Raw genomic sequence first — 144,179 nt, forward strand, 5'->3', positions numbered from 1 at the left:
TTAATAAGTGCCATTGGAAAAAAAAAGAGCCAGGCACTATCCCAACTACCACAAAAACCAATTCCTGTGGGCAGGATCTATACTCACTCCTTTGGTGAACTCATTTGCTCCCACGGCTTTAACTATCATCCCTATGCAGATGACACCCAAATCTATATCTCCTCCCCTGTTCTCTCTCCCTCCCTCCCAGGCTCGCATCTCCTCCGGCCTTCAGGTCATCTCTACTTGGATGTCCTCCCGCCACCTAAAACTCAACATGTCCAAGACAGAGAGCCTTATCTTCCCTTCCAAACCCTGTCCTCTCCTTGACTTTCCCATCACTGTGGATGTCACTACCTTCCTTCTCATCTCACAAGCCCGCAACCTTGGTGTCATCCTTTATTCCACTCTCTCATTTACCCCACATATCCAATCTGTCACCAAAACCTGCTGGTCTCACCTTCACAACATCACCAAGATCCGCCCCTTCTTCTCCATCCAAACCTCTACCATGTTAGTACAATCATTCATCCTAACCCAACTGGATTACTGCATCAGTATCCTTTCTGACCTCCCAACCTCCTGTCTCTTCCCATTTCAGTCTATACTTCACTCTGCTGCCCAGATTATTTTTCTACAGAAACGTTCTGGGCGTGTCACCCCCACCTCCTCAAAAATCTCCAGTGGTTGTTTATCAACCTCTGTATCAAGCAAAAATTCCTCACTATTGGCTTCAAAGCTCTCCATCACCTTGCCCCCTCCTTCACCTCCCTTCTCTCTTCCATCCCAGCCCACAAACTCTGCTCCTCTGGGGCTAACCTTATTGATTCTCTTGAAGCCTGTTCACTTGTTTTGTTGTCTGTCTCCCCACTTCTAGACTGTAAGCCAACTGTGGGCAGGGATTTATTTATTTATTTATTGCTGAACTGTACTTTCCAAGTGTTTAGTACAGTGCTCTGCACACAGTAAGCTCTCAATAAATACGATCAAATGAATGAATAAATGAATGATCCTGAGGTCTCAGTACTATGATGCGGCTGACATTCTTGGGAGAATCCTTCAGCTTTTGCTCCAGAGTTAGGTCCAACTTTGGGAATCTGTTAACCATAGAGAATTGTCGTCCTGTTTGAAGACATTGATGCTGATAGAGTTGAATGACACATGGGGAATCTCTTGCATACCTGGTCAGTGAAAATCCAATTAGGGAGATTTCCTAGCTCCTTACCATTGGCATGGGCCCCGGTCAAACCCCATTGCTTTATTTTTGGGTTGGTTTTGCAATAGTCGTGACTGTTTGCACTGAGTCATCCATACTTTCTTGCCCAGTCTACCCTGTGCCCAGTGACACACAATATAAGATACCTGGTAGGGAGGGTGGGTTCAGTCTGTAATGATAACTGTGGTACTGTTAAGCATATGCTATGTGCCAAGCACTGTACCGTGTTGCGGTACTAACAAGTTAGTCAAGTCAGATCATTTCTCTGCCCCATGTATTATTTGCAGTACAACTCTGAGGAAGATCAGGTAATGAAACCTCATTTTACAGATGCTGAAACCGAGGCACAGAGAAGTTAAGTGGTTTGCCCAAAGTCACCCAGCACAAGTGGCAGAGCTGGGATTAGAACCCATGTCCTCAGACTCCCAGACCCATGCTCTTTCCGCTAGACCACGCTGCTTCTTACTGGCTGTGGGCAGGGAATGTGTCTGTTTACTGTTACATTGTACTCTCCAAAGTGCTTAGTACAGTGCTCTACACACAGTAAGTGCTCAATAAGTACGATTATTGGGTGTGTGTGTTCTTAATTTTCTTAATGTTCTTAAATTGAATGAGTGTGGAAAGAAGCAACCCTGGCCCGGCTTCTAAGTCATCAGTGAGTGAGATAAGAAGGGTGGGGGGTTCCAGCTGACACTAGCTGTGCAACAGGCAATAGAGTTTTGAAACTAAAAACAATTCCTGGTTACCACAATTCCATCTTTCTGGAGCAGGGCCAACCACCCTGGCCTTTCCATCAATGAAGGCTCAAAGATTTGACTTTCGATTTGCCAAGGCCCTTTGCAGCCGAGCTAGTTAACTGCTTTATAATTAATCAATGATACTTACTGAGCAGCATGGTCTAGTAGATAGAGCATGGGCCTGGAAGTCAGAAGGACTTGGGCTCGAACCTCGGCTCCACTACTTGGCTGTGTGACCATGGGCAAGTCACTTCGCTTCTCTGTTCCTCAGTTACCTCATCTGTAAAATGGGGATTAAGACTGTGAGCCCTATGTGGGACATGGATTGTGTCCAACCTGATTACTTCACATCTACCCCAGTGCTTAGTACAGTGCCTGGAATAGAGTAAGCCCTTCACAAATACCATTAAAAATATGCCATAAAAAACTGGGTGCAGAGCACTGTACTAAGCACTTGGGAGAGTACAACAGAGCTGGAAGACATGTTTCTTTCCCACAAGGAGCTTACAGTCCAGAGGAGAACAGTTCTGGACTCTGGGGTAATAGACCTCTATTCATTACTCTGACTTTTCCTGACTGTAAGCTCGTCCTATATTCATTCATTTATTCATTCATTCAATCGTATTTATTGAGCACTTACAGTGTGCAGAACACTGTACTAAGTGCTTGAAAAGTACAATTTGGCAACAGATAGAGACAATCCCTACCCAACAACGTGCTCACAGTCTAGAACGGGGAAGACAGACAACAAAACAAAACAAGTAGACAGGCATCAATAGCATCAAAATAGATAAATAGAATTATAGATATATGCACATCATTAATACAATAAATAGAATAATAAATATGTACAAACATACACAAGTGCTGTGGGGAGGGAAGGGGGGTAGAGCAGAGGGAGAGAATAGGGGCGATGGGGAGGGGAGGGGGAGCAGAGGAAAAGGGGGGCTCAGTCTGGGAAAGCCTCCTGGAGGTGGTTAGCTTTCAGTAGGTCAGACTGTAAGCTCATTATGGGCAGACAATGTGCCTGCTAAATCTGTTGCACTGTACTCTACCAAGCACTTAGTAAAGTGCTCTGCCCACAGTAAGCACTCAATAACGCCACTGTGATTAATTCTCATAAAGTAAAGGACCAGAGAGCTGGCGATTATTGGTGCATGGTGAACAATCTCACATGATGGTAGCAGCGTCACAGTATAAGGACACTGATTACTCTTAGGGACTCAATTGTTCTCCCAATTCATCAACCAATAATAATATCTGAGGACAGCATGGTAGCCAAGAGGTAAAAACACAGGACTGGGAGTCAGGAGACCATTTTCTAGTCCGGGCTCTAATGCTTTCTAGCTGTGTGACTTAGAGCAAGTTGCTGAATCTCTCTGGGCCTGTTTCCTCATCTGTAATATGGCCATATAATAGTTGTTTTCCCTCCCACTTAGACTGCAAGCCCCATGTGGGACAGGTACGGTGTCCTACCTGACTGTCTTGCATCTACCCCAGTATTCAGCACAGTGCTTGGCACATACAAACCACGTAATAAAAATCATCATTATTAATATTTACTGAGCGCCTACTGTGTGCAAAGCACTGCACCTAAGCCTTTGGGAATTTCTGTCAAGAAATTTGCTATCTAATGAGGAGATACTCAATTATTTGCAGGTAGTAAAAAAAGAGAATGGAGAGATGGTTAGATTCAGTCATTCAATCATTCAGTCATATTTACTGAGTGCTTACTGTGTGCAAAATACTGTACTAAATGCTTTGAAGACTATAATATAACAATAAACAGACTCATTCCCTACCTGCAGTGAGTTTACAGTCTAGAGGGGGAGACATACTATTAATCATTAATATGAATAAATAAATTACAGATGCACTATAGATAAATTATGTATGAATAAATATGTTCTTAAATAGTAGACTATATTCTCTACTGGAAAGACTGCTTCAATAATCCTTCTTTGTTGAAAAAAAATCTCATTTGCTTTGTGCAGAAAAAGACATTTGTCCAGAAAAGACACCCAAATTAGGACCTCATTAATAAGAATCCTGGGGTAAGGTGCTCACTGGCGCGATCTGGAGACTTAATAGTTTGGGGTGAAATTTATTTCTAGTTTTCTAATGCTGGGAATAAGCTTGAAAGAATTAGATGAAGTTTCTGGGCAAAGATAATCCCTACAGCAATATCCAGGAGTTGAACAGAAATATGGTTTTCATACTTAAAGTATTTTTAAATCAGAGGCTTTGAAACAATCCCAAGACTGATTATTGTTCTAGGAGAAGAGTCACTTGCTACATTTCCTGGCCCAGAAAATGAGATTTAAAACCTCTCCCTGTTCTCACTTGACCTTAGCCAGTGTAATCTTCTCAAAGCCCAGTGGTTTTTAAGTAAGCATGGGGTACTCTTCTTCGTGCTTCACAGAATACAACAGTAGCAAAATACATGCTTTCTGCCTTCAAGATGCTAGCAGTTTAATGGGGGGGACTGACTAAGCAGTGTGACTCAATGGAAAGAGCACAGGCTTGGGAGTCAGAGGTCATGGGTTCAAATTCCAGCTCTGCCAATTGTCAGTTGTGTGACCTTGGGCAAGTCACTTAACTTCTCTGTGCCTCAGTTACCTCATCTGCAAAATGGGAATTAGGACTGTGAGCCCCACGTGGGACAACCTAATCACCTTGTATTCTCCCCAGCACTTAGAACAGTGCTTTGCACATAGTAAGCGCTTAACAAATGCCATCATTAATGAATTATTTAATAAAGGATTTGCAGATGACCTTTGGAGCAGCTGGCCTAGTGGAAAGAGCACAGGCCTGGGAATCAGAGGATCTGGTTTCTAAACCCAGGTCCTCTGCTGAGTGACCTTGGACAAGTCACTTGATTTCTCTTGGGTTCCATTTCCCCAACTGTACAGTGAAGATTCATTGCCTGTTTTCCCTTCCACTTAAACTGTGAGACTCATGTTGGGACATGGACAGTGCCTGACCTGATCAACTTATATCTACCCCAGAGCTTAGAACAGTGCTTGGAACACAGTAAGCATTTAACAAATACAATAATAATAATACTAATAATGATAATAATCCATGCTGCATGAAGTTTGAGGAAGCAGCTTGGCCTTGTAGATACAGCACGAACCTGGGAGTCAGAAGGACCTGGGTTCTAATCCCGGCTCTGCAACTTGTCCACTCTGTGCCCTTGGGCAAATCATTTAACTTCTCTGTGCCTCAGTTACCTCATCTGTAAAATAGAGATTAAGACTGTGAGCCTCATTTGAAACTTGGATTGGGTCCAACCTACCTAGCTTGTATTTACTCCTGCCCTTAGTACATTACCTGGAACATTGTAAGTTCTTAATAAGTACCATTAAAAACAATATAGGTTGAAGAAGTGTGAAGCTGAAGGCAGGGAGAAGAGAAAGGAGGCTGACACAGGAGTCTAACTGTAATGTACAAGAGCTTCAGGGACCCAGGGAACCAATGCCAAGGGGACTCTCTCCTGGGGCCTGGATGAAATGTCAGGCAATCAATTAATCAATCAATGGTATTTATTAAGCACTTAATGTGTGCAGAACACTGCACTAAGCGTTAGGGGAAATACAACAGAGTTGGCAGGCATGCTCTCTGCCCACAAGTACTTATGTCCATATCTGTAATTGGTTTATTTATATTAATGTGTCACCCCCCACCCCGCCCCAGACTGTAAGCTTGTTGTGGGCAGGGAATGTATCTGTTTATTGTTATATTATATTCTCCCAAGTGCTTAGTACAGTACTCTGCACACAGTAAGTGCTCAATAAATACAACTGACTGAATGAATGAAGGAGCTTAGATGGGGAAGACACATCTGTGATAAGTCACAGCAGGCAGGGCCGCTCTGTTCTCACCCTGTAGAAGTTCCATGATAATCCTGTCAGACACTGCAGAATGGAAAGTTGCAAGGGAGGAAAGGAGAATCGGTGTTTTCTGCTCTGGATTGATTTTATCGTTTTCATTATTTTTATTACGGATGAGGGCATTTGTTTTAACTTCACTGGTCACAAACTATGGATAATGGACTCTGCTTTAAGAGCTCAATTTACTCCTTTAGGGCATTAATCACTCTATAAAAATGCATTTATCTCAGTTACTTAGACTGTGCCATACTAGTCCATGTTACTCTAAGAAGACAGCTGAAAACAGAGGCATTCCCAAAGTTTCCCCATCACTCCTCATAGTCTACTAATCCGTCTTCATCTTTCTCTCCCTCTCCCTCTCAGAATGGATTTTGCCTGTCTCTCCCATTATATGGAAAGCTCCTTGAGGGCAAGGATCAGGTTTACCGACATCATCACTTGTATCTCCCGCTGACATCTCAAACTAAAAAAATCCAAAACAGAAGTCCTTATCTTCCTACCCAAACAATGCCCCCCACAACTTTCTCATCACTGTAGACATCACTACCATCCTCTCTATCTCACAAGCCCATACACTCGGCATTATCATTGCCTCATCTTTCTCACTCAACCCATATATTCAATGTCACCAAATCCTGTCAATTCAACCTTCATAACATCATTAAAATCCATCCTTTCCTCTCCAACCAAACTGCTACCACATTAATCCAAGCACTTATCCTATCCCACCTTGAGCCTCCTTGATGACCTCCCTACCTCCTGTCTTTACCCACTCCAGTCCATACTTCACTTTGCTTCCCAGATCATTTTTCTACAGAAATGTTCAGGCCATGTTTCCCCACTCTTCAAGAAACACCAATGGCTGCTCATCCATCGCCACATCAAACAGAAATTCCTTACCGTTGGCTTTTAAACCCATAATCACTTTGCCCTCTCCTTCCTTACCTTGCTGCTTTCCTTTTTTATTTTTGAATGGTATTAGTTAAGTGCTTACTATGTGCCAGGCACTGTACTAAAGCACCGGGATAGAGACAAGATAATCAGGTTGGACATAGTCCCTGTCCCACATGGTGCTCACAGTCTTAATCCCATTTTATAGATGAGGTAACTGAGGCTCAGAGAAGTGAAGTGACTTATCCAAGGTCACACAGGAGGCAAGTGGTGCAGCCCGTATTAGAACCCCCATCCTTCTGACACCCAGGCCCATGTTTCTTACTACAACCCAGCACAGAAACTTCACTCTTCTATTGCCAGCCTACTGTCCCTTGATCTTGTCTATCTTGCCGCAAATCTCTTGCCCATGTCCTGCCTTCTAGAGAAGAACGCCCTCCTTCCTCATATCTGACAGACGATCACTCTCCCCAACTTCAAAGCCTTACTGAAAGCACATCTCCGCCAAGAGGCCTTCCCTAAGCCTTCATTCTTTCTCCCACTCAGTTCTGTGTCACCTTTGCATTTGGAATTCCACCCTTTATTCATACCTCCCTCAGCACTTTTGGATATATCCAACATCTACTTATTTGTATTAATGACTGTAACCCCCTCTAGACTGAAAGCTCTTTGTGGGCAAGGAACGTGTCTACCAACTTTGTCATACTGTACTTTCCCAAGTGTTTAGCAATCAATCAAATATGATTGATTTTGTAAGTATAGCCCTCCTCAGAATTTGTGTATGTATATTTATTCAGTCGCACATTTGCTTATTTCGATTACTGTTAAATATACTTATTACCATCTCCACCTCTTGACTATAAGCTCTTTGGGAGCAGAGAATGTGGCACACGTGTTTTGTACTTTACCAAGCTTGCGTTCAGGGCACTGCATCAGGTGGGTGTGAATAAAGGCTACTTCTATTACAACGTGGCTAGGACTTCCACAAACTTTTCTCTCGTGGTTTCCCTGTATTCGCACTTTTTATTTCTTTCTGCTTAGGCTTGATCATTCGGTACTGAGTTTACGGTGAGAAGAAGGTTCTCTCTCAAAAACTTAGTCAGGGATGCAGTCTCCACCCCAAGAGCAGATGGACAGGCTGTAGTCCCGCGCTCTATAAACTATACTTCTACTTCCCCCTGCTGGACAACTGGAGGAAGTCCCCATCACTGGACAACCAGAGAAGGCACTGAGGCAGGGAAGGGGGAGGCCTGAAATCAAACAATTAGATACAGTGATTGTGGCATTTGCTAGGCGCTTACTTTGACTAAAAGCCAATCACTGTGCTAAGCACTGGGGTCCAAATAAGAGAACCAGGCCGGGCTATTAATAACTAATAATGATAATGGCATTTGTTAAGCGCTTACTATGTGCCAGGCACTGTACTAAACGCTGGGGAGGCTACAAGCAAATAAGGTTGGACACAGTCCCTGTTCCACATAGGGCTCACAGTCTCAATCTCCTTTTGATAACCTCAGATGAGGTAACTGAGGCAAAGAGAAGTGAAGTGACTTGCCCAAGGTCACACAGCAGACAAATGGCCAAGTCTGGATTAGAACCCATGACCTCCTGACTCCCAGGCCCACACTGTGTCCACTACACCATGCTGCTTCTATCAACCCACTTAGATCACAGGGCAAAAAGCATGAATTTGTCTGCACGTAAAGGGACTTGTTTTTTTTAATCGAGGGGCTGGAGCCTAGTGGAAGCCCATCTCAAGGTCGAAGGAAACTCCAGATCCATCTATTCCATCCCCCTACCTTTAAGCAGTATCAGTCAGCAAGAGTAAATCAATTTGGCCTGTTGGGCTTGTCCCAACTTTAAACACTGCCAGATGCCAAACCTCGCAAAAACCTGTCATCAATTCTTCCTATTTCACTATAGCTTTCTTCTCACCATTGCTTTGCTGTGCTTGCACTTTAGCATTCCCTGTGAAACTTTGTCCTTCTAATCTCTCATTCATTTTTTCCCATAGATCTGTTTTTGTTCTTCTTCCCTATAAATATTCATCAGCACTTTGATTCCGGTATATGTTGTCGCAAACATGTTGCTGAGACTTGATGGCTTATTAGGAGAAGGGGGCAGAGTAGTGATAGCACTTACTGGGTACCCCCTGGGTCCAGGGCAATGTACTAGGTGCTTGGGATGAACAGAATAAGGAAGTGATCCATCCCCAGCCCATGGGGAGCTTATGTTCTAATGAGGGAGACAAGATGCCAGATTGACAACAGACCATTAGTAGGTAGAATCCTTGTGCCTTAGACAATAATTATGGTATTTGTTAATAATAATAATAATAATCGTGGCATTTGTTAAGTACTTACTATGTGCCAATCAATCAATCGTATTTATTGAGCGCTTACTGTGTGCAGAGCACTGTACTAAGCGCTTGGGAAGTACAAGTTGGCAACATATAGAGACAGTCCCTACCCAACAGTGGGTTCACAGTCTAAAAGGGGGAGACAGAGAACAAAACCAAACATATTAACAAAATAAAATGAATAGAATAGATATGTACAAGTAAAATAAGTAAATAAATAAAGAGTAATAAATAAGCACAAACATATATACAGGTGCTGTTGGGAAGGGAAGGAGGTAAGACGGGGCGATGGGGGGGCAAGGGGGAGAGGAAGGAAGGGGCTCAGTCTGGGAAGGCCTCCTGGAGGAGGTGAGCTCTCAGGAGGGCCTTGAAGGAAGGAAGAGAGCTAGCTTGGCGGATGGGCAGAGGGAGGGCATTCCAGGCCAGGGGGATGACGTGGGCCGGGGGTCGATGGCGGGACAGACGAGAACAAGGCACGGTGAGGAGATTAACGGCAGAGGAGCAGAGGGTGTGGGCTGGGCTGTAGAAGGAGAGAAGGGAGGTGAGGTAGGAGGGGGCGAAGTGATGGAGAGCCTTGAAGCCGAGAGTGAGGAGTTTCTGCCTGATGCGCAGATTGATTGGTAGCCACTGGAGATTTTTGAGGAGGAGAGTAGCATGCCCAGAGCGTTTCTGGACAAAGACAATCCGGGCAGCAGCATGAAGTATGGATTGAAGTGGGGAGAGACACGAGGATGGGAGATCAGAAAGAAGGCTGATGCAGTAGTCCAGACGGGATAGGATGAGAGCTTGAACGAGCAGGGTAGCAGTTTGGATGGAGAGGAAAGGGCGGATCTTGGCAATGTTGCGGAGCTGAGACTGGCAGGTTTTGGTGACGGCTTGGATGTGAGGGGTGAATGAGAGAGTGGAGTCGAGGATGACACGAAGTTTGCGGGCTTGTGAGACGGGAAGAATGGTAGTGCCGTCAACAGAGATGGGAAAGTCAGGGAGAGGGCAGGGTTTGGGAGTGAAAACAAGGAGTTCAGTCTTGGACATGTTGAGTTTTAGGTGGCAGGCAGACATCCAGATGGAGATGTCCTGAAGACAGGTGGAGATGCGAGCCTGGAGGGAGGGGGAGAAAGCAGGGGCAGAGATGTAGATTTGGGTGTCATCAGCATAGAGATGATACCAAGCACTGATCTAAGCACTGGAGTGGATACAAGCAAATAGAGTTGGACTGAGTCCTTTTCTAATGTGGGGCTCACAGTCTCATTCCCCATTTTAAAAATGAGGTAACTGAGGCCCAGAGAAGTGAAGTGACTTGCCCAAGATCACACAGCAGAGAGGTGGTGGAGCCAAAATTAGAACTCATGACCTTCTGACTCCCAGGCCCGTGCTCTATCCACTATACAATACTGCTTCTTGTAATTATCATAATGTTTTTGTGTATTGAGAAGTAGCGTGGCTCAGTGGAAAGATCCCGGGCTTTGGAGTCAGAGGTCAAGGGTTCAAGTCACAGCTCCGCCAATTGTCAGCTGTGTGACTTTGGGCAAGTCACTTCACTTCTCTGGGCCTCAGTTACCTCATCTCTAAAATGGAGATGAAGACTGCGAGCCCCCCGTGGGACAACCTGATCACCTTGTAACCTCCCCAGCGCTTAGAACAGTGCTTTGCACATAGTAAGCACTTAATAAATGCCATCATTATTATTATATATATATTTATGTTATTATTATTTCTTCTTAACCCTAATTTATTTTACAGTCTGTCTCCCCTACTAGCTTGTTAGTTCCATGAAGGCAGGGATCATGCCTACTAATTCTATTGTACTCCCCGCAAATGCTTAGTGAGGTGCTTAGCAAAATAGATGCTCAATAAATACTATTGATCCACTGATTGATTGATTCACCTCTTTCCCTATACCCAGTTTCTGTGCATCAATCATGAGTCAACTCCTTTTTGGAAGTATCTGTTTAACCAAAAGAATCTCAAAACATACAAATCTTCCCCCAAACCCCATAGTAACATAAACATCATCATTCAAGACACCAATCCAAATGATGATGCAGATGAAAATAACTTTGAGAACCCAATAAAAACACTCCGCTTCTGAAAAGGTATTGAAGGCCACAGTTGCAGGAATAATCCTCTACTGGCTTTGTTGTGGCTCAGCCTTGATCTTCAGTTGCCTCTCCATCCTACTGCTAACAATAAAGGTGAGCCTGGCTTTGTTTCTCTCATTTCCACTAATCTATTCAAGGTCATCCTTGTTTCAACAGAGCCAGAAACAAATGTAAACCACAATAAAGGTTGATTTGTAGAGATAACAAATTTCAAACAAATCCTAGCCTGCCTTCTCAATATTCCCTAGGAAGCTTGAATTGCTAAACCAAATGGTTTCCAATAAGCTCCCATTACTGATTTCCAGCTTTGTTTACTGCATTGTAGGGGAATTTGCAGAGGACATCCATTTTAATTCAATCCACAATAGATAAAATCAGGAGTGCACTATCGTGACCTTGCTATTTTCTTATTAATCGTGACAAGAACTAAAGACATATAATTTTCGGCATTAATAGAGAAGCTGCTTGGCTTAATGGGAAGAGCACGGGTCTAGGAGTCAGAGGACTTGAGTTCTACTCCTGACTCTGTTGCTTGACTGCTGTTGACTTTGGACAAGTCACAACTTCTCTGACCTCCATTTCCTCATCTGTAAAATGGAGATTCAGTCAATATCTGCTCTCCCATCTTCTAAGACTGTGAGCCCCAGGTGGAATACGGACTTTGTTTAACCTGATTATAGTATATCTACCCAAGTCTTGAACAGTGCTTGGCATAATGACATTACTTAAAAGCCACAATTATCATTAAAATAATAATTTAACAAAGCATTACTACATGAACTTGATGACTCAATGGGTGGTGCACATAAAGGATGACACCTAAATTTATCCAGAACTGTGGAGAGGGAAGATTCCAAAATCAATCATCCAACCCATACAGAAAGCCCTGAATGGTTATATTTAGAAAGAGAAGAATTATCCCAATCATGGCTTGACTGAAGATTTCAGGCATCTTTTGCCCACCGTCTGCTCATTTCACCTGTGCCACATTCCATGAGACTTTTCCTATTGAGTTTTATTATTTTAGTCAATCAGTGGAATTTACTGAGTGCTTACATCTGGTGCAGAGCACTGTACTAAGTACTTGGGAAAGTAAACAGAGAAAGTAAATGCATCTGTGCCCACGAGGAGCTAACAATCTAGGGAAGGGAGACAGACATTAAAATCAAATATATGTGGGGGAAAGAACCAAGTATAAAGAAAGCTCGCTGTGGGCAGGGAAAGGGTCTACCAATTCTCTTACATGGTACTTTCCCAAGTGCTTAGTAAGCACTCAATACACACCACTGATTGATAGGTACATGTTTTGTGAGGGCTGAGAGTGAGGTATCTGCTATAATGCCAGCATTGTGATCTTGAAGAACCTCGAGTTACAAGAAAATCATGTTATAGTAATCACTGATCCATTGGGAATCAGAGGGTTAGGGAATGGATGGTTTGAAGATACCAGATACTCCCATGTTCAACATTCTCTGATACAAATTTCTACATTATTATTAGGTTCGGCATTAGCAGAAAGCTCCACCCTCTTGCCGCTCATTGCTATTTTGCAGTATTTAAATACTCTAAAGTTGCAAAAACAAAAGTATAAATGAAGTACTGTAAGGGACATAGAGTAAGATTGAGGCAAAAGCCAGGAAACAGCAGCATCATGCTTTGATCAACCCCACAAACATTACAACTGCTTCCTCCTACACTGAATCTACTTGCAGCAATTTGTGGATTATGTTATGATAGTCCCCATGGAAGAACACCATTCTCCAATTCCTCTGTGTTCTTTCCAAACTGTGTAAGAAAAACAAATGTGACAACCGAAATGACTGTACTATTTTTTAAATAACCCAGACATACAGAAATGTAAAAAATGACCCACTCTCTGGATCCCAAACAAAGTGGACAGAAGAGTGGAGAACACTAGAGGGTGATGCCCAAAGAGGCCAGGGCACCAGATAGCAGGGCCCCAAAGATTGCCGGGAAAAATCAACAGGAAGCTGGAACAAGCCCCTTCAATCTACGTGTCCATGCCAAGATAATGGACCTCAGGACATTCTAAAAGTGGAAGGTCTTCAACAATGGAAGACCTTGGCAGCAGTTACTGGCAGTTTCTGAATAATAGTGACACTAATGTTCTTCATATATAGAGCAACTAAATGCCAAAGCACTTCCATCTGTGTTGTTCAATTTCCTTGATCTTGGAGGGTACCAGAGTGCTACTCTTCAGAAACTCATAGGACTCAGGGTCAAAAGGGCATGCAGTATTGTAATTTATGGGCCATTTGAGGTCCATAGCTCCACAAGTTTGAATTGACATGCCTTCCCAATTCAGAAGCGCCCACTTTATTTCATTTCATCTTTCCAACATCTCTAAAAGATGGCATGGGGAAGCACTCTCCCCATTTCCAGGTCTCAGCTTGATCAAATGAAACAATAGTATTTACTGAGCATCTACTTAATGTAACACACTGTGCTAAGTACTTGAGAAAGTTCAATAAAGTTCAATAAAAGATTCATAGTCCCTGTCCACAAGAAGTTTACAATCATGTTTATTGACTATCTACTATGTGCAGAGGACTGTACTAGGCGTCTGGGAGAGTACAATGTCACAGAGTTGGCAAACATGTTCCCTGCCTACAAGGAAATTACAGTAGGGGGGAAGGCAAGTATAAATATAAATAAATCAATTATGGATATGTACTTAGGTACTGTGCTGGGCAGCAGAGGCATGGGAAAGAGTCAAAGGTGGATAATCAAGTGATTGAAACGCTGATTAAAGACAATGGCAGAGACTCAAGTTTTAACTGCACGGAAGAAAGCAATGGTTATCCACTTCCGTATCTTTACTAAGAAAACTCTTTGGATACACATAACAGAAAGACTTTATGACAGAAGATGGGATGTTCTGAAGAGGGTGTGTTCATGGAGTTCCTATGGGTAGGAAACAACTTGACAGCATTTGAAGAACCGTGGGGCTGAGAGTAAGGTGAATAAAGGATACAAATCCAAGGGCAAGGGTGACATAGAAGGGAGAGAGAGTAGAGAAAATGAGGACTTGGAGAGTCTTTTGCAGGAGATATGATTATAATAAGGCTTGCAAGGTGGGGAGAATGATGTTCTGTCAGATGTGTGAAGGGGAAGAGAGTTTCAGGCCAGAGGCAGGACATGGGTAGAGAAACAAATAAGATGTAGGTACAGTGATTAGGTTGGCATTAGAGGAGTGGAGTGAGTGTTGTCAGGTAGTAGTATGGTGTAGTGGATAAAGCATGGGCCTGAGAGTCAGAAGGTCATGGGTTCTTAGCCCGGTTCTGTCACTCATCTGCTGTGTGCCCTTGGATAAGTCACTTCTCTGGGCCTCAGTTTTCTCATCTGTAAAATGGGGATTAAGACTTTGAGCCCCATGTGGGACAGGGACTGTGTCCAATCTGATTATCTTGTCTCTACCGCAGTGTTTAGTACAGTGCCTGGCACATAGTAAGTGCTTAACAAAAGCCCTAATTTTTAGTAGATCAGCAAAATAAGATGAGGCAAGGTGATTGAGTTCTTTAAAGGCAATGATAAGGAGTTTCTATTCGATGTGGAGATGGATGGGAAACCCCTGAGGGTTCTTGAGTGGGGAAACCTGGACTGAACAGTTTTTTAAGGAAAACGACAATTATAATGCAATAGAAGCTTATGTCAGCTAGGGTTATACCAACAGTAGTGAAACTGTCTGACCAAAGTATACTGCAGTCTTCATAACCAGACCAAGGCTCATGAGTCGTTTAGGGCAGGTGTCTCCGACACCATCATCCCAATCAAACGGCGTAGCAAGGGCATACTCGGTGGCAATACTGAAACTCATATCTGTAGCTCACCCCGCCAGGGCTTTCTCTGCACAAGCCACACTGCCTCTGAAGGGTAAAATCTGCCTTCAAGGCTAACACTGTTTATCTGGAAAAGACTATGGAATGGTTTAGAGCAGCAGAGAAGAGTTTAGAGAATACTTTATAGTGTTCAGCTCTTTGAAATGTGTTGAATAACATCATTATGAGTTTAAATTGAATTGTCTCCACAAAGAATAATCAAATACATGAAAAAGGAAATCTTCTATGAGAGTACTCATTCAGTTCTATTCAAGCCCAAATTATCCACGGGTTGCAGAGAGAGGGTTACGTGAACTGGGCCTGAGGAACTTTCTGGATCAGGGTAACTGAAACTCAGGAAACCAGAGTCATTACCGCCAACACTCTGACAGCAGAAGTCATAGGTCAAAGAAGGTCAGCACCTAGTGCAGCATCTAGCACATAGTAAGTGCTTAACAAATACCATAAAAAACTGACATTTCCTCCCAATGTTTAGCACAGTTCCCAGCTCACAAGAAGCACTTAATAATTACCATTTCTACCAATCCTGCTACTACATTTTCAGCCAAAGAGCTCTATCAAAATGTATGCTCCATTAGATTGTTGACTCCACAAGAGCAGGGGACTCTGTTTTGCACTATTGTAGCACTTCAAGTGTCTAGTGCAGTGCTCTGCACACAGCTCATGCACAATAAATATTCATTTATTCAATCATTTATTGAGCGCTTACTGTGTGCAGAGCACTGTATTAAGCACTTGGAAAGTACAAGTCAGCAATAAAGAGAAATAATCCCTGCCCACAACTGGCTTACAGTCTAGAGAGGGGGAGACAGACATCAAAACAAGTAAACAGGTATCAATATAAATGAATAGAATTATAGACATATACATATTTACATAAGTGCTGTGGGGCAGGGAGGTGGGGTTGAGCACTGCATTGGTGGTTCAATGGGAGGATTCTCGCCTGCCACGCGAGAGGCCCGGGTTCGATTCCCAGCCAATACAACAGTTGTTTCCCTTCTAGACTGTAAACTCATTGTTGGGTAGGGATTGTCTCTATTTGTTTGGAATTGTACTTTCCAAGTGCTTAGCACAGTGCTCTGCACACAGTAAGCGCTCAATAAATACAATTGAATGAACGAATGAATGAATGAATGAATAGAGCAAAGAGAGTGAGTTGAGGCGATGAGGAGGGGAAAGGGAGCTGAGGAAAATGGGGGCTAGTCTGGGAAGGAAGGCCTCTTGGAAGAGATGAGCCTACAGTAGGGCTTTGAAGGGGGGAAGAATTATTGTTTGACGGATTTGAGGAGGGTGTTCCAGGCCAAAAGTAGGACATGGGCCAGGGGTAAATATGGTGAGGAGGAGGTTGAACTGGGGCACCCATTATAAATACTAACTGAAGAGCTTCATTTTTTTATGGCATTCGTTAAGCACTACCTATATGCCAATCACTGTAATAAGCGCTGGGGTAGAGAAGAGTTAATCAGGTTGGGTACAGTCCCTGGCTCAGATTGGGGCTCAGTCTAAGTAGGAGGGAGGACAGGAATTGAATCCCCATTTTACAGATGAGATAACTGAGCCACTGAGAAGTCACTTGCCCAAGGTCAGATAGTAGGCAAGTGGGGGCCCCCAGATTAGAACCGTGCTCCTCTCTGGATTAAAACTCTGCTCCCGGCCCCCAACTTGCCTGCTGTCTGACCTTGGCCTAGGTCCCCAGGCCTGGGGTCTTTCCACTAGGCAACACTGCTCTTCATTCTCCTTAGGATGAAAGCCAAAAAGCTGGCATCAGGCAATACACCTGAGAAGCCACAAGGCCAAGTAGAAAGAGTAACTGGGCCTCAGTTGCCTCATCTGAAACTGGGGATTAAGACTGTGAAGCCCATATGGGTCAAGAACTGTTATCAATCTGATTATCTTGCATCTACCCCGGCACTTAGTACAATGCATAGTAAGCACTTAACGAATATCAGGAAAAAATAATGAAACATCAAAATGCGTTCCAGAAATATGTTGCGTCATCAACCAGCTAACAAAATGAAACTAAAATTTCAGGTGAAAATCCCCGCCTTTTTTTTTTTTTAAGGAACAGTGACTATTTTAAATGCAGCTTTAACTGTTCAGTCCTATGTATTAACAGGTTTGCAAAGAAGCCTTCACAATTACCTACTTTGTTTATCCAGGAAATACTTTGATTAGAAAAGCAAAAGAGTGAATTAGAATGAATGAATTAGACTGTTCCAACACTAGCAAAGTGAACCAGATTATATAAAATCTGGCCCATAATTTTCCACCATGCATTTTTGCCAACAACCCCCAACATGTGTATAGCATCCAGATTTTGTCAAAAGTTCACTTCACTTTGCCTATTATGAGATAGCCTGGGAGTCCTGTTTGAAATCCAGCTGAAAAGAGATGGTTCTGAGGAATCAATAGCTCATATTTACTGAACATGTACTGTGTGCAGAGCACTGTACTAGGCACTAACAGGAAGTGAGTTGGACACTTGGGTCCGTAAGACAGTGCACCCCACAATACAGCTGTTCACAATGCTTCCTCACTTTTGTGAAACACATCACGGCTCTATCACGGGGTAGTCCTGTACTCTCTGACACCCATAAGAGGGTGGTTGGTCAATTTTAGGAGCTTGATAAATACAATTGACATAAGTACTTATATTTAGGGATGGGGATAGTTTCCAATGTGATTAACTTGTATCTACCCCAGTGCTTAGGACAGTGCTTGTCACACAGTAAGTGCTTAACAATGCACTTATTAAATATGATTGAATGGTACTCGGTAAGCACTTACTGTGTCAAGCACTGTCCTAAGTGCTGGGGTAGATACAAGTTAACTGCATTGGAAACAATTCCTGTCACTAAACCTAAGTACTTCAATTAACTGTATTTACTGAGCCCCTAAAAGGTGCCAACCACACTCTTATGGGTGTCAGAGAGAACAGTATTACCCTAAGATAGAGCCATGATGTGGTACCAATACCATTATTATTATTAGAGAAGCAGTGTGGCCAAGTGGAAAGAGCACAGGCCTAGGAGTTAGAGGGTCTGGGTTCCAATCCCAGTCCTGCCATTTACCTGCTGCGTGACCTTGGGCAAGTCACTTAACGTCTCTGTGTCTCAATTAACTCATCTGTAACATGGGGATTCAATTCCTCTTCTGTTGATCAGTCAACTGTAGCTATTGAGTGCTTACTGTGTGCAGAGCACTGTACTAAGTGCTTCGGAGAATAAAATACAACAACAAACAGACATTTCCTGCCCACTATGAGCTCAACAGTTTATAGGGGGAGACAGACATTAATGTAAATTACAGATATGTAAATAAATGCTGTGGGGCAGGGAGGGGTGATTTGGCAACAAGAAGATCACTGATGACCTTTGAGAGGACACAGTTTCTGTGGAGTGAAAAGGATGGAAACCAGATTGGAGGGGGCTAAGGAGAGAATTAGAGAAGAGGAACTTGAGACATTGGGTGTAAGCAATTTGATCAAGGAGTTTGGAGAGTAATGGTAACAGCGAGATGGGGCAATAACTGGAGGAAGTCATGGGGGTCAAGGGAAGGTTTTTTTTTAGGATGGGGAGACATGGGCATGTTTGAAAACAGTGGGGAGGAAGCCATCGGAGAGCGAACAGTCAAAAGATGGCAGTTAGGGAGGGAAGAAGGGACATGGCAAGTGTTTTGATAAGGTGTGAAGGAACAGGGTCAGATGTGCACATGAAGGGGGTGGATTGAGAAAAAGCAGGAGATCTCTTGAAATAGAGGGAAAAATGGGAGAGTTGAAAAAAGGGCAGGAGGAAGGGAGGGATTGGGGAGGGATTGGGAAGGGGCAAGGGAGATTTTAGGGAGAGTTTCAATTTTCTCAATAAAGTAGGTAGCCAGGTCATTAGGGGCATTGGGATGGGGGAGGTGGGGGGACAGGGGGTTAGAGGAAGGAGTTAAATGTCTGAAACAACTGGTAAGGGTGACGGGCATGAATGTCAATAAGGATGGAGAAATAATTTTGCTGGGCAGAGTTAAAGCACGCAAGGACAAACTTAAAGTTGGATGAAGCCGGCCTGATGTCTAGGTTTATGCCAGCAATGCTCTGCGGGTCGTGCACGAGAGCGAAGGAGGTGGACTCTGGAGGTGATCCAGGGCTGTGGGTTAGTGGTACAAGATCAAGAAAGGCATAGGGGAGAGAGTGAGTTGAGTTCAGTAGAGAGGGTGGTGTTGAAGGTGTCAATTTAGTCATTAAGGGAAGGTAGGTTGGATATGGAGGCTAAATGTGGCATGATGACTTGAGAGAACTGGATGAGGGTCAAAAGATCAGCAGTCTCTGTTGGGGAACAAGACAGATTTGCAGGGAGGAAGTATGTGGGAGAGAAGGTAGGTGAGGAGGTTGGGGTCAGAGAAAGGGATTTCAGAGTTGGTGAGGATAGAAGTTGTGCGGTGTCTAGACATGATGAAATTGAGTGTATGCCCAAGTTAGTAAGTGGGAGTTCTCCCTCCTACTTAGCCTGAGGCCCATGTGGAACACAGACTAAGGCCAACCTGATTAACTTGCATCTAGCTCAGTGCTCAGAACAGTGTTTGACACATAGTAAGTACTACTTAAATATTATAATTATATTATTGATCCTTCATATTTTTCTGAAAAAATTCCCCATCAACTTCAAGAAAGGACTCTTTTCTTTTGCAACCTTAGTCAAAATGTATTTGCTTGCTTCAGGCCCAAACAAATCACACTAATCTAACACAAACTACCAGGAAATTAACTACCAAATATCTTAGAATATTTGATTTCCTAAATTAGCACGATTGAAATATCTCATTTAAACTTTCCTCACTTGCACTTCACAAAAATCAAGCTCCTCATAAACTAAATATAGCTTGTTTCCTTCTTGAGAAATTATGTCAGAATACCACCTCAGAATGTTGTAATCCACACAGCGTTTCTGTACATATCCATAATTTATTCATTTATATTAATGTCTCCTCCTCTAGACTGTAAACTCATTGTGGGCATGGAACAGGTCTACCCATGCTGCTATACTGTAATCTCTCAAAGGCTTAGTACAGCTTTCTGAACATAGCAAGTGCTTAACAAATACAACTGATTGATAACAATCCAGTGATATTTAGTCTTAATGTGCACAATGCTTCAACAAGGGATTGATTCCCTGAAGTTTTTTCCAGTTAGCTTTCCACATTTTCCTTTCACTGGCCCTCAGAGATTCCCTACACACCTGCCTCTACCCAGAGAAAGGTGCCTGTCTCTCCTGCTCTAACAGAAGGCATTCTATTCTCCCTTTGGAACTGGCATTCTGTAGATATAATGTACTATATCTTTCCCACTTCCTTGGTATCTCAATAATGATGGCATTTATTAAGTGCTTACTATGTGCAAAGTACTGTTCGAAGCGCTGGGGGGCGGGGGTTACAAGGTGATCAGGTTGTCCCAAAGGGGGCTCAGAGTCTTAATCCCCATTTTACAGATGAGTTAACTGAGGCACAGAGAAGTTAAGTGACTTTCCCAAAGTCACATAGCTGAAAACTGGTGGAGCCGGGATTTGAACCCATGATCTCAAGATGTGCTATATTTAGAATCATATCAATAAAGAAAGCCAGGCTCTCCGACTCTCATCCTGTAGCCAAGTCAGACTCCTAAAAGACGATCCTGCCAGAAGAAACAGAAGAGAGCAGGTAAATTGATTCAAATTACAATGCAGAACTCCCCCAAACAGTTATGGCAAGGATTCAGTACATACTATGGGTGAAGCACTGTTCTAATCACAAGGTCATCAGATCAGAGCCAGTTCCACTTGGGTTCACAATCAAAAAGGGAGGGAAAGCAGGTATCTTATTCCCATTTTACAGACGTGGAAACTGAAGCTTCAAAAGTTTAAGGGACCTGCCTTAGACACCCAGCTAGCCAGTGGGCAGAGGGGCTGCAGGTCAGTTCTCCTGACTTTCAGTCTCATGTTCTTTCAAAAGGCTAAAGCAAATGTTATTTTGGAACCTTGGGGCAAATCCCTTAGCTCCAGAAGCCGACTTGTAGCATTTGAAAATCTGGCTACTGTCTGAAGTCCTGAAAATTCTAAAATGCAAGGACATGAGCAACTTCAATGTCTCTTCTCAATTGGCCAAAACTTGCCCACAGGGCAAAGTGTAGAGCTCACTCACTCAATGGAATTTATTTAGTGCTTATTTCATATTGAGCATTATACTTTGGGAGAGCAGACATAATCGGTTGGTAGCCATAATCCCTGCCCACAAGGAACTTACTATCTAGTGAGGGAGGTTGATATTAAAATAACTTACAGATGCGGGAAGGAGCAGAGTATAAGGATACACATATAAGTATTGTGGTGATGGAATATCAAAGTGCTTAAGCGGTAAAGACCCATGTGTACAGGTGAAGCAGAAGGGAGGAAAATAGGGTGGGGAAATGAAAAGTTAATTATGGAAGTCTTCTTGGAAGATATATGCCTTACATAGCTTATGTACATCTTTAAATTATATATTATAAATTATTTACTCATGTTAATGTCTGCCTCCCCAACAAGACTGTAGGCTTATTATGGGCAGGGAACGTGTCTGCTAATTCTGTTGTACTTTCCTTTCCCAAGTGCTTAGTACAGTGCTATGCACCTATTAATCACTCAGTAAAGACAATTGATTAAATAGGGCTTTGAAGATGGGAAGAGGGGTGGTCTGTTGGGTATGAAGCGAAGTGGGGGTTCCAGACAGCATAGAGGCAAGAGCAAAGGGATCTGCTGCAAGACAGATAAGATCAAAGCACAGTAAGTAGATTGGTGTTAGAGGAGAGAATTGTATAGGCTGGATTGTAGTTGGTGGGGGACAAAGATAGGTAGGAGGGGGAAGAGCTGACAGAATGTCTTTAAAGCCAAAAGTGAGGAGTTCCTGTTTCATGCAGAGGTGGATGGGCAACCACTGGAGAGTTTTGAGAAGTGAGAAGATATGCATAAAATGACTTTTTAGAAATAGGATTTTTCACTTCCTGCATGTTTTTGTGTTCTGATTTAGCAATCACTTCAGCTTATGCTGGGCTGGAATGAAACCAAAGCAGTGCACGAGAACTGTTCTTTCAAGGAGGCTCCCCCAGATAAGCCACTCTAATCTTGGCCACTGCAAATTGCCGGTGCCAAGCCTGCTCTTCGGCTCTTTTCTCCCAGTTCTTGGGCCTCTTTCCCCCTGTCTCCCCGCCCCAAGTTGCTCAGGAACCCCAGGCACTGCTGAGAAACCAGGTCCCTGGAGAGTGGGGCCCCAGCAGGGAGGGTGCAGTCCCTTGAGAGAGGTGCACAGTCTAACGATCAAATCCCCATGCTTGAAGGTCTGCACTTGTGCTGCTAACAATATCAGCAGGCTCAAAAGCAGTTTGGATAAATTCCAGGATGAAATGTTGCTTGAGGGAATGTCAGCAATGTAGAAAGGACAGTTAAGGCATGAGAGTACACTCCTAAAACATCAGGATGGAGGTCAATCAATTGATCAATCAATGGGACTTATTGGACACTACATCAAAAGGGGCAATTACCACATTAAAGAATCTTGTACCTACCCCGGCGATTAGTTCAGTGCTTGGCACATAGTGAATGCTTAATACAACAATTATTGTTATGAGTATTCCAAAACCATCACAGGACATGAGACCAGCAAATAAAATGATTGCGGACTGCATTTTTCCACCTCCTATAAAGTCATGTGTGGGAAATTGAGCAGAAGAGCAAAAGGCACATTGCCAAGTGCAAAGAGCAAAGCAGGAAATACCCTGAACAGCTCTGACCAATTCCATTAGTGTGGTTTGCCCAGTGAGGACTTTAGCTTACTCTGGAATGTTACAAATCAAACTGAAATTATTGTTGGCAAGTCACACGTTGACATTTTTACCGTTTATTTTTAAAAACCTTATTCAAAATATTAGATGATACAAGTTCAAACATGATAAAAGAAAATTTCTGAGAGGAAACAGTCTGCTGTTTTACATTTGTGCTTCCCTTGCCTGTGGTTGTGGTGTGGAGAAGTATTTGACAGAATCGAGACATTGACTGATTTGTCGATCTCCAAGCTCAGAAAACGAGCAGCAGATGTCCGCCCACCATACCCCATGAAAGTTCCTTTTGGTTAGAGGACCTGGGTTCTAATCCTGGCTCTGCAACTTGACTGCTGTGTGACCTTAAGTCGCTTAACTTCTCTGTACCTCAGTTACCTCAACTCGAAAATGAGGATTAAGACTGTGAGCCCCATGTGGAACAAGAATTGTGTCCAACCTGCTCAGCTGACCACCCCAGTGCTTAGTACAGTGCCTGGCATATAGTAAGTGCCTAAATAACATTAAAAAAATCTTAAAGTGGCACCATACTTCAGGGCTTAGTCAAAGCAAATGGAGAATGACCCCTTTTGCCTCTCTGGTAACGATTCTGATGATCACCTCAAGATGTGCTGGAAAGAAAATTCTTCAATTACTGAAAACAGAGAGCTGACCCAACTCAAACAAAATAGGCCAGTATACCCCCAAAAGTGTAAGTACATAAACTACTTCAGTCAGGTACCATTTTAATTTGACAGAACAGGGAAGATGCAGAATTGCTTAAATGGTGATGGTCCTCAAGTTTTAACATCCCACTTCCCCATGTCAACTTGTCTTGGAAAGTAACAAAATGTTCTTATATTTCCAAATACTTACTACAGTCAAGCTACACCAAAATTAAAAGTCTGGAGGAATCAGTATATTAAAATGATTTGCTATCTCAAACCTTGCATACCTATGTGTGGATGCACATGTTTTGAGATAGCAGATAACCTACATATATAAAAAATGAAATTCTACCTTAACATTTGTCATTCAAAAATAAATGATGTATCTACAACATCAACAGTATTAAGTCCACCAATTGCAATGGAAATGTTACAGTACCTCAAAGATTACAAGAAACATGCCTTGTTAACTTAAAACAGAGGTCTACTTGAACTTCTTTAAAAATAGTGGCAGAAAAGCAAAATTTGACACTCTGAGAAATCAGACCCAAAACTATCCAGAAGTTAATCAAGAAGTGGGTAGAATTGTTTCCCTGAAGAGAAGCACTACTTAATGGCATGTTTTTATCTGTTATTTCCAACATTTGGTAACCCAAAGAAATCTGTGGTAGTAAAGCGAGCCATGAGACTCTACCGGCAAAAATGGCTGCCAGCAGATTTAATTTGACTCAGTGATGTTGGATTTGTTGAGACTTAGGCCTAACGAGGTCTATAAAATACCAGCTCCACTGACACTTCCAGAAAAAATAGCCAGACCAGCACACCTGAAACAATTAATGATTTACAGGGTAATAAGCAGCTGTATCTTTCGGCATTGCCCAAAATCAATCATAAAAATATAGATGACAAAGAATTATATATACCCCTATGTCATAACACTTCACCTCCCAACTATCAAGGCAAAAGAGATCAACCTTTCATTGAAGAACAAATGGCTTAATGGCAAACTTTTGCACAACAGCATATAAAAAGTCAGGCAAAGAAAATAACTGAGCTCGCAAACTTGGATCACAGTGCTTTCAAAAAATATAATCATTGGTAATCTTCAGGGAAGGCATTGCCTCATTAACATTTTGATCTAGCCGATGATATTCCACTGTTTTAGAGCAAAGACCATCACGCCATTTTCTACTTTGAACAAGGAGGAAGATCTGGAAAAGAAACAAAAGACAATTTGTAGAAGCAGAAATTAAAATAGGGTGGAAATATAGCTTTGAACAAAGTCCTGTTTTGTTCAAAAAGTAATTAAATCCCACAAACCTTGCTGGTAGTTACAAACTGGTTCCAGTTTGATTTTACTGAAAATGTCTATAGTGCAGCCTATGAAAAGGTGTGGTCTAGTGGAAAGGATCACAGGCCTGGGAGTCAGAAAGACCTGGGTTCTAATCCCAGCTCCTCCACGTCCCTACTGTGTGACTTAAGACAAGTCTCAACTTCTCTGTGCCTCAGTTCCCTCCTCTGTAAAATGGGGACTAAGATTGTGAGCCCATGTGGGACACAGACTCTGTCCAACTTGATTAGCTTTTATCTACCCCAGCGCTCAGTACATGGCATGACACATAATAAGTGCTTAAATAAAAAAAAAAAACGGGATTCCTATATCCTTATAGAGTCCTTATTCCTGTGGCATGCCTGTATCTGCACACAAAGGATTTGTAAAGCAAAGTCCTCCTTGCTGGCTGCTGCTCAATACCCAAGAGTAAAGAGCTGATCCTCCCCATCCCCTGGCCACAAGTGCGAATCTAAGAGAAAATCAAGATGGGGTAGGGGAGAGGGGGACGAGAAGAAAAGGGAAGCACATATAGCCAAGTATCACTCCAATTGGATACTTCATAAATGGAAAGAGGCCAAGATCTTCAAAAGCTTTTTTTTAAACTTGGAAAATGGTGTTTCCCTCCAGGGAAGCTGAGTTCAGCTAAGGAAGAATACACAAATAACAATTTAAACCTCGCTTATTTAGAAGTACATACTCAGGGTCTGGCAGGCTCTATTTTAAAACCTATATAAGAAATCGATTTTTTAAATTGCTTCCCCAAATTTTAAAGAATCCTCAATTATCCAAAGAACATCTGTACCATCCTGAGGCAGAAGCAGTTTTTTTATATTTAGGGCATACACTCCTAAGTGAACTCAAAATGATGACATTATCCTCTATAAATGAACCCCAGCATCATTTTCCCAAATGTCACAATGTGTATGACAATATCCGTGTGGATTTCCAATACTGGTCACTTGGCTGAGTTTCACACTAGAATTATTATAAGTTTGTCTTCTATAAGAAGAAATGAACAGAGATACAGATGATCTATCACACCAAGACATGTGATTGGGAAAGTGTGCCCCCGAATCAAAACCAACTTTATCTTGCGATGAGAATGGGCCACAGAAGCCAACCTAATCTGGATCAATCAATAGAACAGTGCTTGGCACAAAGTAAGCACTTAACAAATGCCATCATCATCATCATCATCATCAATGTTACTTACCGAGCACTTAATTTGTGCAGAGCACCGTACTAAGCACCTGGGAGAGGACAATACAGTGGAGTTGGTAGACAAGCTCTCTGCCCGCAAAGAGAGAAAAAACCGACCCAAATCCTAGGAGTTAAATGCTTGGAAATCACACCCAGTTGACCTGAGAGTCAGACGGACCTGGGTTTTGCCATATGCCTGCTGTGTGACCTTGGGCAAATCACTTCACTTCTCTGGGCCTCAGTTACCTCATCTGTAAAATGCGGATTAAGAGCGTGAGCCCGCTGGGGTACAGGGACTGTGTCCAATCTGATTAACTTGTATCTACCCCAGAGGTTAGAACAGTGCTTGGCACAGAGTAAGCAGTTATCAAGTACCACCATTATTATTATTAGGGAGAAGAGGGAAATTCTGAACTCACCTTTCTTTTATTGTGGTATGTGATGTACACCACCGCAACCAAGAAAGCAATGATGATCAGGTGGAAAAAAAAATGACTGTCTTCCTCTTCTAAGCTTGACTGTGGAGCCTTAAACAATTTCCCGTCGGGGTAACTGTCCCTGGAATTAACAGCTTCGTCCAACTCAGCGAAGCCTGTGTTGCCTTGCTCATGACCGTTGGGGCCATCTCTAGTGTTGGGCGTCCAGTCGTAGTCCGACTCTCCATATTCCCCATTGTCCAGAGAGTCTTTGGAGGTGGAAGGAGAACTGTTCAACGTGAGCAGACCCTCCTCCTCAATTCGGGCCTCCTCAGTAGCCTCAGCTTCCCTTACCAGCGCGGGACTAGTTGTAACTGAAGGAGGTGCAGCAGATGTGGCCTTGTCATCTTCCGTTGGATGGGGCTTGAGGGGAGCGGGGAGACTGGTATTATTAGGAGGGGAGAGGTCCATGGTGTTTTCATTTGCACTGGGGTCCATGGTCTTTTCATTTGCATTATTACCGATCTTAGAAGAAAGCTTAACTAGACTAGCTACATCATCTGAAGTTTGGTTTCTTTCTTCCTTAGCCCCAGCTGAAAAAGAAAAAAAAAACAATTTTAATCTCTAGGTTAAGTGCCAGAATTACTGCCTCTGGAGTCCATGAGGCAAGATTTCACAGAGCTACTATTTTGTTAATGAAGACCCAGCTCCTAAATTGAGGGTAGCTGGTTAAGGGGATAGGTAGCCCATCCGCAGATTCCTATTCACTCCCCCAAGTATCTTTTTTTAAGGTATTTGCTAAGCACTTACTATGTGCCAGGCACTGTACTAAGCGCTAGGGCAGAGACATGCCAAACAGATTGGACTCACTCCTTGTCCCCCATGGGGCTCACAGTATTAATCGAAGAAGTGTGGCCTAGTGGAAAGGGCATGGGCCAGGGAGTCGGAGGACCTGAGTTCTAATTCCGGCTCCAACACTTGCCTGCTATGTGACCTTGGGAAAGTCACAACTTCTCTGTGCCTCAGTTACCTCATCTGTAAAACAGGGATTAAGGCTGTGAGTACCATATGGGACACAGACTATGTAGAACCTCACCTGGCACATAGTAAGTGCTTAATAAATATCATTTTAGAGAAGCAGCATGGCCTAGTGGACAGAGCAGGGGCCTGGGAGTCAGAAGGTCTGGATTCTAATTCTGACTCTGTCACTTGTCTGCTGTGTGACCTTGGGCAAGTCACTTCACTTCTCTGGGCCTCAGTTACCTCATCTGTAAAATGGGAATTGAGAGACTGTGAGCCCCACATGGGACAGGGACTCTGTTCAACCCGATTTGCTTGTGTGCTACCCAGCGCTTAGCACAGTGCCTGGCACATAGTAAATGCTTAACAAATACCACTTTACAGATGAGGTAACAGGCACGGACTTGCCCAGGTCTCACAGCAGACAAGTGGCGGGGCAGGGATTAGAACCCAGGTCCTTCTGACTCCAAGGCCCATGCTCTACCCACTAGACCATGCTGCTTTGCAGTTGCAGGAGAAGGAAGAGAATCCTAAACTTGGGTCATTCATTCAATCGTATTTACTGAGAGCTTACTGTGTGCACAGCACTGTACTAAGCACTTGGGAAGTACAAATCGGCAACATATAGAGACAGTCCCTACCCAACAATGGGCTCACAGTCTAGAAACAGACTTCTTGAGAAGCACACAGTGCTCTTCTCGGGGTGCTCTTCTCGGAACAGTGCCTGGCCCACTGGCAATTCCGACTGCTCTGCCATTGGCACCAACATTCTCTGGATGAGTTTTCCTTTTCCAATTTAACCAGAACAGGTGTCCACTTCATTGCCAGCTGAGAGAGGCCAAGCACCCACACCTGCCCTTTAACCCAGGCATGTTGTTCCCATCCCAAGGGGGCCACAGTCACACAGGGCCGCCAGCGATTCTCAACCCCCAGTCACGGGCCTGACGTGGAAAACTAGAGCAATGGACAAAGAAATCTAAACTGCAAAAAGTCTTCGGGCTTTACTGGCTGGGCCAACCTGTTGCATGAAGTAGCATACCTTGGTGAGGTTGGCTACTATTCTGCATTTTCCCAAAGGTTGGCTAGTACGACAATACGGAACCTAGTGCCAGAGGAGTTGGGGGGTTTGGGGGGAGGTGTCAGAGAGGGGCGCCATGCTCTGAACAATGATGGTTTTCCCTCCTGGCATCTTTTCCTACCTAGGAGATTGATATCCTGTTGAGATCACTGGTTTCTGCCTGTGACTGAACATTTGATCCTGATGCATGTGTTTCAACTCCTCTAATAATGGCCGCTCCCTTGGATTCCTATGAAACAAACATTCCAGGAACACTCATTTTATGTATATGTGTGTGAATCTATGAATATGTGTGTGGGTGGGGGGGTGCAAAACCCCACAAATTCCCAGATCCCCCACCCCACCCCGAAAACTAGCAGCTTCATCAAAATTTCCATCTTGAAATTCTGCTTCTTTAAAGGTCCACGTGACCCTTTCTAGGCATACCAATAAAATGGGTACAGGGAGCTTCCAGCTGCTTCTTCAGAACCAGCAGGCCCCACCTTACCCATCCACGCTCTTCACACACTATTCTCCAGTTCTCCTCCATGCCAATACAGATCCTTGGGAACTTCAATAGCCACTCTGGATAACACAATTCACAACTGAACACCTCATCTTCCCTCCCAAAGCTTCTACCCACAACTTTCCCATCATTATTGATAACATCACCATCCTCCAATCACTCATTTATTCAACTGTATTTATTGAGCACTTCCTGTGTGCAAAGCATTGTACTGTGCACTTTGAAGACTATAATAGAACAATGAACAGTCACATTCCCTGCCCACAACGAGCTTACAGTCCAGTGGGGGAGACAGACATTAATATAAATTACAGATATGAGAAGCAGTATGGCATGGTGGTTAGAGCACTGGCCTGGGAGTCAGGTGGTCATCGGTTCTAATCCCAGCTCTGCCACTTGTCTGCTGTGTGACCTTGGGCAAGTCACTTCACTTCTCTGGGCCTTAGTTACCTCATCTATAAAATGGGAATTGAAACAGAGTCCCATACGGGACAGGGACTGCATCCAACCCAATCTGCTTGTATATACCCCAGCACTTGGTATAGTGCTTAACAAATTATTATTATTATATTAATATAATTAATATATTAATTATTAATAACAATAATTATTATTATTATATGTAAATAAGTGCAATGGGGCTGGGAGGGGGGAATGAATACAGGAAGCAAGTCAGGGAGATGCAGAACGGAGTGGGAGAGGGGGAAAGGAGGACTTAGTCAAGGACGGCCTCTAGGAGCCCTTCAGTAACTTTTTGAAAGGGGGAAAGAGCAATTGTGTGTTGGACTTTTCACAAGCCTAGGCTCTTGACTCCTCAACTCATCGCTGTCCTTCAACCCTCATATTCAGTCACCAAATCCTATCAGTTCTACCTTCACTACATCTCTAGAATCTGTCCTTTCCTCTCCAACAAAATGGCTACCACTCTGGTCCAAGCACTTGTCATATCTCATTTCAGCTATTACACGAGCCTTCTCAATGACTTCTCAACCTCCTGCTTCTCCCCTCTCCAGTCTATGTTTTACTCTGCTGCCTGCATTTTTCTGAAAACTTTTCTGAGTCTGCCCAATCCTTGAAAATTCCAATGGTTAACCCATCCATCTCTGCAACATGCAGAAACTCCTCACCACTGGCCTTAAGAAAATATGCTCAGCAGCTAAGACACTTACCTTCCCTAGCACCAACCTACCCATTGTTCTGAGATCTCACCTCTCTCACTGTGGGCTCTCTGAAAGACCAGCACACTCAGGATTTCCAAAACCCTATTCAAATCACATTTCCTCCAGGAAGCCTTCCCCAACTAATCCCTCACTTCCCACCCTATTCTTCCTTCTGTATCACCTACGTAATTGGGTCCATACCCCAAACCCTTCGATACTCATCTTTACAGCATTTATGTCCATATCCTTATACTCTGCTTCCCTGGTTAGATTTTAAATTCTGTCTGTCTCTCCCCAGTTAGATTATAAACTCCTTGAGGACAGGAACCATTTCTACTTACTCTACTGTACTCCTCCAAGCTCTTAGTACAGGGTTCTCGGAACACAGTAAACACTCAGCATGGCTTAGTGGAAAGAGCAGAGGCTTGGGGGTCGGAGGATGTGGACTGTAATCCTGGCTCCGTCACTTGCGTGCTGTGTGACCTTGAGCAAGCCCCTCAACTTCTCTGCGCCTGTTACCTCATCTGTAAAATGGGAATTAAGACTGTGAGACCCACATGGGACAACCTGATTACCTTCTATCTACCCCAGTGCTCAGAACAGTGCTTGGAACATAGTAAGCACATAGTAAGCACTTATTATTATTATTGATCTGTTCCTCCTAAGCCTATCTTCTAGCCATACCTCACTTTCTACTCTCCTTCATCTTCCCCTTGCTCACACTCTTCCAGCATGAAAAATCTCTCCCCTCCACATCAGACCACAGCTCTTGTCACATTCAAATCCCTCCCCAAGTGAACCCCCCAATTAATTTCCCAGCATCTGAATGTCCCTACTCATACTTCCCAGAGCCTAATACAATGCAGTACGTAAAATGTCACTGCTGCAACTACTACACTACTGCTTTCATCACCTATAATCAATTTTGGGTGACTCCCCCCACCAGCCCACCCTACTTAGTCTGTAAAGCTCCGTGAAGACAGGGATCACATCTACTAATTCTATCACACTCTCCCAAGTGCTGATTACACAGTAGGTGACTGACCGATTAGAGTCCAGAGAGGGGTCACTGGGAGCTGACAATGGAACACCGGCAAGATCCTCTGGGAGATACTGTGGTGGCTAAGAGCCCCTGCCCTGGGGCCCTAGGACATTAGCACTTAATGGTGTAAATGGTGTGAATGTCTAGGTTCTTGTGTGATTATCACAATACTGACTTTAAAAAAGCGTACACTGGGGAAAAATGCAGGTGAGAGAAATAATAATAGCACGAAGGATACTTGTTAAGTTCTTACTATGTGCCAAACAATGTACTACATGTTGGGGCATATTAGGCACAAGTCCCTGTCCCACAAGGAAAATATATATTATGATATATAAAATACAATGTATTACTTTTGTATTATAATATAAAAATATTTATTTATATTAATGCCTGTCTCCCCCTCTAGACTGTAAACTCGCTGTGCGCAGGGATTGTGTGTTACATTGTACGCCCCCAAGCCCTTAGTACAGAGCTCTGCACACAGTAAGCACTAAGTAAAGATGACTGATTGACTGACTGATGGGGGTCCAGTCTTGGGAGGGAGAACAGGCAATGAATCCCCATGGTACAGATGAGGAAACCAAGGCACAGAAAAATGAAGTGACTTGCCCAACATCACACAGCAGGCAAATTCATTCATTCAATCGTATTTATTGAGCACTTACTGTGTGCAGAGCACTGTACAAGTTGGCAACATATAGAGACGGTCCCTACCCAACAATGGGCAAATGGTGGAGCTGGATTTAGAACCCAGGTCCTCTGACTCCCAAGCCTGTGCCACCTTTCCACTAGGCCACTAGTGGTGGGTTATCCTTAGCAGGGTGGGTTTGGGGGGATGTTCAGTCTGTGAGGCCCGTGGCTCCCTGAAGCGTGCGTCCCTAATGGATGGCTAACATTGTGAGCTCCCTGTGGGACAGGGACTGTGTCCAACCTGATTATCTTGTATCCACCCCAGTGCTAAGGTCAGTGTCTGGTACACAGTGTTTAATTCTATCTGAAAAAACAAAACGAAAAAAAAAACAACCCTCTGTCTACAGCAACTGGCTGCTGAGTCTGTACTCTCCCAAGCGTTTTGTACAGTACTTTGCACACAGTAAGCGCTCAATACAACGGAATGAATGAATGAGCATGGCAGGTCGGGGAGTGTTTCAGCAGTGATCCCCAGTTTGACTACAGGAGGGCACCAGGAAGCAGCCTTCAGTTGGAGCCTCCCCTGGCCTTGCTTTCCTAGCTGTGTCCTAGGTCTCCCTACCCCGCCAAGCAAATCAAATCAGAAACACGGATCGCCTTAGGGAGAAACAGCTTTGCAAAAAGAACATTCTCCCAACCCAAGAGGCAATGAAGACCAGCTAACTTCGAAAACCAGCATTCAGTTTTTGAGGACAGCTAAGCTATCAAAAGCCTAAAGCCACTTGTTATTGTCGCACTAAAAAAAAGAAATATGATTGAGCAGCCTCTCAGAGATCAGGGCTATACCCTGGGCACAAACTATTTCATAGACCGTTTTGAAGTTCAAAAATCCACAGGGATCAATGGTGAAATTTTCAACAGCAGCCCTATTTATGGTAATTTAATGCAGCAATGTATGAAGGACTCCCAAGGAGATCTATAGCATTTTCACGAATGATGAACCCCCAAAATAGCTGGAGATGAAACCCGCAAAACCAAATATTTGGACCAAATTACTTTCAAGTAAAATATTATTCAGATGTTTGCTTGAAACAGCCCATTCACAGGCTTTCACAAAGGATGTTAAGAGCTTAACAGACTAGTCCTTGTTAATATGCAGACACACTCTGCTTTCCATGTCAAAGGCCGTTGAAATCTGGTTCCTGTCAGAAAAACAGCTGAGTTCAATAGTTACCAGTCTCCCAGAGTCAGATAGCTACACACTGTAAAACTGCCTTATATTTTTCACAAAACTGGCCCCTAAAAATTCCTTACTAGAACAGAAATGGGCATAGACTAAGCCTCCCAACTTGGACATAGCTTTTTAAGTGAGGGTCTCTAAAAATATGTCACTATCACCCAGTCTTGGCTGTAATGGAAACATTTACAAAGCACAAACTATTTAACATTCTACTGCTTTCTCTGTTATACTATTTTCCCCCTGGAAAACAACATGGCTGGGACTTCCAAAATGAGAACCAAATCGATGCTCTAAAACCTTAAAACTGCTTTCAAATAGATAGATTACAAAGGCAGACATCTTAACTGATTCTATTAGAAACAAAAGTACTCTCCCAGATTCATGGAACACGAAGTCAATAAGAAGCTGACAAAGATAGAACGTGTTGTCTTTTCGATTCTTTTCCTGACAACTAAAGCACCACATCACATTGATTTAAGCGAGCAGAGTAAAATGAAAAAAACTAAACATCTTGAAACAAAACATTGAAAACTAGAAATTACTCCAAGCCTAGATAACAAAAAAAAAAAATACAATTCAAATCTACCCAATTAAAAGTTCTTCATTCAAAATTGACTGCAAGCAGGATTCCAGTGAGCTTCTGTCCCACCAGGGCTCTAAAACAACCCCCGGGTGCTAAATGTATCTTTATTGGATTTCACTAAAAGCCTACTATGAAGTTGAACCATTCCAGGCTTTAAAAAATGTATTTTCCCATCGTCTCCTTTCGACTGTCAATTTGTTTGCTGGTAAATATTATGTAATTCAAGACACTTTTGAAACCACTTTTCCTTTTCACCCAGCCTTGAAACAATTACTGAATGTAAAACATTTTTTTCCACCTTATGGAGGTACACCTGCCAACTCTCTACTTATCCGCAATCTAGAAATCTTGTTTTCCATATCTGTGCTCTTAATATAATTAACTGTTTATTCTGAAATGAGGACTATTTACAGATCATAATTCTGCCAGCAACAAGCAGTAGCTTGCCCTGGCCCCACAGCTAATTAAAATAATAGTATACTTATCCACTTTTACTTTTTCAGCCTTCAGCAAGTGCCAAAGTTTTAACACTATGAAATCACCCGCACAGGACATATATTAGTGCTTTTACTCAGTTGCTTCCCCTACCTGTAATTCATCTTAATGTCTACCTCCCTTGCTATGTTGTTAACTCTCTGAGGACAGGCATGGTGTTTGAATATACTAAATACTCCCAGACATTTGGTTCAGGGCCTTACACAGCATAAGTACTTAATAAGTATTCACTGATTGAATCTGGTCATCATCAGAGTTCCTGGACCACACAAACACAGCATGAGAAACACTGGCACCAAGCAAATCTTTTTCCTAAGTACCTTTCGCAAAACTATAGCAATAATAATTTGATTCTCCCCTACCTGTCCACTCAACTAATTCTTCTTCATTGCATATATCGACAGAAAAGCCAGTGTTTAAAATTAATTCAGAACGAGGGCAGATGGTTTCCTATCCTAAAACAAAAATTACAGTACTTCTTGGAAATGAAGCTTCAACTGGAGGAAGCACCATTACAACAACAGTACTGCCCAAGAGTGCTTGAAAAATCTGCTCTCCCACACCACTGACAAGCTAAAATTTCAGCAGGCTGTACTAGGCTCTAGGACTCTCTGGCAAATTTGTTTCTCATCCCTACTGCAGGTGGACTCATGAGCTATGATCCAAGGAATGCATTGAGCTGGGAAGCTCTTCCTTCTGGGAAAAAGCATTACACTTCAAAAGGTTTCTGGCGATCTCATTTAATATTCTAAAAGATCCCTGGAGAGCAGCAGGGTCAGACTGTGGCCTTTCCTGAAAGATAATAGGGTCTAATAATCATAATGATAGTAATAATAATAATAATTACTGGGGTATTTATGTGCTTACTATGTGCCAAGCAGTGAAATAAGCATCGGGAGACAAATCAGACACAGTTCCTATCCCACCATGGGGGTAACAGACTAAGGGGGAGGGTAAACAGGTACTGAATCCTCATTTTGGAGATGAGTCTCTCTAGATTGTAAACTTGCTGTGGGCAGGGAATATGCCAGGGTGGCCTAGTGGATAGAGCATGGGCCTCGGAGTCAGAAGGTCCTGGGTTATAATCCCAGTTTTGCCACTTGTCTTCTAGGAGCTTCGGTTCCCTCCTCTGTAAAATGGGTATTAAGACTGTAAGCCCCATGTGGGACACATGAACTGTGTCCAACCTGATGATCTTCTATCTACCCCAGCACTTGGTACAGTGCCTGGAATATAGTAAGCGCTTAACAAATACCATAAAAAAACATTATAGTGTACTTTCCCAAGAGCTTAGTACAGTGTTCTGCACGTAGTAAGTGTTCAGTAAATAGCACTGATTGAGGAAACTGAGGCACAGATAAGTGACTTGCCCAAGGTCACTCAGCACTCAAATTGGGGTGCTGGGATTAGAACACAGATCTGATTCCCAGGCCACTGCCTACCTCAGAGCACCTAACATCTGTGATCTCCTACTACAACCATAGTAGGAACCATACCTCCAATCCTCTAATACCAAACTACTCTCTGCACCTCGACTGTTGTCTGTCTCCCCCCTTCTAGACTGTGAGCCTGTTGTTGGGTAGGGACCAACTCTATAAGTTGCCGACTAGTACTTTCCAAGCGCTTAGTACAGTGTTCTGCACACAGTAAGCACTCAATAAATACAATTGAATGAATGAATCTCATTGATCCCACCACCCACCCCTTGACCATGCTCTCCCTCAGGCCTGGAACTCCCCTCCCCTCCATGTCTGTCAGACCATCACTTTCTCCACCTTCAAAGCCCTCCTAAAAAGCACTTCTTCTCTAACAGGTCTTCCCTGACTAAGCCCTCTCTCTGCCCTACTCTCCCCATCAACTATGCCCTTGGCTGTGTATCCCTTGAGCACTTTGCTTATTCACTCTAGCCCCACGGGATTTACTGAAATGCACTCATTCATTCAATCATATTTAGCATGGCGCAGTGTATAGAGCACAGGCCTGGGAATCAGAAGGTCATGGGTTTTAATCCCTGCTCCACCACTTGTCTGCTGGTGACCTTGTGCAAATCACTTTATCTCTCTGGGCCTCAGTGATCTCATCTGTAAAGTGGGGTTTGAGACTGTGAGCCCCACTAGGGAAGGGGACTGTGTTTAACTCGATTTCCTTGTGCCAACCCCAGCGCTTGGAATAGCGCCTGGCACATAATAGGTGCTTAAATATTAAAACTGTCTCTGCTGCTGAATTATACTTCCCAAGCCCTGCATGCAGTAAGCACTCAATAAATACAACTGAATGACTGATGGAATGAAATATCATTATTGAGCATTCGCTATGTGCAGAACACTGCTCTAAGTGCTTGGGGAAGTACGATGCAACAAGAATTGGTGACATTCGTTGCCCACAAGCTCACAGTCTAGAGGGGAGGAGTATTCCCATATATTCCTATACTTTATTTCCCATATCTATGGTGTATCTTAGAACAGTGCTCAGCACTTAGAACAGTGCTTTGCACATAGTAAGCACTTAATAAATGCTATTATTATTATTATCCACCTCCCCCTGTATCCTGCAAGCTCCTTGCGGGCAGAGATTGCACTGACCACCTCAGTTGGATTGTACTTATGCAAGCTTGTGGTACAGTGCTCTGCATGCATTGAGTGCTCGGTAAGTACCACCGAGTGATGGGTGGATTGCTCCTTCCACCGGGCCACGATGGTTCCCAAGCAGGGCTGGCTGTGGGCCTGCACAGACTTATTTGGGGCCAGGTGGTCGACATCCACCCGGTAATGCGGACTCTCGCTCTACTCATACAGGGGGAAGAGGTGGGTCTTTCAAGCCTCGCTCCCGCAGCCCTCCCCTTCTCTTGCCTCAGGCCCTAATGAGGTTGTCCGTCCCCGCCCCCCGGAGCCCCTCGATCTCCCCACCTCCGGGACCGCCGAGACCCCTGAGACCCCCGGGGCAGCGCTCCGGGAAGAAGGGCAATGCCGGGAGACGAGGAGGAGGTGGTGGGGAGAAGGAGAGGGAAAGGGGGGAAGGGAGAAGGGGGAGGGAGGGGTGGGGGAGAGGAAGGAGGGGAGGGGAAGGGGGAGAAGGAAAGAAGGGGAGAAGGGAGGGAAAAGAGAAGGGGCGGGAGAAGAAGGGGAGGGGAAGGAAAGAAGGAGAAGAGGAGGGAAAGAAGGGGAGGGGGAGAAGGAAAGAAGGGAAGAGGGGAGAGAAAGGAGAGGAGAAGAAAGGGAAGGGGGGAAGAAGGGGAAGGAGGAGAAGAAGGGGAGGGAGAGAAGAGGAGGAGAAGAAGGGGAGGGAGAGAAGAGGAGGAGAAGAAGGGGAGGGAGAGAAGAGGGGGAGAAGAAGGGGAGGGAGAGAAGAGGGGGAGAAGAAGGGGAGGAAAAGGGGAGGGAAGAGGGAAAGAAGGGGAGGAGGAGAAGGAGAGGAGGGAAAGAAAGGGAAGAAGAAGAAGGGGAGGGGAAAGCAAAGAAGGAGGAGAGGAGGGAAAGAAGGGGGGAAGAGTGCTTCGCACATAGTAAGTGCTTAACAAATGCCATTAAAAAAAGAGGGGAAGAAGGGGAGGGGGAGGAGAAGAAAGAGGAGAGGACGGAACGAAGGGGAGGGGGAAGGAAAGAAGGAGAAGAGGAGGTTAAGAAGGGGAGGGGAAAGTAAAGGAAGAAAGGAAGGAAAGAAGGGGAGGGGAGAAGGGAAGAAGGGGCGGGGGGAGGAAAAGGGGAAGGGGGGGGAGGAGAAGGGAAAGGAGAAGAAGGGGAGGGAAAGAAGGTGAGGGGAGAGGATTAGAAGAGGAGGGGGAAGGAGAAGAAGAGGAGGAAAAGGAGGGGAGGGAAGGGGGGAGGGAAAGAAGGGCAGGCGGGGAAAGGCGACGAGGGAGGGGCAGAGGCTCCGGGGTCCCTAGGGCCCGTCCCGGCGCGCGGCCCCGCCCTCTTACTGCCGGCGGCCGGGGAGCCGAGGAGGAGGAGGAGGCCGAAGAGCAGCCCCAGGAGGAGCGGCAGCGGGGCGGGCCCCCAGCCGGGCGGCGACGGCGGCGGCGGCGTTGGCTTCCCCGGCGCGGACGCCCTCGGCCTCCTGCGGGCGGTGGCAGCAACGGCCATGGCGGAGTCGGGCCGCGGGAAGGGGCTGGGCGGGGCGGAGGCGGAGGCGGCGGCGGCGGCGGCGGCCCGGCGCGCCTGTTGCTAGGCCGTGACGTCAACGCCGTCATGGCGCACGACGCTCCCACCGCCCTGCGCCGCGTTCGGGCTGTGGCCTACCGGGCGGGGGAGGTGGCTGAAGGGAGCCCTACTCATTATTATTATTATTGTTATTACTGTATGGTATTTGTGAAGCGCTTACTTGCGTCAAGCACTGTTCTAAGCGCTGGGGTCGATACGAGGTAATCAGGTTGTCTCACGTGGGGCTCACAGCCTTCAGCCCCGTTTTACCGTTGAGGTAACAGGCACAGAGAAGTTAAGTTCATCATCATCATCATCATCATCAATCGTATTTATTGAGCGCTTCTATGTGCAGAGCACTGTACTAAGCGCTTGGGAAGTACAAATTGGCAACATATAGAGACAGTCCCTACCCAACAGTGGGCTCACAGTCTAAAAGGGGGAGACAGAGAACAAAACCAAACATAATAACAAAATAAAATAAATAGGATAGATATGTACAAGTAAAATAAATAAATAAATAGAGTAATAAATATGTACAACCATATATACATATATACAGGTGCTGTGGGGAAGGGAGGGAGAGATAAGACGGGGGGATGGAGAGAGGGAAGAGGGGGAGAGGAAGGAAGGGGTTCAGTCTGGGAAGGCCTCCTGGAGGAGGTGAGCTCTCAGCAGGGCCTTGAATGGAGGAAGAGGAAGGGAGGAAGTTAAGTGGCTTGCCCAAGGTCGCACAGCAGACAAGCAGCGGAGACGGAATTAGAACCCACGTCCTCTGACTCCCAAACCCGGGCTCTTTCCACTAAGTCATGCTGTTTCTCCTACTCATACGCAGGGACCCTTAGCACCGTTGCACCCTGTTTGTTAGTCAATGGTACTTAATAATAATAATGATGGCTTTTGTTAAGCGTTTACTATGTGCCAAGCACTGTTCTAAACGCTGGGGGGATACAAGGTAATCAGGTTGTCCCACGTGGGGCTCACAGTCTTAATCTCCATTTTATAGATGAGGTAACTGAGGCCCAGAGAAGTGCCGTGACTTGCCCAAGCACACAAGTGGCAGAGCCAGGATTAGAACCCATGACCTCTGGCCAAGCCCGGATTCTTTCCACTGAGCCATGCTGCTTCTCTACTGAACACTTACTGTGTGCAGGACACTGTACAAAGCACTCGAGCACTCTTGCTTACTCAGCTTCCCATTCACTTGCGGTTACCAATCATACCTTCTTTTTCCTCCTGTTTCCATTTTTTTATGGTGTTTACGCACTTACTATGTTCCAGACACTGTTCTAAGAGCCTGGGTAGATACAAGATCATCAGGTTGGACAAAGTCCGTGTACCAAATGGGGTTCACAGTCTTAATCCCCGTTTTGCAGATGAGGAAACTGAGGCACAGAAAAGCAAAGGACCTTGCCCACCATCACACAGCAGACAGGCATGGGGCGGGGATTAGAACCCTGGTCCTTCTGTCTTCCAGACCCGTGCTCTCTCCACTAGCCCAAGCTGCTTCCCGGTTGCACTGGAGTTCACGACCTTGCCCCCGACTCACGCCTTCACCTCCATGCCTTTATTACCTTTAGACTTAGGTCTGTACTCCCTAAGCACTTTGAAACTCACCCAACCCCTACAACACAATTTTCATATCCTGATACTCTGATCTTTCCCTAATTATAATTTATTTTTTAATGTCTAAAAGCAAGTTCTTTGAGGGGCCAGAAATAGTGTCTACCAACTCTTTTGTCCTCTCCCAAACGTTTAGTATGGTGCTGTGCTCTGCACACTGTAACGAACTCAATAAATACCAGTGATAATTTGTACTGTATTCTCTCAAGTGTTTAGTACAGAGCTGTGCACATAATTAGCACTCAATAGCTATGATTGATCGACTGATTGACGGTGGCTAATGCCGCAAGCAGGCACTCAACTATTTCTTCTGACACCTCGTCATGTAGTATCCAGGCATGCTATGTCACTAGAACCTTCCCTATTTCTGGCCGTCGATTTTGGTCCAACACAGAGTGAAGACATTGGTTCTGGCAGAAGTGAGGGGTTGCATCAGGGTGGCTTTATCCCTTAAATGGCCCAAAGTGGGAAAGTCTGAATCATGGCATGTTTCAGAAAACTGCAACATATCTGAAAATGCATTGAACACATGCAAGGCCAATACAACAAAGTGAGCCCCAGGGCTAATACAGGGCACCTTCACAGTCAACTTGAAATGCTAGTTTCATCAATTCAGATGCAAATACTCATTTTGGACCAATAGTCTGAACTTGAGACTCCAATGAAAAGGTTTTTTGGGGAGGAGGAGGGAGGTTTTTGTGGCTGGAAATATAAGTTCTCTATGGTGACATCTAGTTTTAGTTTTCTTTAGCAGCAAACCAGTTTCTTTTTTTAATAGTGTTTACTATACAATTCTTCTGTCCACCAGAATATACTTCTTCAAAAATATCACATTTATTCCCCATAAAAATTCACTTGTCTTTATTGCTATAGCTAAAAACCCTAATAAATTCCTGGGAGGGAGGGAAAGGGAGTTTAAAAGCTCAAGATCTGTCCCTATCACTAGATTCCTTGGCTCTCCAGGATTACCCCACATTCATTGATAAAGATTGTTTTAGTGTCCTTTCTCCTGATTTTAAACAGTGGCGATGCTCTGGTTTCCAGCTGTCTACACCCTGCCTGGTACTGCTGTAGCATGGGATGCCCTTACATCCAATATTTTTTTTTTCAAGAATCCAGCCTCCCCTGCCTTGGCTCCCACCTCCCCAGCCTCCCCAGCCTCAGCTTCCGCTTCCCCAGCCTCTTCTCCAGCCTCGACTCCAACCTCTGGTCCCTGCAGCTCAGCAATGACACCTGTGTTCCTAAGGACCCACGAGGGGAACACAGAGGCTCTTAAATATGGGGTGTGGGGTGTGGGTGAAGGGTCTCCCCATGGAAACACTCAATGTTTGGGTAAGCTCACCTTATTCCTGAAAAATGGCACGTGTGAATCCACTGCGATTCAGTCATGCCAACCTAGCACAGAAGTCGTCACAAGCATGTCAGTGTCCAGTCCCCGCGCCAGGAAAGGGCTGCCCATGAGAGCATTCATCCATTCAATCGTTTTTATTGAGTGCTTACTGTGTGCAAAGCACTGAACTGAGCACTTGGGAGAGTACAATGTAACAACAGAAACATTCCCTACCCACAACGAGCTCACAGTTTAGACATAGGGCAAGCGCTCTCTTGGACAGGACATTGCACAGCCATTTAAGCGCTTAGTACAGTGCTCTGCACACAGTAAGCACTCAATAAATACGATTGATTGATTTAACGACAGGCTCATAGCTATCGAGGCTTGCAATCCCTGGGGAGGTGATTCTTTGGGCCCTTTTCATTCAATCATATTTATTGAGCGCTTACTGTGTGCAGGGCACTGTATGATCTCGTGTGTCAGGTCTTTCAAGGGGCACCGCTTAGATCATGGCCTAGTGGATAGAGCACAGGCCCGGGAGTCAGAAGGTCATGGGTTCTAATCCTGGCCCCACCACTTGTCTGCTGTGTGATCTTGCACAAGCCACTTCGCTTCTCTGTGCCTCAGTTCCCTCAACTGTAAAAAGGGGATTAAGACTGTGTGCCCTATGTGGGATGGGGACTGTGTCCAATCCTATTACCTTGTACCTACCCCAGCGCTTGGAACAGTGGCTGGCACATAGTAAGCACTTAAATACCACAATTATTATTATTATCTAGGTTTCTCTGGTTCTTTATGGCTCCCTCAGGGGACACCAACTTCAGGGGGAAGCAGGAGTCATCTCCCACAAAGATTTGGGGTTTGAGGCAAAGCCATTAGCGTCACCTCCACCCTAATGCCTCCAAGACCACTTGCCACACATTCTTCGTACCTTAGTATCTCACCAAGACCCAACTGCTTTCTGGGTGCTTCACCTGGAGTGGGCCTGTCCTGCGCATAAGTATCCACTCCCCTGTCCCTAGGTGTCTGCATTTGTATCTTTCTGGCCCTGTATGTGTACATGTGTGTGCACTTGGATCGATGACCTTAGAGCATTTGATACTGGTCCTGCTCTCAGCCCCTTAGCACTTATGTACATCACTACAAATTAGATATTAGAAATTATTTATTTGCATTAATGTCTGTCTCCCTCTCTAGACTGAAAGCTCACTGTGGGCAGGGAATGTTTCCACTGACTGTTGTATTGTAGTCACCCAAGTGCTTAGTACAGTGCCCTGCCCATAGTTGAGCATTAAAATACCATCAGTGATAATGATGTGCCTGCCTCTATGTGTGTGCATCTACATGTCCACCTGTCTGGCCCTATGTATGTACTTGTCTGCATGTGCATCTACCAGACCACCTCCCTGACTCTGTGTCTGCATGTCCACCTCTGGCCCTCTGTGTGTATGTGTCTCCGAGTCCACCTCTCTGCTTCTGTATGTGCCCATGGATGCAAATAATAATAATAATGGCATTCGTTAAGTGCTTACTATGGGCAAATCACTGTTCGAAGCGCTGGGGAGGATACAAGGTGATGAGGTTGTCCCACGGGGGCTCACAGTCTTCATCCCCATTTTACAGATGAGGGAACTGAGGCCCAGAGAAGTGAAGTGACTTGCCCAAAGTCACACAACTCAGTAAATCCCACCGATTGACATCACCGGACACAGTCCCTTCCCACAAGAAGCTGACTCTCTGATGAGGGATAAGAACATAAAAACATGTGTATGTAATGGAATCAGGATATAAATAATGTATAGCTGAGCATCTACAGGGGCTCAGGATTTGTGTTCATTCATTCGCTTGTGTTTACTGAGCGCTTACTGCGTGCCGAGCACTGTATTACAAGAAGCAGCGTGGCTCAGTGGAAAGAGCCCGGGCTTGGGAGTCACAGGGCATGGGTTCGAATCCCGGCTCCGCCACATGTCTACTTTGTGATAAATTAATGATGGTTTGTTTTGTTGTGTCTCCCCGATCTAGACTGTGAGCCCATTGTTGGGTAGGGACCATCTCCGTATGTTGCTGATTTGTATTTCCCAAGCGCTTAGTACAGTGCTGTGCACACTGTAAGCACTCAATAAATACGATTGAATGAATGAATGAACCCATGACCTCTGACTCCCAAGCCTGGGCTCTTTCCACTGAGCCATGCTGCTTCTCCCTGACCCTCTGTGTCTGTGTCTTCACCTGTCTGGCCCAAGTATGAGTGGTGCTCACATTTCTCCCCTAACCCAGACTCCTGGCAGTCAGTCCCACCCCAAGTTTATCCCTGGCTTGAAATGCAAAGCTGGAACCCTAGTTCCACGAAAGTTGCCTTTTTTTCCTTGTCACATTTATGCTGTCCTCAGCAGCATCCCAGTGATTTGCCCAAACTAACCAGAAAACCTTCATTTAAGCACAATGGAGAGGAGGTTCTTTTGGACCTGGATAAAGCTTTTCATAACCCAGATAAGGCAGCAATGAATATTCTATTTCAGTGACATTCCCAAGACCGGCAGCTCCCAAAAGCACATTCTGCAAGTCTACACTTAGTTCGCATTGGCTCTTCCAGAGGTTGGACGGCCTACCCTCAAAATTCATAAAAAATAAAAAGCTTTTCCCCAATTTACTTTTCGGATTGTGCACTAACATCTGCTGTGGGTGATAAGATCAATTAAAATGCTAAATCTGTGTTCATCTGACACATTTTTAGCATTCGATCAAAGATGACAACTGGAGAATGAATGGTGAATTCGATAGTTTATTCAAGTTTTATTTTTTTAAGTGATGTTAAGTACAGCATCTCGGGGGCTAATTCCACACAAAATGGAAGACTCTAAAATGTACCAAATTCATTTGCTAAAAAAAAAAAAAGAGAGATCGTGTGGGAGCACAACAGAAAACCCAACCGAAACTCTATGTGATCTGCCACTATGAGATTCCAGTGACACAGACTTCTCCCAGCTTCTGACCCTGCCTCAGAAGCTTCTCGGAATTTGGCGTCAGAGAAAGGGACCACGGCACGATACGGGAATTCGGTGCTGTAACACTGGTTCAGTCGCAATGAACCTCCACACCCACATCAGAACGGGGAACCCCAGACCTTGCCGGCTGTGAATGGCGGCAGGTGTCACAGAGGTAACAACACAGTGGAAACGGGTCATGAGGGTTTCACCACAAAGTTAACAGACACAAGAGTTCACCCTCTTCCACAGATCGGGACTTGGCTCTTGTTAGGATTAGACAGTGCGACTGTGTCCGGGGTGAGTATCCTTTAGGGACACTTTGGTGAGGGCCTGGATCAAAGCCCGGCTATTAGGTTTCTTCCGAAAGGGCAGTGATTCTCAGGAAGTTGTGATTTCTGTGCCACATTTATCAAAAAAATACAAAAAAACCCAAAAACAAAACACCCCATGACCCACACCTCCTTCCTCTCTACATAATTCTGGCAACTATCGCCTGTGAGGGGCAGCGGCATTCTCTTCCCTCTCTACCTCTTGAAGGGTGGTAACACTTTAAAGCCAAGCCATCTTTAACCTGGAAGTTGAACATGATCGATACATAGCAATACTCGCATCCCAGACATAAGACATTGAAAGGTACACTAGATTCTGAAGGTAGCTATGCTGCAAAATAGTTTAAAATTGGGGGATCGTACAATGCTGCTTAGGCTTGAAATTCCAGTCCTAGACCGAGCTTGTGGCCCCCGGCATTCACATTCTTGCCGTCCAGCAGAGCGGACAACGTCAGCTTGATGCCTGCCGAGTGGACAGTTTGGGATGGAGAAAGAGAGAGTAAAAAAAGACAAAAGTCAACTACTGACAAACAGAAGCATCTTTGCCAGTCACTCGGAATTCGGAAGCACAATGGAAGTGGCAGGATGACTCGAAATGGCCACTGGAGTCATAGAATTGGGGGAGAGGGGAGATTTTTCCAGAGGAAAAGTTCACTTTCTAACTCTGAAGCCTAAGTTACAGGCCACCAAATTGAATCACACGGGCCATCCGTCCCAGACAAATCTATGGAGGGATTAAAACCCTTCTCGACATTTACCTCTGACCCAGCCTGCTAGCATCCCTGAGAGCCAAGAGTGGAACTTTAAACAAGCCAGCCTGGAAAAACTGAAAGGCTGAGGTCATACAGCCAAGGAAATTGTGAGATTATGACTTCACTCTGTTCTAGCAAATTTTGTGCCTGACTGATAGCATTATCTTTATCATTATCACTACTAGCTAGGCTGAGGGATACCAGGGCTGCTGAGCCCCACACTTCTCACTCTGCCAGGTAGCCAGTAGCCTGCTACCCTCCCTGAGAAAACAATCGATTCTGAGCGCTTACTGTGTGCAGAGCATGGTATTAAGGACTTAGAAAAGTACAATGCTGGTAAAAGGCAGAGTTCCAATGCTTGAGGAGCTTCTGGAGGACTGGGGCTAGGGTGTAGAAAAGACCCCAATGCTGTCTTTCAATCAGGCACATGTGCAGATGTCCTGTGGCACACTATGACTCTCCCCACCTTCAAAGCCTTATTCAAGGCACATCTCCTCCAAGAGGCCTTCCCTGACTATGCCCTCCTTTCCTCTTCTTCAACTCCCTTCTGTGTCGTCCTGAGTTGCTCTCTTTATTCATCCTCCCTTCCAGCTCCACAGCACTTATGTACATATCTGTAATTTATTTATTTATATTAATGCCTATCTCCCCCTCTAGACTGTAAACTCATTGTGGGCAGCGAATGTGTCTGTTTATTCATTCAATTGTATTTATTGAGCGCTTACTGTGTGCAGAGCCCTGTACTAAGTGCTTGGGAAGTACAAGTTATTGTTGTGTTATACTCTCCCAAGCACTTAGTACAGTGCTCTGTACACAAATAAGCGCTCAATAAATAGGACTGACTGAGTGAGGCGAGCTTGGACACGGAACTAACTAGCGGGCGGCTCCCCAAAGATCGGTTCTTGCCTATAAGGTGCCATCCCCTCTTGGCCCCCCACACAGACAGAGCCTCCTCCACTGCCTAATTCTCCACAAAAGACCTTCAAGTCATCCACTAATCAATCAAATCAACTCAGTCAGTGGTATTCACTGAGAGAAGTGGCAGGGCTTAGTGGGTAGGGCATGGGCCTGGGAATTAGAAGGACTTGAGTTCTAATCCCTACTCAGCTACCTGTCTGCTGTGTGACCCTGGGCAAGTCACAACTTCTCTGTTCCTCAGTTTCCTTATCTGCAAAATGGGAATTCTATTCCAGTTCTCCCTTCTACTTAGACTGTAAATGCCATGTGGGACCTGATTGTCTTTTATTTACCCCAGTGCTCAGTACCGTGCTTGGCACATAGTAAGTGCTAAAACAAATTCTATAAAAAAGAAAGTGCTTGCTTTGTGGAAAGCACTGACATAAGTGCTTGGAAGAGTGCACTACAATAGTTGGGACACAAGGTCTTTGCCCAAAAGGAGCTTACAGTGTTCACTGTAGAAAATTACAGTCAATACATCTCTTTCAAACTCCATTTCCTCACCTACTATTAAGGGGGTTGTCATTAATCAGTCAATCTATGGTATTCATTGAGGACTTACTTGTGTGCAGTAGCAATGTACTAAGTGTTTGGAAGAGTACAATTCAACAGAGTTGGCAGCCACGTTCCGCTGCCCGCCTACAAGCTTACAGTCAAGATTTCATTAGACTGTGAGCTCCTTAAGGGCAGAGAATGCAAGCACTCTTCTCCAAGCGCTTAGTACAGTGCTTTGCACTCCCCAGTAGTTGCTCAACACAACCGTCTGGCTGATCAGCAACTTAGCCAATCCAGAACTGCAGAAATTATGCCCACAAAAGAGATCCCAAAGGACAAATCCTCTTCTCGAGGAAGGCCTTACCTGGCTTTAGAGTCTGAGTGTATCCCCTAAACCAATCAGGCCTGGAGTTGTTCACCTTTTGCCTATGGCAAACAAAAAACACAGAAACAACAGCAAATCAACACACATGAAATACTCAGGTTGCGCACTGACGATGGCCAAAGCCAGCCGGGGGTCTTCTCTTACCATCCACCAATTCCAAAACTTGCTCCCGAGATGTTGCCTCAGTGTCCTAATGGATTCACTAAAGAACTAAATAATAATAATAATAATAATAATAATGGTATTTATTAAGTGCTTACTATGTGCAAAGCACTGTCCTAAGTGTTGGGGAGGTTACAAGGTGATCAGGTTGTCCCATGGGGGGCTCACACCATTTTACAGATGAGGTAACTGAGGCACCGAAAAGTTAAGTGACTTGCCCAAAGTCACACAGCTGACAATTGGGCGGGGCCAGGATTTGAACCCATGCCCTCTGACTCCCAAAGCCCATGCTCGTCCACTGAGCCCGCACTGCTTCTCTAAAGACACCCAGATCCAAATCACTGAGGAAGAGGGGTAGGGAGGGGAGGTAGAGGGGGGAAGCATGTTCGCCAAAAGCACACTTTCAAATGGCTTCTTCTTTTTTTAAAAAAAAAGGTATTTGTTAAGAGCTTACTATGCATCAGGCACTATACTATCAATCAGTCACATCAATCGTATTCTATTGAGCACTTTACTGTACGCAGAGCACTGTACTAAGTGCTTGGGAAGTCCAAGTTGGCAACATATAGAGACAGTCCCTACCCAACAGTGGGCTCACAGTCTAAAAGGCAGCTATACTAGGCAGCTAATCAGTCCTCTAGACTGTAAGCTCGTTGTGGGCGGAAATGCATCCGTTTATTGTTATATTGTACTCTCCCAAGCACTTAGTACAGTACCTGGCACACAGTAAGTGCTCAATAAATACCGATCGGACAGATTGATTAACTAATCAGGTTGGACACAGTCCATGTCCCACATGGGACTCACAGTCTTAATCCTCACAAAGAGGAAACAGAGAAGTGAAAGTAACTTCCCGAGGTCACACAGCAGACAAGTAGCAGAGCCAGGATTAGAACCCAGGTTCTTCTGTCTCCCAGGCCCATGTTCTACCCGCTAGGCCATGCTACTTCTCTTTCATGTTTCTAAACTCTGCATTTAACTCGTAAAGAAACCATAGGACAAAACAAGCATTCCTCGTGTACTTTCATTCCTGAAAATAAATTAATGGTATCTATTGAGCACTTACTGTGTGCAGAGGAGCACCGCATAATACAACAGAGTTGGTAGACATGTTCCCTGCCCACAACGAGCTTGCAGTATAGAGGATGGCTATGTATAGGCCTATAATTTATTTCTTTATTCATTTATTTATTTATGCATATGTATATTAATATCTGTCACCCCCTCTAGACTGTGAGCTCATTGTGGGCAGGGAATGTGTGTTTTTGTTGTAGTCTACTCTCCCAGCACTTAGTACAGTGCTTTGCACATGGTAAGCACTCAATAAATACAACTGAATTAATGAATGATGGGAGCCAGAACCAGCTATCTGGCTAGAGATGTGCCTCTGAGCCCCAGGATGGAACTGTTGTTTAAACTGGCACAGAGAGAGCCTTCTAACAGGCTGCCTGGCAAAGGGAAATGAATTCATAATAATAATTATGGTATTTGTTAAGGGCTTACTATGTGCCAGACACTGTACTAAGCGCTGGATGGCACCCAAGCCCCACTGAGGCACGGCGTCGAGCTGGAATCCAACCGGGGGCGGGATGGAGAGGAGACCGAGATGCCAGGAGCTCAACTGGAATAGGAAGTCTTGGGCTGTAGAAGATGACGACCTTCCCCACTCACTTCATGTCACAAAAGGGTTGTGGCTTGCAGGGAGCTCAGCTGGCCCCAATGGAAAAGGAAAGTTTGCCCAAGCACCTATGTTGCAGTCCAAGAACTACCACATCAAGGAAAAGGAGGGCTTCAGCTCCTCTGCAGGACATGCACCCTGGTGGAAAAACCGCAGGACTCGGCCACTGACTTTGATGGGTGATCTTGGGCAAATCGCTTACCCTCCCTGGGCCTCTGTCTCCTCATCTGGAAAATATAATGCCTGCTCCTCCACTTAATAATCAATCAGTCCATCAACGGTATTTATTGAGCGCTTACGGTATGCAGAGCACTGTATTAAGTGCTTGGGAGAGTACAATACACAGAGTTGGGAGACACACTCCATGCCCACAATGAGCTCTCAGTCTACAGGGAATAATAATAATACTCATAATTGAGGTACTTGTTAGACTGTGTGCCAAGCACTGTGCTAAGGGTGACATAATACAATCAGTCCCACATGAGACTCAAAGTCTAAGGGACAGAGAAAACCAGCATTTCAACCTCATTCTACACATGAGGAAACTGAAGCCCAGAGACGTTAAGTGACTTGCCCAATGTCACACAGCAGGCCAATGGGGGAGCCGAGATTAGAACCCAGGTCCCCTGGCTCTTAGTCCAGGGCTCTGGTCACAAGGCCATTCTACTCAACAGCTCAACACTTCTTAGACTGTGAGCCTCGTGAGGGATAGGGGTCCTGCACCTGAGTGGTGTGTTTGCTGGCAGTGCTCAGAGCTCCCAAGTGCTGACTTCTGCCTCCCAAATTCAATTCCCAGCGTATCTGGGAGCCCAAGAGGAGGACGGCGAAGGATGAGGGACAGGAACCCAGGGGACGCACGGACTTTTCTACAGCCACCATCTTGTCGTTGCCGCAAGGGGTTTCCAAAAGGACACCCCCGGTTGGATCCCCCGCCTGCAGACACCATGATGGGCCCAGATCCACTCACCGAGAAGGAAGCATCGGGGTCCAGCTGATATTTGGCCGCGATCCCGAAGCGGGTGTTGCTGTTCCCGGCAGTCCACGCCAGGTTGACAGCCGTCTCCAGGTTCTTATTCACCTTCTGATAGATGGAGCCTCCGAACTCTGTGCCGTCATTCCTGTAACCAAGGATCATGTGGGATGAAGTTCCAACCATTACAGGGCTGACCAACCACTGCTGGGAAAAGCCCTGCAAGAGGGCCTCAGCGGGCAGGGAAGATCCTGGGAGTTCTGAATATTCATATTTATGCTGAGCTTCTGCAAGTGGGCCATTCAGAAATTCGACAGGATAATAATAATAATTATGGCATTTGTTAAGCACTTATTATGTGCTAGGCATTGTACTAAGCACTGGGGTGGATACCGAACACAAATCTCTGTCCCATGTGGAGCTCACAGTCTCAATCCCCATATTACAGCTGAGGTTACTGAGGCCCAGAGAAGTCACTTGCCCAAGGTCATACAGAAGACAAGGGGCGGAGCCGGGATTAGAACCCATAACCTTTGGACTCCCAGGCCTGTGTTCTATCCACTGCGCCATGCAGGATCCCTTCTTTCTCCTGGCTCCTTCCCCAACTAAAGTTTTTTCAACTAATTGATGTGATTTTCCTTTGCAAAATACACAAGGGGGTAAGCAAGGGCTGGAAGCAGAGCTGGCCAGAATGGAATTCCCAGATGAGGAACTGGAAGTTCTAGGCAGGCCGAGGCCCATTTCTTCTTTTTCTTTGTAATGGTATTTGTTAAGTGCGTACTATGGGCCAGGCTTTGTTCTAAGAACTGGGACAGATCCAAGATAATAATAATAATAATGGCATTTATTAAGTGCTTACTTTGTGCAAAGCACTGTTCTAAGTGCTGGGGAGGTTACAGGGTGATCAGGTTGTCCCATGAGAGGCTCAAAGTCTTAATCCCCATTTTACAGATGAGGTAACTGAAGCACAGAGAAGTTAAGTAACTTGCCCAAAGTCACACAGCTGACAATTGGTGGAGCCAGAATTCGAACCCATGACCTCTGACTCCAAAGCCCGTGCTCTTTCCACTGAGCCACCTGCTTCTTTAATCAGGTTGGACATAGTTCATATCCCACATGGGGCTCACAATTTAATCCCCATTTGACAGATGAGGTAAATGAGGCACAGAAAAATGAAGTGACTTGCCCAAGGTCACACAGCAGACAAGTGGAAGAACTGAGATTAGAATCCAGGTCCTTCTGACTCCCAGGCCCATGCTCTATTCACTACGCTAAACACTGCATCCTCTATGATTCGAGGGTAAAAGATTCTCTGTTCTACTGAAAAGATTTTAAAAAACCAGGACTTTGCCTGGATGTGGGGGGCAATGGGATGGCGAAGGGAGGGGGGCTATGTCTTCCCAAATCTGGAGCAATTGATGGAAACTCTCTTAAAATGAAATTTCCAACATATCCTTATTCCCTAGGTCCAACCTATTAATCTCATGTCACTGCCAGAAAAATTCAGACCTCCCCACACAATGATAATTTCTTCAGAATTTCAAGAATTTGCAAATATATCTGTGAAAATTCATTCCTTCATTCATTCAATCGTATTTATTGAGCGCTTACTGTGTGCAGAGCACTGTACTAAGCACTTGGGAAGTACAAGTTGGCAACATATAGGGATGGTCCCTACCCAACAGCGGGCTCACAGTCTAGAAGGGGGAGACAGACAACAAAACAAAACATATTAACAAAATAAAATAGAATAGTAAATGAATGTGCAGAACACAGTGTGGCTCAGTGGAAAGACCATGGGTTTGGGGGCCAGAGGTCATGGGTTCTAATCCCGACTCCCCCTCCTCCCCCCTCCATCCCCCTGCCTTACCTCCTTCCTTCCCCACAGCACCTGTATATATGTTTGTACATACTTCTTACTCTATTTATTTATTTATTTTACTTGTACATATCTATTCTATTTATTTTATTTTGTTAATATGTTTGGTTTTGTCCTCTGTCTCCCCCTTCTAGACTGTGAGCCCACTGTTGGGTAGGGACCGTCTCTATATGTTGCCAACTTGTACTTCCCAAGTGCTTAGTACAGTGCTCTGCACACAGTAAGCGCTCAATAAATACGATTGATTGATTGATTGATTCTGCCACTTGTCAGCTGTGTGACTTTGGGCAAGTAACTTCACTTTTCTAAGCCTCAGTTCACGCATCTGTAAAATGGGGAATACGACTGTGAGCCCCACGTGGGACAGCCTGATCACCTTGTATCCCCCCAGCGCTTAGAACAGTGCTTCGCACATAGTAAGTGCTTAACAAATGCTATTATTATTATTTAAAAACCCCCAAAATAGGTTTTGGGCGCCCTCTAGTGGGAGAAATCCTTAATGTGCGGTCTGGAAGAAAATAAAGAATCCTAGTTTGTTCATTCATTCATTCATTAAATCGTATTTATTGAGCGCTTACTCTGTGTGCCGAGCATTGTACTAGGCGCTTGGAAAGTACAATTCAGCAATAAGGAGAGACAATCCCTGCTCGCACTGGGATTACAGTCTAGAAGGGGGGAGAATAATGATGGTATTTATTAAGCGCTTACTATGTGCCAAGCACTGTTCTAAGCACTGGGGTAGATACAAAGTAATCAGGCTGTACCACACAGGGCTTATAGTCTTAATCCCCATTTTACAGATGAGGTAACTGAGGCACAGAGAAGTTAAGTGACTAGTCCAAAGTCACACAGCTGACAAGTGGCAGAGCCGGGATTAGAGCCCATGACCTCTGACTCCCAAGGCTGTGCTCTATCCACTAAGCCACTACTGAGTTCAGCTCAACACTCTGGTAACTGTTCTTAGCCCAGAGACTACCACAGTGAGAAAGGAGGGTTGGGGGGAGTGCCCGGATGGTGGGGAAGAGAGGCTGGGAGAGGAACAGCTACATATACAATTATCTTCCACACCCGAAGACTACACCACCAAAAGGGAAGTTCACCTGTGTGCATGTGTAGTGCAGTGTGTGTGTGTCTGTGTATTTAGTTAAAAGGCTAGCGAGAGATCCAAAGTCCCATCCACCAGAGCCTGTCCTTTGTTGTGCTGTTGTGCTTGTCTACAGTGCCTGGCACTTCTGCAATAGTAGCTCTCCCTAGTGCTTTGCACATAATAAGCGCATAACAAATGCCATCATTATTATAATAACGATAATAATAATAATAATAATAATTCTGGTACTTGTTAAGCACTTACTATGTGCCAAGCACTGTTCTGAGTGCTGGGGTAGATACAAGGTAGTCAGGTTGTTCCACATGGGGCTCACAGGCTCAATCCCCATTTTACAGATTAGGCAACTGAGGCCCAGAGAAGTGAAGTGATTTGCCCAAGGTCACACAGCAGACAAGTGGCAGAGCTGGGATTCGAATCCATAATCTTCTGACTCCTAGTCCCGTGCTCTATCCACTACACTATGCTGCTTCTCATGCTTAAGCACTTACTATGTTCCACAGGCACTGTTTCTAACGAGCCTGGGATAGATACGAGGCCTGCTGTTGGGTAGGGATCATCTCTGTATGTTGCCAACTTGTATTTCCCAAGTGCCTTAGTACAATGGTCCTGCCACACAGTAAGCCACTCAATAAATATGACTGACTGACTGACTGAATGAATGAATGAATGAATGAAAGAACGACACAGTGCACGTCCCACATGGGCTCACACTCTTAATCCTTCTTTTTTCAGAGGAGATAAACTGACAAATGGGGGAGGCAGAATTTGACCCTAAGTCTCTGACTCCTAAGCCCATTCTCCTTGCCACTAGGCACGCTGAAGCCAATAGGACTCTTCGGGGACACAGATCAGTCAGGTTCCATCATTCACGGATCAGAACCACAAGCTCCCTCAACGGTTCACAGTAAACACAGCTTCTTCGTTCATACTTACACATTAGTGTGGAGTTGGAACTCATCAGTCTTATAGCCAACAGCAAAATTGCTCCTGGGTAAACTCCGGGACTTGGTGGTCCTCAAAAATTCATTTGGTAGCCAGCCAACCAACGTCATAGCCAAACACCAGGGCGCCACGTATTGATGGGCCGGCAATGTCAAAATCCATGTCGCAGGCCCAGGTTGATGTGTTTCCCGTTTATATCCGGACTTAACCTTGGCATTCTTTTTCCTAGAGAAGAAACAGGAATGAGGGTTTTGATTCTTAACCATCTGAAATATATCATAGGACACTTAAACCCTGGGTGCAATGACTCTGAAAGAGTGATATTTTCTGCAAAGAGCACAGCTGAGAATCCCAAGAATAGCTGGATTGAATGACTAGTGAAAGAGAGTACCTTGGTGGATCATTCGTTTTGCAGTGACAAAGTCCAAAAATATGTAGTTAAAAATAATACACAATGAAATGCAAACCAACACAAAGATAAATACAACACACACCAAAGCATTTTTTTGCTCAAATCTGCATCATTTCCATCAGTGCGGAATTTCCTCTGGCTTTAGAAAATAAATCACTTCTGGGTTCGGCTGAAGTGATGATTTAAGTCATAATTCTAGTATCATTTGTTCAATAGTATTTATTGAGTGTTTATACTGTGTGCAGGGCCCTGTACCTAAGCACTTGGGAGGAGTACAACTACAACAATACAGAAGGACACATTCCCTGTCCACAAGGAGGTTACAGTTCTAGAGGGGGAGACAGACATTAATATAAAGTATAATAAACCAAGGGTAAAGCACAGGATGGAGTTTATCATACGGACGATGCCATTTTACAACCAATACTCCTTGATCATAATGGTCATTCTTCTGCCTATGATGTCTATTCCAGAACACAGAGCTGGCTCTTAGTCTTACTGAAAAGGCATATTTCCATATAAGCTCTTTCACCGGGAAATCCCCAGGCTTATTACTACTCCTTTTTGAAACTATGTGGGAGAGATCATAATTCGGATTTTACAACGTCCAGGTGTCCAACAGCATATTGCTCTGGCCATTTAGCATGTTCCCAACACAGCACTGCAGATTGCAATACACAGGCCTGAGCTGTGCCCTCAGGAAGATGAGGAGCAAGTGAAGGAGGAGGGAGAGGAGGCGGAGGGAGAGGAGGGGGAGGAAGAGGAGCATAATGGGGGGAAGGGGAGGAAGAAAATGGTGGAAGCGGATGATATCAATAGCAGTAGCCGCACCTTGAATTCGTCTGACGCTTTTTTATTTTTCTGAAGTGTTTTAACATCAATGATTTCCCTTCTAGACTGTAAGCTTGATGTGGGCAAGGAACGTGTCTACCAACTCTGTTGTACTGTACTCTCCGAAGTACTTAGTTCAGTGCTCTGCACACAGGAAGTGCTCAATAAATACCTCTGATTGATTCTTTTATCCCCCATCATCCCAGTATGGTAGGGAGAAACATATTACTTCCATTTTACAACCAATCAAAGGTATTTATTGAGTGCTTACTATGTGCAGAGCACTGAACTAAGCACTTGAGCGAGCACAATACAAGAGAATTGGCGGGCCTATTCCCTGCCCATAACTGGCTTACAAATGGAGAAACTGAGGTGCAGAGAAGTTAAGTGACTTGTCCTAGGTCATTCAACAGGCCCCAGGACTCAAACCCAGGTCCTCTGGAGTCCCCGGCCATGCTCTTTCCACTCGACACTACCCCGCTTTTGTTCCTCCATAAGCAACCCACCTCGCTACCCCCCCGACCTAGCCCCCAGTTGGTCTCATCTCCGACTAAGGGTGCCACAGCCCAGGCCTCTGTTTCTCCGGGCTGCTGCACACACCCACCCTGATCTTACTTATTGAGCGCTTACTATGTGCCATAGCACTGTACCTAAGCACTTGGAGAGTACAACACAAAAATAAACAGACATATTCCCTGCCCACAATGAGCCTTCACCCATCTTATTCCAGCCCCCGGCTCAGACCCACTTCTGCCTAGACACCACTGCCCCACTGTGGGAGAGGGAGAGGGAGGGATCGGGAGAGAGGGGGAGAGACCTGGAATTTCCTCCTCCTCACTCCCCCCGCCCCCCGGAATGCCAAATGACTAAGATTCCAAGAGGTAGCCAGGGCCACAGGGAGCATTCCAGCAACACTTTGCTCCTAATTAGTTGTTCACTTCCTCTTGTCCTCTCTTCCTCCTCCTCCTCTCTCCTCCCTAAAGAAGCCCCCGCACCACTGCTTCCCCTACTAGAGAAGCAGCATGACGTAGTGGATAGAGCCTGGGCCTGGGAATCAGAAGGTCATAGGTTCTAATCCCAGCTCCTCCACTTGTGTGCTATGTGATCTTGGGCAAGTCACTTAACTTCTCTTTTCCTCAGTTCCCCTCATCTGTAAAATGGGACTGAGACTGTGAGCCCCACATGGGACAGGGACTGTGTCCAATTCGGTTTGCTTATATCCACCCCAGCACGTTAGTAAGCACTTTACTAATACCATAAAAATAATTATTATTTTTAGGTTGTAATCTCTAGAGGGGCAGGCATTAAATCTACTAATTCCCTATTGTATTCTCTCCAAGACCACGCTATCAATCACTGACACTTTTTTTTGAGCACTTGGTGTGCAGAGTATGTGCTTGGGAGAATACAATATAATAGGGTCTGGTGAACAAGCGTTTACAGTTAGTAAGGGAGACAGATATTAAAAAACTTAAAGTTAGGGGGAAGCAGCAGATAAGTACAACATGAGTACGTGGGGCATGGGGGTGTGGTGAATAATAAGAATTGTGGCATTTGTTAAGCACTCTACTATGTGTGAGGTACTGTAATAATAATAATAATGATGGCATTTATTAAGTGCTTACTATGTGCAAAGCACTGTTCTAAGTGCTAAGCACTGTTCTAAGCACTGTACTAAGTGCTGGGGTGGATACAGGCAAATCGGGTTGGACTCTAGTCCCTTTCCCGACATGGGGTCACAGTCTCAATCCCCATTTTACAGATGAGGGAGCTTGAGGTACAGAGAAGTGAACTGAGTTGTCCAAGATTAGCCAGCAGACAAGTGCCGGAGCCCAGCATTAGAACCCATGAGTATAAACTGCTTAAGGAATATAGGCCCAGGGGCTTAGGTGACCCCGAAGAAGGGCAAATAGGGTGGGGAGATGAGAGATCAGTCAGGGAAGGCTTTTTGGAGAAGGTAGGATTTCAGCATGGTTTTAGAGATTGTCTTGTACTCTCCCAATGCTTTGTACAGTGCTCTGAACACAGCAAGCACTCAATAAATATGACTGATTGGGAGAGTGGTGGTCTACAGATATGAAAGGAGAGGGCATTCCAGGCAGGAGGAGGACAAGAGCAAGGAGTTAACTGCAAGAGAGATGAAATTGAGGTACAGTGAATAGATTGGTGTGAGAGGAGCTAAGTGTGCAGGTAGACATGGTCCTTATCCACAAGGAGCTTATGGTTTTAGCAGGGGAGACAGGGCAGTGCACTGCACAGCAATTGGGCAATCAGTAAAGACTACTAATGGCTTGTTCACTACTGGACCAGAGAAGCAATGTGGCCTAGGTGAAATAACACAGGTCCCTGGAAGTCAGAGGACATGGGCTCTATCCCGGCTCCGCCACTTGCCTGCTGTGTGACCTTGGGAAAGTCATTTGTCTTTCATTCATTCATTCATTCAAATCATATTTATGAGTGCTTACTGTGTGCAGAGCACTGTACTAAAGTGCTTGGGAAGTACAAGTTGGCAACATACAGAGACGGGTCCCCCCTACCCAACAACGGGCTCACAGTCTAGAAGGGGGGAGACAGCCAACAAAACAAAACGTGGACAGGTGTAAAGTCCATCAGAATAATAGAAGTAAGCTAAAGCACATCATTAACAAAATAAATAGAATAGTAAATATGTACAAGTAAAATAAATAGAGTAATAAATCTGTACAAACATATATACAGGTGCTGTGGGGAGGGGAAGGAGGGTAAGGTGGGGGGATGGGGAGGGGGAAGAGGAAAAGGGGGCGTCAGTCTGGGAAGACCTCCTGGAGGAGGTGAGCTCTCAGTAGGGCTTTGAAGGAGAGGAAAAAAGCTAGCTTGGCCGATGTGTGGAGGGAAGGCATTCAGGCCAGGGAAGGATGTGGGCCAGGGGTCGAACGGCGGGCAGGCGGAGAACGAGGCACGGTGAGGAGGTTAGCGGCAGAGGAGCGGAGGGTGCGGGCTGGGCTGTAGAAGGAGAGAAGGGAGGTGAGGTAGGAGGGGGCAAGGTGATGGAGAGCCTTGAAGCTGAGAGTGAGGAGTTTCCTCTGTACACCTCAGTCCCTTCATCTGCAAAATGGGAATCCACATCCTCTTCTCCCTCCTAGAATGAGCATCCCATGTGGGACCTGATTATCTTGTATCACTTGTAACAGAGCCTGGCATGCTGTGGAGAAGCAGCATAGTGTAGTGGATACAACGGGCCTGGGAGTCAGAAGGTCATGGGTTCTAATTCCAGCTCCACCACTTCTCTACTGTGTGACCCTGAGCAAGTCACTTCATTTTTCTGTGCTTCAGTTACCTCATCTAGAAAATGGGGATTGATACTGTGAGCCCCATGTAGGATAGGGACCTGTGTCCCAACCGATTTGCTTGTATCTACCCCAGTGCTTAGAACAGTGCCTGGCACAATAGGGAAGCACTTAACAAATACCATAATTATTATTATTATTATTGTATAGTAAGCACTTGAATGACACATTTATAGGTAAGCTTAAGAACAAAGATTGTGAACGTAAGCTTGTTGTGGGCAAGGAGTGTGTCTGTTTAGTACAGTGCTCTGCACATAGTGAGCACTTAATAAGTACCACTGATTGATAAATAATTATGGCATGTCAAGCACTTACTATTCACCAAAGCCCTGTTCTAAGTACTGGGTATAATCAGGTTGGACACTGTCCCAGTCCCATATGGGGCTCACTCTCCATGGATGAGGATGAGGAAACAGAGGCACAGAGAAGTTAAGTGACTTGCCCAACCTCACGGAGCAGACAAGTGGCAGACAAGATAAGTGAGCAGCGGGGAGCTGATGGAGTTCCTGAAAGACAGTGGTCAGAAGTTTTTTACCTGATGCGACGTGTGGCTTGAAGAAAGCATTTCAATCAATGGTACTGATTCAGTGTTTACCATGGGCAGGGCACTGTCCTAAGTTCTAGGGAGACAAATGCTCCCAACTAGGTCAAGTTGAAATGATTTCCTTAAAGCACTCAGTCAGTTCGCTCCTACCTTAAATCTTCTCCAAGAGACCTTCCCTGACCAAGCCCTGGTTTCCTCTTCTCCCATCCCCTCCACATCGCCCTTGCACTGGCTCTGCACCCTTTATTCACCCCTCTCTCAGCCAAAGATAACAGAGCCCTCCAGGTGAAGGAACACAGCACAAGAGCTGTTCTCACTATAGGCAGAGATCTTCTAAATTATCTTTAGGAGATCCCGTTAATTAAAGGGTAGAAGGTTAGAAATCTTCCGGTTCTATAACTTACCTTCCAGAGACCTATAATAAGGATTTAAAGCTATGCCCTTTATGAGTGGGGAAAAAAAAAACTATGACACTTTCATTGCTATGGAAGATGTAGCTTATGTTTCGGGAAAGAACTTTCTGGGAACAGGTCAGGAGAACTGAATGCTTTCCTTGGATATGCATATTTGAAAGCATGTTTGGAAATGCACGCAGTGTTGAACAGTGCAGGCTAAATCCAAGAGTCTGGGGGTGACTGTCATTAACTCAACCTGCAGGCTAATATTACTAAGATAGAAAGTGATGCTAATTCATTCCCTGGAAGGACTTCATTGTCTGTAGTGCACTAGGTATGCTTTAATTCTCAGTTAAGTGCTTAAGAAAAAAAGCACTCAATTTCTGCTCAGGCAGAAGAGTGATTCAGCTAGTCACAGTCTGTTGGTTCCTTGAGTTTACCAGGGCCTCTTTGAAATCAGCCTCCCTGTTTTGCTCATATGATTTATCCAACTTAACTTGAGTCTTCAGCTTTCCGATTTACCATGGAGACTGACGGAACAGTTGCTTACTACCTCAGATGGTGGCGAAAACATGTCAGTAACCTGCCACCCGGCACGCAAGTTAGTGCTGAGGCAATTTCGAGCAGGGATTCATTCACCGCTTGAATTTTTCTTCGAGAATTATCTGAACCATGTGGCTCTGTCACTCTTTTCTATCTTGGCTGCGGTCATTCGAATCTCTTCCCTTCATCTGGGACTGGAATGCTTGTCCAGACTTGCACGTCTGATCTGCTCTATTGCCTATCCTGGCTTCCTTCTGGCCTAGAATACCCCTGCTAGAGTATTCCCTTGAACACAAAGTCTAGTACCAGGGGTACCAGGCAAAGTCCCTTCTGAGACTCGGATTTCACTGAAGTTGCGGCACTCCCCCTCAGTCCGCTTTTGCAATAGCAGAAGGGAAATGGAAAGTAGCATTAGCAAAGCACTTTCATTTTTAGTGGTGGGAAGGGGACAGAAGGTGCTTATCATGGCCAGTCCATCTTATCTCACTGCGCCAACTGGAGACACATGCTGAAGGGTGAAATAGTGAGGGAACAGAGTGGCCCAGAAAATTCACAGAAAAGAAAACGATATTAAAGGATGCTAAAGTACAAAGTTCTGATATCCTCCACCCACTAGATGAAAAATGAATCTATAATCTACCATCATTACTGCCTTTTAGAAATGCCAAATAAATGCCATAACTGTTCAATTTGGCACCAACTTATCATCCTGAGTGGAGATGGAATTTTACTGAGGGGCAGACAGAGTAGGAGGGGCAGGCTTTAAAAAGCTATAGGGCTGGAAAAGCCTCCATTTTCAGTCTTGTCATCGCTGCCTGGAAACACCTGGGTTCTGTGGGATTTCTGGGATAAGTGAGGCTGGGGGCCGGCTCTAAAAGCTGTGGGGGCGATGACCCCCAACATTCTCATGGAATTAGCCCCTAGGTACAAGTCCACTCTTCTGAGTAGTCCAAGATTTTCCTTTTAAGTTCTAGTGGGCAATGGGGCTAGGTGAAAGGCTCGGTCACATGTTAGGAAAGGGGAAGGTGAAAGGCCTCTAAGGTTTCTTGTTAACCAATCAACTGCCATTCATTCAGCTAACAGAGGCAGCTCAGCTACAGTCCTTTAGGCCTGCAGAAGAGGCAGTTGCAGTAGCAACAACACTCCTCTGAAGAATGGCAGTGAAGTCCCCCACAGCTATTAGGTTCTTAACAACATGCCACTTGTTTGCTGTGTGACCCTGGGGAAGTCACTTCACTTCTCTGTGCCTCAGTTCCCTCATCTGTAAAATTGGGATTGAAACTGTGAGCCCCATGTGTGGACTGTGTCCCCCCGATTAGCTTGTATCTACACCTGCACTTAGTACAATGCCTGGCACATAGTAAGCACTTAACAAATACCACGTTAAAAAAAACCCCAAAAAAACCAAAACCCACTCTGCTCATCTGTTCTAAGAAAGTGTGGCCGGTGTCCCAACTTCCCGATTAGATCTTACATCCAGAAGTCAATCAATCAATCAATGGTATTTACCGAACACTTACTGTGTGCTGAACACTGTACTAAGTGCTTGGAAGAGTATAATGCAACAGAACTAGCAGACACATTCCCTGCCCAGAAGCTACCTTCTCCCTCTCTCTCAGAAATCTACCCTGGATTTTCAAGAACGCATTTCTCTGATGTTTTTTTAAACCCTCTCTCAAGTTTCAATTTTAATCTTTAGGCAACTTGGCACTAGCTATGCAACCTGAGTAATAAGTAGACCCAGGAGTATTCCACAGTTCAACGGATTTCTCAAATCTCAGTCCAAACACTTCCATACAAATAACCAATTTGGAAACTTGCTCTCTCACACCAATATCTCATACTCCTTTTGCAAATTCCAGCACCTCCCCTTTTATTATTATTATCTATTATCTATTCATTATTATTAGACCCAGTGAAGCACCTTAATACTGCTGCCTGGCCACTGTACTAAGAGCTGGAGTAGATATAAAATAATCAGATTGGATACAGTCCCTGTCCCACACAGGACTCACAATCTAAGTAGGGGGGAGTAGGATTTAATCCCAATTATACAGATGAGGGAACCGGGGCACAGAAGTTAGGTAACTTGCCCAAGGCCACAAACAGCAGACAAGTGGCAGAGCCAGGATTAAAACCCAAGTCGTTTGACTCCTAGGCCATGCTGTTTCCCTAATACTCGTGCAATACCCTTCTTTTCATCAGTGTGTGAGGTGGAAAGTGGCACAAAAGATGGCAATAATTCAATCTGTGGGGCTGGCAGAAGATGCAAGTTTACAAGAGGTGTTCCTCCAAAATCTGTGCCTGAGTTATAAAGGAAAAAAACACCTAACAGTAGAGAGAGGAATTAGCTCACATCCACCAATCTTATTTTTTCTGCTTGATTCCAACCACACTGGCAATATTTTAGGTGGCTGCTGGTGACCTTGGGGAATAAGGGTCACTGAGGCGTGAAGACATTCCACGCATTACTCAGGGCACTCAGTCAAATGGCATGATGTCATATGTGCCTGTTTCTGAGTTTGTTGGAACCTCAAGAAGACCCCTGAATTTTCCCCCACTCGCTCCAGAGCCTTTGCTTTCCCTTCCCAGGTCCCCATGAACCTGGGTGTCACTTCCACTGTGTGATTTTGGGCAAGTCACTTGACTTCTCTGTGCCTCAGTTACCTCATCTGTAAAATGGGGATGAAGACTGAGCCCCCCGTGGGACCACCTGATCACCTTGTATCCTCCCCAGCGCTTAGAACAGTGCTTTGCACATAGTAAGCGCTTAACAAATGTCATCATCATTATTTATTGTTATTTAAAGCACTCAATCAGCTCACCCCCTCCTACCTCACCTCACTGATATCCTAGTACAGCCCAACTCGCACCCGCACACTCCACTCCCCGAGTGCTAGTTTACTCACTTTGCCTCAGTCTTGTCTATTTCAAGGCCAACCTCTTTCCCACATCCTCCTCCCTAGCCTGGAACTCCCTCCCTCTCCATATATGTCAAACTCCTCCTCTCCCCACCTTTAAAGCATCATTAAGGTCACATCTACTCGAAGAGACCTTCCCCGAATAAGCCCTCTTTTCTTCAGCTTGCTCTCTCTTCTATACCCTTGGATCTGTGATCTTTGGACATTTGATATTCACCCCACCCCAACCCCATGGTAATTATGTACAGATTTTTAAATTACATTATAAATTAATTACTTATGCATATGAATGTCCATCTCCTCCTCTTGACTGGAAGCTCATATGGGAAGGGGACATTTTCGCTAATTCTGTTGTACTGTACCGTTCCAAGAGCTTAGTACAGTGCTCATTAAATATCACTGATTGAGCAAGTGATTGATTCTGAGATGTGGAATTTGGAGTTGGGAGCTGAAAGCCAAAGCAGACCTAATAATCTCTGCCAAGCAGGGAACAAGTCTGGGGCAATCCAGATGACCCGGTAACAAGCCACCCTACGGATACACCAACATGCAAAGGAAGCCAAGAATAAAACCACTGAGCCCAGAAGAGCTAAAATTCAGAGTGGAAAAATCCCCTCGGGACTGCCTACCCGGCAAATAAATGTAAACTACGGTAGAGCAAAAGCTTTTTTTAAAGAGAGGGGAGGAAAGGGAAAGATGAGATGCTATTGTTTTATCTTGTTTGCCAAGGCAGAAAGATCGGTGTCAAATCAGAGCCACGGAAATATCCAGCCAATCCCGGCTCTGCTTACAGAAGTAAAGAATTCAGGCTGAAGATTCGCTCTACTGGAACAATCCTATGATCAAACGATCAGTGCAGTTCCAGAGCAGTGCACCAGCTGGCTTACCTTTCACGGCTTTACCTTTTGGTCTAACAACAACACAGGCCGGGAGGAGAGCGGGGCAGGGATAAATCACAAGTTTGCAGATGACCTCCCAGGTTACCCCAAGGGTAGGTCTCGGGGGTGATCGTGCCCGTTCTGAGCTCTTGGATTCCACAGACCTTAAACCCTGCAGTTATTACACGGCCCAGAGAACATATACAATAAAACTTCATGAATTGGGACAACAGGGAGCAAAGTCCGGTCTGAATTAGAGCCAAAATCAATGCGTTAAAGGGTGAGGGGGTGGGGGAGGAAGGCTTCTCTAATGTAGTAGTAGTAATAGCATTTATTAAGCACTTACTATGTGCAGAGTACTGTCCTAAGTGCTGGGAGGGAATACACGGGAGGGGATTAGACACAATGCCTGATGTGGGCTGAGTTTATCCAATCAATCAATCAATCAATCATATTTATTGAGCGCTTACTGTGTGCAGAGTGCCTAGTGGAGAGAGCACGGGCCTGGAAGTCAGAAGGACCTGAGGTCTCATCTATACCGCCACTTGTCTGCAGTATGACCTTGGGCAAGTCACTTACCTTCTCTGTGCCTCAGTTACCTCACCTGGAAAATGGGGATTAAAACTGTGAGCCCCATGTGGGACAGGGACTGTGTCCGAGCTGATTACCTTGTATCTACCCCAGCGCTCCCTGTCCGAGCTGATTAGCTTGTATCTAACGCAGCGCTTAGAAAAGTGCTCTACACATAGCTAGAGCTTAATAACATAATCATTATTATTATTATTATTGTGGACCTCTCAGAATCTCTTCTGGCCTCTATTATTCTACTTCTCTAATTAAATCTGTTTGACTGACCCCTGGGTTAACAGGAAGAGCTCTAGGTCTCTTCTTCATCGTTCCCACCCCCAATTCCTGCTACCTCTGGACATTCTCCTCTTGCAAACCAGAGCGGAGACCAAACAACTCCTTTCTGTGGCAGCGGTAGAAAAGAAAAAAGGATGAAGCCAGGGACACATTCCACATCTAAAATGATCTCAAAGTCCAGACTGGTGTAGTTCAAATTAATGAGATTTTTTTTGTTGTATATTAAAAAGTTAAACACCATCCTTTCAGCCAATTTAGATTTCTTAATTCTTACCCAGTGTTAGGAGAGAAGGATGAATCAAAGGTCAGCTTCAGTCCGTGGGCAAGCTGAACAAGGAAAAAAAAAATTAACCGGCTGCATTTCAAGTCAAAATGAAGATCGGATCACTGATCAATACTGACTTTTAAACAAATCAGTTACCTGGTCTTCAACGGTGATCTCAGTCCCGAGGGTGTTATCTGTGTTCCATTTTTCTGTAAATGTCAAACCGTACTCGGCCCATTTATATTTTGTTTCCAAACTGCCCGAAACTTTGCTCGTCTCCGAATTTGCAGAACCTGAGCTTGTGAATTCCTAAAAGGGGAAATTCAAAGGGAGGTGCTTGCTAGAGGTGCTGTCCTAGGTGGCTGGAGAAAACTCTAATTGCACTGCTTCCTCTGATTTTTTATTACTATTATTATTTTTAGTTAGTATTAGCTAGCAGTAAATCCAAGTGTGTTTCCTACCTCTGAATTTTGGCAGATATTTGCTGCTAAAAGGAGTCCATGCCTTTAAGGGCTAGGGGCTCTTATTCCCACTTGTTCTAATCCCAGTTCCACCACTTGTCTGCTGTGTGACCTTGGGCAAGTCACTTCTCTTCTCTGTACCTCAGTTACCTCATCTAGAAAATGGGGATTCAGACTGTGAGCCCCTTGGAGGGACAGGGAATATGTCCAACCTCATGGGTTTGTATCTACTCCACCACTTAGAACAGTGGTCAACACATAGTAAGTGCTTAACAAAGACCATCACCATCATCATCAACATCACTTAGAACAGTGCTCTGCAAAAAGTAAGCACATAATACTATTACTACTACTACCCTTGATCAAATATGCGAAAGGGTTAACCATTCCAAACCTATTAACAACACTAATGATGATGGTATTTACTGAGCACTTACTAAGTGCCAAAGCACTTAGCATTGGGATAGATACAAGATCATCAGATCAGACATGGTCCCTGTCGCACACAGGGATCATTGTTTAAGCACAGAAAGAGCAGGTATTTTATACCTATTTTATAGATGATGAAACAGAAGCACAGAGCTCATTCAGCAGGCAAGTCTCTGGTCTCCCTGTCCCCAGGGCCTCTCCACTCGACCACACTGCCCCCTGGAAAGGGGGTATAGCCTGTACACAATGGGTCTCTACGGATGCTCAATTCATTCTCATTAAATAAAGCATCACACTGCCAAAATAATCCAAAAAAAAGTATCTCTAACTAGAAATGCCCAAACCCATGACTGTCACCAACATGTGAACAGCTTTAAAAGAGAACCAGAGCCTGTTAAGGAATCCTAAATCTAAGCTTAGATGTCAGCTCATTCCTTGAAACCCACGTAGTGCATGGGAAAATGTACATGCCCACCCACCCACAATCCTTCAGCTGTGTGTGGCTCAGAATCGGATCTCAGAATCTCAGTTTTTCACCCAGCCCTTACAGATGCGGACATTGAGGCCCTGAAAGGTTAAGTGACTTGCTAGAGATCACCCAGACACTGCCAGAGCTAATAATAATAATAATTGTTAAGTGTTTACTATGTGCCCAGTACTGTTCTAAACACTAAGGAAGATACAAGTTTATCAAGTGAGATGAAGTCCCTGTCCCACAGGGCTCACAGTCTTAATCCCCACTTTACAAATGAGGTAACTGGGGCACAGAGAAGTGAAGTAACTTGCCCACAGTCACACAACAGGCTAGTGGCAGTAATTAGACTCCAGGCCCTCCATTTCACAGTATTTCCACAAACTCTGCATCCTCCCTACCTAAAACACAACCTTATCTGCAGGTTCAACAACTTACCAGTCCATTCTCTGATTTTGTTTTTAAATCCAGTTTTATTAAGCCGAACCCTAGAAAGAGAAAGAAGATTGAATTAACATTGGAGAAAGACTTATAACTAACATTTCTGTTCTCTGCTGGTCTCCTACCTCTTCTTTAAAATCAGATTTATCTTTGGACAATGCTTAACTCCTCGTTTCTAAAAACTGTATGCACAGTGACCATTATGTAATTATTTAACAGTTGCTATGGAGTGTAAGCCCTGAAAAAAAAACACTTTAATGTTGCTATTTCTGCCTTAAAAATCCTAGTCAAAGGAAATTCTTATGGTTTGGTAATTGGACCCTCTCTATCAATCAGTGGCATTTTTTGAACACTTAGTGTGTGTACAGCACTGAACTAAGTGTGGCTCAGTGGAAAGAGCACAGGTTTAGGAGTCAGAGGTCGTGGGTTCTAATCCCGGCTCCACCACTTGTCAGCTGTGTGACTTCGGGCAAGTCGCGTAATGGCTCTGTGCCTCAGTTACCTCAACTGTAAAATGGGGTTTAAAGACTGTGAGCCCCACATGGGACAAACTGATTACCTTGTATCTCCCTCTGCGCTTAGAACAGTGCTTGATGCATAGTAATCACTTAACAAATACCATCATTATTATTATAATACAACACAGTTGGTAGACACAATCACTGTCATGTGCCTAAGGAAGGCCTAGACTTAAGAAGGCACATTTTCTTATGCGGGGAAACAACTGCTAAATATTAAAAAACACACCAACTTGCCTTCCCAGAGAAGTCGTTATTGCTCTCACTGAAAAAGAGGCCTTCCCCAATTAAGCCCTCCTTTCCTCGACTCCCTCTCCCTTCTGTGTCATCAATGCACTTTGATCTGTCCCCTTTGGGCATCTGGAATTCACCTGACACTCAGCCCACAGCACATATGTATTTATCTATAATTTATTTATATTAATGTCCATCTCACCCTCTCGTCTTTAAGCTCACTGTAGTTAGGGAAGGTGTCTGCCAAATCTGTTGTACTGTACTCCCCCCAGAGCTTAGTACAGTGCTCTGCACATGGTAAGAGCTCAAAAAATATCATCAAGGATGATAAATGCCATTCACTTACTGATTGCAGCTTTACACATTTTCAATAGCATGTCTTTTCGGTTGTGCTGTTGAAAGGTTTAGGGAGCAAGAGGAACTGTCTTTCACGATGACATTTCTAATGGTGTGACTCTACCTATGAATACTTCACCCTGATACTCTCTGGTACGTTTGCACCCTATGACCATGAAGATCCAATCAAGTATATTTTCTCTGCACTTGAATGTGTACCCTTTGGGTACCTGACATTCATCCATCCCACCCTCAGTCCCAGAGTACTTAGGAACATATCCATTATTTCTATTCATATCTGTCTCCTCCTTTAGGCTGTAAGCTCAAGGTGGACAAGGAATATGTCTGTTTATTGTTATATTGTACTCTCCCAAGCGCTTAGTACAGTGCTCTGACTGAGCTGATGAATGAATGAATGGGTCAGGGGTACTTCTCCGAGAGGGAAAACACACTGGGAAAAGTTTGCTCAAGGTCTAGATTTTACTCTAGGTGTGGCTGCCAGTTTGCTGACACAGAAGGGTAAAATTTTAACATTCCACCCACAGGTTAAGGGTTCATTTTCCGAGCACAGTACCTATCTCATTCGGGGCTTGGACACCAACCAGTTGCAGGAGATGTGGAATGCTTGGCTTCCATTAACAGTATCAACTAGGGGACTGGGGATAAAGAAAGTGCTAAGCGGTTGGGGTGTCCACTAGCAGCAAGGCCCTCAATCAGTCAGTCATCAACTGTACTTATTGAGCTCTTACTGTGTGCAGAGCACTGTACTAAGAGCTTTGAAGAGTACAATATAACAAACACATTCGCCGACCACAGTGAGCTTACAGTCTAGAGGGGGGGACAGACATTAATACAAATCAATCAATCAATAGTATTTACTGAGTGCTTACTGTGTGCACAGCACTGTACTAAGCGCTTGGGAAGTACAAGTTGGCAACATATAGAGACAGTCCCTACCCAACAGTGGGCTCACAGTCCAGAAGACTACAGTCTACAGACCACAGTCTACAAATAAATAAATTACAGAGATGTACATAGTACTGTGGGGCTGGGAGGGGGGATGAATAAAGTGAGCAAGTCAGGGTGACACAGAATCAAGTGGGAGAAGAGAAAAGGAAGGCTTAGTCAGGGAAGGCCTCTTGGAGGAGGTCTGACTTCAATAAGGCTTTGAAGTGGGGCAGAGAGTGATTGCCTGCCAGATTTGAGGAGGGAGGGTGTTTCAGGCCAGAGGCAGGTCGTGGGGAAAAAGGTTGGTGACAAGATTGTTCCCTGTCCTCAAGGAGCTTATAATCTAACAGGGGAGACCGAAAGACAAAAAGTTCCCAGGCTAGTTTCCAGGTAATCAGATGACTTGCATCTGTGCATCTGGAATAAAAGTATTAAAGAACAAGGACTCTGGCCTCAGGCAGCGAGTTCCAGGAGACGCTCACCATAACCCTTGGTAAACACATCTCTGGCAGCTTTTCCTAGGTCAGCATAAGCAGGGGGCACAGCCATTTTCTGTGGAAAAACAGATAGGACATTTTTACTGTTACAGAGGAACTCAAATGAGACGTTTTTTACTGCCACTATTACCAAGTAAGCTTCTTACAAAAGTGTTCTTTCACTACCACTTTGAAGTGATGTTTTCTTAGAAAGCAATTCAGCTTTCATATTCCTTGCAGTTCAGAATCCGAAGAAAAAATACCAAAAGTCCATGAAGCTCCTTACTCTCCCAAATACTTAATACAATGTTTGGTGTATAGTAAGTGCTCAATAAATGCCACTGGCTGATTAAGGGAGAAAGACTTGACTTTCCATCACATACACCCAAATTCAGTGTCTGTCACATGCCACTGACCTTATCAATCAATTTCTTTAAGTGTTTAGTGTATTTAAGTGTATTTTTTAAGTGTTTACTCAGTGCAGAACAGAGTATTAAGTGCTTGGGAGAACACACTTCGCTCCTCTAATGTTAACCTTCTTACTGTACCTCGATCTCATCTACCTTGCCGCCGACTCCTCGCCCACATCCTGCCTCTGGCCTGGAACGCCCTCCTTCCCAAAATTACTCTCCCCCACTTCAAAACCTTATTCAAGGCACATCTCCTCCAAGAAGCCTTCCCTGACTAAGCCCTCCTTTCCTCTTCTCCCATTCCCTTCTGCATTGCCCTGACTTGCTCCCTTTATTCATCCTCCCCTCCCAGCCCCACAGCACTTATGTTCATATCTGCAATTTATTTATTTACACTAATGTCTGTCTCCCTCTCTAGCCTGAAAGCTCCTGTGTGCAGGGAATGTTTATTGTTATATTGTACTCTCAGCAGGAAATGTGTCTGTTTATTGTTATATTGTACTCTCCCATGGGCTTAGTACAGTTCTCGGCACACAGATTGAATGAGTGAATGCAGTAGCTAGCAGACATGATCCCTGACCTCAAGGAGCACACAATCAACATTTCAGTGAGAGAGGGAAAATAGGGTGGGGAGATAAGGGATTAATTAGGTAAGGCCTCCTTGAGGAGATGAATTTACAACTCAGTCTACTCACTTTGCTTCTCTAACACCAACCTACATTCTAGACTTCGATCTCTTCACTATCACCCTCAAACCCCTTGCTCACACCCTCCCTCCTGCTTGGAATTCAATCCCTTGGCAAATCCAACAGACTGCCATCCTCCCTATCTTCAACGCCCTACTAGGAAGTCTTCCCTGACTAATTTCCCATCTTCCCACCCTAGAATCCTTCCCTTATCCACTACCTTTGCACTTGAGTGTGTACTCCTTAAGCACTTAGATTCACTCATTCAATCATATTTACTGAGCGCTTACTGTGTGCAGAACACTTTACTCAGTGCTTGGGAGAGTACAATACAACAATAAACAGACATATTCCCTGCCCACAACAAGCATACAATCAACCCAACTCCACAGCACTTAGGCATCTACCTTATATTCTGTTCCTTCCGCTACCTGTACTTTTAATATAATGTCTACTGGCTTTGAAGATGGAGAGAGTAGTGGACTGTGTGATATGAAGTAGCAGGAAGTTGCAGGGCAAGAGATGTGAGCCAGGAGTCAATGGTGAAAGAGATAAGACAGAGGCCCAGTGAGTTGTTGGTGGAGCCAAGTATGAGGGCTGGGGTGTAATGGGAAAGTAAAAAGGTCAGGGTAAGAGGGAGAGAACCGATGGAGTGCCTAAAGACGATGATGAGTTTATCAAAGGACTTAGTACTAATGATGACAATATGGGTGGTATTTGTTAAGTGTTTACTCTGTGCTAAGCACTGTTACAAGCACAATGGTAGATACAAGTGCTTGGCACATAGTAAGCGCTTAACAAATGCCATCATTATTAAACAAGATAATCAGGTTGTACCTTGACTGGAGTGGGACTTAGATAATTAGTGTCTACAACAGTGCAGTTAAAGTTGAGCCATGGGAGAGGATCCACACAGATAAGGGTCACCGACACCTCCTGAGTCAGTGTACTTTGTGCCAGGTAGATCTGTCCAAAATCAAAGCCTCACCCCTGCTTGTTTTCTCTGTGTTCTCCTCTACAGTTCTCTCAAGTCGCAGATTGCAATCAGATACGTTTATAAACGGCCTCTGACAGAATCTGGAAGCATCGCTTTGGGCCCAATTACAGAACGGATAAATCCAGCCGGGTACACTCCTGAGCGATCAAAATACAGTTTGTGGATCAGGCCCGTCCATGGGTCTCCTTTCACTGTGTTCAATGAATCAGTGTTATTTATTGAGCGCTTACTACATGCACAACACTGTACTACGCACTTGGGAGAGTGCACTACAAAGTTGACGGATATGTTCCCTGCCCACAGAGAGCTTATAGTCTAGTTCAAGGTTACATTCTTGAAGGCAGTGTTACTCCATATCAAGCCAATCTCTTATTGACCTGTGCTTGGACTAAGTAGGCGTGTTTCAACTCAAACAATCAATGTCATTTATTGAGCACTTATCATGTGCAGACCACTGTACTAAGTGGTTGGAAGGGTATAATGCAATAGGATTAATAATTGTAGCATTTATTAAGCATTTAATATGTGCCTTGCACTGGGGTAAATACAAGATTTGAGCCCACATGGGGCTCACAGTCTAAGTATGACGGAAAACAGACAACAAATCCTCATTTTGCAGATGAGGGAACTGAGGCTCAGAGAAGTTAAATGACACACCCTCAGTCACACAGCAGGTAAGTGGTGGAGCCAAGATTAAAAATCAGGTTCTCTGACTCTCAGGCTAATGCTCTTTCCACTAGGCCACACTACTTCTCTAGAGAGCAAATCGATCCATAGTCAGCAGGTTACGAAACGACATGGGAACATCCCAGTGAATTTCAAAGTCAGCGCCTTCACCATTCCGCCATAACTACATGTTCCCTGCCCACAAGAAGCTTACAGTCTAGATGCGGGGGACAGACATTAATATAAGTAAATTACAAATATGTACATAAGTGCTATGGGGTTGAGGGTGGGGTGAATATCAAATGCTTAGAGGATACAGATCCAAGTGCATAGGTGACATAGGAGGGAGAGGGAGTTGAGGATGTAGTAAGCACATATGCATTATTATTATTGTTAATACTATTTATTAATTATTAATAACAAAGGCTGGTCACTAAGATGAGCTCAGGCCAGAAGCATAGAGGAGAGAAGAGGAAGATAAGATTTAGGAAGCCTCAAGGGAAAGCACCACCACCAAGTTGGACTACAGAGATGGGGTGGTTGACGACCTAAAATCCCTAGAGAGTACGATAAATTACCACTGAAATAACTACTGAGGGTCAAAGGTGAAGGGTGAAGAGTCAGGACAAAAGTCCTCTCCAAAAATCAGGCTGGTCCCATTGGTTAGGATTTGTGCTTGTAATCTTTCCCCCAAGGAAAGGATGGACAGTCGTAACATGGGGTTTCCCAAAACGCCCCCTTTCTTCCCCATACGCACACTCCATAACTAAAATGAGTCAGAGGATACCGCTGAACCTTCAAACAAAGCAAAACCTGTCCAAAGAATGCTTCTACATAAGATTATCACTCAGCTTTCTGGAGGGAGCGATAATAAGTAAGGACCCCACCTTTGATTTTTTATAACCCCAAAATTACTTTCACTCTTCTGGGATTATCTCAATTTACTTTCAGCTGCCTTAAGAGAAAGACAGGGGTCTTGGAAGGAGAAGAATTATTCAGATTTCACAGAAGCAGGATGGATAGTTGGGTGGAATGCCTGCTAGGTTGGCCTCCATTGTGCTGAGTGACCTTAGGCAATTCAATGTCCCTCTCTGAGCCTCCGGGTCCTAATCTGCAAAGAGGAGCTCCAGTGCTTTCCAGAGATGCTGAGTGGGGAGATATATGGAATAAACACTTCTGTCAAACAATTCCAGGGGAAAGATTCCCTCTCAACTCACTTCTAGAAATGCTACACTTCCTTTCCCTGCCTTAGGCATGGAAAGAGCATGGGGCTGAGAGTTCAGAAACCTGGGTTCAAGTCCCAGCTCTGGCAATGGCTTGCTGTGTGACCCTCAGAGTAACTTAATCACCCTGAGCCTCCATTTTCTCAACAGTAAAATGGGGGCTAAATATCTGTTTTCTCTTCCACTTAGACTGCAAGTTCCACGTGGAGCAGGGACTGTGTCCAATCTGATGATCTTGTATCTCCCACTATGTTTTCCTTACTACCAAAGTGCTTAGCAATTTCCATTAAAAAACTTTCTCAGCCCAAATAATGCTCTACTCCAAACACTCTGATTCTCTACACACTGCTTGCTTTAAAGTCTTCCTTTATGATATTTGTTAAGTGCTTTTCTTTTTCTTTCTTAAATGGTATTTGTTAAGCCCTTACTATCAGCCAGGCTCTGTACTACATACTGGAGGGGTTCCTCAAGGTTCAGTTCTTGGTCCCCTTCTGTTCTCGATCTACACTCACTCCCTTGGTGACCTCATTCGCTTCCACGGCTTCAACTATCATCTCTATGCTGACGACACCCAAATCTACATTTCTGCCCCAGCTCTCTCTCCCTCCCTCCAGGCTCGCATGTCCTCCTGCCTTCAGGACATCTCCATCTGGATGTCTGACTGCCACCTAAAACTCAACATGTCCAAGACTGAACTCCTTGTTTTCCCTTCCAAACCCTGCCCTCTCCCTGACTTTCCCATCACTGTTGACGGCACTACCATCCTTCCCGTCCCACAAGCCTGCAACCTTGGTGTCATCCTCGACTCCGCTCTCTCGTTCACCCCTCACATCCAAGACGTCAGCAAAACCTGCCGGTCTCACCTCCGCAACATTGCCAAGATCTGCTCTTTCCTCTCCATCCAAACCGATACGCTGCTCGTTCAAGCTCTCATCCTATCCCATCTGGATTACTGTATCAGCCTCCTCTCCGATCTCCCATCCTCCTGTCTCTCCCTATTCCAATCAATACTTCACGCTGCTGCCCGGATTGTCTTTGTCCAGAAATGCTCTGGGCATGTTACTCCCCTCCTCAAAAATCTCCAGTGGCTACCAATCAACCTAGGCATCAGGCAGAAACTCCTCACCCTTGGCTTCAAGGCTCTCCATCACCTCGCCCCCTCCTACCTCTCCTCTCTTCTCTCCTTCTACAGCCCAGCCCAAACTCTCCACTCCTCTGCCGCTAATCTCCTCACCATCCCTCGTTCTCGCCTGTCCCGCCGTCGATCCCCGGCCCACGTCATCCCCCTGGCCTGGAATGCCCTCCCTCCGCACATCCGCCAAGCTAGCTCTCTTCCTCCCTTCAAGGCCCTACTGAGAGCTCACCTCCTCCAGGAGGCTTTCCCAGACTGAGCCCTCTCCTTCCTCTCCCCCCCTTCCTCTCCCCGTCCCCCTCCCCCCCGGCCTTACCTCCTTCCCCTCCCCACAGCACCTGTATATATGTATATATGTTTGTACGTATTTATTACGCTATTTATTTATTTTATTTGTACATATGTATTCTATTTATTTTATTTTGTTAATATGTTTTGTTTTGTTCTCTGTCTCACCCTTCTAGACTGTGAGCCCACTGTTGGGTAGGGACCGTCTCTATGTGTTGCCAACTTGTACTTCGCAAGTGCTTAGTACAGTGCTCTGCACACAGTAAGCACTCAATAAATACAATTGAATGAATGAATGAGTAGATACATATTAATCAGGTTGGACACAGTCCCTGTCTCACAGAGCGCTCACAGAATTAATCCCCATTTTGCAGATGAGGTAACAGGGTCCAGAGAAGTGAAGTGACTTGCCCAAGGTCATACAGCAGACAAGTGGTGGGGCCTAGATTATAACTGAGATCCTTCTGACTCCCAGGCAGGCCCATGCTCTATCCACTAGGCTATGGTCCTTCTAAGCCAAGCATGGGGTAGATACAATCTAATCAGGTTGGACGCTGTCTTTGTCTCACATAGGGCTCACAGTATTAATCCCCATTTTACAGACAAGAAAAAAGACACAGAGAAGTTAAGCGACTGGCCCAAGGTCAAAATACAGACCACTGGCAGAACCTAGATGAGAACTTAGGGCCTCTGACTCCTAGGCACATGCTCTTTCCACTAAGCACATTAATGAGATCCCTCCCTCTCACTGGGCTCACAGTCTAAGTGGCAGCACAGTGAGTTTGTTTCTCCTTACCAGTGCTTCAAAGTCAAGGCAGACCTCACCATTTTGGTCACAAACCACTAGTGTACATGACAAACCCCAAATCTAAATGAATCTGGCAGCAGATCTAGTGAGAACAAAGATCTTCATGACTCTTTCCCAGTCTGCGTTCATTGGGCTCCTCTGGCCTCAAACAGGGGAAGCATGTCAGGACCAAGGTTTGAAGCACGGGACTCTAGTGAGGTAGGATGTGGGGCTGCATTGAGCAGGGCCACTGGGAAATCCAAGTGAAAAAAGGACTGCTGCTAAAGTGAGGTGTGAGGATTACTGGCAAGCCTGAACCGTCGAGCCAAGTCTGGAGAGTCAGTACTAATAACTATAATAACAATTAATTAAGCATTTACTCTGCCAAGCTCTGGGATTATATCAATCAACCACATTTATTGAGCATCTACTGAGTGCGGTACTCCGTTATTATGTAATCTACACTATAATAGTATTCTATAACAGGGTAGGTAGATGAGCTTACAGTCTAGAGGGGGAATAAGTGCCTTGAGTGCCAGTGCGTTGGCCTGCCAAACCAGCAAGAAGGAAGAGGAGGGAGGGAGAAAAGGCGGAAGACCATCTACCTGGAATACAAGTTAATTCATTCAATCTTATTTAAGCGCTTACTGTGTGCAGAGATCAGGACAGACATAGTCCCTGTCCCACTGGGGGTTCAGGACCTAAGAATGTGAGAGATCAGTTATTTTACCCCAATTTTGCCAATGAGGAAACAGACCCAGAGTGGCTAAGTAATAGTGATGTTTAATAATTAGGGCATTTGTAAAGCATCATCAATGGAACTTACTGAGCGCTTATTGTATGTGAGCATTGTACTAAGCGCTTGGGAGAGTAGTATAACAGAGTTGGTAGACATGTTCCCTGCCCATGATGAACTTGTGGTCGACATGGGAAGACAGACATTAATATAAATTATAATATATAATTTACAGATATGTACTTAAGTGCCATGAGGTTGGCAGTAGGATGAATACCAAATGCCCAAAGGTCACAGATGCAAGTGCGCAAATGACACAACAGGGAAAGGGAGCTGGAGAAGAGAAGGCTTAATCAGGGAAAACCTCTTGGAGGAGATGTGACCATAATAAGGCTTATTATGTGTCAAACACTGTTCTAAGCTGTGCGGTAGATAGAGGTTAATCAGGTTGGACCCAGTCCCTGACTCGCATGGTGCTCACAGTCTAAGCAGGAGAGCACCAAATTCTCATCTTACAGTTGAAGAAACTAAGGCACAGAGAAGTGCCTTGCCTTAGGTCACACATCAGTCAAGTGGTATCACATGTTATCTCCCCCTGGGTCACAGGTAATCACCATTCTATTCCACTTCCTCCACCCTCTGACCTTGACCAATCACTTAATCCTCCCACGTCAAAATGCACTTGCGATGTGCTATGTCCACCCGCCTGCCCAACAGCAGGGATAGAATGTGGCCCCAGCTAGAAAGCAGGGTTCAGGTCCCCTTGCCTGGTCAGACCTCCCACAGCCTTCAGTGAGAGAAGGAATAGGGCCCGACCTGTTCTTCAGAGGTTGATAAGGCCCTGCCCCTCAGAAATGCCTTCAAAACCTCTTGGGATAAATAACCACCAACAGAAAGCTCCGATTAATCTGTTTTTCCATCATTTTTTAATCTACAGGGCATTCCGCTGCCCCGTGCCCCTAATACAGTTCTCTTGTACTATTAGAAGCTAGGTAGGAGCTCAATAAATGCTGCTTGTAAGGTTAAATGTGGATTCAAGAGCTATTCTTAGATGGGGGGGGGGGGGGCGGACGGGAGAGCACACCTAATGCCACCTGTGGAATCTCTTCCTGCACTCAGTCCAGTGCTCTGCCAAAGAAGCGCCAAATAAATACTATTACGACTATTAAATGTGGCTCCTCCATTTTAAAAAGGTTTAACTACTGAATCTTTCTTTCTACAGTCAAGCCTTGCTTCAAAATAATAATTAAATGTTCCCAATATTTAATCATCCCTAGATGGTAATCTTTGTTCAGGGGGCAGTTTCCCTTTCAGCACCTAATTAAATGAAAAGCACTGCAACTACCTTGCATCTACATTTCTCTTACAAGGTGGGGGGTTGGGGGGCGACTCAAAATTCTAAGCCACGTATTAAGTGATTTATCTCTTCTCTGGTTCACTTAATGCACCACTGTTATCCCGTGGTTTACCATATACTTCGAATACCAAAGTAAAACCCTGAGAGTAAAGAACTGTAATTCAGCTTGCTTGCATTTATTTGCATGCAGTCTATCTTGTTTCTTCCTTCTGCTTGCCCTTCGAGTTTGCCCTTTGAGCATTTCACAGCTTCTCAGCACCTCCAGTGGGTTGGGAGAGGCCAACCAGCCAGGGTTTGACAGGAAAGCTCAGTCAGTCAGTGGTATTTACTGAGCACTTACTATGGGCAGAACACTAAGTGCCTAGGAGAGCACAATAGAGTTGGTGGACATGACCCCTGCCCTCAAGGAGCTTGCAGTCAGTTCCATCTTGCTACTTAATAATAATAATAATAGCATTTATTAAGAACTTACTATGTGCAAAGCAATGTTCTAAACGCTGGGGAGGTTACAAGGTGATCAGGTTCTCCCACGGGGGGCTCACAGTCTTAATCCCCATTTTACAGACGAGGTAACGGAGGTATAGAGAAATTAAGTGACTTGCTCAAAGTCACACAACTGGCAATTGGTGGAGCCGGGATTTGAACCCATGACCTCTGACTCCAAAGCCCATGCTCTTTCCACTGACTGCTTCTCTACTTCTTGGGCATTCCTGAAAGTGGGGGTCTGGAGAAAAGGGAGAGGCCACTACCCAAGCAGAAGCTTTCAGAGTATCTGGGGTTTTCAAACACCCATGTAACCTGTGTCCCTTTTCTACCGCAAGCCCCAACCACAGATCATTTAGAATCGACTGTACCTTGCATCAGGAATGTAACAGTCTCTTCTGCCGGAATCAGGCCCTAGAGATATCAGGAGGGTCAAAGAGGATACAATGGGACATGCACCCCTCATTTTACAGATCAGTAACCTGAGGTACAGACAAATGCAGCGTGGCTCAGTGGAAAGAGCACGGGCTTGGGAGTCAGAGGACGTGGGTTCTAAACCCAGCTCTGCCACTTGTCTGCTGTGTGGCCTTGGGCAAGCCACTTAACTTCTCTGTGCCTCAGTTACCTCATCTGTACAATGGGGATTAAGACTGTGAGCCCCACGTGGGACAACCTGATTACGTTGTATCTACCCCAGCGTTTAGACCAGTGCTCGGCACATAGTAAGCTCTTAACCAATACCATAATTATTATTATCTTCTAGACTGTGTGCCCATTGTTGGGTAGGGATTGTCTCTATCTGTTGCCAAATTGTACTTTCCAAGTGCTTAGTACAGTGCTCGGCATATAGTAGGTGCTCAATAAATATGACTGAATGAATGAAATGCAACATATGCATTTCCCCTGCCCCCTTCAGTCCCTCCTTTCTTCTGCCCCTTCTTCAAGTCTTCCAACCTTCCCAGCAGAATCTCAAAATGAGGTCTCTTGCCTTCTCTCAAAATCCACCCCCTCCACTGTGTATCCAACCCCATTACTTTGCACCCTATCAAACATTTGCCCTCTTCCTTCTTCCCTCCCTAACCACCATCTTCAACTGTTTGCGCTCCAAAGGCATTCTTCCCTACTACTTGCAAACATGACCATGTCTCCCCATCCTAAAGAAACTTCCTTTGACCTCACAGCTCCCTCTCATTATCACTTCATCTCCCTCCTACCAATCTTCTCCAAGCTCCTTTAGCAAGTTGTCTACACCCACTATCTCATGCTCCTTTCCTCCAATTCCCTCCTTGAAGCCCTCAAATCTGGCTTCCGTCGACTTCACTCCACAGAAACCACCTTCTCAAAGGGCCAAATCCAACAGCCTCTACTCCATGCTAACCTTCCTCAACATCTCGGCTGCCTTTAACACTGCTGAACATCCCCTTCTCCTAGAAACATTACCCAACCTCCACTTCCCTGACACTGTCCTATCCTGGTTCTCCTCCTATCTCTCTGGACCCCCATTCTCAATCTCTTTTGTGGGCTCCTCCTCTACCTCCCACCCCTTAACTGTGGGTGTACTTCAAGGTTCAGTTCTGGGTCCACTCCTATTCTCCATCTAAACCCACTCGCTTGGAGAATTCATTCACTCAAATGGCTTATCCTCTTTGTGGATGATTACCATATCTACATCTCCAGCCCTCTGCAGTCTCCAGTTTCCTCCTGCCTTCAAGATATCTCTACTTCATCATCATCATCATCATCATCATCAATCGTATTTATTGAGCGCTTACTATGTGCAGAGCACTGTACTAAGCGCTTGGGAAGTACAAATTGGCAACATATAGAGACAGTCCCTACCCAACAGTGGGCTCACAGTCTAAAAGGGGGAGACAGAGAACAAAACCAAACATACTAACAAAATAAAATACATAGAATAGATATGTACAAATAAAATAAATAAATAAATAGAGTAATAAATATGTACAAACATATATACATATATACAGGTGCTGTGGGGAAGGGAAGGAGGTAAGATGGGGGGGATGGAGAGGGGGACGAGGGGGAGAGGAAGGAAGGGGCTCAGTCTGGGAAGGCCTCCTGGAGGAGGTGAGCTCTCAGTAGGGCCTTGAAGGGAGGAAGAGACCTAGCTTGGCGGATGGGCAGAGGGAGGGCATTCCAGGCCCGGGGGATGACGTGGGCCAGGGGTCGATGGCGGGACAGGCGAGAGCGAGGTACGGTGAGGAGATTAGCGGCGGAGGAGCGGAGGGTGCGGGCTGGGCTGGAGAAGGAGAGAAGGGAGGTGACGTAGGAGGGGGCGAGGTGATGGAGAGCCTCGAAGCCCAGGGTGAGGAGTTTCTGCCTGATGCGCAGATTGACTGGTAGCCACTGGAGATTTTTGAGGAGGGGAGTAATATGCCCAGAGCGTTTCTGGACAAAGATAATCCGGGCAGCAGCATGAAGTATGGATTGAAGTGGAGAGAGACACGAGGATGGGAGATCAGAGAGAAGGGTGATGCAGTAGTCCAGATGGGATAGGATGAGAGCTTGAATGAGCAGGGTAGCGGTATGGATGAAGAGGAAAGGGCGGATCTTGGCAATGTTGTGGAGCTGAGACCGGCAGGTTTTGGTGACGGCTTGAATGTGAGGGGTGAGTGAGAGAGCGGAGTCGAGGATGACACCAAGGTTGCGGGCTTGTGAGATGGGAAGGATGGTAGTGCCGTCAACAGAGATGGGAAAGTCAGGGAGAGGGCAAGGTTTGGGAGGGAAGACAAGGAGTTCAGTCTTCGACATGTTGAGCTTTAGGTGGCGGGCAGACATCCAAATGGAGATGTCCTGAAGGCAGGAGGAGATGCGAGCCTGGAGAGAGGGGGAGAGAGCAGGGGCAGAGATGTAGATCTCGGTGTCATCAGCGTAGAGATGATAGTTGAAGCCGTGGGAATGAATGAGGTCACCAAGGGAGTGCGTGTTGATCGAGAACAGAAGGGGACCAAGCACTGAGCCTTGGGAAACCCCCACAGTAAGGGGATGGGAGGGGGAGGAGGAGCCTGCAAAAGAGACTGAGAAAGAACGACCGGAGAGATAAAAGGAGAACCAGGAGAGGACGGAGTCTGTGGAGCCAAAGTCAGATACCGTGTTGAGAAGAAGGGGGTGGTCCACAGTGTCAAAGGCAGCTGAGAGGTCGAGGAGGATTAGGACAGAGTAGGAGCCGTTGGATTTGGCAAGCAGGAGGTCATTGGTGACCTTTGAGAGGGCAGTTTCCATGGAATGTAGGGGACGGAAGCCAGACTGGAGGGGGTCGAGGAGAGAGTTGTTGTTGAGGAATTCTAGGCAGCGAGTGTAGACAACTCGTTCAAGGAGTTTGGAAAGGAATGGTAGGAGGGATATGGGGCGATAACTAGAAGGTGAGGTGGGGTCAAGAGAGGGTTTTTTTAAAATGGGAGAGACATGGGCATGTTTGAAGACAGAGGGGAAGGAACCAGTGGAGAGTGAGCGGTTGAAGATGGACGTTAAGGAGGGGAGAAGGGATGGAGCGAGAGATTTCATGAGATGAGAGGGAATGGGGTCAGAAGCACAGGTGGCCGGAGTAGCACTTGAGAGGAGGGAGGAGAGCTCCTCTGAGGATACTGCTGGGAAGGATGGGAGAGTAGCAGAGAGTGTCGAGAGCCGGGGGGATGGAGAAAGTGGGGAAGAGACTTTGGGGAGGTCAGACCTGATGGATTTAATTTTGTTAATGAAGTAGGAGGCCAGATCGTTGGGGGTGAGGGAAGGAGGAGGGGGAGGAACCGGGGGCCTCCTTGGACGTCCTCCCTTCACCTCAAGCTTAACATGTCCAAAACAGAACTCCTTATCTTCCCACCCAAACCCTATCCAATGCTGTAGGTGGCACCACCATCCTTCCTGTCTCACAAGCCCGTAACCTTGGTGTTATCCTTGACTCCTCTCTCTCATTCAACCCATATATTCAATCTATTGCTAAAATCCAGTCAGTTCAAACTTCACAACATCGCTAAAATCCTCTCTTTCCTCTCCATCCAAATGGCTACCACGTTAATCCAAGCATTCATCTTATCCTATCTTGATTACTGTCAGCCTCCTTGCTGACCTCCTTGCCTCCTGTCTCTCCTCACTCCAGTCCATGCTTCACTCTGCTGCCCAGACCATCTTCCTACAAAAATGTTCCATGTTTCCCCACTCCTCAAGAACCTCCAGTGGTTGTTCATCAACTGCATCAACTAGAAACTCCCTATCATCGGTTTTACAGCACTCAATCACCTGGCCCCCTGCTACTCTCCTACAACCCAGCCTGCCAGCTTCACTTCTCCAATGCCAACCTACTCACTATACCTCAATCTTGTTTATCTTGCCTACATCCTGCCTCTGGCCTGGAACACCCTCCCTCTTCATATCCAAACAATTACTCTCCCCTGCTTCAAAGCCTTATTGAAGACACATCTCCTCTTAGAAGCCTTCCCTGACTAGGCTCTCATTTCCCATTTCCTTTTCTGATCAAGTCTGCACTGCCCTGACTTCTTGCTCCCTTTATTCACCCCCTCCCTGCACTACCTCTCAGCCCCACAGCACTTATGTACAGATCCGTAATTTATTTATTTATATTAATGTCTGTTTCCCCCCTAAACTGTAAGATCACTGTGGGCAGAGAATGTGTCTGCTACATTGTTATACTGTAAACTGTCCCAAGTATCAATCAATCAATCAATCGTATTTATTGAGCGCTTACTATGTGCAGAGCACTGTACTAAGCGCTTGGGAAGTACAAATTGGCATCACATAGAGACAGTCCCTACCCAACAGTGGGCTCACAGTCTAAAAGGGGGAGACAGAGAACAGAACCAAACATACCAACAAAATAAAATAAGTAGGATAGAAATGTACAAGTAAAATAAATAAATAAATAAATAAATAGAGTAATAAATATGTACAACCATATATACATATATACAGGTGCTGTGGGGAAGGGAGGGAGGCAAGACGGGGGGATGGAGAGGGGGACGAGGGGGAGAGGAAAGAAGGGGCTCAGTCTGGGAAGGCCTCCTGGAGGAGGTGAGCTCTCAGCTGGGCCTTGAAGGGAGGAAGAGAGCTAGCTTGGCGGAGGGGCAGAGGGAGGGCATTCCAGGCATGGGGGATGACTTGGGCCGGGGGTCGATGGCGGGACAGGCGAGAGCGAGGTACAGTGAGATTAGTGGTGGAGGAGCGGAGGGTGCGGGCTGGGCAGTAGAAGGAGAGAAGGGAGGTGAGGTAGGAGGGGGCGAGGTGATGGAGAGCCTTGAAGCCCAGGGTGAGGAGTTTCTGCCTGATGCGCAGATTGATCGGTAGCCATTGGAGGTTTTTGAGGAGGGGAGTAATATGTCCAGAGCGTTTCTGGACAAAGATAATCCAGGCAGCAGCATGAAGTATGGATTGAAGTGGAGAGAGACACGAGGATGGGAGATCAGAGAGAAGGCTAGTGCAGTAGTCCAGACGGGATAGGATGAGAGCTTGAATGAGCAGGGTAGCGGTTTGGATGGAGAGGAAAGGGCGGATCTTGGCGATGTTGCGGAGCTGAGACCGGCAGGTTTTGGTGACGGCTTGGATGTGAGGGGTGAATGAGAGAGCGGAGTCGAGGATGACACCAAGGTTGCGGGCTTGTGAGACGGGAAGGATGGTAGTGCCGTCAACAGAGATGGGAAAGTCAGGGAGAGGACAAGGTTTGGGAGGGAAGACAAGGAGCTCAGTCTTCGACATGTTGAGCTTTAGGTGGCGGGCGGACATCCAGATGGAGATGTCCTGAAGGCAGGAGGAGATGCAAGCCTGGAGGGAGGGGGAGAGAGCAGGGGCAGAGATGTAGATCTGGGTGTCATCAGCGTAGAGATGATAGTTGAAGCCGTGGGAGCGAATGAGGTCACCAAGGGAGTGAGTGTATATTGAGAACAGAAGGGGACCAAGCACTGAACCTTGGGGAACCCCCACAGTAAGAGGATGGGAGGGGGAGGAGGACCCTGCAAAAGAGACTGAGAAAGAACGACCGGAGAGATAAGAGGAGAACCAGGAGAGGACAGAGTCTGTGAAGCCAAGGTCAGATAACGTGTTGAGGAGAAGGGGGTGGTCCACAGTGTCAAAGGCAGCTGAGAGGTCGAGGAGGATTAGGACAGAGTATGAGCCGTTGGATTTGGCAAGCAGGAGGTCATTGGTGACCTTTGAGAGCGCAGTTTCCGTGGAATGAAGTACTCTCCCAAGCACTTAGTACAGTGCTCTGCATGCAGTAAATGCTCAACAAATATGATTGATTGATTGAGCAGAGCCTGTGAATCAGTGACCAAGACTAACTCCGGGCCTGGCATCCAAACCAGTGCCCCCGCCTTCCAGCAAGACAGTCAAGTTGAACGTGTCCCTAACCAGGGTTTCCCCCAAGCACTTAGCACAGTGTTCTGGACACAGCAAATGCTGGTTCCCAAGGACCAAAAGCCTGTATTTGCCCCAGAAAGACATTCAACAAAGATCTTTATTGAACACCTTGTGCAGAGCACTGTACAGGAGTGTTTGGGAAAGTACACTGTAAGCTCTTTGAGGGTGGGGATCGTCTCTGCTTTGTTGCACAGTGCTCTGCCTGCAGTAAGGTGCTCAATGAATACTACAGATCGATTTTAAGAGAAGACACAATCCTTGCCCACCCTATTGTACTGGACTAACACAAGTGCTTAATACAGTGCTCTGCACAAAGTGCTCAATAAATATGATTGAATGAATGAATGTGTGATCATTCTGACATTTGCCTCGGGTTAATCAATCATTCTGTCCTATGAATAGACGCCTAATCATGGCAGGAGACTTTATGTATGCTAATCAAGCTTAGAGCTATGCCATATAGGGCTACCCACAATGGAAAAATATAGGCTGAAGCATCAAACAAAGTCAATTCACCTGTGCTTGGCATCAGAGGCATAGGAAAGAGTCAAAGGCAGATGATTAAAGACAACAGCAGGGACTCAAGTTTTTACTGAGCGGAAGAAGACAATGGTAAACCACTTCCAAATCTTTACCAAGAAAACTCTATGGCTACCCATACCAGAACGAATTTAAGATAAAAGACGGGATGTTCTGAAAAGGATTGAAAATGACTCAACGGCACTTGAAGAAGAAGAATCAATCACTGGTGTTTATTGAGTGTTCAAAGCACTACAGTAAGTGCTTGGGCGAGTATGCTATACAATATAGTGTAACTGTTATATTGTACTCTCCCAAATGCTTAGAACAGGGCTCTGCATACGGTAAACGCTCAAATTGATAACAACAGAGTTGGTAGACACGTTCCTTGCCCAAGATAAGCTTACAGTCTAGAGGGAGAGATAGACATTAATGTAAATAAATAATTTCTAATGCAATTTATAGGTATATTCATAAGTGCTGTGGGGCTGAGGGTGGAATGAATATCAAAGGCCCAAAGACTCAAGTGAACAGACAACGCAGAAGTGAGAGGGAGCTGGATGGGGAAGGTTAGATGGTTTGACTATCATTTTCTCAAACTGTTCCAAAAGATCAGTATTTTACAGTGTGTTCTTAATAAATATTAAAAATTAACTCTTCTCCTGGGGCTGTTTATCAAATAGTACGATTTACATTATGACCTTGTGCAACTGGATTCATTCATTCATTCAGTCATATTTATTGAGCGCTTACTGTGTGCAGAGCACTGCACTAAGCACTTGGGAAGTACAAGTCGGCAACATATAGAGACGGTCCCTACTCAACAACGGGCTCAAGTGAACGTATCAAAACACACTGTGTAAGATATCAAAATGCATTGGACAAAGAGCCCTACAACTGGCCAATTCTACACAAGAATCTAAGGGACAAAGAGGCTGGTTGGCAATTCAAGAACCTACACGGTGCTATTTTTTTTTAATAAAGTCATTGCCAATTTCAGTGTCATGAGTTTACTACACTTGGTGCCATCTCGGGGTTTTGATCAGTTGAATGACAATGATAATCTGTAGGTACATTTACTGTAATCAATCAATCAATCAATCGTATTTATTGAGCACTTACTGTGTGCAGAGCACTGTACTAAGCGCTTGGGAAGTACAAGTTGGCAACATATAGAGACAGTCCCTACCAAACAGTGGGCTCACAGTCTACATTTACTGTAAATCACACACTTGCAAACAAATGTGCTTTGCTCCCAGAATTAGACACCACCTCCTCTACATACAATACATGCTCAATAAATATTATTGATTAATTGATCCTTGAACTTTGAACTTCAACTTCAGCTAATCTTCATTTGCTCAGGGAAGATGGGATGCAGTCATGTACCTGAAATTAACAATTTCTTATGGCAACCAGATGGAAATTCTGGGGAGCGAGAGACTGCTAAAGTGCCTGTCAGGTGATCTAGAAAGAGCATGGGCCTGGGAGTCAGAGGACCCGTGCTCTAATTCCAGCTCTACCACTTGCCTGCTGTGTGACCTTGGGTAAGTCACAATTTTGCTGGGCCTCAGTTTCCTCATCTGAAATACAGGGATCAAATACCTGTTTTCCTCTGAGCCCCATGTGGGACAGGGACTGGGTCCAACCTGATTAGCTTGTTATCTACCCCAGCGCTTAGTACAGGGCTGGCACATAGTACATGCTTAATACCATTATTATTATTATTATTATGTAGAGTACTTGGAAGTTCAAATGCTCATTGTTGGCAGGGAACATGTCTACCAACTCTGCTATATAGTACTCTCCCAAGTGCTTAATACAGTGCTCTGCACACAGTAAGTGCTCAATAGTTATAATCGATTGATTGACATTCTGGTCCATGTCTTGTTTCTACAGAGCCATGGTTCTTTGAAACAAGGAGAATTCCATTAACACGAATTTAAAGAGAGTGCCCCATCCTTTTTAATTCACTTTTGTACCAATCAATCAATGGTATATGGCACTTGAGTGCTTATTCTGTTGCGGAGCACGGTACGAAGCGCTTGGGAAAGTATAATTCAGAGTTGACAAATATGATCCTTGCCCAGAAGCTCTATAGGGCACAAAGACACTAAAGTAGATTAGGGGTAGGGGAAATAGAATATAAGAATATTCACCTAAGTGTTGTGGGGCTGGGGTGAGCATCAGAATGGGAACACAGCCAAGTTCAGAGTCGACGTAGAGGGGAGGATGGAAAGGGGAAAGAAAGGGCTGAGTGTGGGAAGGCCTCTTGAAGGAAAGACTGGAGAATGCCACAGGATTCCTGCAGGCCAAAAATTTCATCAAAATCCTTTCATCCAGACCGCATTTGCATTTGGAAAGCCAAAAAGGTGAAGTTCACCTACCGGCGGGAAGCTGAGTTAATGTGTACCTGCCAGTCAACCCCGTGAGCTAGACTGTTTGCTTCAAACAATGGAACAGGTCTACCAATTGTCATAGTGTTATACTGTAGTCAACCGTATTTATGAAGTGCTTACTCTGTACAAAGCACTGTACTAAGCGCTTGGGAGAGTACAATATAAAAAAATAACAGATACATTCCCCGCCTAGCTTACAGTCTACGGGGGTGCCCCCATGGACAACACCCCCCCACTATTTTTTGGTAGGTTTTTTTAATGGCATTTGTTAAGCCAGATCCTGCACCACATAGATTTAAGTCAATCTGGCTGGAAACAGTCCACGTCCTCCCAAGCACTTACTATGGTGCTCTGCACACAGTAAACGCTCAATAAATACAATTGATAGATTGATAATACCGAGCCTTCTACTTTCTCGACCTGAGTAATCACTGCGTGTTCTGAGGCCATATAATAATAAGGGCATTTGTTAAGCGCTTACTATGTGCAAAGCACTATTCTAAGCACTGGGGAAGATACACGGTGATCAGGTTGTCCCACGTGGGGCTCACAGTCTTAATCCCCATTTTACAGATGAGGGAACTGAGGCCCAGAGAAGTGAAGTGACTTGCCCAAAGTCACACAACTAAGTGGCGGAGCCGGGATTTGAACCCATGACCTCTGACTCTCAAGCCCGTGCTCTTTCCATTGCTACTTCTCATTGGCTTTTCCTCTCAACATTTGCAGAATCCACCCCTTCAACTCCAACCAAACCGCCACCACGCTGATCCAAGCGCTTGTCATAGCCCAACCCCACTACTACTTCATCAGTCACAAATGAGAAGCAGCATGACCTAGTAGATAGAGCATGGGCCTGGGAGTCAGAAGGAACTGGGTTCTAATCCCAGCTTCACCACCTGCCTGCTGTGTTACCTTGGGCAAGTCACTTCACTTCTCTGGGCCTCAGGTACCTCAGTGGGGATTAAGACTGAGAGTCCCATGTGGGACAGGGACTGTGTCCAATTGGATCAGCTGGTATCCACCTCAGTGCTTAGAAGAGTGCCCAGCACATAGTAAGGGATTAACATATACCATTAGAAAAAAATCTTTCTGCATGCAACTCCCCACTTCTCAAAATCCCCAATGGTTGTCCATCCCTTTCTCCATCAAGCAGCATCGCCTCCCCATCGGCTTTAGGGCACCGAATTAGATTTCTCCCTCCTACTTATCTTTGCTCTTCTCCACCACACCCTCACTAGAAGGCCTTGTTCCTCTCAAATCACCTTACTCACCACGCCTCATTCTCCTCTCCAGCCTTCAACTTCTTGCTCATGCCCTTCCTTCTACCTGGAACTCCCACCCCCTTCGCATCTACTGAGAAGCAGTATGATCTAGTGGATAGAACACAGGCCTCAGAGTCAGAGGACCTGGGTTCTAATCCCAGCTCTGCCATTTGTCTGCTGTATGAACTCAGGCAAGTCACTTCACTTCTCTGTGCCTCAGTTACCTCATCTGAAAAATGGGTATTAAGACTGTGAACTCCATGTGGGACAGGGACTGCATCCAACCTGATTAGCTTGTGTCTACCCCAGTGCTTAGAACAGTGGTTGAGATGTAGTAAGCTTTTAACAAACACCATCATCTACTCACTCCCTCTTCAAAGCCCTTCTGAAGTGACATCTCCTTCAGGAGGCCATCCCTGATTAATCTCTCATTGTCCCACCCTATTTCCCCACTCTTGGCCTCTCAGCACTTCCGAATCACCTAAGCACTCACCTCCCACTCCTCTAGCACTTACATGCATTCTCGTTATACTCAATTCCTCATTACTACCTGTACTTTACGTTTTTGTCTGTCTTCCCTATTCAATCACAAGCTCCTTGAAGGCAGATATTATGCCTGCTCTATACTGTAAGCTTCTTGTGGGCTGGGAACATGTCTCCAACTCTTTCGTATTCTTCCAAGCACTTAGTACAGTGCTAGGCACACAGGAAGAGCTCAATAAATTCCACTGATAAATTGATACTAATTCTATTGTACTCTCTTAAGTGACTGTTCTAAGCACTTAAGAGAGTACAATAGAATTAGTTCAATTAATAGGCACTCAAATACTATTGATCATTGGTGGGGAGAATACAAGAGGAGCAGGACACACATTTCCTGTTCTCAAAGAGCTAATAAACCAAAAGCATGTTCAATCCACACTCAAGAACCTCCAGTGGTTGCCCATCCATCTCCACCTCAAAAAGAAACTCTTTGAACTCAATCACCCCTCCCTCTCCAATGTTGCCTCACTGATTTCCTACTACAACCCAGCCCGCACATTTACTTCTCTAGAACCAACCTGCTTACTGTAGATCGATCTCTTTTCTCTTTCCACCAGCCCCTTGCCCATGTCTTCCCTCTGGTCTGGAACTCCTGCCCCCTTCATATCAGACAACATGATATGATAAACTCAACATGTCAAAGACTGAACTCCTTGTCTTCCCTCCCAAACCTTGCCCTCTCCCTGACTTTCCCATCTCTGTTGACGGCACTACCATCCTTCCCGTCTCACAAGCCCGCAACCTTGGTGTCATCTTCGACTCCGCTCTCTCACTCACCCCTCACATCCAAGCCGTCACCAAAACCTGCCGGTCTCAGCTCCCCAACATCACCAAGATCCGCCCTTTCCTCTTCATCCATACCGCTACCCTGCTCATTCAAGCTCTCATCCTATCCCGTCTGGACTACTGCATCAGCCTTCTCTCTGATCTCCCATCCTCGTGTCTCTCTCCACTTCAATCCATACTTCATGCTGCTGCCCGGATTATCTTTGTCCAGAAACGCTCTGGGCATATTACTCCCCTCCTCAAAAATCTCCAGTGGCTACCAATCAATCTGCGCATCAGGCAGAAACTCCTCACCCTGGCTTTCAAGGCTGTCCATCACCTCGCCCCCTCCTACGTCACCTCCATTCTCTCCTTCTACAGCCCAGCCCGCACCCTCCGCTCCTCCGCCGCTAATCTCCTCACCGTACCTCGCTCTCGCCTGTCCCGCCATCAACCCCTGGCCCACGTCATCCCCCGGGCCTGGAATGCCCTCCCTCTGCCCATCCGCCAAGCTAGGTCTCTTCCTCCCTTCAAGGCCCTACTGAGAGCTCACCTCCTCCAGGAGGCCTTCCCAGACTGAGCCCCTTCCTTCCTCTCCCCCTCGTCCCCCTCTCCATCCCCCCATCTTACCTCCTTCCCTTCCCCACAGCACCTGTATATATGTATATATGTTTGTACATATTTATTACTCTATTTATTTATTTATCTTACTTGTACATATCTATTCTATTTATTTTATTTTGTTAGTATGTTTGGTTTTGTTCTCTGTCTCCCCCTTTTAGACTGTAAGCCCACTGTTGGGTAGGGACTGTCTCTATATGTTGCCAATTTGTACTTCCCAAGCGCTTAGTACAGTGCTCTGCACATAGTAAGCGCTCAATAAATACGATTGATGATGATGATGACGACAGGCCATCACTCCCCCCACCTTCAGAGTCCTCCTAAAAAACTGCGTCTCCTCCAGGAAGCCTTCCCTGACTAATCCCTCATTTCCCCTACTCACTCTCCCCCTGCAGCACCTGCAGCACTTGGATTTGTACCCCTTCAGACACATGTTACTCACCCCACCCTCAGCACTTAAGTACATATCTGTACTTTTTTTAATGTCCGTCTCCCTCTCTAGTCTGTAAGCTCCTTTTGTGGAAGGAATGTGTCTACCAACTATACTACTGTATCCTCGCAATTACTTAGCACAACACTATGGACGTAGTAAGCAATGTGGTCTAGTGGAAATAGCACATGCCTGGGATTCACAGGACCTGGGTTCCAATCCCAGCTCGGCCACTTGTCCTCTGTGTGACTATGGGCAACTCAACTTCTCTGTGCCTGCTTCCTCACCTGCAAAATGGAAATTACATCCTACTCAGACCGTGAGCCACACTTGTAACAAGGAAATGTGTCCAACCCGATTATCTTGAATCCATCAGTTGTTCTCAGTCTGCCCTGTCTGAGTCTCCAGAAAATAGTAACTGAGTCACTTGTGGTTCCCATGAACTATTCCCCCATATGGAGTTAGTTTTACAACTTCCTAGAAGCCATTTCCCTGAAGGAGAGCCTCAGAGCCGTGAGCTCAGTGATTGGTCCATCAGGCAGCTTGCAGAAAAGGAAATGGGGCCTACGCCACCTCCCACGCCCGGCCCATGCAGCTCATGTGGTCTTCTGTGGCAGGATCTCTCTCTGATCACCCTGGGCAGCCTCACAGGAAAGGAACCCCCGAAACAGGGCCGCAGAGGCCCGAGGCCCTGAACTAGAGGATTTGTCTAAATCAGAGTGACCTCTCCACCTAGATAAAAAGGCAAATTAATCTGCCGCCACAGAAGACACAGAAGACAAAAGACCTTGAGTCTAACTCTGTGCCCACACACTGACGTCAGCACAAGGCCCACGGACTCATTTTCTCAGCACTGATTAACATTTTTAGAATAATCACCATGTACAGGCTGGGCCAACTGTCCATACTCAGGGAGTTTTTCAACAAACCAGCGTGGCCCAGTGGAAAGAGCAACAGGCCTGGGAGTCAGAAGCATTTTTTTTAATGGTATTTGTTAAGCGCTTACTATATGCCAGGCCCTGTATTCAGCACCGGGGTAGATACAAGGTAATCAGGTTAGACAGTCTATGTCCCACACAGAGCTCACAGCCGTCATCCCTACTTTGCAGATGAGGTAACTGAGGCCCAGAGAAGTTACATGACTTGCCCAAGGTCACACAGCAGACAGATGGCAGAGCTGAGATTAGTACCCAGGTCCTTCTGACTCCCAGGCTCATGCTCTATCCACTAGGCTGCAATACTTTTCGCTTAGTATAGGATCTGGGTACATAGTAAGCATTTAACAAACACCGCAATTATTATTCAGTCAATCAAGGAATCAATCACTTAAAATACACTTACTGTGCCTACCATTGTCTGAAGTACTAGCGAGAGTACAATATAACAGAATTGGCAGATATGTTCCCTATCCACAAGGACCTTACAGTTTAATGGGGGAAAAAGACATTATTATAAATAAACAAATTATGGATACATACATAATTGCTGAGGCTGGGGCTGAATCATCAATCATCATCAATAATACGTTTTGAGTGCTTAATTATTATTAATATTACTAATACAATAATAATTGTATTTATTGAGCACTTACTGTGTGCAAAGCTTAATGTGTGCAGAGCACTGTTCTAAGCACTTGGGAAAATACAAGAGTTGGTAGGCACATTCCCTGTCCACAATGGACTTAGAGTCTGAATAATAATACTAACAATTATTATTCATTCAACCATATTTATTGAGCACTTACTGAGTGCAGAGCACTGTACTAAGTGCTTGGAAAGTACAATTAGGCAACAGATAGAGACAATCCCTACCCAACAATGGGCTCCCAGTCTATTAGTATTAGTAGTAATAATAATAATAACAAAGCTAAAGTCACAAAGGTGGAATGATGAAAAAGTACACTGAATTTATGGCTGAGTTAGGAGTAGACCGCCATCACCCACCCACCGAAAGAAGGGATTCCTTATCTGGTGTGACCCCCCCAGAGCTACTGCTGATAGCTGCATGGACTGTGGAGTTGGGCCAAGTGAACTGAGGGTTGGGGGCAGGGGGTAAAGAAGAGGAGAGGGCACTGCCCAGTGTTGGCAGAAGGGAGCTTAACAGCTGGCCAGTCTTCCCTGCCGTGGGAGAGCGGTGCGGACCAGGGCAGCAGCACGTAGCTGATGCACGGAAAATCCTCTGGCTGCTGGGCAGCAGTGGGAGTGGGGGCGGCTGTTGGATTATTTTTCTCATTGAAGGCAGGGCCAGCCGACCTCAAATATAACCGACCTGAACACGAACGCTAATTTCGGGCCTGCCCCCCAACTCTGGCAGATACCCGCAGGGCAGGTCAAGTCTAGTGCAAGTCTTGAATTAGCGGGAACAAAAATGGCTCTGTAAGTGTGGGCGGGTGGATGACTAAACACCCAATAGTTATACACTTGGCCTCTCCCATTGTGGTTCACCAGTCTGGCACGGCCACAGCTTGCTGAAGAGCTGACTGGAGTTTCAGTTCCCACCAGTAGTGACCCTCATCCCAAGCACCTGAACACAGAGACCTCTGGAGCTGCAGGAGTTAACGCTGTCATAAAAGAGGAGTCCAGGGGACCCGTATTCTAATTCCAGCTCCATCACTTGTCTTTTGTGTGACCTTGGGGGAAGTGTCACTTCACTTCTCTGGGCCTCAGTTACCTCATCTGTAAAATGGGGATTAGGACCGTGAGCCCCACGTGAGACATGGATTGTGTCCAACCTGATTAGCTTGCATCTACTCCAGTGATGAGTACAGAGCCTGGTACATAGTAAGCACTTAACAAATACCATACAAAAAAAAATCCTGACTAGTAGGAATGAAAGACTTCAATATCTCAGCCACCCCCTGGAATTGCTCATTGGCTGAAATTTGCACTTCCTTGAAGGTCAAGAATTAGGCACGACACTTCAAGGCTAAAAATTTTGCATCTGCCCAAACAGCGATTCCAGTGACCGTGCAGGAATTCTAATGATTAACTTGCCCAACTAGCTTCATGACCTATGATAAGTTAAAATTTGTGTTAGTTTCCTCAGGGCAAACGTGTTTCTGGAGTGGATTTTCCAGTGGACAATTTTTTTGGAGCAGAATTTACACAGGGCAGGCGGCGTCCTAGAGCTCCAATTTATGGAGCCAGCTGCTGGCCCCTGCTATCTGCAGGCTTGTGAGCAACTAAGGAACAGTGAAATAAGAGCACACGCGTAACGACTAGCCCAGGAGCAAAGCAGAAATACACCGGTACCTCCTCTCCCACCTTCTCTTTCCTTCTCCTTCTCAGTGTCCATGAGACCAACTTCCAGGCCAAGAAGAAACTACCTTAGCAGCCCGATTTCACAGGAGCCCAGGATGGAGGTTGAGGTGGGTGGGAGAGGGAAGAGGGGGACTCCAACGGCTGGCTTTCAGCACACCAGAAGAAATAAGGATAAGGACCAGTTTCAGAGGCCCTTTTAATTTGACTGAAAGGGTAGCAAAGATGTGGTAAGTTTTGGATTTGAATTATTTATATTAATGGCTGTTTACTTGTTTTGATGTCTGTCTCCCCCCTTCTAGACTGTAAGCCCGTAGAGGGCAGGGACTGTCTCTCTTTATTGTACTTTCCAAGCACTTAGTACTGTGCTCTCTACACAGTAAGCACTCCCATATACGATTGAATGAATGAACGAATGACTTTTTCAGAGCAACTTTAGACTGGCCAGAAGGTTTGGTTTTGTTCTCTGTCTCCCCCTTTTAGACTGTGAGCCCACTGTTGGGTAGGGACTGTCTCTATATGTTGCCAATTTGTACTTCCCAAGCGCTTAGTACAGTGCTCTGCACACAGTAAGCGCTCAATAAATACGATTGATGATGATGATGACCCTGCCCCTCACATTCCAGACCAAGAAAGTCAAAGTGTGGACTCCTTCTCCACCTCACTGCACCATCCAGCTATCACCCCATCGGTTTTTTTTAATGGTATTTGTTAAGCGCTTACTCTGTGCCAGGGAATGTTCTAAGCACTGGGGTAGATACAAGCTAATCAGGTTGGACACAGTCCATGACCCCATGGGGCTCAGAGTCTTAATCTCCAAGGAATGTACTAAGCACTGGGGCAGATACAAGCTAATCAGGTTGGACACGGTCCATGTCCCCGATGGAGCTCACCGTCTTAATCTCCATTTTCCAGATGAGGTAACTGAGGCCCGGAGAAGTGAAGTGACTTGCCCAGGGTCACACAGCAGACAAGTGGCAGAGCCAGAATTAGAACCCAGGTCCTCCCAGGCCCCTGCTCTATCCACTAGACCATGCTGCTTCCTGCTGCTGTTGCTCTGTTGCCATGATTGTTTTCCCAAAACATCATTTTGTGTACATCCCCACATTCAAAACCCTCCACTGGCTGCCCCTTTCCTTGCTGCATGAAGCAGAAACTCTTAACCACTGGCTTTCAGAAATTCAGTCAGCTCTCTGCCTCCTACTGATCCTCACTTCCCTCCTAACACAAGCCAGCCTGCACACTTAACTCCTCTCAAGTCAGTATACTCCCTGGGCCACATTCTCATCTCCAACCTCTTGCTCAGCCTTCCCCGTGCCTGCAGCTCTCCCACGCTCCCTTCACAGAGGACTGCAGCCCTTCCTATCTTCCACACCCTTCTGAAACTACACCACCTCCAGAAAGTCTCTCTGATGACCCTGATCTCTCCACCCCATTGCCCCCCACTACCACTCCAGCACTTTCATTTTTTTAATGGTATTTGTTAAGCAATTATTACGGGCCAGGCACTGTAATTATTACGGGCCAGGCACTGTACTACGCGCCGGGGTAGATACAAGCTAATCAGGTTGGACACAGTCCACGTCCCACAAGGGGCCCCGAGTCTCAATCCCCACTTTAAAGATGAGGTAACTGAGTCACAGAGAAATGAAGCGAGTGGCCTAAGTTCCCGACAAGGGACAGAGCCAGGATTAGAACCCAGGTCCTCCCGACTCCCGGACCCTTGTTCTAACCACTGGACCATGCTGCTTCCCTCCTGTGACTTCCGTGTCATCTAAACACGTGGCTGCCCATCCCCTCTCCTTCCTTCCTCTTAGCATTTAAGTACGTCCCTTTAAAACTCAGTTGTTTCCCCCTACCTGAAATTTATTTTAGTGTCTGCCTCTCCCGCTGCATTGTAAACTCTTGTCTATGCCAAGTGTTCTCTCCAGAGCGCTTCCTATGGTAGAAGCAGCGTGGCTTGGTGGGAAGAGCACAGTCTTGGGGGTCAGAGGACATGGGTTTAATCCCGCTCTACCACTTGTCTGCTGGGTGACCTTGGGTAAGCCACTTCACTGTGCCTCAGTTACCTCCTCTGTAAAATGGGTATTAAGGCTGTGAGCCCCACTTGGGACAACTTGATTATCTTGTATCTACCCCAGCGCCTAGAAATGTGCTTGGCCCATAAGAAGCGTTTAACAGATACCCTAGTTATTGTAAGTACGATTGATGGGTTGACTGACCTGGGGAGATGGCCGTGGCTCCCTGGGGAGCCCTCTATCTCCTCTCACTCGCTAAACCTATCAGTGGCAGGGTGGAAATCACAAAACTTCAGAGGTGAGGAGTATGGCACACGGGTCCCCTCCTCTTTCCAGGCCGGTGCTCTTCGGTGTTAATGCCCCAGGTCAGGGTACAGGACTCGTTGGGCACGGGGCTCTGCGGGCACACAGGTCAGCGGGAACAGGGCTCTGCGAGCACACGGGTCAGTGGGAAAAGGGCTCTGCGGGCACACGGGTCAGCGGGAACAGGGCTCTGCGGGCACACGGGTCAGCGGGAACAGGGCTCTGCGGGCACACGGGTCAGAGGGAACAGGGCTCTGCGGGCACACGGGTCAGCGGACCCAGGGCTCTGCGGGCACAGCAAGCATCGGCTCGCTCTGGCGGTTGGGCCGAGTCCCTAGAGAAGGGGTCTGGGCTGCTGCTCCGGCTCTGATTTGGGGGCGGGGAATTTCGGGGATAAGGGGGGCGAGGGGCGGGCCCCCGGGCCCAATCTGGGCGCGTATGGTAGGCTGAGAGGACCGGGACTCCATCGCCAAGCCAGGCCCCGGGCAGGCGGGGGGCATCTGGAGGGCAGGGGCCGGGTTCGCCGCCATGGTCGGGGCGCGGCTCCTTAGATGGGGCAGCAGGGGCCGCCCCGAGGCCTGTCCGGCCGCGCCCTCCGCCAAGGTCACCGTGGACCGGCGGGTTGGGGCGGAGCGGGAGCGGGCCCGGGCCCGGCCCCTGTCCCCGCGCCCTGCCCCCGGAGGCCTGGGCCCGCGCCGCGTGGGCCGGATGGGGCTTTGGAGCCGCCCGGACCCCGGACTCCTGGGTCCCCCGGCAGCCGCCCGCCCCCGCAGCCCCGAGCACCAGGGCATCGCCCCCTCCCCAGGGCCGGCCCCGCTCCTGCCCCTGCCCCTGCCCCCGCTGGCTGCGGGCTCCCCGGCCGGGGGACCGGGGGAGGGTCTGGGGGGGAGGCGGCCCCGGGACACCGGATCCCCCCCCCACGCCCCTATCACCACCCCCACCCCGCTAAAAGGCGCTTACCGCGTTGTCGGCTCTGCGGCGGCTGAGTGACAGCGGCAAAGGGGCGGGACGGGGCGGGGGGCGGTGCGGCGCAGGCCCGGCCGACAGGACCCTCCCCTCCGGGGGCCGGGACGGGTCTCCGCCCCTCCCTCCCGTTTCCCGCCCCGGCCTGCAGAATCATCATCATCACCACCATCCCAGCGCTTAACAAATAATAATAATAAACGATGGCATTTATTAAGCCCTTCCTATGTGCCAAGCACTGTTCTAAGCGCTGGGGTAGATACGAGGTCATCATGTTGTCCCAGCGCTTAACAAATAATAATAATAAACGATGGCATTTATTAAGCGCTTCCTATGTGCCAAGCACTGTTCTAAGCGCTGGAGTAATAATAATAATAACGATGGCATTTATTAAGCGCTTCCTATGTGCCAAGCACTGTTCTAAGCGCTGGGGTAGATACAAGGTCATCAAGTTGTCCCAGCGCTTAACAAATACTAATAATAAACGATGGCATTTATTAAGCCCTTCCTATGTGCCAAGCACTGTTCTAAGCGCTGGGGTAATAATAATAATAATAACGATGGCATTTATTAAGCGCTTCCTATGTGCCAAGCACTGTTCTAAGCGCTGGGGTAGATACAAGGTCATCAGGTTGTCCCTCGGGCGGCTCACAGTCTTCATTCATTCACTCATTCAATCGTATTTATTGAGCGCTTACTGTGTGCAGAGCACTGTACTAAGCGCTTGGGAAGTACAAGTGGGCAACATATAGAGACGGTCCCGACCTAACAACGGGCTCACAGTCTAGAACGGGGAGACAGACAACAAAAAATGTGAGCAGTGTGGCTCAGTGGAAAGAGCACGGGCTTAGGGTCGTGGGTTCTATTCTGACTCTGCGGGTTGTCAGCTGTGTGACTTTGGGCAAGTCACTTAACTTCTCTGTGCCTCAGTTACCTCATCTGTAAAATGGGGATTAAGACTGTGAGCCCCACATGGGACAATCTGATCACCGTTTATCACTCCCAGCACTTAGAACAGTGCTTCTCACATAGTAAGTGCTTCACAAATACCATCATTATTATCTCCATTTCATAGAGGAAGGAACTGAGGCCCAGAAAAGTACCTTGCCCAAAGTCACTCAGCTGACAAGTGGCAGAGTCAGAATTTGAACCCATCACCTCTGACTCCAAAGCCTGTGTTCTTTCATTCATTCATTCATTCATCGTATTTATTGAGCACTTACTGTATGCAGAGCACTGTACTAAGCACTTGGGAAGTACGTGTCGGCAACATAGAGTGGCAGTCCCCACCCAACAATGGACTCACTCTTTCCACTGAGCCACGTTACCTCTCTACCATCATCATCATTGGCTTAGTGGCAAGAGCCCGGGCTTGGGAGTCAGAGGTCATAGGTTCTACTCCCTGCTCCACCACTTGTCAGCTGTGTGACCTTGGGCAAATCACTTCACTTCTCTGTGCCTCAGTTCCCTCATCTGTAAAATGGGGATTAAAACTGTGAGCCCCCTGTGGGGCAACCTGATTACCTTGTATCTCCCCCAGCATTAATAACAGTAAGTGCTTAACAAATACCATCATTATCATTAATTATTATTACACTATTTGTCTAAGGGCTTACTATGCGCTAACCCCGTTTGAAGCGTCGGGGTGGATACCAGTATATCAGGTTGCCCCTGGTGGGGTTCTCAGTCTTAATTCCCCTTTTACATATGAGGTCATTATTCAGGTACTTGTTAAGCTCTTACTCCCCACCGGGCACTGTTCTCAGCACTCCGGTGGATACGAGGTTATCAGGTTGTCCCTCGTGGGACTCACAGTCTTCATCCCCCTTTTACAGATGAGGTCATCATTCGGGTACTTGTTCAGCGCTTACTATGTGCCGGGCACTGTTCTAAGTGCTGGGGTGGGTACAAGGAAATCAATTTGGATAGGTTTCAGCAATGAGGTGATAATTATTGTATTTATAAATGCTAACCATGTGCCAGGCAGTATACAAAGCACAGGGGTGGATCCAAGCAAAGCAGGTTGGACACAGTCTCTGTTCCACGTGGGGCTCCATAGTCTCCATCCTCATTTTACAGATGAGGGAATTGAAGCACAGAGAAATGAAATGACTTGCCCAAGGTCACTCGGCAGTCGAGTGGCAGAGCCGGGATTAGAACCCTCTAGACTGTGAGCTTATTGTAGGCAGGGATTGTCACTCTTTATTGTTGTATTATACTTTCCCAAGCACTTAGTACAGCGTTCTGCACACAGTAAGCACTTAATAAATATGATTGAATGGATGAATGAATGAATGAACCCATGCCCTTCTGACTCCCAGGCCTGTGCTATATCCACTAAGGGGCCAGGATCGGGGTGGGGTTGCAAGGAAGGGGTTGGAATTGCAGCAAGAGAGATTGCAGTTGGACTCCCGCAAGAACTAACAGGATTTAATTTATTCATATTAATAAGTGATGATATTTGTTAAGTACTTACTATATGTCAAACACTGTTCTAAGTGCAGGGGTACATACAAGGTAATTGAGTTGGACACACACCCTGTCCCCCATGGGGCTCACAGTCTCAAGCCCATTTTACAGATGAGAGAACTGAAGTGAAATGAGTTCACACAGCAGACAAGTGACAGAGTCGGCATCATTCATTCATTCAATCACATTTATTGAGAGCTTACTGTGTGCAGAGCACTGTACAAAGTACTTGGAAAGTACAATTCAGCAACGAAGAGAGACAATGCCTGCCCACAATGAATTACAGTCTAGAAGGGGAGAAACAGACATCAAAACAAGTAAACAGGCATTAATAGCATCAATACGAATAAGTAGATTAGAACCCAGGTCCTGCAGTGAGCTCCAAAAAGGCCACAAAGAACTCTTGCAAGCCACAGAGGTCCACCCACCTGGAGACAGGGCCCAGACCAGAGTATGATACTCACCCCCCAGCCCAAGTCATTGGTGGATGTCCAAGTCTACTCACACTCACCCTCCAGGAGCAGGAGATTGGGCAGGGCCATAGCAGGCCTGGTGAACCCTGCTGACCTTAAGTAACACTGCTGAAGGGGGGGCAGGAAGGAGAAGTAGAAGGGCAGAATTTACACTTTAAATTCTCCTGCCTGGTGGGGTCCCACACTTTTGGCCCCCCAGGGAACTCCGGCTCCCTGCCCTAGGACTCTGTGTCAGCTCCCTTTGGACGGGAGATGATGGTGATGGGGTGTCTGATGTTTATGCTCTCTTGGAAAGGGCAGGCCACTGGGAGTCAGGAAACCTGGGTCCTAATCCCAGCTCTGCCACTGGCCCGCTGTTTGACCTTGGGCCAACAGGCCTCTGTTTATTCAACTAAGAGAGATGAGTTTCCCCCTGCTCTCTCTCCTTTTTATATTGGGAGCCCTTTGTGGGCCCTGATTATACCTACCCCAGTGCCCAGTATAATGTTTGCCAAGCAGCATATTCCTAATAAATACCAGTCAGTTAATCATATTTATTGAGAATGTAATGTGTGCACAGCACTGTACTAAACGCTTGAGTACAATACTAGATACCATAGCTAAAATGCAGTTTTCCACAATCAATCGTCCACCTCTATCCTATGTATCTGTATAGGAGAGATTAGACACTCTGCTCTCACAATAAAACACATCTGCAAATCCAAGACAGGCTGACAGCTACTGGTTTTTTGTTTTCTTTTCTTTTGTTTTTAATGGTATTGGCAGTGTTTACCATGTGTCAGCATTGTTCTAAGCACTGGGGTAGATACAAGTTAATCAGGTGTCTGTCCCACAAGGGGCTCACAGTCTAAGTAGGAGGGAAAACAGATATTGAATCCCCATTTTGCAGCTGAGGAAACTGAGGCCCAGGGAGGTGAAATGACTTGTTCAAAGTCACAAGTGGACAAGTGGGAATGCTCACGACAGAAGGGGTTCCTGTGCCCACCCTAGGCATTCTGATTTCAGCCCACCGCTATGCCCAGCAAGATATCATCATTGAATATGGGAATGCCTGAATCAGGTTTACTGGCATATATATGCATGTTGAAACTTGGTGTGGGATCAACATGAAGGATTTCTTAATAAAATGTCTGTGCTTTTATTGCAAAGATTGATTTAGCCAATTACCTGCCTTCTGGATCATGGTGCAGTGGTACTGCCTCAGCACTGTGCTGCTGTCACTTCTCTTGTAAATGCGTCCTGAGCCTTAGAAGTTTTCGCATGCATCCTTGCAACCAAGTGCTGCACCCCTGACTACATTCCTTCTCATGGTGCCTGGCATACAGTATGCACTTAACAAATACCATGATTAAATTACTGCACTCCAGGCCCCAGTGGGATCAAGACTGGGTGGGCCGAGAGAGTGGAGTGGTTCTGAGTAAGCTGCTAACACCATAGTCAGGCTCTTTGTGCAGGTTCTTGATCCCAAACTCTGTGTGACTGGACCGAGGCTTGTCCTGTATAATCAGTGGAAAATCCCACCCTCACCATCATAACTGATGGGTAGAATGAGTCCCAGATAGTTTGCGTGTGTGACTCGACAGATTTCTCCAACTGGTGACGCCCCACCTCCAACCCCCAGTCAATCAGTAGTATTTGTTGAGTGCTTACCATGTGCAGTGCACTGTACTAAGCGCTTGGGAGAGTACTGCAGAGTTGGTAGGCACATTCCCTTGTCTATAACAAGCTTATAGTTTAGACTGTTGTATTATACTCTTCCGATCATTTAGTACAGTGCTATGCACACAGCACTCAATAAATAAGATTGATTGATTAGGGAGGAGAAAGAGGATTGGAAAGAGACCACCACCACCCTCTCCCCACCCTCCCCCATAGGTGGAATTGGGGTAGGGATGGAACACCACTTCCAACTTCCTTTCAATCAGTCAATGATATTAATTCAGCTTTTATTTTGTGGACTGAATAATAATCATAATTATGGTATTTGTTAAGTGCTTACTATATGCAAGGCACTGTACAAAGCGCTGGGGTAGATACAAGCAAATTGGTTTGGACACAGTCCCTGTCCCACGTGAGGCTCACAGTCGTGATCCCCATTTTACAGATGAAGTAACTGAGGCACAGAGAAGTGAAGTGACTTGCCCAAGATCACACTGCAGACAAGTGGCAGAGCTGGGATTAGAATCCATGACCTTCTGACTGAATGGTTGGGTGAGGATGATACAATACAGTTGGTAGACACAATCCCTGCACTCAAGGAGCTTACAGTCTAGTCCGAAAAGACATTAAAATGAATTACAGGGAGGGGAAGTAGCATTCATTTATTCATTCCGTCATATTTATTCCCCCCGCCTTACCTCCTTCCCCTCTCCACAGCACCTGTATATATGTATATATGTTTTTACGTATTTATTACTCTATTTATTTATTTATTTATTTTATTTGTACATATTTATTCTATTTATTTTATTTTGTTAGTATATTTTGTCTTGTTGTCCGTCTCCCCCTTCTAGACTGTGAACCCCTGCTGGGTAGGGACCGTCTCTATATGTTGCCAACTTGTACTTCCCAAGCGCTTAGTACAGTGCTCTGCACACAGTAAGCGCTCAATAAATACGATTGAATGAATTTATTGAGCACTTACTGTGTACAGAGTACTGTACTAAGCGCTTAGGAGAGTACAATACAACAATAAACAGACACGTTCCCTGACGACAACAACAAAGTTTAAGGATATGTACCTAAGTGCTGCTGGGGGCTGGGCAAGGGGGTGTGGTGAATATTGAGCACTTAGTACAGTGTTTTGCACACAGCAAGTACTCAGCAAATTCAATGGAATGAATGAATGAAAATGCTTGGTATCACCGTCCTTTGTTCCAAGGTGAAATCCTCCCAGTTGCAGCACCTCCTTTCTTCCTACCCAAGCAGGAAAATACTTCGCAACATCTCCTCTGACAAGCTGAGTAAAGCTGATCGATGCTTTCCTGCAGCAATTCCAATCTCCTGGAGACTCCAGTAAAACTCTGCCCATTCAGGGCCGGAAAGGCATCCGCTGTCCGTGGCTTGGGAGAAGCTGGAAAATCATTCCTATCCCCAGGCCCGGGTGCTAGTTTCTCCCCGACCCAGGGCCAGTGGGCATTTGGTGACCCCAGCCAAGGGTAGGGAGGGGAGGTTTGAAGAGGTTTGTAGCCGCTTGAAGAGGTTTGAAGCCGCTCCAGTGACTGGGCTCCTGAAAACCACCACTCCCCAGCTGGAGCCTGGGCTTCCCCACCGCCTGGGGCTCAGCTCAGACAAGGCCCAGCAGGGCCTGTAGTTCTGCTTGGCAAACCTCTCCACCCTCCATTCTGGGGTGGGGGTGGGGGTGGGGCGAAGGGGCAAAATACCAGTTTATCCAGAACTGCCAAACATCCGTAGTGTCAGAGCAGAGGGAGAGAGGCCCAAGAGCTCTGTTACTCTCTGACCAGGGCAGGGTCTGGGCATGGAGGACAGAGATGGGTCCCTTTGGCTTGGGGACCTCAAACATCCTCAAATGTCCTCAATGACCTCAAACATCCACCCGCTTCACCTGCCCCTAAAAACCAAATGTTTCTTCCCTCTTTTTGATGTTCTGCATTTATGTCATTACCATCAACAGTGAATGCTTGATTTGTCTGAGGGCCCCAAAATTTAACCTGGGGCAGTGGACCAATAGTCCTAAATCAAGCTCTCCCATCCCCTCCCTCACTGATCACCAGACAATACTTCATGGAAAAGACATGTGACTGAATTTGCTCCGAGTCATATTTTAAAATGCATGATATTTATGCTCTTTATTTCTGAAAGTAGGGCATTTTCATGCCCCCCAAACACTAAACACTTTGGGAGACAGTGGGGCATGTGACTCAGAAGCCTGAAATATTATCACCTTAAGTATGCATTTGCCAATTATAAGCTCTTAAGAATTGGGGTGGTGTATAATCCTACTTCTTTATGTTCCCAAGAGCCGCATATAAATAATGAAGATGATGATCATGAGGCATGTGTACGTATTCGCATGAGATTTGTGCTCTGTGTGTGTAGGTATCAATTTGTGATGGGGTGTGTGTGTGTGTGTGTGTGCGTGTGTGTATGAGTATGCAATCACAGATAATATCTGTGGTATTTGTTAAGCACTTCTATGTGGCAAATACTGTACAAAATGCTGGGGTAGATAGAAGATAGTCAGGTTCGGTCTAGTCCCTGTCCCACACAGGGCTGTAAGAGCTAGTATCAAATCCCCATTTTACAGGTGAGAAAACTGAAGTCCAGAGAAGTTAAGTGACTTGCCTAAGGTCACTCAGCAGGAAAATGGAGGAGCTGGGATTAGAACATTCAAGCCATCGCTAAATCCCGTCGGCTGTACCTTCACAACACCTCCAAAATCTGTCCCTTCCTCTCCACCCAAACTACTACCACATCAATAATAAATAATAATTATTATTATGGTATTTGCTAAGCATTTACTAAGTGCCAGGCACCATGCCAAGCGCTCGGGTGGATACAAGCAAATTGGGTAGGACACAGTCTCTGTCCCACGTGGGGGTCACAGTCTCGATCTCCATTTTCCAGATGAGGTAACTGAGGCACAGAGAAATGAAGTGACCTGCCCAATGTCACACAGCAGACAAGTGGCGGAGCCGGGATTAGAACCCATGACCTTCTGACTCCCAGGCCCCTGCTCTAGCCACTATGCCATGCTGCATTAAGGCAAGCACTTATCCTATCCAACCTGGATTATTGTATCTACCTCCTTGCCGACCTCCCTGCCTCCTCTCTCTCCCCACTCCTGTCCATACTCCATTCTGCTGCCTGAATCATTTTCCTTCAGAAACGTTCAGAACATGTTTCCCCACACCTCAAAAAACTCCAGTGGTTGCCCATTCTCTTCCGCATCCGCATCAAACAAAAACTCCCCACCACTGGCTTTAGAGCATTTAATCACCTTGCCCCCCACTACCTCACCTCACTACTCTTCTACTACAACCCAGCCCGCACACTTCATTCCTCCAGTGCTAACCTTCGCACTGTACCTCAATCTCATCTATCTCGCGGCCAACCTCTCGCCCACATCCTACTTCTGACCTGGAACACCCTCCCTCCTCTTATCAGTCAGATTATTGCTCTCCCCCACTTCCTTATTCAAACCTTATTGAAGACCCATCTCCAAGAAACATTTTCTGACTAAGCCTTCCTCTCCTCTTCTCCCACCCATCTCAGGGTCACACCTGGAGAGTTTCCAGTATTCTACTAGTCTCGACTACTTGAGGGAGAGTCAAGCAGAGGCCTATCCATTCCATTCCTTGCTTGGGCAATGGCTAGTGAGTAGAAGGCAATCTGCTACAAGTCAAAACTCCCCTGTGCTGGGCAGCAGTGGCATGGGAGAGAATCCAGAGCGGAGATTCAAGTTTAGTTGTGGAAGGAGGCAATGATAAACCACTTTCATACTTTTACCAACAAAACTCCGTGGATATACTACTGGAACAATTGCAGGTGGAGGTGGGCGTTCTGGGAGAGACATGTCCATGGCGTCACTTTGGATCGGAGATGACTCGACAGCATAAGACAAGACCTCTTCTCCCACTTCCTTCTGTGCCGCTTTTACTTGCTCCTTCATTCATCCTCCCTCCCATCCCCACAGCACATATGTATATGTCTGTAATTTATTTATTTATTTATTCATCTATTCATTTATTTATATTCGTGTCTGTCTCCCCCTCTAGACTGTGAGCTAGTTGTGGGCAGGAATGTGCCTGTCGTTATACTGTACACTCCTAAGTGCTTAGTACAGTGATTTACACACAGTAAGTGCTCAATAAATACAATTGAATGAATCAACTCCCAGGCCAGTGTTCTATCCACAGTGTGTGTGTATGTACACAATGCAAGGTTCTCTCTATATACAAATTGTGTGTGTGTGTGTGTGTGTGTATGAATATACATATACATAATAATGAAAGTAATGATAAGCTGATCATGATGCATCTGTACATTGTCACAGGTGTATGCTTTGTTTAAAAATGTACGTGTTGTGCATGTACACAATCACAAATATATAACATATAGGGATACATTATTATACACAATTTATCTCCATATATGCTATATCTTATTCCTTCTACATATATATACCATCTAGATATTGCTATTGATGCCTGTTTACTTGTTTTTTTATGTCTGTGTCCCCCCTCCTAGACTGTGAGCCCGTTGTGGGCAGGGATTGTCTCTCTTTGTTGCTGAACTGTACTTTCCAAGTGCTTAGTAAAGTGCTCTGCTCACAGTAAGCCCCCAGTAAATAATAAATAATGATAATAATGATGGCATTTGTTAAGCGCTTACTATGTGCCAAGCACTGCTCTAAGTGCTGGAGGGGATACAAGGTAATCAGGTTGTCCCCCCCGCATGGGGCTCACAGTCTTAATCCCTATTTTACAGATGAGGTAACTGAGACACAGAAAAGTCAAGTGACTTGCCCAAAGTCACACAGCAGACAAGTGGTGGAGACTGGTTGAGAACCCATGACCTCTGACTCCCAAGCCCTTGCTCTTTCCACTGAGCCACGCTGCTTCTCTATACTTCTCTAACACACTGCTGCTTTAGTACGATTGAATGAGTGAATGAATGAATAAATATTTTATGCATATCTATCCCGTGGGTTTGAAGGTGATGCTATTTACAGTGAGATTTTATCAGTGTGAATAGGTGTGGCTAATCAGGTCAATGTGTGAACTGACACCCCCTTAGGCCTAGTGTGAATGTAAAAATTGCCTGTAGCTGTATCTGTTAACTGCAGTGCCTGTGCTTCCTTTCATTTCTCCCTCTTGGTGTCATTTCCCTCTTGGTATCTTGGTACTACAGATCCCTCTTGGCATCTTTTCGAAGCCTCACCTCTGGGACAGTCATCCCTCTTCTGATGCCTGCACATGCTAGTCTGTCTCTTGCCTCTGTCCTCTGACTCCTATTGAGAAGCAGTGTGGCTCAGTGGAAAGAGCACGGGCTTGGGAGTCAAAGGTCATGGATTCAAATCCCGGCTCCGCCACTTGTCAGCTGTGTGACTTTGGGCAAGTCACTTCACTTCTCTGTGTCTCAGTTCCCTCATCTGTAAAATGGGCATTAAGACTGTGAGCCCCACGTGGGACAACCTCATCACCTTCTGTCCTCCCCAGCGCTTAGAACAGTGCTTTGCACATAGTAAGCATTTAACAAATGCTATCATTATTATTACTATTATTGGGTCCCACATCATTTGAGGTTTTGCCTAATTGTGTCTTTTAAGCTGTTCTTCAGTTCACCCTTTTCATGGTTTCCCCTTTTCAGCACACCATAGAGCCAGGACCAGGGCCACCTTCTTTTTTTTTTTTTTAATGGCATTTGTTAAGTGCTTACTATGTGTCAAATACTGTTTTAAGAGCTGGGGTAGGTACAAGTTAATTAGGTCAGATACAATTCCTGTCCCGCATGGAGCGCACAGTCTAAGAAGATAATCAGGTTGGACAGTCCATGTGGCACATGGGGCTCAAAATCATAATCCCCATTTTACAGATGAGGTAAACCGAGGTGCAAACAAATGAAGTGACTTGCCCAAGGTTACACACCAGACAAGTGGTGGAGTTGGAATTAGAACCCAGGTCCTTCTGATTCCCAGGTCCATATTCCATCCATTAGACCACGCTGCTTCTCTACAGGCAGTTGACCCCTTTGAGGCGGGGAAAAAATCACCGTCCTCTCCTTACTTTACAGTGCCCTGCCCACACCACACAGGACACCCAAAGTAATGTAATGACATCGTAAGGTGGGACAGGGAAAGCCAGGAGACCTCTGGGTCAGATGGACCAGCCTGCATCACTTCAGTCCAGGAAGGAGCTGCTCTCTTAGAGCCAGAGCTGAGAGAGAATGTGAAGGCAAAGGAAAAAGAGCACGTTGAGCTGTAAACAGCCAAGCCAACAGCTCCAAGAAGCTCAGCATTCATGTGTGCATGGGTTGGTTGGGACTGGGGCTCTCCCATTGACTTTTTCAGTTTCACACACATGAGTCCGCAGGTGAGCTTCACAACCAGTGTTCTCATTGTCAGGACACTGGGCACCCTCATTATTATGATTACTATTATTGTATTTGTTAAGCACTTACTATGTGCCAGGCACTGTACTAAGTGCTGGGATGGACATAAGCAGATCGAGTTGGACACAGTGACTGTCCCACGTGGGACTCACGGTCTCCATCCCCATTTTACAGATGAGGTGACTGAGGCAAAGAGAAGTGAAGTGACTTTCTCAGGGTCATGCAACAGACAAGTGGCAGAGCTGGGACAAAGAACAACCATATCTATTTTTTTATGGTATTTGTTAAATGTTTACTATGTTCTAGGCACTGAAATAAGCCCTGGGTTAGATAGAAGCTAGCCAGGTTGGGCACAGTCCATGTCCCATATGGGCCTCACAGTCTTAACCCCCACTTTACAGTTGAGTTAACTGAGGCATAGATGAATGAAACAACTTGCCCAAGGGCACCCAACAGGCAAGTGGCTCAGCTGGGATTAGAACCCAGGTCTTTCTGACTCCCAGGCCTGCTCTATCCACTAGGCTACGCTGTGATGATATAGACTAAATTGTGAACCCCTGTGGGACAGGGGATGTGTCTGAATCAATTATCTTGATCTACCCCAGTGCTTGGCACATAGAAAGAGCTTAACTACAATTATTATTATTATTATCATGACTGTATGTCTTTATTACTACCCCATGCATATATAGAGAGAGTGAGACTTCATTATCCAAGCAGGGGTCCTCTGTACATCCATATGTAAAGAACCAAGACCCTGATCTGAGTAATTGTCCACATGAAGAGTATTAGTGAACTACTAGTATCGCTAGTAATGGTATTTATCGAGTGCCTCCCCAAAATAGTGCACCGTACTAAGTGGTTGCGAGAATACAACAGAAGCACAATCAATCAATCAATCATATTTATTGAGGGCATACTTTTTGCAGAGCGCTGCAAGAATATAGAACAGAGTTAATAGACATGCCTTCTGCCTCACTGCCCACAAGGAGCTTACACACTAATGGGTACTATTAAAAGCAGGGCTCTTCTTAATGTGATCAAGTTTTCAATTATCTGTCTGGAAATAGCCATCTGCAACAAACTACAGTCATTTCTTCAATAACATGTGCTTTCACTACATACTTTGTATCTAACACGGTGGAAGAATTGCAGGCCATTTCTCCTCAAACCCAGGTCAATTTGGGTAGAACACAAGCTACAAGTTGGTGCAAGTAGATCTATGCAGGAAGAAGCGGTTGAATATACACACATGGCCAACACCCAAGTCTGTTCGTTGTTGTATCATACTCTGCCAAGCTCTGGTACAGTGCTCTGCACATAGCACTCAATAAATATGATTGAATGAATGAAGACGTGATCCTGCTACACTTCCCAGGCTCTGCCTCAGCTGTATGGTCCTGCACAGTTCAAGACTTGAGGTTTCTTTGTGTGTTTGCAACTTTGCAGTATTTAAAACAGTAAAATGATATGGAATAGCAAAGGAGCAAAGTGATCTACCGGGACCGTCTCTATATGTTGCCGATTTGTACTTCCTAAGTGCTCAGTACAGTGCTCTGCATGCAGTAAGCGCTCAATAAATACGATTGATTGAACGAATGAATGAATCTGCCAGTGAGAGACCCAACGATAATGTAGGAATTTACACCAAAGGATCAGTCACTGCAGTGTCTTCTCGAACCACCTCCCCCCAAGAGTAGAGGAGAAAATGAAACTAGATTGTAGTTTCCTTGAGGGCAGGGATTCCACTGTATTGCCCTCTCCCAAGTGCATAATTTATTGCTTTGTGTAAGGTTAGTGCCTGGAAATCAATCTTTTTCTCCAGTGCCCTTGGAGACAACCGAGAAGGGGATATGGACTAGCTGGGGTTTGACCATTTTTCCAATCTGCAAGGTAGTTGGTTGGATACCAGAGAGGAGAATGAGGCATTAGGAATATACTATTTTACCTTTGAAGGAAGGCATCTTTACCCTTAGCCAACCAGTAACATTAGTAATAATAAAAATGATTGTGACAAGCCTGTGAGCTCATTGTGGTCAGGGAATGTGTCATACTGCTATATCGTACTCTTCCAAGTGCTTAGTACAGTGCTCTGCATAGAATGCAATCAGTACTCAGATTGAATGACAATAATAACATTATTAAAATTGTGCTATTTGTCAGTGCTTATATGTGCCAAGCACACTGCTAAGCACTGGGGTAGATACAAGATGGGCAGGGAATGTGTCTAGTGGCAAGAGCATGGGCTTCAGAGTCAGAGAACATGGGTTCTAATCCTGCCTCTGCCACTTATCTGCTGTGTGACCTTGGGCAAGCCACTTAACTTCTCTGTGCCTCAGTTACCTCATCTGTAAAATGGGGATTAAGACTGTGAGCCCCAAGTGGGACAACCTGATTACCTTATACCTACCCCAGAGCTTAGAACACTGCTTCGCACATAGTAAGTGCTTAACAAATACCATTTTTATTATTATTGTTAAATTGTACTCTCCCAAGTGCTTAGTACAGTGCTCTGCACACAGTAAGTGCTAAATAAATACAATATAATTGAATGACATAGTCCCTGTCCTGCAATGGGCTCATGGCATTGTGGTGTTTTCTGCTTCTGTTGAACCTTCCCCAGCATCTAGCACAGTGCATTGCCCCCAGCAGATGTTCAGTGATTACCATTACCACTATTATTTGCTTAGAGGCATTGTGGCCTAGTGGAAAGAAGACAAACCTGGGAGTCAGAGGACTTGGGTTCTAATTCTGACTCGATTAGCCTGCGGTGTTACCTTAGACAAGCCACCTAATTTCTCTGTGCCTCAATAGCCCCATTTGTAAAATGGGGATTCAATACCTGTTCTTCCTCCTACTCAAACTGTGAGCTCTGTGCGGGGCAGGGACTGTATCCAAACTGATTATCTTGTATCTACCCTAATGCTTAGAACAGTACTTGGCACATAGTAAGTGCCTACCAAATATAATAATAATTATTATCATAATACAGTGTGTCAGTCTCAGTAGATGTCCTCAAACACCACTGCTACTACTACTTCCTCCACTACTAATCTGACCCAAGAATTAAAAGACCCAGGCTCACTTCTAGGATTTCTTCTGATCTCTGGCTAAGTTCTGGGGACCATCTTTGAAGCTCTCAACCCCCATTTCCCCTGCCCTCATTTCCCTTAGCCAAAAGCACTTACCTTTATAACCTGTGCCTGCTCTTTTCCTCTGCACCTTCCCTCTGAGATCTCCTGTCTAGTCCACCTGTTCCTTATCCCAGTTGCTGCCCCCTTGAACAGTGCTTTCCAGCCCCAAAGCTCCTATGAGGGAGATAAGGAAAGTCAGGGATTTGGGGAAAGTTTGTGGGTAGACAGAAGAATACAGGGATCATCAAACAATACCACTGTTGGTGACTGACACCTCAATTCCTTATACTTATGGTGCCTAGCCCAGGGATCCCAGCCAATTTTCAGATGAATGGGTTCAGCCCCCCTGATTTGGAAGCATGACATTAGGTGCCTTCACAGTGCCCATTTTGCAAAGCTCCTGCAAAATGTGACTTGTTGTCCCTTCCTGCCCTCCCCCAAGATATCACTGGTGGATTCCCCTAGGAGAGTCTGGGAAGGATGAAACCAGCTGATTTCAGCCCTGCCACAGCACAGCACTAAGAAGCAGCGTGACAGTGGAAAGTGCATGGTCTTGGGAGTCAGAGGTTGTGAGTTCCCATCCCAGTTCCCTCACTTGTCAGCTGTGTGACATTGGGCTAATCACTTAACTTCTCAGTGCTTCAGTTACCTCATCTAGAAAATGGGAATTAAGACTGTGAGCCCCACAAGGAACAACCTGATAACCTTGATAACCCCAGTGCTTAGAACAGTGGTTGGCATGTAGTAATCACTAAACAAATGCCATCATCATCACTGCACCAATCCATTCTTTTTCATCCATCCATTCATTCATTCATTCATTCAATTGTATTTATTGAGCACTTACTGTGTGCAGAGCACTGTTTTAAGTGCTTGGGAAAGTACAATAAAACAATAATCAGTGACATTCCCTGCCCACAACTGGCTCTCAGTCTAAGGTGGAGGAGACAGATATCAATACAAATAAATAAAATTACAGGTATGTACATTAGTGCTTTGGGACTGGGAAGGGGGAAGAGCAAAGGGAGCAAGTCAGGGTGACGCTAACGGGCGTAGATGAGGAAAAGTGGTGCTTAGTCTGGGAAGGCTTCTTGGAGGAGATGTGCCTTCAATAAGCCTTTCGGATCCTTCGGTGAAGTTTCCAAAACCTGAAATAACTGGCAGTGTAAAACACTCTGCCACACCCTACTCCAGCTGTCTAAACTCTCCTGTTCTTCCCACCCCTCCCACAAGGGCTGCCAAGGCCTGTAATGCGTGGGCCCTGGGCAGGATCCCCCAGTACCCTGCTGAAAGCTTGCCCCGCCCTCCCCAGAACAAATCTGCAAAGCCAAGCCCTTTCTTCTGCCACCAAAGCCTCTTTTCTATCTGAGTCAGAATGGTACTTTTAGTGGCTGCTCACCCATCCTCCTGGCCCTCTACCCTGTTCTCGGACCCCAGCCCAGGTGTTTGCCCCAAGCCTCTGTCACCTATTCAAGGAAGCTTCGGAAGTCTCATAGTTCCCCAGAAGTGGGGGAGTTTCTGGAGCAGAAATGCCAAATTCATGATGGGGACTTCTCTCCTACCTTACCGTCTTGATCCTGAGACCCTCCCCTTTCTCCTCTGGCTCAGGTTTGCCAGTAAGGTGCCAGTCAAAGGTCGGGTTGTGGAAGGGCAGGAAAGCCGGCAAACACACACAGGAGAAATAACTCCCTGGACCCCGAGCTTCCCAACTAAGGTGCACTTATCTGTCCACTTCTGCCTGTGGAGACAATGAAAGAACAATGGAACTGGGAGTCAGGAGATCCACCTGCTAATCCCACCTCTGCCACTGGCCTGCTGTGTGACTGTGGGCAATTTACTTAACCTCTCTGGGACTTATTCCCTTTCCTCATCTGTAAATTGGGGTTAGGATTCCTACTCTCCCTGCTCTAAACTGTAAGCTCACTGTGGCCACGGAATGTGTCTGTTGTTGTATTGCACTCTTCCAAGTGCTTAGTACAGTGCTCTGCACGCAGTAAGTGCTCAAAAATATGATTGAATGAATGAATATTCTCCTTTCTTTTAATGGTGTTTCTTAAGTGTTTACTATATGCCATACACTATACTAAGCACTGAGGTAGATATTAGCGAATCAGGTTGGACACAGTCCATGTCCCACATGGGGCTCACAGTCTTAATCCACATTCTACAAGTTGAGGTAACTGAGTCACAGAGAAATGGCACAGCAGACAAGTAGCAGAGCTGAGATTAGAACCCAGGTCCTTCTGACTCCCAGACCCTTGCTTTACTCACTAGGCCACGCTGCTTCTCTTGGTTACTAAACCTTTGTGGGAAAAGGACTGTGTCTGATCTGATTACTTGGATTTATCCCCAGGGCTTAGCACAGTGCTTGGCACAGAGTAAGCACTTAACAGCTACCATAAATAACTTTGCTTTGGCTTTTCTTCCTGACACCCACCTCACACACATTCTGTGAGCCCTCCCCTAGTGCTGCAAATGGATAGGGACCATTCATTTTATTAGTTTCTATCTACTCCAGAGCTCAGGGCACTGGTTGACACATAGTAACAGCTTAACAAATACCATAACAAAAAATGACAGTGTTGGCCTGGGAAGGGAGAAACTGGGGCTCCAGAAATAAAATTGTGGGCTGGAATGAAAATTCCATCGAGTGCTCTGTGCTGGGTCCAATAGACTTTATTCGTGTGGACTAACCACTATTATTCCTTACTCCCTTCCTTCCTTTGTAAGGGCTGGCACCAGGGAAGGCTGGAACCTGGAGTAGAACCACCTGTCTGGGCCATACAAGGGGCTGAACTTGGCCAGGGGTGACTGGCATGGGTCTTCAACCTAACTGTGGGATTATGGGATTCCATTAATATAGCAGCAATAATAATAATTGTGGTATTTGTTAAGCATTTACTCTGTGCCAAGTACCATTAAACACTGGGGTACTGAAAAGATAATTGGGTTGGACACAATCCCTGTCCCATATGGGGCTCACAGTCTTAATCCCCATTTTACAGAGGAGGTAACTGAGGCCCAGAGAAGTTAAGTGACTTGCCCAAGGTTACAAAGCAGAATGTGGCAGAGCCAGGATTAGAACCCACGTCCTCTGAATCCCACACCCATGCTCTTTCCTCTAGACCCGCACGACACTTCGCCTCCAGAGCTGGAAGGAGATTTTTCCAAGAAGACTTCTGAAAGAACAGATGAGAAGCAGTGGGTCCTAGTGGAAACAGCACGGGCCCGGAAGTCAGAGGACCTGGGTTCATTCCTGGCTCCACTATTTGTCTGCTGTGTGCCCTTGGGCAAGTCATTTAACTTCTCTGTGCCTCAGTTTCCTGCTACTTAGTCTGTGAGTCTCATGTGGGACAGGGACTTTGTCCACCCTGATTAACGGGTACCTCTCTACCCCAGCACTTGGAACAGCATTTAACACATAATAATAATAATAATGATAGTATTTATTAAGTGCTTACTGTGTGCAAAGCACTGTTCTAAGCTCAGGTGATCAGGTTGTCCCACGGGGGGCTCACAGTCTTCATCCTCATTTTACAGATGAGGGAACGGAGGCCCAGAGAAGTGAAGTGACTTGCCCAAAGTCAACAGCTGGCAAGTGGCAGAGCTGGGATTTGAACCCATGTATTTGAACACACAGTAAGCACTTAACAAGTACCATAATGATCACAATTATAATAACATATCTGAGGGCCATAATTATAATAACAGATCTGATAGCAGCCAGGAAAGACAAGCAGCCCTGAGCTCCTCTCCCTTATCCTGAAGGGCAAATAAATTCAGCTCTGCGGAAGTGCAGGAGCAATGGGTGGCAACTACAGCTCCAGGTTTATGACCTCTTTTCCCCACAGAGCCCCATGTGCCAGAACTTGAACACCCTTTGAACCCCAGGTGTTTAAATCTAGCTCAGATTGAGAAGAATCTGTGGGGTGAAGGCACCTAATTATAACTGAGGGATCAGGACCCTGAAAACTTGATAAGGATATTGGGATAACAACTTTTTGTATTTGTCTAGTGTTGGTATTTTTCCAAAATTCTTTCATGCCAGTGAGATCATTTTATTCTCCCAGCATTTTCATGAGGTGGTGAGAGGCAGGTAATTTACAACCCCCATTTTACAGATGAGGAAACTGAGGCACAGAGTGATTGACTGGCCCAAGGTCACACAACACACCACAGGCAGGCAGAGCTGAGATTAGAACCCACATCTCTTGACTCCCAGCTCCACACTCTTCCCACTGGACAAAGCTGACAAATTAGTGCAGGGCGAATCTCTTTAAAAGAGACTCACTAGAATGTGAAAAGTCTTTCTTCTCATACTGCAGAAACATGCATCAGCAAACAGGATGTTGTCATATTGCAATGAACTGAGTTTGCATTCTCCTACGTAACAATGCCTTCTCTCTAATGTCTGAACCTGAATCTGGCATTTTCATGAATAAAGCATTTGTGAAAATACAAGGTAAGGAGAGTCAGTATGATTAAAATTACACAAAGATGAAAAAAGACAAAGGTAGCATGAATTGGCAGGAAAAGAAAGAAGTTTGACTCCCTGCCCCCATTCCATGGGAGGATTTTGGCAGGGCTCAGAAATCAGTTACCTCATCTCTAAAATGGGGATTAAGACTGTGAGTCCCATGTGGCACAACCTGATTACTTTGTATCTACCCCAGCGCTTAGCACAGTGCTTAGCAAATAGTAAGCACTTAACAAATACCATTATTATATTATTAAAATATCTTGGGATAATGGAGAAAGCACAGTGGAAAGAGCACAGTACTGGTAGTCAAGAGATCTGGGTTCTAACTCTGGCTCTATCGCTTGTCTGCTGTGAGACCTTGAATTGTCATTCAACTTCTCTAAACAGGTGCTCATCTGTTAAATGGGAGTTAAATACCTGTTCTTCCTTTCCCTTAGACTCTGAGCCCCAGGCAGTGCCGGGACAGTGATTATATTTAGGCCATTGCTTAACACAGGGTTTGGCACATAGTGAGCCTTTAACAAATACCACAGCTACTATAAAACTCCACAATTTGCTTTAGCAGCCTACATTCCCCTTCCCCACCCCCAACTCTCTTTGAAAAGACTGATCCCCTCAAACACTTTTGCCTTTAGGCTTTTATAATAATAATAATAATAATGATATTTGTTAAGCACTTACTATGTGCTAAGCACTGTTCTAAGCACTGGTATAGACACAAGGTAATCAGGTTGTCCCACGTGGGGCTCCCAGTCTTAATCCCCATTTTACAGATGAGGTAGCTGAGGCACAGAGAAGTTAAGTGACTTGACTTACAGCTGACAAGTGGCGGAGCCAGGATTAGAATAAATACGATTGAATGATGAATGAATAGAACCCACTACCCCTGACTCCCAAACCCGTTCTCTTTCCACTAAAGCACTCTGCTTCTTCTTTTATGGAAGATGACCCATTCAAGACCACTTTCACAGCCCCCAACCCCCAACCTCCACAGCTTTTCACAAAGCATGCTTTGCTGCGAGCCTATATGCGTGCAGACTTGGGTCGATGGGCCACGATGTGTTTCTCGAGTAGAGGTGAAAGGTAATACACGTGGCATTAATCAGCTACTTTGATCTAACAAGGCAGTCACCATCCACTGGTTCCCAGGAAATTTACCAACCCAGCGCAGGAGCCAGGGCCAAAGTGCGGAAGGGGATGCTGAGTCACAGCCCTCAACTGCTGTACAGACCCTCCTCTAGAGCTGCTTTTTAAATTTTTGAATGGTATTTATTAAATGCTTAATAGGTGCCAGCCTCTTTTGTAAGTGCTGGGGTAGATCCATGCTAAGCAGGTCGGACACAGTCCATGTTCCACATGGGGCTCACAGTCTTAATCCCCCTTTTACAGATGAGGGAACTGAGGCACAGAGAAGTGAGGTGACTTGCCCCAGGTCACAAGGCAGACAAGTGGCAGAGCTGGAATTACAAGCCAGCTCCTTCTGACTCCCAGGTCTGTGTTCTTTCCAGTAGGCCACATTGCTTCTGCAGAGACTGAGTTCAGGTCCCAGAGGGTCTTCCAGGGCAGAAGGAATCGAAGCTGAACTGGTCTGCTCGGGAGATGAGCCTTTTAGAAACAGATGGGTCACAAACCCAGGCTCTTAGGATTTCAGCTGAGCAGTGGTCCAGAAGCTACTCCTTCCGGGGTTGAGATTGGATATTTAATACTCAATTAACTCACCGCCTCCTACCTTACCTCACTGATTTCCCAGTACAAGTCAGCCGCATGCTTTTTTTATATTCATTAATTCATTCATTCAATCGTATTTATTGAGCGCTTACTGTGTGCAGAGCACTGTACTAAGCACTTGGGAAGTACAAGTCGGCAACATATAGAAATGGTCCCTACCCAACAACGGGCTCACATTCTAGAAGAGGGAGACAGACAACAAAACAAAACATGTAGACAGGTGTCAAAACCATCAGAATAAATAGAATTATAGCTATGTGCACATCATTAACAAAATAAAGAGAATAGTAAATATGTACAGGTAAAATAGAGTAATTAATCTGTACAAATATATGTAAGTGTTGTGGGGAGGGGAAGGAGGTAGGGCTGGGGGGATGGGAAGGAGGTAGGGTGGCGGGGGTGGGGAGGAGGAGAGGAAAAAGGGGGCTCAGTCTGGGAAGGCCTCCTGGACTTGAAGGGAGGAAGAGAGCTAGTTTGGCAGATGTGTGGAGGGAGGGCATTCCAGGCCAGGGGAAGGACGTGGGCCAGGGGTCGATGACGGGACAGGCAAGAATGAGGCACAGTGAGGAGGTTAGCAGCAGAGGAGCAGATGGTGTGGGCTGGGCTGTAGAAGGAGAGAAGGGAGGTGAGATAGAAGGGGGCGAGGTGATGGAGAGCCTTGAAGCCTAGAGTGAGGAGTTTTTGCTTGATGGCATTTGTAAAGAGCTCACTATGTGCCAGGTACTGTATTAAGTGCTGGAGTTAAGCACTTAAGCACAAGTTAATCAGGTTGGACACGGTCCATGTCCCACATGGGGCTCACAGTCTTAATCCTCATTTTACAGATGAGATAAATGAGGCCCAGAGAAGTGAAATGACTTGCCCAAGGTCACAGTAGACAAGTGGTGGAGCCGGGATTAGAACCTGGGCCCTTCTAACACCCAAGTCAGTGCTCTACTGACTAGGCCAAGCTTTGCTCCTCCAATGCCATTGTACTTTGAATCTCAACACCGACCCCTCTTCCACATCCTGCCTCAGGCCTGGAACTCCTCTCCCTTTCATATACACCAGACTTCTGCTCTCCCCACCTTCAAAGCCTTATTAAAATCCCATCTCCTCCAAGAGGCCTTCCCCAACCAATCCCTAATTTCTCCTACTCCCTCTCCTTTCTGTGTCACCTATACACTTGGATCTGTCCCCTTTTAAGCACTTGATATTCACCCCACCCTCACTTCCCCAGCACTTATAAACATATCTGTAATGTGCTTTAATGTCTTTCTCCCCCTGTAGACTGTAAAATCCTTGTGGGTAAGGAACACATCTACCAACTCTGTTTTATTGTACTCTCCCCAGTGCTTAGTCCAGCACCCGACATACAGTAAGCGCTCAATAAATACATTTGATAGATTGATGTGCATTCATTTATTCATTCAATCAGCATTGAGCGCTTACTGTGTGCAGAGCACTGTTCTAAGCGCTTGGAAAATACAAGTTGGCAACATATAGAGATGGTTCCTGCCCAACAATGGGCTCACAGTCTAGAAGCATCTTTCAGAACGGTTCCCCCAAGTCCATCCACATGAGGGATGAGGCCGTTCTAAGGAGGAAGGCCCAGAAGAGAAATCTATCAATCAACCATTCAGGGAATGTGTCTGTTTATTGTTATATTATACTGTCCCAAGCACCTAGAGCAGTGTTTTGCACCCAGTGAATGTTCAATAAATATGACTGAATGAATGAACCAATCAATCAGTGAAATTTACTGAACACTTACTATGTGTCAAACACTCTACTATGTGCTTGGGAGAGTACAATAGACTTCGTAGCCATGACCCTGTCCTCGAGGAGCTTACTATATGCTTTAGGTGAGAACAATTCATGTAATCAATCAATCAATTAATCAATGGCATTTATTCTGCCCTTATTGTGTGCTGAACATGGTATTAAGTGCTTGGGAGAGTACGTGGTCCCTCCCTTAAAGGAGCTTCCAATCTAGTGGAGGAGCTATGACAGCATTGTTTTCCATGGACTCCATTCCTGAAGGACTAAGATAATAAGGAGTAAACAATTACCAATACCATTCATTCAGTCAATCGTATTTACTGAGCACTTACTATGTGCAGAGCCCTGTAATAAGCGCTTAGGAGAGTACAATATAGCAATAAAAAGAAACATTCCCGGCCCACAACAACCTCAGTGCTACTGGGCTCAGAGTACTGTTTACTTTGTGCAGAGCACTGACCTGGATGAAAGCACAAGACCAGGAGTCAGGAGATCAAGGTTCTAGCCCAAGCTCTACCGCTTACCAGTGGTGTGACTTTGGGCAAGTCATTTAATTTCTCTGGGCCTCAGTTTCCTTATCTTTAAAATGGGGATAAAATTCCTGTTTTCTCTTCCTCCCTCAGACTGTGAGCCACTTGTGGGACGGGGACTATGTCTGACCTGATTATCTGGTATCTCCCAATGTTAGGCATAAAGTAGTAAACAATAAATACCATCATTATTATTGCATGCAGGGCATTGAACACCTTTGTGTCAAGCACTGAAGTGGGCACCTGTTTTATGTAGAACACTGTCTTGGGTGTCTACTATGGGCATGAGACTGTGCTGACTGCTTATGGTAAACAAGAGAAGCAGTTTGGCCTAGTGAATAGAGCAAGGGCCTGGGAGTCAGAAGGATCTGGTTTCTAATCCTGCCTCTACTTGTCTGTTGTGTGACCTTGGAGAAAGTCAGTTCACTTCTCTAGGCCTCAGTTACCTCATCTGTAAAATGGGGATTAAAACAGTGAACCCCAGGACTGTGTCCAGCCTAAGATTGTCTACCCCAGGGCTTAGTAGAGTGCCTTATACATACCAGGCACTGAACAAATATGGCTAAAAAAAAATTTCACTGAACTAGATAGATGTACTGAAAAAGTAGAAGACTGTTTTTATCACCTTTGTTAAGCGCTAACTAATGTGCCAGGCACTGTTCTAAGTACTGAGGTGGATACAGAGGTATCACAATGTTAATCCCCATTTTACAGATGAAGTAACTGAGGACTAGAGAGGGCAAATGACTTCCCCGGGGCCACATAGCAGGTGACAAAGCTGGGAATAGAACCCAGGTCCTTCTGACTCTCAGGCCCGTGCTCTATCTGCTAGGCCATGCGGCTTCTCTAGGCCATGCTGAAGGTCTTGTAATCTAATGGGAGTCATAGAATCCCAGGGGCTGGAAAAGGACCCTGAGAGGTTGTCCAGTCCTTCTCACTGTCTCTAGGGAGGAGCAACCTCACACTTCCCAGAATGAAGAGCTGTAGATGCAGCATGGGGTAGTGGATAGAGCACAGGCCTGGGAGTCAGAAGGTCATGGGTTCTAATCCTGACTCTGCCACTTACCTGCTGTGTGACCTTGGGTGAATCACTTCACTTCTCTGTACCTCAGTTACCTCATCAGTAAAATGAGGATGAAGACTGTAAGCCCCATGTAGGACAGGGACTGTGTGCAACTCAATTTGCTTGTATCCACCCCAGCACTTAGTACAGTGCCTGGCTCATAGGAAGCATTTAACAAATACCACTATTACTGTACAAATAGTATTTATGAAGTGCTTACTTGTGTCATAGAACTAAAAGCCTCCAGGGATGAGATTCTCTGGGCAAATCTGTTTTTCTTTCAGAAAAGTGCCTCCAGCCTTTATTTCATTAGCACCTGAGGCAGTTCATAATATTATCATTAATAATAATAATAGCAATAATACTGATTATAATTTTTTTGTTAATCACTTACTATATGCCAAGGACAATACCAAGCACTGTGATAGATAAAGATAATCAGGTTCTGATCCCTCCTAAGTGGGAGGGAGAACAGTTGGTACAGTGCCTCAAGCACTTAGCCTGGCACATAGTAAGAGTGTAACAAATACCATTAAAAAAAGCAACAACAAAAGGATGTAGGGAATCGCCATTTTATATGAGGAAGGTGAGACCCAGAGAAATGAAGTGACTCGTCCAAGGTCCCACAGCAGACAAGTGTTGGACTTGGAATTAGAACCCACGTCCTTTGACTCCGTGTGTCATCCACTAGGCCACTCTGCATCTCTTAGCAGTTCATCACTGCTCAAAACTTGGGGAGGGAGTTGAAAAGCATCATAGGTGATTGGCTACTTTGACACTAAAATACCCTAAAGTACTGCTACTCTAAAAGCTACTTGTTGTGGCAATATTGTTGCCCACTTTGGATAACAACCTGCCTCAGAATGTACAACTCTGTAAAAAAAAAAAGGAAGCTTTCAGATCAGTCGTCCGAGGTAAAGCCTCCCATCCTCCCTGAGATTTTAAAGCACTCCATCACCTTGCCCCCTCCTACCTTACCTCACCTCACTTCTCTCCTTCTACAACTCAGCCCACAATCTTCGTTCCTCTGGCGCTAACCTTCTCATAGTGACTTGATCTCACTTGTCTCACCACCCACTCCTTGGTCCAAGTCCAACCTCTGGCCTGGAACGCCCTCCCTCCTCAAATCTGCCAGACTCCTCTCCCCCCATTCAAAGCCTTACTGAAGGGCACACCTCCTCCAAGAGGCCTTCCCAGACTGAACCCCACTTTTCCTCATCTCCCACTCCCTTCTGCGTCACCCTGACTTGCTCCCCTTGCTCTTTCCCTCTCCCCACTCCACAGCACTTATGTATATATCTGTCATTTTATTTATTTATATTGATGTCTGTCTATTTGTACTGTTGTCTGTTCCCCGACCCTGCCCACCCCAGACTGTGAGCTTGCTGTGGGCATGGATTGTCTCTCTTTACTGCTGTATTGTACTTTCCCTAGTGCTTAGTACAGTGCTCTGCACACAGTAAGCTCTCAATAAATACAATTGAATGAATGAACGAGACCAACTACTGGCTACACCTCAGAGGTTGGGGGAAATAATAATAATAATAATAATAATGGCATTTATTAAGCGCTTACTATGTGCAAAGCACCATTCTAAGTGCTGGGGAGGTTACAAGGTGATCAGGTTGTCCCAAGGGGGGCTCACAGTCTTAATTCCCATTTCACAGATGAGGTAACTGAGGCACAGAGAAGTTAAGTGACTTGCCTAAAGTCACACAGCTGACAATTGGCGGAGCTGGGATTTGAACCCATGACCTCTGACTCCAAAGCCCATGTTCTTTCCACTGAGCCACACTGTGTGTCTCTGTGTTTGTGTGTCTGTGTACTTGTGTGGCCTGAGTGGTCAAGAATTCTCTTCATAATTTGCAGTTCCTTAGAACATTGGAATCCTCCAGAGCAGCCTAACCTTAATGCTCATCATGGGCAGGGAAGTGTCTGCTGACTGTTGTATTGCGCTCTCCCAAGCTCTTAGTACAGTGCTCTGCACATAGTAAGTGCTCAATAAATTCCATTGATGATGATGATGGACTGAGGCTCTGCAATCCCCTGTCCATGTGCCAGAAAGGCCCCTACCCAGTGCCACCCCTCCTGCCTTCCCAGACCAGTGCACCCTCTACCTCGCCCTCCTCCCACCCACCCCTGGTCCGCGGGGCAGCAAAAACCATTGCCAAAAGTCTGCAGGCATTTCTTCCAGGAAAATTAAACAGCCCCAAATTCCCATTTTGCCATGCAAAATGAAACTCTTCTCTGTGGCCCTAAAGCCCGGGTTGCAGAAGCAGACAGCAGTGGACGTTCAGGAGTTTCAAGTTTGGTCCTAAACTTAGCCTCATGATCTCTGAGTGGGTTCTAAAGTTACAAAACAAATTCTCCCCCTGCCATCATAGGAGAAGACTGACTCCTTTCACCTTGTGCTCTCCCCTTTCTGGGGCCACAGGATGTCTGTCCTTGAATACCCCCACTCCTGCTGGAAGCCCAGGCTGTGGCCTTCTAAAACCCCATGTGAAGGAAGACTCATGTTGAAGTAATCACTGTGCCTGAGCACGATCCCGCTTCTTCTGATGTTGTGACACGTCTGTCTTCAAACATGCTTGTGTTGTCAGTCAAAGCCAGTGATTCCCTCACCAGGTTCCAGCCAAAAGCCCATAAGAAACATGGTTCTGGAAGAACAGAGGGCACCAATTTCTCATTAGAGGTAGCAGACATTTCCAGAAGCTGGAATCATTTCCTTACTCCTGCCCAGTTTCCAGTCTTCAGCCCAAGCACTCCCATATTTGGGAATCAAGTTATATATCTCCCTAGGTTCCCTTCTAGAGCTGCCACTCAGGGACTTCCCTTCCCTGCCCTGGACTAGCTTGTTTTCTGAGGTCAGGAAGGGACCAGCCTCGTTTCTCCTGTGGGAAACAATAATAATAAAAATAGCAATAATAATAATAATAATAATAATAATAATAATAATAATAATAATAATACTGCTAATAACAGTACTTGTTAAGTGCTTATTACATGCCAAGCACTTTTCTAAGTGCTGAGGTAGATACAAGTTTAATCAGGTTGGACACAATCCCTGTCCCACGTTGGGCTTGCACTCTTAATCCCCATTTTTTACAGATGAGGTAACTGAAGCACAGAGAAGTTAAGTGACTTGCCCAAGGTCTCACAACAGGGATGCTCTTTCCTCCCATTGTCCCAGCCCTGTTCTCTTCAGGACTCTTGTTAGTCTGTGGGTGGACAAATGAGCAGACTGACCAGGATGGGTGCCCAGTCAAGGTGGGTGTTTGGGTGGCCAGGCATACAATGCCCTTGCTTCTGCCCCGACTCTGTAGGGAGCCTCCTGTAGAGGCAGGCCAGGGAGCTTATTATCAAGCAGGGTGGCAGAGTGTCTTAGTACAGTGCTAAGCACTTAGTACAATGCTCTGCAAACAGTGAGCACTCAATAAATATGATTGAATGAATGAATCTCTGGCTCAGAGGCCTCCACCTTCTCCAGCCCTCTAGCCAGAGGAGACCAGTCAAGCCCAGTGCCCCAACTTGCCCCCCACATCCCCTGCCCCACCCGAGACTTCGGGTGACTTTCAGGGTGACCAGGAAAGAGCCAGATCAAGCTGGACTGCTAGGGCTGCCCAGGGTAGACCTGACCCCTTAAAAATAATTATTATTATCATTATAGTTGATAATAGTTGAGCACTTACTTTGTGCCAGGAACTTTACTAAGCGCTGGGGTGGATACAAACAAATCGAGTTAGACACAGTCCCTGTCCCACGTGGGGCTCACAGTCTCAATCCCCATTTCAGAGATGAGGTAACTGATGCCCAGAGAAGTCAAGTGACTCACTCAAGATCACACAACAGACAAGTGGTGGAGCCAGAATGAGAACCCACGACCTTCTGACTCCCAGGCTCGTGCTCTACTTAGCATGGGAACTTTAGGAGACCAAGCTCTTGGACAGAGTATCTTGGGAGGCTGACATTCCATCACCACCTTGATCTGGTGCCTGGAATGACCACTGATCTGCCACTTTTTCCCCTCTCAGTCATCCTGCAGGGATGTAGGACAGGCAACAGCAAAAAATCCAGGCCCATGGACAGAACCAAGGCAGCACTTCTACTAGCCCAGATTGGGCATGGGAAGACCACTGAGGTGACCATCCACGCTGTTTTATGCCAATTCAAGATGGGGTAATTTTATGTCTGGTTTTAAAAAGTTTAAAAGTTCATTGTCCAGCTTAAGTCCAACACAGCTCCTGCTGCAGAGTTCTGCAGTTCTGAGTTGGCCCTGGAGTTCACACAGACTCGAGAGGGGAAAGTAATGACTCTGGCACAGGTAGGGGAGAGTCGAGGCCCCCCCCACAAGCCCTGGAGAGACAAAGCGGACTTCCCTAAAATGGTACTAGTGGTGCCATTGTGTTACACTGTGGACCCAGAAGAACACGGGGAATAATAATAATAATTGTGGTATTTGTTAAATGCTCACTCTGTACCAGGCACTATACTATGTGCTGGGGTGGATACAAGTAAATCGGGTCAGAAACATTCCTTGTCCCACTTGGGGCTCACAGGCTCAATTCCCATTTTACAGATGAGATAATTTGAGGCAGAGAGAAATGAAGTGACTTGCCCAAGGTCACATAGCAGACAAGTGGTGGAGTTGAGATTATAACCTTTTGACCCCCAAGCCTGTGCTCTATCCACTATGCCCTGCAGGTCTGCCTCCTCGCATGCACTTGGCGCTATCCATAACTGGCTGTCTTAGACACCAGGACTGCTACCTGCCATGTGGCCCCACCCACTGCCCAGAGACAGAGTACAAATCGAAGTAGAATGGGCTCCCCAGTCCTTTGCGGGGAGCAAATATATTCACCACTGAGAAAGCCATAACCCTGCCTCCCTGCCTGCCCACATTCCTAATTTCCATCTAGAAACATCCATCCGGAGGGTCTCGCCTTCAGAGCCCTTTGCAGGGCCCAGAGACTAATGTTGCTCCCCATAAGGAGCTCACCAAGCCATGCGGAACTGCAGTCTAATGGACTTAGGAGCGTTAGACAAAATCCTGTTTTCCCAACCTCCCTTCCTGATGCTTCTGCATCAGCCTCCTCTCTAATCTCCCATCCTCGTGTCTCTTCCCACTTCAATCCATACTTCATGCCGCTGCCCGGATTGTCTTTGTCCAGAAACGCTCTGGGCACGTTACTCCCCTCCTCAAAAATCTCCAGTGGCTACCAATCAATCTGCGCATCAGGCAGAAACTCCTCACCCTTGGCTTCAAGGCTCTCCATCACCTTGCCCCCTCCTACCTCACCTCCCTTCTCTCCTTCTACAGCCCAGCCCACACCCTCCGCTCCTCTGCTGCTAATCTCCTCATCGTGCCTCATTCTCGCCTGTCCCGCCGTCGACCCCCGGCCCACGTCATCCCCATGGCCTGGAATGCCCTCCCTCCCAACATCCGCCAAGCTAGCTCTCTTCCTCCCTTCAAGGCCCTACTGAGAGCTCACCTCCTCCAGGAGGCCTTCCCAGACTGAGCCCCCTCTTTCCTCTCCCCCTCATCCCCCTCTCCTTCCCCCCGGTCTTACCTCCTTCCCTTCCCCACATCACCTGTATATATGTACATATGTTTGTACATATTTATTACTCTATTTATTTATTTATTTATTTTACTTGTACATATCTATTCTATTTATTTTATTTTGTTAATATGTTTGGTGTTGTTCTCTGTCTCCACCTTCTAGACTGTGAGCCCACTGTTGGGTAGGGACTGTTTCTATATGTTGCCAACTTGTACTTCCCAAGTGCTTAGTACAGTGCTCTGCACACAGTAAGCACTCAATAAATACGATTGATTGATTGATTGATTGAAGAAGTCGGAGAGGATTTTAAGGTATTTGTGCAACAACAAAACCCTATTTTCAACCTCTTTTTGGGGCAGGGGAAGTCATCTCATTAATTTCCTACTACGAACCAACACCCTCACTTCACTCATCTATTGCCAACCTACTAAATGTACCTCCATCTCATCTATCATGCTGCTGACCTCTCACCCACATCCTGTCTCTGGACTGGAACACCCTTCCTCCTTCATATCCAACTGATGATCCCTCTCCCCACCTTCAAAGCCTTATTAAAATCAAATCTCCTGATTAAGCCCTCACTTCCTCAATTCTCTCTCCCGTCTGTGTCTCCCTTGCACTTGGATTGTACCCTTTACTCATCTCAACCTCAGCCCCATAGCACCTTGTGCATTATACTCTCCCAAGCTCTTAGTACAGTGCTTTGCACCCAGTAAGTTCTCAATAAATGTGACTGATTGATTGATTATGTACATATCAGTAATTTATTTTAATATCTGTCTTCCCCTCTAGACTGTAAGCTCACTGTGAAGAGGGAATATGTCTACCAACTCTGTTATATTGTTATATCGTACTCTCCCAAGTGCTTGTTAGAGTGCTCTGCACACAGTAAGCACTCAATAAATACAATTGAATGATTGACTGAACAATCTCCCCACCTTCAAAGCCTAATTGAAAGCACACCTCCTCCAAGAAGCCTTCCCCAATTAAACTCTCTTTTTCTCTTCTCTCACTCCCTTCTGCACCACCCTTGCACTTGGATTTGCTCCCTTTATTCACCCCTCCCTCAATCCCAGAGCACTTATGTATATAGCCATAATTTATTTATTTATATTAATGTCTGGCTTTCTCCCTAGATTGCAAGCTTATTATGGGCAGGGAACTTGTCTACCAGCTCTGTTATACTGGACTATCCTAAGTGATTAGTACAGTGCTTTGCAAAAAGTAAGTTCTCAATAAATATGATTGATTGATTGAAGGGATCACTTCCTTGGGATCTTGTGTGTTTAGAGCGGGTTAGTCAGCAAGGGTAAGGAAGAAGATGGTCTCTGGTTAGTGGCGATTCCACAAAAATCAGCTCAGCACTGCTCCTCACACCACCTTTCTGGAATTTTTATTTAGCAGCCACCCTTGCTGCCCAACTAACTGGAGACCTGAAATAAATCCAGGGAGAAATACCAAAATTCACAGAGTCCTGCAGAGACGCATCAAGTCCCACATGCCCCCAAAGGCCACAGGAAAGGAGATTCTATCACTGGCAGTGAGCCTCTGTCAGTGATTCCCTGAGGGGGGATTCCAATCACTGGCACCAATGGAAGCTTAGCTGACCATGGATGAATGTGCTGATTGTGGGAAAACATCAATTTCAAGAACATAAAAGGCAGATCTTTCAGTTTATACTTTAGTATTAGTAGTAGTAGTAATCATTCAATCATGCTGAGAAGCAGCATAGCCTAGTGGAGACAGCACAGGCCTGGGAGTCAGAAGGACCTGGGTTCTAATTCTGGCTCCTTCACTTGTCTGCTGTGTGACCTTGGATGAGTCACTTCACTTCCCTCTGCCTCAGTTTCCCTATCTGTAAAATGGAGATTAAGATTCTGAACCCCAGGTGGGATAGGGATTGTGTCCAACATGATTAGCTTGTATTCAGTCAGTCAGTCATATTTACTGAGCACTTACTATGTGCAGAACATTGCATTAAGTGCTTAGCAGAGTGCAGTGTACTAATAAAATGTCACATTCCCATTCTACAAAGAGCTTACAGTCTAGAGGGGGGAGACAGACATTAATAAAAATAAATAAATTACAGATATGTACATAAGTGCTATGGGGCTGGGAGGAGGGAATGAATGAAGGGAGCAAGTCAGGGTGATGCAGAAGGGAGTGGGAGAAGAGGAAAAGAGGGCTTAGTTAGAGGAGATGTGTTATAGAAGGCCGGTTGGAGGAGCTGTGCCTTCAGTAAGGCTTTGAAGGTGGGGAGAGTCATTGTCTGTCTGATATGAGGAAAGAGGGCATTCTAGGCCAGAGGCAGGAAGTGGGTGAGAGGTCAGCAGTGAGATAGATGAGATCGAGATACAGTAAGAAGGTTGGAACTAGAGGAGCGAAGTGTACAGGCTGGGTTGTAGTAGAAGAGTAGTGAGGTGAGATAGGAGGGGGCAAGGTGATTCAGTGCCTGAAAGCTAACGGTGAGGAGTTCCTGTTTGATGCAGAGGTGGATGAGCAACCACTGGAGTATCTTGAGGAGTAGGGAAACATGTCCTGAATGTTTCTGTAGAAAAATGATGGGGGCAGCAGAGTGAAGTTTGGACTGGAGTGGGGAGAGAAAGAGGCAGAGAGGTCAGCAAGGAGGCTGATACAGTAATCAAGGTGGGATAGGATAAATGATTGGATTCCCCAGAGCTTAGAACAGTACATGGCACATAGTAATTGCTTAACAAATACCATTTTAGAAATTATTCATATTTATTGAGCATTTACTGTGTGCAGAGTACTGTACTAAGAGCTTGGAAAGTACTATATTACAGAGTTGATAGACATATTCCCTGCCACAAGGAGCTTATGGTCTACAGCGAAGGGGACAACATTAATATAAATAAATAAATTACAGATATCTACAAGGGCTGGGGGTGCAATGATTAAAGGGTACAAATCCAAGTGCAAGGGTAACGCAGAAGGGAGAGGAAGAAGGGGAAATGAGGGCTTAGTTGGAGAAGAGCTCTTGGAGGAGACATGATTTTAATAAGGCTTTGAAGATGGGGAGAGTGATTGTCTGTTGGATATGAATGGGGAGGGAGTTCCAGGCCAGAGGGAGGACAGGGGTAGTGGTGATAGTTTTTGCAATAGCAGTGATAGTTTGCAGTGAGACATCCGCATTCTCAAGCCCAACGGATGATGGGGAGGGAGAATGGGTGCAGTTTGTGGTCACAGGACAGAATATTTCTGAAACTTCAGCACCAGCAAATACTCGTTTTGTGAACTGTTGTCGAGTGGTACTCTGAGTGGCTAAATAAGAATTGGTGGGGGGGAGGTGTCTTTTCCATTCAATCAGTAGCATTACTGAGCACTGACTGTTTGCAGAGAATCCTACTAAACTCTTAGAAGAGTTAGTAGACCCAACCCCTGCCCTCAAAAGTGCTTACAAACAAGGCAGGGGGGAGACAAAAACTGAATTTGGACAGGGAACAAATGGCACTTTCTTGAAAAACCTGAGAGAGAGTGAATAACAAAAAGTATCTCTCATTTCTCATTTCTAGTTTTTCTTAGGTTTTGCGATATGCAATTGACCATTTTTGATTCTTAATTGACCAAAATCGTGATCCCGGTGTTCTTGTATACTGTGATGAGGGCAAGACAAGGGATCAATCAGGAGTATTTATTGAGCACTTACTCTGTACTAATGGATTCATTATGATTAACAATAAAAATAATAATCTCTTGTATTATACTCTTTAAGGCACTTAGAACAGTGCTCTGCACATAGTTAGTGCTCAATAAATACTGATTATTTGTTAAGTGTTTACTTTTCTTGGAAGCAGCATGCCTTAGTGGATAAAGCACAGGCCATGGGATTCAGAAGGACATAGGTTCTAATTCCAGCTCTGTCACATGTCTGCTGTGTGACTTTGGGCCAAGCCACCTAACCTCTCTGTGTTTTAGTTACCTCATCTGTATAATGGGGATAAGAGTGTGAACCCCATGTGGGACAGGGACTGTGTCCAACCTGATCAACTTGTATCTACCCCAGTGCTTAGAACAGTGCTTGGTACATAGTAAGTGCTTAACAAAGACCATTGTTATTATTATTATTATTATGACTAAGTGCTGGGGTAGATACAACAGAGCATGACCACCAGAAATAAAATGAGAATGTAGACCCATTGGACATTTCATTTTCCTCTTGTCACTAATACCAGGCTCAAGGGAGACACTCTCTGTCATTTCCCTGTCATCAGGGAAGACTTCAGCCTTCCCAAAGATAGCAGAGCTGAGGGAGGAGAAGATGTAGCATTTTCAGCCAGAGGAAACTAGTTTCCTGACAATTACACTGATCGGGACCAAGAGTTGGCATTCATTCACTCATTCAGTCAGTCCTATTTATTGAGCACTGACTGAGTGCGGAGCACTGTACTAAGCACTTGGGAGATTACAATACAACAATAAACAGACACATTCCCTGCCCACAATGAGCTTCATTCATTAATTGATTCCAGCAAGAGACCAATTTCTGGGATCAGCAGAAGGCAGCACCCAGGAAAAAATGGCACAACCAGTAAACGAAATCCATTCAGTCCCAGCATTCTGAATGAAGGAGACCGTGTTACAAAGAACATTTTTCTCCTCCATTCATCTCCCACAAGTTTACCTAATCTATCTGGTCTGCTCAACTTTTCTTCAAACCCCTTCAAAGGAAAATTATAAAAACCACTAACAAAACCTGTAATTTACATGGTCTTCAGGCACATTACCCCTAGCAGAGAACTTACTTTACATGAAACAAAGCAAATGCTTAATGAGAAACATTGATTGTAACTTCTCTTTGGTGCACTTTCTTTAGAAGTCTTAAAACAGATGTTTCTGCCTACCACAAAGGGTGGGCCGTGGTTCCTAGGACTCTTTGTAGGAAAAGAGGGGGATACGATACCCTAGAACTAAGATTTGGAGCTGTGAGAGGTGGCATTAGGTTTAGGATTATGGGAATCGCAGACATAAAAAAACAAAAGCAATTCCAGAAGCAGGAACTGGCTACATAATGCCCTCTTTCTCTACCTCCTTTCCTTCTTTTCTCCCATGCTTTCACTCCCTCTCTCACTTCTTCCCTCCCTCCCCTCTCCTTTTTTGTCTCTCTCCCTTCCTCTCAAACTGAGCTGGATAGGAGGAGGGAGAAAAAAAAGAGGGCCTATATGGAGACTAACAACTAGGAAATTTTTCCTCAATACAAAATAAGGTATTAATTTAATTAATTGAATGTTGATATTTGTTAAGCGCTTACTATGTGCCAAGCCCTGTTCTAACCGCTGGGGTAGATACAAGGTCATCAGATTGTCCCACGTGGAGCTCACAGTCTTAATCCCCATTTTATAGATGAGGTAACTGAGGCCCAGAGAAGGTAAGTGACTTGCCCAAAGTCACACAGCTGACAAGTGGCGGAGCTGGGATTAGAACCCATGACCTTTGTAGCACTGAGCAGTCAACTACTATGTGAGGAACACTACTCTGGGAATCTACGGTGAGCAGGGAAGCTAGATGAGTGCTTACCATGTGCAGAGTGCTGACCTAGATGTCTGTTGGATAAGAAATATTGTAATAATAATAGTAATAATTTAAGTTCATATCATGTGTCAGGTACTGTTCTAAACACTGGGGTGGATACAAGCAAATCAGTTTGGACACAGTCCAGGCTCACAGTCTTAACCCCCATTTTACAGATGAAGTAACCAAGTCACAGAGAAGTGAAGTGACTTGCCCAAGGTCAAACAGCAGATCTGCGGTGGGAGGTGAATTAGGAACCCAGACCTTCCTGACTTCCAGACCTGTGCTCTAACCACTAGGCCACTCAGTAAGTGGTGGTAACAGTGACATTTATTGAGCACTCACTTGATGCGCACTGTACTAGGCCTTTGGGAAGCCAGACTAACCAAGCGGCCTGTTCCTTGCCCACAGGGTGCTTAAGTTCTATGGAGAGCACAGTAAAGTAAGATGATGTTGGAATTTCCCATCAGGTATATTGGATGAGCCTCATCCCTGAGGCTTCGGGACCAAGAACCCAAGCAGAGGAGTTGATTATAGTGACAGTGGCTTGCCCGGTGCCACTCACATTCCCTCATCCCTGCCAGTTACATTCTCTCTGGGACTCAGACACAACCAACAAGAAGACAGGCAGGGGTGAAACATATAGCAAGAATGTATGCATTGACTTTGCTCAAACTAGTTACAGGCAGAACAGGATCTATAACACCGGGAAAAGAGCAGTGCTCTTTTCTCTACACCCAAAGCAGGGCTGTAGAATCAGAGAGACATTTCATTTCTTGATGTTGACACAGCTTTCTGTGCCCCTTCAGGGATTTGCTTTGAGCATCATTCCAAAGTAAAACAGCATGGTCCAGTGGGATAGACCTTGGAGTCAGAGGACCTAGGTTCTAATACCAGTTCTGCCATTTGTCTATTGTGTGACCTTGGGCAAGTCACCTTACTTCTCTGTGCCTCAGTCACCACATCTGTAAAATAGGGATTTAAGACCGTGAGTCCCATGTGGGACATGGATTATGTCCAACCTGATTATCTTGTATCTACCCCAGCACTTATTACTGTGCCTGGCACCTAGTAAGTGCTTAACAAACGCCTCCCTCCTCCCCCCAAAAAAGAAAACAGAAAAAAAAGGAAGAAAGACCGCCCTTATCAAATGACAAGGGATGGGTTACAGACTCTAATAACAATAATTTTGGTGCTTGTTAAGCACTTAGAATGTACCAAACACTGTTCTAAGCAATGAGGTCAATACAAATTAATCAGGTTGGACACAGTCCCCGTCTCACATGAGTTCACAGTCTAAATAGGGGAGAGTAGGATTAAAACCCATTTTAACAGATGTAGGAATATTGAGGTCACAGAGAAGTTGAAGTGACTTGCCCAAAGCCACACAGCAGTAGCAGGATTAGAACCCACATCCTATGACTCCAGGGCCTGTGGCACTTGTCCTCTGGTGCCATCTGTTCCTTAGTGCCTAACTCTAGGGGCATGCCCTAGAGTGGAAGCAGGCATGGTTTTAGAGGAAAGGAGTCCGGACTTGGGAGTTCAGAGGTCATGTGGTTCTATTCTCTGCTCTAGCCACGTGTCAGCTGCGTGACCGTTGGGGGCAAGTCATTTAGCGTGGCTCAGTGGAAAGGAGGGCACGGGCTTTGGGAGGTTCAGAGGAGTCATGGGTTTCAAATCCCGGCTCCACCAGTGTCAGCTGTGTGACTTTGGGGCAAGTCACTTAAATTCTCTGGGCTTGCAGTATAGTCCTCATCTGTAAAATGGGGGATTAAGATTGTGAGGTCCCCGGGGTGGGGTGACCCGATCACCTTGTATCCTCCCCAGTGCTTTAGAACAGGTGCTTTGAACATAGTAAGCACTTAATAAAAGCTATTATTATTATTATTATTATTATTCTCTGTGCCTCAGTTCCCTCATCTGTAAAATGGGGATGAAGACTGTGAGCCCCATGTGGGACAACCTGATTACCTTGTATCTACCCCTGCGCTCAGAACAGTTCTTGGCACATAGTAATGCACTTAACAAATACTAACATTATTATTATTATTATACTTGTTATCAACCAATATTTTAGTTAGATGTCAGCTGAGACATTACCATCTGGGGGCAAGTTCTGACAATTTTTTCTGGGGTAAATGGAAATTCTCGGCCGAGCCATAGGTACCAATAGGGGGGCAGCAAAATACTAGCACGCTTGTTAGTTGTTGTTGTTTTTTTTTTTTTTTTGATGAAAGCAGTTCATTCACATCAGAACCTTGGCTCAACTCTCAGCCACGGACTTAAGTGTCTTTAACACTATAACGCTGCCGACTCGATTAGAGGGAAGAAATCCGCAGGGGGGGAAATTGGTTACTAGCTTGGGAGATATCAGTCTTCATTTGATTGACAGTAAGGCCGACTAGATAGAGCACGGGCCTGGGAACAAGAAGGACCTGGGTTCTAATCCCACCTATGCCATTTGTCTGCTGGGTGAGCTCCGGCAAGTCACTTCACTTCTCTGTGCCTCAGTTGCCTCATCTGGAAAATGGGGATTAAGTCTGTGAGCCTAATGCGGGACAGGAACTGAGACCAACCCTACAAACTTGTATCTACCCCGGCGCTTAGTACAGTGCCTGGTACATAGTTTGCACTTAACATGAACCATAAAAAAAATGGCTGGCTGAGGTAAGGTTATAAACAATGTGAGATAATTTCTGAAATAACCCACCTGCTCATCTCATCTGACTGAATGGGGTGATCCACTCTCTCATTCATTCATTCAATCTTATTTATTAAGCTCTTACTGTGTGAAGAGCACTGTACTAAGCGCTTGGGAAAGAACAATACACTACAATACAATGCACTCTCTCCTACAACCAGAGAAGCAGTATGGCTTAGTGGAAAGAGCCCGGGCTTAGGATTCAGTGGTCATGGGTTCAAATCCCAGCGCCACCAATTGTCAGCTGTGTGACTTTGGGAACGTCACTTAACTTCTCTGTGCCTCAATTACCTCATCTGTAAAATGGAGATTAAGATTGTGAGCCCCCCATGGGACAACCTGATCATCTTGTAACCTCCCCAGCACGTAGAACAGTGCTTTGCACTTAGTAAGCGCTTAATAAATGCCATAAAAAACAGTCCCAGAATTATAGGTCAATAGTGGTGGTGTTCTAGTTTTTTACTGATCCTTATACTCTCTTGCTGCCCCTAAGCTATAATATATTTAAATGGCTGTCTCCCCCACTAGACTGTAAGCTTCTTGAGGGCATGGATTGTGTGTACTTTACTGTACTGTACTCTCCCAAGTGCTCGGTCCAGTCTTCTGCACCCAGTAAGCACCCAATACATAGTGTTGATTCCTGGATTGATAGGTTCTCATGGACTCCATGGCTGATAGTGAGAAACAAACACTGTCACACAAATATATGCCTATATAGACATCCCCTGCAGAAATATATGCTCTGGAGCTATAATAATCATTCTTGTTCCAATCATAGCTGTTTTCATTATAGCTCCCTACCCTGAGAGGTAAGTTTTAGACTGACTGACTCATCTTTCTCAGGGCCGATAAGTAACCCTCCTTAAACTCTAAACTATTAATGATGGATGAAGGCACTTTCAACAGAGTGTGTGTTTTAAATTATACTTCCCGTAGATGTTGCCCTAAAAAAAAAACGAGTGATGAAAACTCTTTTTAATAGTAAATGCAAAACAGATCTCTCCAGTAGCCTGAAGACTTCAAATATATCTTCTAGGCTTCTAAAGAGTCTATTCTTAGATTTCCCCTCTGGACCCAGAATTGCAACAGCACTTCAGACCCGCCCATCCCCTCTCTAGAAACAGTGGTGTGTCTCCCCTCTCTGTATCTCCTGCCCAACCTACAAATCCTACTGTCCTCTCTCAGGAAGGCCTTGGTGCTATGATTTAATTCCCTCTGAGCTCCCAACACTGTGCCTCCTCATTTTCCTCCCTCTGCACCACCATTTCATCCTTTTTCCTTCTCCTCCATTCTTTCCCATCAAGTCCTCCTCTCTTCATTCTCCCCAAAACTGGGACCCTAAGATCAATCAATCAGTCCATCAGTGGTATTTATTGAGTGCTTACCTGTGCTGGGCAGCAATGGCATGGATGAGAGTTGACAGTGGAGACTTAAGTTTGCTGCGTGGAAAGAGGCAATGGTAAACCACTTCTGTATTTTTACAAAGAAAACTCTATAGATCCACTACCAGAATGATTGCGGATGTAGATGGGGCATTCTTGGAGAGATGTATCCATGGTGTCGCTATAGGTCGGAGATGACTTGACAGCATTAAGACAAGACACTGTGTGCAGAGTACTGTACTAAGTGCTTGGGGGAGTATTGCACTTCAGAGTTGGTAGACAGGTACCCTGCCCACAAAGAGTTTACAATCTAGAGAGATCCCAGTTCTCCTCAGTTCCCACCTGTCTCCCCAGTTCCCTTCCCCTTCAGCTGCTTTGATGGATCTAACTTCACCTCTTTGGTTGAGGAGACTAAATCTCTTGTTATTTCCTCCACCCTGCCCAATCTTTCTCCCTACTCACCCCCATCACACCTCCAACCACATCTCCTTCCTTTCTTTCACCTTCAGTATTGGTATCAGTATCAACAATTCTGCTTGAGCCCTTACTGCCTGCAGAGCACTGCACAAGGTGTTTGAGAACCTACAAAGGAAGCTAAAAATACAGTTTTTATCTCACTCTCCAATATCCTGTTTTTCTGACTGTCATTTAAAACTCTGTTGCAGATTTGGGAATACCACTTTTAAGAAGTACCTTCAAATAAAAATTTTTGAAGAGTACCCATCCTTCTGCCTACTTATACTATGAGCCCATGGGGACCTGATGACCTTGTAGCCACTCCAGCACTTAGTACAGTGCTTGGCACACAGTAAGCACTTAAGAAGGATGTTAAACACAGCTCCTCTTGCTTCCTGCCAGCCCCTTTAACGTGGTTTGGTGTTAAATACATGCTCTAAATAAAGACTCAGCCCCATAATGATCTAGTTATTGATTTATCAAGTGCTTATGCTGGGCTAAGCTCTGGGATAAATGCAGTATACTCAGATCAGTCTCATCCCCTACAGGGCTCTCAATCTAAGAGGTAGGGAGAGCAGATATCATAGCCCCATTTTACAGATGAGAAATTGAGGCCCAGAGAGTGTAAGGGATCTGCTCTAGATCACCCAGCAGGTCAGGAGCAGAGCTGGAATTAGAACAAAGGTTTCCTGGTTCTCAGTCCCATACTCTTTCCTATAGGTCTGTCTCTCTCTCTGTCTCTCTGTCTGTCTGTCTGTCTGTCTGTCTGTCTGTCTGTCTGTCTGTCTCTCTCTCTCTCTCTCTCTCTCTCTCCATAAATGCTTACCTGCAGTTTGGGCACCCCAGTGGTTCCTGATGACTGCCAGCTGAGTTTGATTACTTTTGATCAGCATCAAAAGAGCCAGGCTGCAGTGTGGTTATTAGGATCAAGAAGGCTTTAAGCTTGGCTGGTAGCTGGGTCTTTGTTCCAGTTAATCAGAGCAGTAATCCTCCCTAGTGGGGGTTTATTATGGGGAGGATAGTGATAGGTTTTTCCAAATTAAGGAAATAGTTCACCCTGATGGTTCCTCCCAGGAAACGGAGACAACGGAGACCATTTGCCGTTGATCAAAAGACAGTCTCAAACAAACACCACTGGCCTTTCTGGGGTTTCCGAGGTCACGGGTGCTCCCGGGTTTTGCACCCCCTCGGTCCTTGGCCATTACATCGATTGTGCCATGGTGGGTCCTTCTGACTAATGGGAGCTTGGCCTCACAGGCTGGGGCTCAGGGGGGTTCAGGAACCGGCAACTGCAGAGACACCTCTGTGCACATCATCCAGGTCTACTGGAAATTTGCAGGATTGTGCCCTTTGTTCATACCCCCTCCCCCTCCTTTCAAACTGTGCTTGAAACCTGGGTGTCAGAGGATGGATTTATCAGGAGTAAATATAAATCCAGCTTCACCACTGAAAATCAGTCAAGGAAAGTCAACTGAGAACTGGGCATTTTGGGGGATAAGAATAGCCCAGTTGTCTCAAAAAAGAACAAGCATGGAACACATCTGTAATTCAGCTCTGTCTTGAGGCCCTACTTTCCCAAGTGGAGATGAATGGCCAGGAGCTGTCGCCTGACCACTCTCCATCAGAGACCCATATCTACATGAGGGAAGTGTGTGGCGGGAAAGATTTCTTTGGCAAAATAATTCCTTCCAGGTTTTGATTCAGCAGCCTTCTGCCTGACAGAGAAGGGGCTTTTCCAGGATGTTGGTGTCTTTCCACCCCGCTGTCAGAAGAATGGGGGGAAGCTGGCATGTCTCTGCAGGGCCCAGGGCTCCCTTGACTGGAAGGGGACAGCTAAGAGTTTAAAGAGCAGACCCTCTGCCCCCTAAGCTATCCCCTCCCCGACACCAGGCCAGAACTCAGCCACAGCTGCTGACAACCATCCCGTCCCTCCCACATACACTCTTGAGATGGGTGTCAGCAACTCTGCCCCATGACTGCTCCTACACTTTCCTCATCACCCTACTATACACTATAACTACTACCCTAGAAGCAGCATGGCTTAGTGGAAAGAGCACAGGACTGGGAATCAGAGGACCTGGGTTCTATTCCTGTCTCTGCCAATTACCTGCTGGGTGACCTTGGTTAAGTCATTTAACTTCTCTGGGCTTCAGTTTCCCCATCTGTAAAATAGGGATTCAATCAATCAATCAATCGTATTTATTGAGCGCTTACTGTGCGCAGAGAACTGTATTAAGCTCTTGGAAGTACAAGCTGGCAATATATGGTACAAGCTGGCAATTAATAATAATAATAATAATAATGATAATGGCATTTATAAAGCGCTTACTATGTGCAAAGCACTGTTCTAAAGTGCTGGGGAGGTTACAAGGTCTTTTACTTTTTTTACTTTTACTAAGATGTCAGACTGTGTCCAACTTGATTATCTTGTATCTACCCCAGTACTTGACACAGAGTAAACACTTAACAAATACCGTTATGATTTTTACCCTATGCCCCAGCAGTCTGGAGTCCTTCTCATGCGGAGGGGTGGGGCCCTATCCAAATCCTGTAATGGGAATTGACTGTCTTCAGATAAGACCCAGACTCAGGGATCCTTTGAGAAGAAAGAAAACACATTACATCTGCTCTCCTCCTTGGCTCTGATGGGCTCAGGCTCCTTGAGCCTGTTGGCTGAGGTAATCAAAACTGAGTTATTTTAATTGTTTGCCAATTAGCTTTGAACCACAGATATTAATTGGACTCTGTTTGACTCTACATAGAGATGACTCTGAATACAGGTCCACACCCCTGGGCAGCAGCTGTCAATCATACAGACTCCCAAGCTTAGGAGAAGGCTCAACTTGGAAGGGCCATCTCCCTATTCTGTTGGGCAGCAGCTGCCAATCAGTGAGGACTTCCTGGGGTCTATGAAGTGACAACCCAAGGGGAAGAACCATTTCCATCATTATCACGGTGATGCTACAAGGGCTTAGAGGCAACATGGCAGAGCCTGCCATTTTCCAAATGGAGTGAGCTAACTTCAGAAACATTTTTATGGTATTTTTTAAGTGTTTACTACAATGCCAGATCAAAGTACTAAGCACTGGGGTAAATACTAGCTAAACAGGATGGACACAGGCCATGTCCCACATGGGGCTTACAGTCTAAACCCCCATCTTACAGATAATAATAATATTAATAATGATGGTATTTATTAAGTGCTTACTATGTGCCAAGCACTGGTCTAAGCACTGGTGTATATACAAGGTAATCAGGTTGTCCCACGTGGGGCTCACAGTCTTAATCCCCATTTTACAGATGAGGTGACTGAGGCACAGAGAAGTTGTGATTTGCCCAAGATCACACAGCAGACAAGTGGCAGAGCCAGTAACAAATGGCAGAATTGGAGAGTTCCTTATTCAGCCCCCTTCAAGCCCCTAAACCATTGTCCTTCCAGCGGCTGTTCAGGGATTCTTTGTTTCTTCCTTAATGAGCACTGGCGCAGTTTCCCCCCAAGGCAGGAAGCACTTAGATAGCAAATTAATATCTGTGGTTGCAAAGCTATCTGCCAAGCAATTCAAATAACTCAGTTTTGATTACCTCAGCCAACAGGCTCGAGAAGACCTGAGTCCATTGGAGGTCAAGGGGAAGATCAGATGCAACGTGTTTTTCCTTTCGTCTCAAAGGATCCCCAAGTTTGGTTCTCATCTGAAGACAGTCGATTCTGGCTATAGCAGCATGTCCCCATTACAGGATTTAGATAGAACCACGATGGAAGAATTAATCAAATTTCTTCCCCTTACTACAAGCCGGTTCTGACTTTATCTGATCTGCAAGTTAACACAGGTAGATGTGGTGTTGGAAGAAACAGATGTGGCACATTAGCTGATGTGGCAAAGAGATGTGATGCTGGCACTCTTCCCATCCTTTGCTTCATTCATTCAATCTATTTTATTGAGCACTAACCAAGTGCAGAGCACTGTATTAAGTGCTTGGGAAAGTACGAAGCAACAAATAAACAGTTATAGTCCCTGGCCCCACACTGAGCTCAAAGGTCTAGAGTTGGGGAGTACAGATATTAAATAAATAAATAAATAATATTACAGATATGTACATAAGTGTTTCACGCCCCTATATGGCAAAATACCAGATCAATCAATAGAGTATTTGTTGAGCACTTGCAGTGTGCAGAGCACTGTACTAAGTTCTTGGGAAGGGGACAATGCAGATGAGTTGGTAGAGAAACATTCACTGCCCACAGTGAGTTTACTGTCTAGAGGGGGAGAACAGATGGTAACACAAATTAATAAATAAATAAATAAATAAATAAATAAAATAAATAAATAAATAAATAAATAAATACATAGAATAAATAAATCTCAGATGTGTACTCTAAGTGCTATGGGGTTAGGGGATGGGCTGAATACCAAGTGTTCAAAGGGTACAAATCCAAATACATAGACAATACAGAAGGGAGAGGGAATCAGGGAAATGAAGGATTAATTGGGGCAGATCTTTTGGAGGAGATGTTACCATAATAAGTTTTGAAGGTGAGGAGAGTGATTGAGGGGGGTGGCATATAGTACAGGAGGGGGAGGGGAGTTCCAGGCCAGAAGGAGGACTTGGGAAAAGGGGTTAGCCAGTGAAATAGGATGAAACTGGAGCACCAGTGAATACACCTGGCACTAGAGGAAGGAAGTGTGTAGGTTGGGCTGGAGTAGATCAGTGAGGTGGACATAGAGCAGACAAGCTGGTTAAGTGCTTTTAAAGCCAAGTGGTAAGGGATTTCTTAAGTATAGCAGACTATTTTTTGGTTTCTATGTGCTATTGTTCTTTACAGTGTTTAATTCATTAACATAACATTGAGTGACAAAGAAGTAAAGTACTTTGCTAATGGTGGACATAACAATAATATAGGAATTCATGTCATCTAATGCTAATCTTGGCAAGATTTGCCCCCTAACCCATTAATTCTCATCGAACCAGTGGTCACTCTAATGACACTTTCCCTCGACACAAGATTTTCATGACCTAGAAGAAAAAAGATGGTATTTTTCTTCATTTAGAAGCTACTGTAGTAATAGTATTGATTAAGCCCTTTTTGTGTGCAGAGCACTGTATGCAGAGAATACACAAGTGGGAATTAAACATGATTCTTGTCCCTCAGGAGGTCACACTGCTGCCTGACAAGGCCTCTCAAGTTGGGGGTGAAGTACAAGAACTCCAGAAAACAAGGTGATGGGATCGAAGGGAGCCAGGAGAAAGTTCAGGGAGAGGCCTTAACCATAAAGCATTTTGGGGTCCAGGCAAAGGATTCAGCCCCAGAGAATCACTGCTAAACATCCATGTCAGATCATTCAGTTATCAATCAATGCTACTTGTTATCTAAAGAAGCACTGTATTAAGCGTTTTGGGTATAATGATTTGGAAATAAGTTCTGGGGGAGTTCAGAAGGGGTGAATACCAAAGTGTATTGTGGGTATGAACCCTGGTACGTAACCAGTGCAGAAGAGAGGATGGAATAGGGTGGGGAGGTGAGATACTAGTCAGGGAAGCAGCATTGCCTAGAGGAAAGAGCACATGGGAATAAGTGCTCTTGGGTTCTAATCCTGGCTCCATAATTTACCTGCCATGTGACTTTGGGCAAGTCACTTCACTTCTCTTCATCTGTAAAATGAGATTTAAATACCTGCTCTTCCTCCACTTTAGATTGTAAGCTCCATGCTTGGTACAGTGCTTGGCACACAATAAGCACTTAACAAATACCACAGTGAGAAAAGTCTTCCTGGAGGAGATATAATTTTAGTAAGGTTTTGAATAATAATAATAATAATAATTGTGGTATTTGTTAAGCACTTAGTATGTGCCAGACCCTGTACTAAGCACTGGGGTGGATTCAAACAAATTGGGTTGGACACAGTCCCTATCCCATATGGGGTTCACAGGCTTAATCCCCATTTTACAGAGGTACAAATAAGTTAAATGACTTGCCCAAAGTCACACAGCAGATAAGAGGCAGAGTCAGAATTAGAACCCAGGACCTTTTGACTCCAAGGGCTATGCTCTATCCACTAAGCCATACTGATTTGAAGCTGGGAGAGTCGTGGTCTATAGAATATGAAAGGGGAGGGAATTCTTGGTAGAAGGGAGGTTGTGAACAAGTGGTTAATGGTGAGAAAGATAAGATTGTGGCACGATATGTAGGTTGAAATTAGAAGGGTGAACTTTGGAAACTGGGTTATTATAGTAGGATTAGCGACAGCAGGGTAGGAAGGGGAGTGTTGACTGAAAGCATTTACAGCCGATGGTGAGGAATGTTTGTTTGACACAGAGAGGGATGGACAATCCCTGGAGGTTTTTGAGGAGTGGGGAGACATGTACAAAACAATTTTCTAGAACAATGATCTGGGCAGCAGAGTGAAGGGACTGGAGAGGGGAGAGGCTGGAGGCAGGGAGATTAATGAGGAGGCTGATGTAGTAGTCGAGGGGGGATATGACAAGTGTTTGGACCAGTGTGGTGGCAGTTTGGACGGAGAGGAAAGGGCGTATCCCAGAGTTGTTATGAAGGTAGAGCCGACAGGATTTGGTGACCTACTGAATATGAGGATGAATGAAATGAACTGAATCATGAACTGAATAATGCCAGTGTTGCAGGCTTGTGAGACAGGGAGGATGATGGTACAGTCTGCAGTGATAGAAAAGTCAGAGGGAGGACAGAGTTTGGGGTGGGAAGATGACGAATTCTATTTTGGACATGCTATTTGAGGCATAGATGAAACATCCAAGTAGAGATGTCCTGAAGGCAGGAGGACATGTGAGGCTGCAGAGGACAGAGGTCGCATTTGGAGAGGTAGATTTGGCAATCATCCATATAGACATGGTAGTTGAAGCTGTGGGAGCAAAAGAGTTCTTCAAGGGAGTGGATGGAGATGGAGAATAGTTGGTGATCCAAAACTGAGTCTAGAGGGGCTAAAAGTTAGCAGGTGGCAGACAGAAGAGGAGCCCATGAACGAGACCAAGAAGAGGCGACCAGAGAGATAGGAGATCCAGGAGAGGACAGTGCCAGTGAAGCCAAGGTTAGATAGTATTTACAAAGAAGGTGGTGGCCCATAGTGTTGAAGGCAGATGAGAGGTCTGGAAGGATTAAAATGGAGTAGTAACTTAAGATTTGGCAAAAAGGAAGTCCTGGGTGACCTTAGAGAGGGCAGTTTCTGTGGAGCGAAGGAGGCAGAAGCCAGATTGCAGAGGATCAAGAGAAGAGTTAGCGGAGGAGGAAGAGAAGGCAGTGGGTGTAAACAACTTGCTTGAGGAGTTTGGAGAGGAATGGTAGGAGGGAGAAGGGACAATAACTGGAGGGAGCTGTGGGGTCACGGGAGATTCTCTC

The 144,179-nt window shown here is 45.5% G+C and overlaps 2 protein-coding genes and 1 non-coding gene across 3 annotated transcripts; 1 reads left to right on the forward strand and 2 right to left on the reverse strand.

The window, feature by feature from the left end:
• Positions 1-15,947: 15,947 nt before the first annotated feature.
• Positions 15,948-16,018, forward strand: TRNAG-GCC. Its single transcript has one exon. It is a non-coding gene; the product is annotated as a tRNA-Gly (tRNA).
• A 6,890-nt stretch (positions 16,019-22,908) lies between these two features.
• Positions 22,909-38,311, reverse strand: CX1H5orf15 (chromosome X1 C5orf15 homolog). Its single transcript, XM_038772096.1, has 3 exons — positions 38,131-38,311; positions 26,462-27,051; positions 22,909-24,720 (listed from the first exon to the last, which is right to left on the reverse strand). Exons 1-3 carry the CDS (start codon positions 38,291-38,293, stop codon positions 24,589-24,591), a joined length of 885 nt encoding a protein of 294 aa, XP_038628024.1. The 5' UTR covers positions 38,294-38,311; the 3' UTR covers positions 22,909-24,588.
• Positions 38,312-44,068: 5,757 nt separating this feature from the next.
• On the reverse strand, positions 44,069-97,535 carry VDAC1 (voltage dependent anion channel 1). The gene is given in 12 exon segments (XM_038772097.1): positions 44,069-45,085; positions 47,191-47,216; positions 49,993-50,169; positions 53,942-54,024; positions 54,027-54,055; positions 54,058-54,118; positions 54,121-54,175; positions 64,939-64,991; positions 65,086-65,238; positions 66,730-66,779; positions 69,251-69,320; positions 97,471-97,535. Coding segments are annotated over 11 exon segments (846 nt in total). The 5' UTR covers positions 69,318-69,320; positions 97,471-97,535; the 3' UTR covers positions 44,069-44,993.
• Positions 97,536-144,179: the final 46,644 nt, after the last annotated feature.

The sequence above is a fragment of the Tachyglossus aculeatus genome, chromosome X1 (genome assembly GCF_015852505.1).
Source record: "Tachyglossus aculeatus isolate mTacAcu1 chromosome X1, mTacAcu1.pri, whole genome shotgun sequence".
NCBI lineage: Eukaryota > Metazoa > Chordata > Mammalia > Monotremata > Tachyglossidae > Tachyglossus > Tachyglossus aculeatus.

Coding starts and splice junctions, on each gene's coding strand:
- CX1H5orf15 (XM_038772096.1), bottom strand. CDS start 38,293: ATGGCCGTTGCTGCCACCGCCCGCAGGAGGCCGAGGGCGTCCGCGCCG. Junction 27,052..38,130: donor CGGCTCCCCGGCCGCCGGCA/GTAAGAGGGCGG, acceptor TTTCTTTTTCAG/CTGGGGCTAAGGAAGAAAGA. Junction 24,721..26,461: donor CATACCACAATAAAAGAAAG/GTGAGTTCAGAA, acceptor TTTCTTTTCCAG/ATCTTCCTCCTTGTTCAAAG.